Source organism: Moschus berezovskii, chromosome 9, assembly GCF_049115385.1.
Source record: "Moschus berezovskii isolate FMDL1 chromosome 9, NW_MosBer_1.0, whole genome shotgun sequence".
Taxonomy (NCBI): domain Eukaryota; kingdom Metazoa; phylum Chordata; class Mammalia; order Artiodactyla; family Moschidae; genus Moschus; species Moschus berezovskii.
Genome location: NC_142468.1, coordinates 48,971,796 through 49,095,647, shown reverse-complemented (window position 1 = coordinate 49,095,647; position 123,852 = coordinate 48,971,796). Strand labels below are relative to the sequence as shown.

At 40.7% G+C, this 123,852-nt stretch overlaps 3 protein-coding genes across 6 annotated transcripts; all 3 read left to right on the top strand.

Annotated features, from left to right (window-relative positions):
* Window positions 1–9,410: 9,410 nt before the first annotated feature.
* Window positions 9,411–26,572, top strand: LOC148776446 (uncharacterized). Its single transcript, XM_088839623.1, has 4 exons — window positions 9,411–9,780; window positions 24,662–24,769; window positions 25,270–25,330; window positions 26,319–26,572. Exons 1-2 carry the CDS (start codon window positions 9,430–9,432, stop codon window positions 24,680–24,682), a joined length of 372 nt encoding a protein of 123 aa, XP_088695749.1. The 5' UTR covers window positions 9,411–9,429; the 3' UTR covers window positions 24,683–24,769; window positions 25,270–25,330; window positions 26,319–26,572.
* RAB27A (RAB27A, member RAS oncogene family) lies at window positions 9,950–96,047 on the top strand. Of its 4 annotated transcripts, none has more exons than XM_055436198.2 (7): window positions 9,997–10,068; window positions 29,712–29,828; window positions 69,528–69,702; window positions 74,848–74,933; window positions 77,125–77,228; window positions 82,312–82,435; window positions 93,752–96,047. In XM_055436198.2, exons 3-7 carry the CDS (start codon window positions 69,550–69,552, stop codon window positions 93,948–93,950), a joined length of 666 nt encoding a protein of 221 aa, XP_055292173.1. In that variant the 5' UTR covers window positions 9,997–10,068; window positions 29,712–29,828; window positions 69,528–69,549; the 3' UTR covers window positions 93,951–96,047. The 4 variants fall into 4 exon arrangements, with proteins under 4 accessions (XP_055292179.1, XP_055292173.1, XP_088695748.1 ...); XM_088839622.1 differs by lacking the exon at window positions 9,997–10,068 and adding an exon at window positions 24,891–25,047; XM_055436202.2 differs by lacking the exon at window positions 9,997–10,068 and adding an exon at window positions 28,835–28,853.
* A 3,706-nt stretch (window positions 96,048–99,753) lies between these two features.
* On the top strand, window positions 99,754–114,425 carry RSL24D1 (ribosomal L24 domain containing 1). Its single transcript, XM_055436650.2, has 6 exons — window positions 99,754–99,908; window positions 105,508–105,621; window positions 107,806–107,878; window positions 110,194–110,257; window positions 112,319–112,404; window positions 113,600–114,425. The coding sequence occupies exons 1-6, from the start codon at window positions 99,828–99,830 to the stop codon at window positions 113,671–113,673; spliced, it is 492 nt and encodes a 163-aa protein (XP_055292625.1). The 5' UTR covers window positions 99,754–99,827; the 3' UTR covers window positions 113,674–114,425.
* Window positions 114,426–123,852: the final 9,427 nt, after the last annotated feature.

Below are 123,852 nucleotides of genomic sequence, written 5' to 3'. Positions count from 1 at the left end.
CAGGAAAAGAGGCTTCATCATACACTGAATCTGCCTCTGCTAGCCCCTTGATCTTGTACACCTCAGCCTTCAAAACTGAGAAAAAAATACCTGTTGTTTAAACCATTTATTTAGTGGAATTTATTAATAGCAGTCTGAATAGACTAAAGCACGGCTCTTCCTGTAAGATCGATGTGAGGTCCCTGCCAGTCGGGACTGAGTGTGTATATATATGTGTGTGAATACGTGTGTATACATATATATATTTATATATCCTATCCATGGACCTGAATTTGGGGAGGAATGACAAAGGGTTCTTGTAAAACAAATTTGTGTTAAACCTGCATTTATCTTATCCCACCCCCAATGACCCTGCACTTTAAACTGAGGGACTATGTTAGCATTTAGAACTTCCATGTACCAGCCTCAGATCATGCAGTCAACAGGATCTGAATTTTGTCCTGGTTAAAGGCCTTGGGTCTGTTGGTAGGAGCAGAGGAAAGTTTATGGTAGATTCTTATGGCATTGAGGAGTCCTTAGATAAACACAGCTTCTTTAATCGTTGGATCTAAATTTATGGAATGATTTAAATCAGAAAACTGGTAAAAGATCTTGATTCCCAGTGTGAAAACCAACAGCCTTCTGCTCACTAGTTCTTAATTTTCTTTTAAAAATATGTGAGTCAAGAAACACCCCTTTCTTTCCCCAAAACAGTAATACCCATCTATCTTTTCCTTCAGAATATGGTGACCTTTTAAGCTGTTGACATAGATCCCTGTATGCTATAAAGTCAAGACACCCTGGGTGCACTCCAGCCTGGCTTCCCATTTCAGCAATTATGACCTGCTATCAGACCTTCGCCACTTGGAAATTCTTTTATTTCTAACTTGGGAGTCCTGTTGCAGCATCTTCCGTCAGTCTCAGCTCATAAAGGACATCCATGTCAGTGGCCTTCTCACCAGTGCCTTAGTGAAGGGAGCCTCATCAGAGACTTTCAGGTAACAGGAGGTGGCAGTTCTGCAGTCTCATCACAAATCCATTATTCTGACTCCAAGGTCAGCAGGGCGAGATAGGGAGAACAAGAAAGTTAAAGAGGGAAAGCCAAGACAATGATAGATTTTCAAGGGGGCCACTTGACTTGATCCTATGGGATTTTCTGAAGAGAATTTAAAAGTTTTTTTAGCTATTTTGAAATAACTTCAGACTTAAACAGTACAAAAATAATAATAAAAAATTTCATATACTTGTTATCCAGGTTCCACAGATGTTAACATTATCCACATTTGCTTTAATCTCTCTCTGTATATATGTGCTTACATATTATGCACACACAAACAGTATTGTTTTTCTAAGCTGGATCAGGGAAAAAGCAAGAGAGTTCCAGAAAAACATCTATTTCTGCTTTGTTGACTATGCCAAAGCCTTTGTGTGGATCACAATAAACTGTGGAAAATTCTGGAAGAGATGGGAACACCAGACCGCCTGACCTGCCTCTTGAGAAGTCTGTATGCAGGTCTGGAAGCAACAGTTAGAACTGGACATGAAACAACAGACTGGTTCCAAATAGGAAAAGGAGTACGTCAAGGCTGTATATCGTCACCCTGCTCCAAATAGGAAAAGGAGTACGTCAAGGCTGTATATCGTCACCCTGCTTATTTAACTTATATGCAAGGTACATCATGAGAAACGCTGGGCTGGAAGAAGCACAAGCTGGAATCAAGATTGCCGGGAGAAATATCAATAACCTCAGATATGCAGATGACACCACCCTATGGCAAAAAGTGAAGAAGAACTAAAGAGCCTCTTGATGAACGTGAAAGAGGAGAGTGAAAAAGTTGGCTTGAAGCTCAACATTCAGGAAACGAAGATCATGGCATCTGGTCCCATCACTTCATGGGAAATAGATGGAGAAACAGTGGAAACAACGGCTGACTTAATTTTTCTGGGCTCCAAAATCACTGCAGATGGTGACTGCAGCCGTGAAATTAAAAGGCACTTACTCCTTGGAAAGTTATGACCAACCTAGACAGCATATTAAAAAGCAGAGACATTACTTTGCCAACAAAGTTCTTTCTAGTCAAGGCTATGGTTTTTCCAGTGGTCATGTATGGATGTGAGAGTTGGACTATAAAGAAAGCTGAGTGCCAAAGAATTGATGCTTTTGAATTGTGGTGTTGGAGAAGACTCTTGAGAGTCCTTTGGACTGCAAGGAGATCCAACCAGTCCATCCTAAAGATCAGTCCTAAGTGTTCATTGGAAGGACTGATGTTTAAGCTGAAACTCCAATACTTTGGCCACCCAATGCAAAGAGCTGACTCATTTGAAAAGACCCTGATGCTGGGAAGGTTTGAGGGCAGGAGGAAGAGGGGATGACAGAGGATGAGATGGTTGGATGGCATCACCGACTTGATGGACATGGGTCTGGGTAGACTCCAGGAGTTGTGATGGACAGGGAGGCCTGGCGTGCTGTGGTTCATAGGATCGCAGAGTCGGACACGACTGAAAGACTGAACTGAACTGAAACCCTTTGAAAACAGAATAAGTTGCCCATGTGATTCCCTTTACCTCTAAATATTTCAGTGTGCAATTGCTAAAAGCAAGGATGTTCTCATTTGTTATTATAGTGTAATAATCAAGATCAGGAAGTTGAGATTGATAGGATATTATTATCTAATCTCAGATTTCATTCAGAGTCTACTAAGTCCCATTAATGTCCTTTAGAACAAGACAAAATTACTTTTCTGAAACAGGATCTAATTTAGGGTCACATTTGAATTTAGTTCATGGTTCTTTGGTTTAATTTATTATTGTTCCTTCAGTTCAGTTCAGTCGCGCAGTCATGTCCGACTCTTTGCGACCCCATGAATCACAGCACGCAGGCCTACCTGTCCATCACCAACTCCTGGAGTTCACTCAAACTCATGTCCATTGAGTCGGTGATGGCATATAGCCTTCTCATTCTCTGTCGTCCCCTTCTCCTCCTGCCCCCAATCCTTCCCAGCACCAGAGTCTTTTCCAGTGAGTCAACTTGTCGCATGAGGTGGCCAAAGTATTGGAGTTTCAGCTTTAGCATCAGTCCTTCCAGTGAACACCCAGGATTGATCTCCTTTAGAATGGACTGGTTGGATCTCCTTGCAGTCCAAGGGACTCTCAAGATTCTTCTCCAGCACCACAGTTCAAAAGCATCAATTCTTCGGTGATCAGCCTTCTTCACAGTCCAACTCTCACATCCATACATGACCACTGGAAAAACCATAGCCTTGACTAGACTTATGATTATACAGTGGAAGTGAGAAATAGATTTAAGGGACTAGATCTGATAGAGTGCCTGATGAACTCTGGACAGAGGTTCGTGACATTGTACAGGAGACAGGGACCAAGACCATCCTCATGGAAAAGAAATGCAAAAAAGCAAAATGGCTGTCTGAGGAGGCCTTACAAATAGCTGTGAAAAGAAGAGAGGCGGAAAGCAAAGGAGAAAAGGAAAGATATAAGCATCTGAATGCAGAGTTCCAAAGAATAGCAAGGAGAGATAAGAAAGCCTTCCTCAGTGATCAATGCAAAGAAATAGAGGAAAACAACAGAATAGGAAAAACAGGAGATCTCTTCAAGAAAATTAGAGATTCCAAGGGAACATTTCATGCAAAGATGGGCTCGATAAAGGGCAGAAATGGTATGGACCTAACAGAAGCAGAAGATATTAAGAAGAGGTGGCAAGAATACACAGAAGAACTATACAAAAAAGATCTTCACGACCAAGATAATCACGATGGTGGGATCACTCACCTGGAGCCAGACATCTTGGAATGTGAAGTCGAGTGGGCCTTAGAGAGCATCACTACGAACAAATCTAGTGGAGGTGATGGAATTCCAATTGAGCTATTTCAAATCCTGAAAGATGATGCTGTGAAAGTGCTGCACTCAATATGCCAGCAAATTTGGAAAACTCAGCAGTGGCCACAGGACTGGAAGAGGTCAGTCTTCATTCCAATCCCAAAGAAAGGGAATGCCAAAGAATGCTCAAACTACCGCACAATTGCACTCATCTCACACGCTAGTAAAGTCATGCTCAAAATTCTCCAAGCCAGGCTTCAGCAATATGTGAACCGTGAACTCCCAGATGTTCAAGCAGGTTTTAGAAAAGGCAGAGGCACCAGAGATCAAATTGCCAACATCCGCTGGATCATGGAGAAAGCAAGAGAGTTCCAGAAAAACATCTATTTCTGCTTCACTGACTATGCCAAAGCCTTTGAGTGTGTGGATCACAACAAACTGGAAAATTCTGAAAGAGATGGGAATACCAGACCACCTGACCTGCCTCTTGAGAAACCTGTATGCAGGTCAGGAAGCAACAGTTAGAACTGGACATGGAACAACAGTCTGGTTCCAAATAAGAAAAGGAGTACGTCAAGGCTGTATATTGTCACCCTGCTTATTTAACTTATATGCAGAGTACATCATGAGGAACGCTGGGCTGGAAGAAGCACAGCTGGAATCAAGATTGCCGGGAGAACTTCAGATATGCAGATGACACCACCCTTATGGCAGAAAGTGAAGAGGAACTCAAAAGCCTCTTGATGAAAGTGAAAGAGGAGAGTGAAAAGGTTGGCTTGAAGCTCAACATTCCGAAAATGAAGATCATGGCATCTAGTCCCATCACTTCATGGGAAATAGATGGGGAAACAGTGGAAACAGTGTCAGACTTTATTTTTTTGGGCTCCAAAATCACTGTGGATGCTGATTGCAGCCATGAAATTAAAAGACGCTTACTCCTTGGAAGGAAAATTATGACCAACCTAGATAGCATATTAAAAAGCAGAGACATTACTTTGCCAACCAAGGTCCGTCTAGTCAAGGCTATGGTTTTTCCAGTGGTCCTGTATGGATGTGAGAGTTGGACTGCGAAGAAAGCTGAACGCCGAAGAATTAATGCTTTTAAAGTGTGGTGTTGGAGAAGACTCTTGAGAGTCCCTTGGACTTCAAGGAGATCCAACCAGTCCATTCTAAAGGAGATCAATCCTGGGTGTTCATTGGAAGGACTGATGCTGAAGCTGAAGCTCCAATACTTCGGCCACCTCATGTGAAGAGTTGACTCACTGGAAAAGACTCTGATGCTGGGAGGGATTGGGGACGGGAGGAGAAGGGGACGACAGAGAATGAGATGGCTGGATGGCATCACCGATTCTATGGACATGAGTTTGAGTGAACTCCGGGGGTTGGTGATGGACACGGAGGCCTGGCGTGCTGTGATTCATGGGGTCGCAAGAGTGAGACACGACTGAGTGACTGAACTGAACTGAAGTATCTCAAATCTGTCTATTCATTCTCATCCTCAAGGCCACCCTCTTAAACCAGATCACTGTTACCCCTCACTTGGATTTCAGCTAATTGACTTTCCCAGCCAATTCTTAGCCTCACAGCCATTAAGAAATGCATTGTGAATTCTGGTCCTGGCTTTGCCACATATTAGATGTGTAAAACTGGTGAGGTTGCTTAACCTCTTTAATGCTCTTTTTCCTCATCTGTAATACGGAAACAAGAATAGTCCTTATTTCATAGGACAAATGTGAGAAGTAAATGAGGTGATATGTGTAAAGTTCTTAGCATATTGGCTGATTCAGAGTAAACGGTCAATAAATGTTAGCCTTTATTATAAGCATTCCAGGGTCCTTCATTACCCAACCTCTGCTTATTTCTCCAGTTTCTTTGATCGTCCTTCCACTTATTTTTTCAGCTTTTCTGAGCTTTCAGTTGCTCCAGTATCTCACTCTCTCTTTTTTGCCTCCAGGGCATTCTTCTGATCTTTTCCATAGAATTCTCTTCTCTCACCTTCCCCATGGCTTCCCTTGTAGCTCAGCTGGTGAAGAATCTGCCTGCAATGCAGGAGACCCATGTTCGATTCCTGGATCGGGAAGATCTGCTGGAGAAGGAAATGGCAACCCACTCCAGTATTCTTGCCTGGAGAACCCCATGGACAGAGGGGCCTGGCGGGCTAAACCCCATGGCGTTGAAAGAGTGGGACACGACTTAGCAATTAAACCATCCTACCTTCCCCACTTATTCATTCTTCTTAATCTGTGCATCACTTGTCTCTGGGAAGTATTGATCTGGTATCAATTAACTTGTGTTCCAGTTAGTCAGACTTAGCCACTGAACATCAACTTCCCTTATCAAGGATCTTATCTTACTGCACAGAAGTTAATTTGATCTCTTTGAGGACAGGATCACTGAGGGCAAGGACCAGTTTGCCTTGTTCACTATTTCATCTCTAGTACCTAACACAGTGTTTGACTTGCTGAATGAAATGACAGAATGGGTGATGTATGAGCCACAGCATCGCTGTTTTTTGATCTCCTGCCTGGTGAACTCCTGGTGACAGCCCTGCCTGGCTGCAGGAGTGGGGAGGGCTGAATGCTCCTTAATCATGTGAACCATTAGCAGTTGCTGCACTGTTGGCGCCCTCCCCTCGACTCCAAACAGATCTTAGCTGATCAGTGACTCCCAAGACTTCCTCTACTCATGAACATGGGACTACTTTCCCTGTTTTAACCTCCACTGACAAGTTTGATGACTTTCCCTAAGGAATATCCCTTGAAACCATCAGTTCAGTTCAGTTCAGTCGCTCAGTCGTGTCCGACTCTTTGCAACCCCATGAATCACAGCACGCAGGCCTCCCTGTCCATCACCAACTCCCAGAGTTCACTCAAACTCATGTCCATAGAGTCGGTGATGCCATCCAGCCATCTCATTCTCTGTCGTCCCCTTCTCCTCCCGCCCCCAATCCTTCCCAGCATCAGAGTCTTTTCCAGTGAATCAACTCTTTGCATGAGGTGGCCAAAGTATTGGAGTTTCAGCTTTAGCATCAGCCCTTCCAATGAACACCCAGGATCAATCTCCTTTAGAATGGACTGGTTGGATATCCTTGCAGTCCAAGGGACTCTCAAGAGTCTTCTCCAACACCACACTTCAAAAGCATCAATTCTTCGGCGATCAGCTTTCTTCACAGTCCAACTCTCACATCAAGACAGGACCACTGGAAAAACCATAGCCTTGACTAGATGGACCTTTGTTGGCAAAGTAATGTCTCTGCTTTTTAATATACTATCTAGGTTGGTCATAACTTTCCTTCCAAGGAGTAAGCGTCTTTTAATTTCCTGGCTGCAATCAGCATCCACAGTGATTTTGGAGCCCCAAAAAATAAAGTCTGACACTGTTTCCACTGTTTCCCCATCTATTTCCCATGAAGTGATGGGACCAGATGCCATGATCTTAGTTTTCGGAATGTTGAGCTTTATGCCAACCTTTCCACTCTCCTCTTTCACTTTCATCAAAAGGCTTTTGAGTTTCTCTTCACTTTCTGCCATAAGGGTGGTGTCATCTGCATATCTGAGGTTCTTGATATTTCTCCTGGCAATCTTGATTCCAGATTGTGCTTTTTTCAGCTCAGTGTTCCTCATGATGTACTCTGGATATAAGTTAAATAAGCAGGGTGAAAATATACAGCCTTGACATACTCCTTATTTGGAACCAGTCTGTTGTTCCATGTCCAGTTCTAACTGTTGCTTCCTGACCTGCATACAGGTTTCTCAAGAGGCAGGTCAGGTGGTCTGGTATTCCCATCTCTTTCAGAATTTTCCACAGTTTATTGTGATCCACACACTCAAAGGCTTTGGCATAGTCAGTGAAGCAGAAATAGATGTTTTTCTGGAACTCTCTTGCTTTCTCCATGATCCAGCAGATGTTGGCAATTTGATCTCTGGTGCCTCTGCCTTTTCTAAAACCAGCTTGAACATCTGAGAGTTCACGGTTCACATATTGCTGAAGCCTGGCTTGGAGAATTTTGAGCATGACTTTACTAGTGTGTGAGATGAGTGCAACTGTGCAGTAGTTTGAGCATTCTTTGGCATTGCCTTTCTTTGGGATTGGAATGAAGACTGACCTTTTCCAGTCCTGTGGCCGCTGCTGAGTTTTCCAAATTTGCTGGCATATTGAGTGCAGCACTTTCACAGCAACATCTTTCAGGATTTGAAATAGCTCAACTGGAATTCCATCACCTCCACTAGCTTTGTTCGTAGTGATGCTTTCTAAGGCCCACTTGACCTCACATTCCAAGATGTCTGGCTCTAGGTCAGTGATCACACCATCGTGATTATCTTGGTCGTGAAGATCTTTTTTGTACAGTTCTTCTGTGTATTCTTGCCACCTCTTAATATCTTCTGCTTCTGTTAGGTCTATAGCATTTCTGTCCGTTATCAAGCCCATCTTTGCATGAATTGTTCCCTTGGAATCTCTAATTTTCTTGAAGAGATCTCTTGTTTTTCCTATTCTGTTGTTTTCCTCTATTTCTTTGCATTGATTGCTGAAGAAGGCTTTCTTATCTCTCCTTGCTATTCTTTGGAACTCTGCATTCAGTTGCTTATATCTTTCCTTTTGAAGCCATCACCCTATAGTAAATCTGTTATCACTAACTCTGTGATAACTGCATTATATTTGCCTGGAACTATTAAAATCAATATGTATTCAATATTTAGCAATTTCATATGATTCATCCTATATGTGATATTTTAAAGTAATGTGAGAAGCTCATTGTACTGTAATGCAAACTGAGTAGTTATAGATTGAAAGGATAATGGAATTGGGCAGGTGGCCTTGAGACAGCTGGAATTTGTGATGCAAGAAGAATCTGTGAGTTAGAACAGATAGGAGGAGCCAGTGGACTAGGATTTCCAAACATTTGCTTTGCTTAGAAGTAGAATTATTTGGTTGAGAGGTGCTTTTTTAGGGACTTCCCTGGCAGTCCAGTGGTTAAGACTCTGCTCTTCCAATGCAGGGGTCTGATCAGGAACTAAGATCCCAGATGCCTCCTGATATGGTCAAAAATTAAAAAAAAAAAAAAAAGAAAGAAATGCTTTGCGTGAAAGTTCACAGGAGTAGGCCCAAAAGTCATTGTTCAGACCTTGAAGGCACTGGAGGAGGAATTTGGCGCCCCTGGAGAATCTCAGGGACAGGGGAGCCTGCTGGGCTTCCGTCTGTGGGGTCACACAGAGTCGGACACGACTGAAGTGACTTAGCAGCAGCAGCAGCAGCAGCAGTGAGAACCTAGGGGCCTGAAGTTTGCCACCTCTGCCTCACAGCCACCGTCCAAGCGGTCCACAGAAAGCCGTCGGCACTGAGAGAGGGAGGCCGCCAGGGGGCAGCAGAGGCTCGGCGATGTCTCGGTACTAGAGCTAGTCTTTCAAGTATTTTTTTTTTTTTTTAATTTTAACGAATTGCTCTAATACTTGGAAATTTAAATAAGAGAGATTTTGTAATCTGAACTCGACTGTTCAAGAGCAGAGACCCTGTTTACTACCCGACTTACTACCCTTTCTGTCCGCCCACCCCCTACGCCGCCCCAGTCATCCAGCCTTTCTCAGGTATCCGAAGCTTTCCCTCACTGCGGGAACACCAATGCCAGGCTTCCCGCGGGAGGCGCTGGCGGGGCCGGCCGGCCGGGGCAGAGCCAGGACGCCCAGCGCGGATCTGGCCCCCGGGGAAGCCAGAGCAAGTGGGCAGTCACTGCAGGCTGGGAGCCCGCCCCTCAGCTCCCCGCTTCGGGCCTCGGGGCCGACTTTGCAACCGCCCAGCACCTGTGGCGACCAGAGACAGAGCCTGCCCGGACGCCCTGAACGACACCTGGGGAAAACGGCTTCGGGGGAGGAGATTTGGCGGGCTGCCCCAAACTATACCTTGCAACGCGCCGATCCCAGAGCAGTTTTTAAATGTCATCCCTGTGTCTCAAAACGGAAACAACCCCTTAAGGTTTGGCACCTTCCAGGAAAGGACAGTGGAGACCGGGTTTGGGCTAAAAGAGGCGAGCGGGGAACTCTGTGTCGGCCCCCCGGGCAGGTGCGGGGGCTGGCGGCGGCGCGCTCGCCCCCTCGGGCGGGCTGCTCCCCGAGGTGACGCGAGGAAGCGGGAGGTGGCGGGCGGGGACGAGGTCCCGCCCCCACCTCGCGCTCCTTGACGGGAAGTGATGTGGGGCCCGACGGAAAACACCCGCCAGGGACCCAAAGAGGCAGAGCGGCGTGGGCACCGCGGGCGGAGCGGGTGAGGCGGCGGCGCGGGCGCGGAGGCGCGCGCGGGCTCTGGGCGCCGGTCACCCCGCGGGGCCGCGCGGCGGGGCGGGCGAGCCGGGGGTCTGGCCCTGGGGCCGGGGGTTGGGGTTGCAGCTCCTCTCCGCTCTCTGGGGGGCAGAAGCTTCTTTGCTTCTCCCAGGCCCTCAGCACAGACTCTACGGTGACAGTCGCGGGGGTAGGGGTCAGCTTGGGCGAGGTGCCGATGAGGTGGAGTCCCAGGTTGGGATGGGGTTGAGGTCACCTCCCGGCGGCATCCAGGGGCTAGGGCCGCATGGAGGTGGCGGGGTGGGAGGCAGGAAACTTCTCAGGCAGGAGAGGAGGCTCCTGCACGGCCTCTCTAATTCTTTTCTCCCTCCGGCTTTGTCAGTTGAATGATTTGAAGTCTTGACACCTTTGTTGGGCGGGGTCTGGACGGCAAACTGTCTGGGTGGGAGAGGGTCCCCCACCTTTCCCTGCCAGTCAGACGGAAAACCCTACCAGGCAGTCAGGCCCTTCTGTCTTGACTGGCGGTAGAGCTGATGTGATGACAGGTTTCGGTAACTCTTGCCAAAGCTTTTGTCTCTGTCCCAATAGACCACGGATTAAGCAAAGTCAGGCCTGAAGTGAAGGAAATCTTGTGAACCCTTGACTTTGCCTTCCCATCATTTTGGCTCCTGTGGGCCACCTGCATGGCCTCAGCATCATCTGTTAGATCCTCTGTCTCACGGGTCTTCTGTAGGCTAACAGCTATTTTCCCCTACTGGATGGATTCTTAACTTTGGGATTGGCTCATCAGTCAGAGGTTGGGGGTATCCTCTTATGCTAATAAAGTTTCTATAATTATCGGTGATTTAGTTTGTTGGTGCTCCACTGTTCCTGTTTTATTGATTTATTTATGCCTTCTTAGAAACTTGTTTTAGGGGGAAAACAAAGTCTGGAAGACAGAATTTTTGCAGATGGTTACAAGTAAAGAAAGGTTAATGCAGTGCTGAAAAAAACTTGACTGAGGATCTGTATTTTATGTCAGTTTTCATTCCTACTTTCTTTCCTTTATTCTTTCTTCCTTACTCACTCCCTTCCTTAATTTCCATGACCTGCCTTGATTTTTCTAATTTTGATGAAGTATAACTGTTTGTTTTTTTTTTTTTTTGCTGCACTTTTGGTGTCAAATCTAAGAAAGCATTGCTCAGTCCAAAGTCCTGAAGATTTATGCCTATGTTTTCTTCTAAGAGTTGTTAGTTTTAGCTCTTATATTTCCATCTTTGGCTTGCTTTAAGTTAATTTTGTACAGGGTGTGAGGTAGGAGTGTTCACAGTTTTTTGCATGTGGACATCAGGTTCTCCCAGCACCATTTGTTGAAAAGATTATTTTTCCCCCTTTGAATACCATTGGTGCCTGTGTTAAGAATAAATTGACAGTAAATGTGAGGGTTTATTTCTAGACTCTTAGTTCTACTCCACTGAGCTGCATGTCTATCCTTATGCTAGTATCATACTCTCCTTTATTAACTATGTACGTGGTAAGTTTTGAGATGGGGAAGTGTGAGTCCTCCCACTTTGTTTTTCTTTTTTGAGACTGTTCTGGCTATTCTGGGTCCCTTGAATTTCCATATGTAATTTAGGATCAGCGTCTCAATTGCTGTTGCCTGATTTTACAACAGATGCAAGGGTGTTGAAGTGGGCAACAGTCTCTAGGAACCCGACTCTTGATTTTCCTCTTCCAAACCTGCTTTTCCCCCAGTCTCCCCTGTCTCAGTTAATGGCAACTTCATTATTACTGGTGCTCAGACTAAACACCCCAGAGTCACCCCAGTTCTTTTCTTTGTCTCATATCCCACTTGGAGTCTCTCAGCAGAGTTCATTAGTTCTGCTTTGAAACTATATCTAGGATAGGAACCATTTTGTAACATTTTCACTGCTCCCACCAAGTTCCTTTCATTTGTCAACCTGGATTACTCAAAAAGCCTCCTGCAGGGCCAGCCTGCTTCCACCTTCACCACTCTATTGTCTGTTCTTAACAAAGTTGCCGAAGCCACTTATGTCACTCAGTCCTGTGCTCAAAACTGACCGGTGGCTTGTTATACCAGAGGGAACCCTCTGTCACCGGCAGTCCCCTACGTGGTGTGTGGCTTCATCTTCCATCACTCCCCTCTTTTCTCACTCGCCTTCAGCCACACCTCAGGACCTTTGCTGTTTCCTCTGTCTGGAATGTTCTTCCTTCAAAAGTCTGCACTGCTTACTCACTCATTTCATTCAAATCAAGTTATTCCTTTAGAGATGCTTTCTTGTCCCATCCCATCTAAATTAGCGTCCCCCACCCACCCCCAACATTTTCTTCCTCTTTGCCTTATTCTTCTTTAAATATCTGTAGCATTCTTTGTCATTGCACACACATCTGTCTCCCACTGGTCGAGTACAAGCTCCATGAAGGTCAGGAGTTTGTCTTGTTTGATCTGGTGGAGGTAGCACCTGGAATGGTTTCTGGCACATATTAAACCCTAAAAAAAAAAAAAAAAATGTTGAGTCAATGAAAAGGGAATGAGAAGCTGAGAAACGGGGGTCACTCTGCTATTTCTTTCTCACTCTTCCTTCCTGTTTGCAGTGTCCATAGCTACACCAGCAACTCCTCCTTCTCTCCTTTTCTATATACTTTTTTCTCTGGAGAGAATGGCCTTACTCTTCTTGGAAAGGGAAAGGTCAAACAGAGGAAGGGAAAGGTCAAAGCAGAAAGGTGAAGACTTTGGGTCCTTTCCAAGGGCAGGACCTAGGCAGACTGGGAGGAGGCCTTCAGCACCTGTCTCTAGTGACTTGGTTTCTGTGCTGATCTAGGAGAGTGAAATTCCTTGGAAATTTGAGAAAGTGGAGTTTCACTTCCTGATGAGTATTTTGCAGTGCAGTGAATTTAATTTTTCTCTGGCTTCTAACTGAAATTTCCAATTATGAGACTCATTTTGACTTTCAATTGCATAATGACTTTATACTGTCAACTGATTATGCATATGTGGCCTTAAGATGAGACTGTAATATCCTGGAGGCAGAGCATGGCTTCATTTCCTTTGTGATTCCTGTACTGCAAGCTATCATAGACAAAAGAAGTGTTCAATAAACTCTTGCTGAATGTTCCCATAGGTTAGTGAATAAACTTGGATTTGTTTTCATAATTAGAAACCTCTAGTCCGTATATTTAATTTTTCTCAGCCTGTAGATGTTCAGTATCTTGTTTTAGTCCACCTCATCCTGCTGTTGCTGATAAAGCAGTATTGGCTAGAGTTGAGAGAGGTTTCCTGCCGACCTTTCTCACTGAGAATTGAATTAACTGGCCTGGAGAGTATAGTAATCACTGTGGTATTTTAAAAATTGAACTGACTTCCCATTGTTAAACTTATCTTGGAATATGCAGCATCTATATATTCACTGCAAACTATGAAAAAGGATTATTTTTACACCCATGGCATGTATATGTGTGTGGGTGTAATAATGCGAGCCCTAGTTGACTTGATGGGTGGGGGAATCCCTTTCAAAATGTATACATGTGTCAAATCACCGTGATGCACACTTTAAATATCTTACAATGTTATATCTCAATTATACCTCAATAAAGCTGGCTGATGGGCTTCCTTGATGGCTCAGTGGTAAAGAATCTGCCTGCCAATGCAGGAGATGCGGGTTCGATCCCTGGTCCAGGAGGATCCCACATGCTGCCAAGCAGCTAAGTCCATGAGACATAATTGTTGAGCCTGTGCTTTGGAGCCAAAAATAAATAAGAAAATTAAACAAGTGGCCCACAATTTAAAAAACAATTGAATTGTAAACCTCTGTGCAGCAAGATTGTCTTGTTATTGTTAGAACAGGGTTGCCCTCTGAAGAGAGGAATTTTTCCCTTTCACTGCCTTCCCTTTATATGCTGTGTGCAGGTTTCGCTTGATCATGTTTATTTCTCTGCCTCCTAGTCAGGAAGTTCCAGTTTATGGTTTGGTTTCCCTTAAGCTGATTATCTGGGGAGCAGGACTTGGGCACTGAGTTGGAGGAAGAGATAAAAGGTTTGCAATTAACTGTGTGTCCAGAAGGTGAGAGGTGTGGAGCTGTGAGCATCCATCTTGTTCCATCCATCTTGTTTTGGCCTCCTGTCTGGTCAGGCGGTATACCACATTCTTTTCCCTGTATGACTGAGGTCTACTAATATTGATATTCTACTCACTGTTTAATAAAATTTGATGCCTCACCTACTCAAAACAAATGTTGGAAGTCATTATTCCTTGCCTGCTTTTGTTTCATTTTTTGCCTCTGTGTGTGTCACCCGTGAGAAGGCACACTTGAAACCACCCACCTGTATGAAATCAGACTTTTGAGAGCTGAGATTACACTTTGAATGTGGGGTCAGAGGTAGTGTGCCAGATTTAAAAAAAAATTTGGATGAACAACTAATAATATTTTACTATAAATATGTCCCATGCAATACTTGGAACACAATTATACTAAAAATTGGCTGGTTTTTTTTTTTTTATTTTGAGTGGCAGAGTTAACTGGTGTCTTGGATTTAATGTGGTAACTCTGGTCTGGTAAATTTATGTTTCTGGGCAGGAAATACGTTGATCATGATAATGCCCATAGAATAACTGAGCTATGGCTCATTTTGATAATTACACATGTGTCCATCTTAGGAAGGATAGGGTGTGTAAACTCAAGGATTATTAGAATTAGAAGACAGTGGGAGAAGATTCCATTTTCCTCTAGTGTTTTGTGGTGAAGGAAATTTTTCTCCAGAGATGTTGTCATTTTCTAAGATCACACAGTTAGTGGCAGAGCCAGAACTGGAACTCTGGGTCCAGTGGTTAGTCTGCTGTACAAAATTGTCCCTTAAGAGATCACATGTAAGTTGCTATGTTTTCATGCTAATCTTTAATCACTTCTGTTGCCACCCCCCCATGATTGCTCCACTGTCCTGCTGTCCTTCTGACCCTTAGATCTGCTATGTGGCAGGCAAAGCCACCCTCAAGGACACACTTGACTTTTCTCTGAGAACTGCAGGGCTGTTGAAAGCCACCGTTGGTTGTATTCCTGTGGTGATGCCAGAAATCCCATCTTTCCATGTGTTTTTATTCCTTCTAAGGTCTGGTTATTATTCTCATCCCTGTTGAGTGTTTACTGTAAGTTGCTTTGATTCAGGAGGACTTGCTGAGAATAATTCCACAACCACCAAGTATTGTCTCACTGAAGGGCGCCTGCTTTGAGTGGCCCAGTCCTTTGACACTCCATATCTTCTTGTAATTTAGATGTGGAAGATGCATGGTAAGGATTGTCACAGTAGATAGGTTTATGTAACTTCCTCTTTAGAGATGTGTTCTTTTAAAACATAGTTTGCTTACTGTTTTAAAGTTATCTGTACTTATTTAAGAAAATGGCCTTAGAAAAAAGCATCCTTCCTCTGACTGCTTCGAGAATACCATATTTCAGAGTCACTAATCCTGTTTTTTCATAGCCTGTTGATTAATTCATATAAAGCCTTACCAGCTGCCAGGTCAAAGCATAATATTAAAATTGGTTGCCAAGAGACTGAAAAATCTGTTCATTCTTATTAACTGCTGCTCATCTATCTTGCTCTGATCCTACCACGTGGGCAGCTGGTCGAATCTTATCTGCATATGGCTGGTTACTTATCGCCTGTGTATTTGTATCATTTGGCACAAAAAAAAGGGCCTCAATCAGCTAACGGAAGCTTATGGTAAGGTGTTTTTAATTATTATTATTCTTGCTGTATTAGTTCTAATGCGGGAAGGAATGAGACATACAGAAAATAAGTCCTGACTTAAATGTCCATTTGAGATACCTGAGAATTTTAAAATATAATCCAAGGGTGCGGTCAGGATTTCTTTGTTTCCTGCAGTGTGATTCATTTTCATAATGAATCTCACCATTGCAAGGGAGCAACCCCAGGGATTAGTAAAGAGGTCTAGCAGCCCTTGAAAAGATAAGGTGTCGTCCTTCCAATCAGATGCTAGAGACCAAACATGGCCAGATCAGCTGCTGGCCTTTCTAGGATGAACTTCCTTCGTCAGGGGCAAGGTCAGCTCCTCATCACTCCACTCCACTTAGGCACTGAGGGCCGCAGAGTGGGTTTGGTATTTCCTTGGGGGATGACTCAGCCCTGTGTTCCAGAATTCCTGCTTCAGTGTGGAGGAACCAACTCCGCCAGGAACTAGTGGATCAGTTTTTAGTTTCTAACTTTGCCAATAATTAACTAAGTGGTATATTACGCTGGCAGTTCTTAATTTGGTTGTTTTCAGCTCCTTCTTCCTCAAGGGGTCATTGAGCAACATCTGGAGATGTGGCTGGTTGCCATACCTGGGGAGTTGCTGGTATTTAGTGGGCAGAGAACTGAGATGCCCCAAAGTGCACAGGACAGCCCCTCAATACAAAGAATCATCCTGCCCACCATGTCAGTGGGTCGAGGCAGAGAAACCCTGCGTTAGACACATTGTGGAACCTCTCTGGCCTGCAGTTTCCTAAAGTCCACCTTCTCTCCATCATGTAAAGTGAACTAAGCCTAACTCCACTTCTGTGGTCTTTCTAACCTCTCCCTTACCCCCATTTCTGAGTGAGTCATCAGATATGAGGTAGGGCCCAGGCATCTCCATTTGTATGTACTTTATATCTCTGTGTACATATTTTACATACATCTATGTGTATGTATTTTACATCCATGTGTATGTATTTTACATCTCCACTGGGGATTCTGACAGGCAGTTAGGATTGAGGGCCCTGCCCTTAGGAATCCCGGGCTGAGGTCCTCGCCAAGGTGCCCAGTGGGCCATGTGAGGGGAGTGGACAGTGTGGGGACAGTCTGCCAATAGGAAGCAAGAGCCAGGTGGCAGGGCCTGGCTGCCGTTTGATTGAGTGCAGGTGGAATGCTGCCAGCAAGTCCTCAGGGAGGGCTATGACTGAGGGCTTGGCCCCTGAATTCCTCAGAGACAGTGCCCCCAGCCCCTCAGCACAGTGGACTCTCAGATGCCTGGGAGTGTCTACTCCACAGAGTCCCAGCTGATCACTATACCCTTGTATTAGGGGTGCCCCAGATCCCAGAATTTCCCAAGGAAATAGCAAGACTGGACAGTTTCTTCAATGGAAACCCCATTTCCTGCTTAGCTAGAGCCTTTCTGGGAGATTCAAAGTCAATGGCAGAAACCCCAACCCTGAGTCAGCAGCCCCTCTTGCCACCCAGATAAGGAAACCTCACTTGTTACACTTAGAGCATCATGTAACTTAAGGGCTGGTGGGCATCTTAGAAACCAGGGAGCCTAGCCTCTCCTCCATCTGGCAGGTTCAGAACTGTGCCCACGGTCACATGACAATCTGATGGCAGAGAGGGTTCCAGAAGAGAAGTCTGCTGGTTCTTTCTGTGCCCCTGTGCTAATGTTTCTTAATTGTAACCAGCAGTGTCTCTCCCTTGGACTCCTATGAAATATCACAGGAAGTGAAACAAATGTATGAATGACTTTCACCTATGTTAAAGCGGTCCAGAAATGTCTGAACATCTGCTTTGGCTATGTACTAGCTGCCAGTTAAAGGCCACTGTTGCTTCCTGCCTGTACTGCTGTTTTTCTGGTCTCATTCTAGCTACCCCCGCCTCCCCATAACCCATTCCTCATGCAAAGCCAGTGATATTTTTAAAAATGTAAATCAGATCATATCCTTCTTCTGTTTGAAATTCCTCAGTCACTTACCACTGTGGTTGGTGTAAGATCCAAATGTTCTAACCATGATCCATAAGTGTCTCCATGATCTGAGCCCTGTTGGTCTCCTTGTCCTCAGCTCATCCCTGTGCCTCCTTCCTTTCTGTTCCTTAAAAACACCAACCTCTTGCCTTCCTCAGAGCATCTGCACTTGCCTACAATTCTTTTCTCTAGATTCTCACCTGGGTGGTCCCTTGGCAGCAGAGTAATCCCTGATCACTCTGTTGGAAGTAGTCTTCAGTCAGCCTCTATCCTATTATACTTTATGGGCTTCACAGGGCTTCTTACTGTTTGAAATTATTTTATCTTTATGTTGACGTTATCTATCTCTTTCTGCTAATTGTTCTCTCTGTGACAGCAGGGACTTTGTTTTGTGAAATGCTGGATACTTGTCACCTAAAATAATGCCTGGCACATGGGCGATGCTAAGGTGATAATGAATGACGAGCGGGTAACTAGGAAGTTGATGTGAGAGAAGATTGCATGGCCTGTGTCAATTCCTATTTTTTTCTACATTGGACTTTAAGTTTTGTTGTTGTTTTTAAGCTTTTTACTTATTTATTTTTTGACTGGAGGATGATGACTTTGCAGTATAGTGATGGTTTCTGCCATCCGTCAGCATGAATCAGCCACAGGCATACACACGTCCCCTCTCTCTTAAACCTCCCTCCTCCCTCCCTCCCCATCGCACCCCTCTAGGTTGTCACGGAGCACCGGCTTTGCATTCCCTGCATCATACAGCAAATTCCCACTGCCTGTTTATTTTACATATGGTAATATATATGTTTCAGTGCTACTCTCTCAAGTCTTCCTACCTTCTCCCTCCCCTGCTGTGACCAAACTGTTTTTAAACTTTTTATTTTGTATTGGGCTATAGCCGATTAACAATGTTGTGATAGTTTCTGGTGAACATAGAAGGGAGTATGTATCTGTTCTCCCGTAAACTTTCCTACATCCAGGCTACCACATAACACTGAGCAGAGTTCCATGTGCTATACGGTAGGTCCTTGCTGATTAGCCATTTTAAACACACCGATGTGTACATGTCCATCCCAAACTTGCCATCTAACCCTTCTCCCCATCCTTCCCCTGGCAACCATAAGTTCATTCTCTGAGAGTCTCTTTCTGTTTTGTTAAGTTTGTTTGTTTCATTTCTTTTTAGATTCCACATATAAGGGATGTCATATATTTTCCTTCTCTGTCTGACTTCACTGAGTATGGCGATCTCTAGGTCCATCCATGTTGCTGCAAATGGCATTATTTCATTCTTTTTAATGGCTGAGTAATATTCCATTATATATATGTACCACATCATCTTTATCCATTCCAAACCTGATGGGTGTTTAAATTGCTTCCATGTCTTGCCTGTTGTAAATAGTGCTGCAGTGAACATTTGGGTGCATGTAACCTTTTGAATCATGTTTTTCTCTGGATATATTCTCAGGAGTGGATGCTCTATTTTTTAATGAACATCCCTACTGTTCTGCATACTCGCTGTGCCAGTTTACATTCCCACCAACAATATAGGAGGATGCCCTTCTCTCCATACCCTCTCCAGTATTTATTGCTTGTGAATTTTTGGTAACAGCCATTCTAGTGGTGTGTGGTAGTATCTCATTGTAGTTTGATTTTTATTTCTCTAATAATTAGCGATGTTGAATGTCTTTTCATGTGCCTCTTGGCTATTTGTATGTCTTCTTTGGAAGAATGTCTATTTAGGTCTTCTGCTGAGTTTTTGATTGGGTTGTTTATTTTGTGCTGTTAAGCACTGGACTCAGATCATGAACTCCTTATTGCCAAATTCAGACTTAAATTGAAGAAAGTAGGGAAAACCACTAGACCATTCAGATATGACCTCAATCAAATCCCTTATGATTATACAGTGGAAGTGAGAAATAGATTTAAGGGACTAGATCTGATAGATAGAGTGCCTGATGAACTCTGGACGGAGGTTCGTGACATTGTACAGGAGACAGGGACCAAGACCATCCCCACGGGAAAGAAATGCAAAAAAGCGAAATGGCTGTCTGAGGAGGCCTTACAAATAGCTGTGAAAAGAAGAGAAGCGAAAAACAAAGGAGAAAAGGAAAGATATAAGCATCTGAATGCAGAGTTCCAAAGAATAGCAAGGAGAGATAAGAAAGCCTTCCTCAGCGATCAATGCAAAGAAATAGAGGAAAACAACAGAAAAGGAAAGTCTAGAGATCTCTTCAAGAAAATTAGAGATTCAAGGGAACAATTCATGCAAAGATTGGCTCGATAAAGGACAGAAATGGTATGGATCTAACAGAAGCAGAACATGTTAAGAAGCGGTGGCAAGAATACACAGAAGAACTGTACAAAAAAGATCTTCACGACCAAGATAATCACGATAACGTGATCACTGACCTAGAGCTAGACATCTTGGAATGTGAAGTCAAGTGGGCCTTAGAAAGCATCACTACGAACAAAGCTAGTGGAGGTGATGGAATTCCAATTGAGCTATTTCAAATCTTGAAAGATGATGCTGTGAAAGTGCTGCACAAATATGCCAGCAAATTTGGAAAACTCAGCAGTGGCTACAGGACTGGAAAAGGTCAGTCTTCATTCCAATCCCAAAGAAAGGCAATGCCAGAGAATGCTCAAACTACCGCACAATTGCACTCATCTCACACGCTAGTAAAGTCATGCTCAAAATTCTCCAAGCCAGGCTTCAGCGATATGTGAACCATGAATTCTCAGATGTTCAAGCTGGTTTTAGAAAAGGCAGAGGCACCAGAGATCAAATTGCCAACATCTGCTGGATCATGGAGAAAGCAAGAGAGTTCCAGAAAAACATCTATTTCTGCTTCATTGACTATGATACCAAGGCCTTTGAGTGTGTGGATCACAACAAACTGGAAAATTCTGAAAGGGATGAGAATACCAGACCACCTGACCTACCTCTTGAGAAACCTGTATGCAGGTCAGGAAGCAACAGTTAGAACTGGACATGGAACAACAGACTGGTTCCAAATAAGAAAAGGAGTACGTCAAGGCTGTATATTGTCACCCTGCTTATTTAACTTATATGCAGAGTACATCATGAGGAACGCTGGGCTGGAAGAAGCACAAGCTGGAATCAAGATTGCCGGGAGAAATATCAAGAACCTCAGATATGCAGATGACACCACCCTTATGGCAGAAAGTGAAGAGGAACTCAAAAGCCTCTTGATGAAAGTGAAAGAGGAGAGTGAAAAGATTGGCTTGAATCTCAACATTCAGAAAACGAAGATCATGGCATCTGGTCCCATCACTTCATGGGAAATAGATGGGGAAACAGTGGAAACAGTGTCAGACTTTATTTTTTTGGGCTCCAAAATCACTTCGGATGCTGATTGCAGCCATGAAATTCAAAGACGCTTACTCCTTGGAAGGAAAGTTATGACCAACCTAGATAGTATATTAAAAAGCAGAGACATTACTTTGTCAACAAAGGTCCGTCTAGTCAAGGCTATGGTTTTTCCCGTGGTCATGTATGGATGTGAGAGTTGGACTGTGAAGAAAGCTGATCGCCGAAGAATTGATGCTTTTGAAGTGTGGTGCTGGAGAAGACTCTTGAAAGTCCCTTGGACTGCAAGGAGATCCAACCAGTCCATTCTAAAGGAGATCAATCCTGGGTGTTCATTGGAAGGACTGATGCTAAAGCTGAAACTCCAATACTTTGGCCACCTCATGCGACGAGTTGACTCACTGGAAAAGACTCTGATGCTGGGAAGGATTAGGGGCAGGAGGAGACGGGGACGACAGAGAATGAGATGGCTGGATGGCATCACCGACTCGATGGACATGAGTTTGAGGAACTCCGGGAGTCGGTGATGGACAGGGAGGCCTGGCGTGCTGTGATTCATGGGGTCGCAAAGAGTCGGACATGACTGAGCGTCTGAACTGAACTGAACTGAAGCATTAGACTTAATTTTTTAAAATTAAAACCTAAATGTCAGTTTGGTACATGAGAAAAATGGATGTGTTAAGCAGATTAGTTTCTTTTCTTTCAAGACGAATGTGTTCAGACCCTCTAGTATGAACTCTGTGGGAAACAAATAAAATAGGACAAAGCTACTTGGTAAGCACAGACTCTGGCATAGGGGCTTAGAACTCAAAAGATCCAGGTTTTAGTCCTGTAAGGGGCCTGAAAGATCACCGTGGGAATAGTTGCTCCGAAGTGGCTGACCATGAAAATCACATGTGCTGTGCTGTGCTTAGTTGCTCAGATGGGTCTGACTCTTTGCGACCCCGTGGACTGCAGCCCGCCAGGCTCCTCTATCCATGGGGATTCTCTAGGCAAGAATACTGGAGTGGGTTGCTACGCCCTCCTCCAGGGGATCTTCCCAACTCATGGATTGAACCCAGGTCTCCTGCATTGCAGGCAGATTCTTTACCATCTGAGCCACCAGGGAAGCCGAAGAATACTGGAGTGGGTAGCCTGTCCCTTCTCCAGCGTATCTTTCCCACCAGGAATCAAACTGGGATCTCCTGCATTGCAAGTGGATTCTTTACTAGCTGAGCTACCAGGGAAGCACAAAAATCACATAGGGAGCTTTTACTTAAAACATATGCAAAGCCACATGTTTTTCAGTCTCTTCTTGCTGCTGCTGCTGCTGCTAAGTCGTTTCAGTCGTGTCCGACACTGTGCGACCCCATAGACAGCAGCCCGCCAGGCTCCCCTGTCCCTGGGATTCTCCAGGCAAGAACACTGGAATGGATTGCCATTTCCTTCTCCAATACGTGAAAGTGAAAAGTGAAAGTGAAGTCGCTCAGTCGTGTCCGACTTAGTGACCCCATGGACTGCAGCCTACCAGGCTCCTCCGTCCATGGGATTTTCTAGGCAAGAGTACTGGAGTGGCTTGCTATTGCCTTCTCTGCAGTCTCTTAGGAGATTCTAATTTGTTAGGCTTGGCTTTAAGGCTAGGGAATTCATGTTTTATCTAAAATGCTGCTGTCGTGATGGATGGTGCACCACCAGGTTTGGGAACCAGTGCCCGAGCCCACCTCTGTCCCCAGGTGAGTACACTGAGGCTCAAAGAGATCAGGTGTCTCACTCAGGGGTACCCACCTGAACGGCTGGGAGATGGCACTCAAATCTCCCAGCCTTCTTTCTGCACCATTCAAAAATGTAGTGAGAAAGATTCTCAGGGACAGATGTGGGGCTGCCTCGGAAATTGTGGGTTTGTTACTTTTTTCTTTATTGACATGTAACTAACCAGTCTGGTGTCAAACAGGAAATGCATCTAGCTTTGCTCTCCTTTTTTATTACAAGGTGTCAGATCAGTTTGACTTTAATAGAATAATGACCAGAATGTGGTTCTGAGACCACCACCACCACCACCACCCAAGAACTTGTTAGAAATACAGATTCTTAGTTCAGCCCAGAACTACTGATTCTGTACTCCAGAGATGGCCCAGTGAGCTGTGTTTTCAAGCCATCCAGGAGATTCTCATGCCCACTGAAGCTTGTACTTTTCACAACCCAACCAGTGGTTAAAGCTGCTGGCCTCGACCTTTTAGTTGGTGACTCATTAACATGGAGGCCTTAAAGTAAGCTAGCCATCTGCTTTCCTTGGTAACAGTTGCTCAAAAATAGGGACTTTTGTTATAAATCTTCATTAGTCTGCTACACAAGGTGGGGTGGATTAATACTTGTTGAACACCTGCTGCATGTGAAGCTGTGTGTTGGAAGCTATTACTTGTCTCATTTAATTCTCACATCATTCTCAACCATCCTGCTGTGTAGGTATTATTATCCCTATTTTACAGATTTGGAATCTGAGGCTGGTGGAGGTTAAACGAGAGTTATTTGCCCAGCTGTGGTTGTACATTTTGCTATCTGTTGTGTCCCTAGAGCAGTTGCTGTCCAACCATTTTATGCACAATTGGGAGTCCTTTGGAGAATCTTGTCATTAATGCAGATTCCCTCGCTGGGGCCTGATGGAACCCAGGACTTTGGATTTTCATCAGGTACTCTAGGTGATTCTGCTGCCAGTGGGCATCAGACCATACTTGGAGAAAGTTCTCTCCTGGATCCATTAACTCTTGCTTCAATAGTTGGACCAGATGTCTCTCAAGGCTCCTTAGAGTTTCTGTGGTTCGCCGGTGTTTTGTGCTCACAGACCTTGGGCACTGGATGGGGAAGGAATACGAGCATGGAGGAAGGAGCTTGGGAGCTCGTACAGAGAAATATCTCTTTTTTTTTGACATGTACACACTGCTTTATTTATTTATTTTTGGCTGCACTGGGTCTTCATTGCTGCACTGCGCTTTCTCTAGTTGTGGAGATCGGGGACCACTATCTAGTTGCGTGGGCTTTCATTGTAGTGGCGTCTCTTGTTGCGGAGCACAGGTTTCAGTAGTTGAAGCACTCGAGCTCAGTAGTTGCGACTTGCTGGCTTGTGGGCCCTTGGACTCAGTAGTTGCAGCTCCAGGCCTCTAGAGCACGGGCTCAGTAGTTGTGGCACATCAGGTTAGTTAATGCTCCGAGGCATGTGGAATCTTCCCGAGCCAGTGTCCCCTGCATTAGCACGTGGATTCTTATTCACTGGACCCCCAGGAAAGCCCCCCAGAGAAGGTTCTTATATGCCTGGCTGTTCCTGCTCTCTCTGCTGCCTTGGTGTTCGCAGGCCGTGTTTTGGTTTTGAGTAACTTGTGATCCTTTCAGTTATCTACCCCCAAATTGTGCAACTTTTCATGTAACGACTTCACCCATGTGTTGGTGAACTGCCCCAAAGTGAGCCATTTCCTCCTGGCTGAAATGAGCATCTGTCAAGTACTGAGTTGCTTCAGCTTTTGAGGCAAGAAATGGCATTTCATCTGTTTGATGATATGATCCCTTATTTTTCAGGCACAGAATGGACATATTTAGTGAATGAACTGTCAATCCATCAGGAGACAATGACTTGGTGCCATTATGAAGGGGAAAAGTGAGATGCAAATTTAAAATTAACTTCAGGTATGATGCCTGATGTCCTTTTTTTTTTTGTGAGTTGGACTGGTGATTTCTCCTCCAGAAGTTTACCTAAGTACCCCAGGATCCCCGTAGTGAAAACAATGCATATATCCAAAGCTGGTGGAAACCTCTCAGTCCTTTGCCCAGTGCATAAGTCAGCATTGGTGAAATATTACATTTCTTTAATAAGGCCTAGTCCCTGAAACAAATTATTAGGAAAAGGTTGGAAGGAAATTTGGGAAAGAAAACATTTCAGCTTCCTGGAATCCACTGTGTATAAGGTAAATTATTTTTCTGGTAAGAAAATAATCAAGATACAGGTTAAGTTTCTAAGGATAATTTATTTTGCTGCTGATATCAAAGTTGGTAATACCAACAGGTAACTGAGTGCAGTAGCTAGCTACCATTTATTGCAAGCTTACTGTGTGTCAGGAATCATATGAACATTCTCTCATTTACTCTTCAATAGACTTTCAAAGTAAATATTATCCTTCATTTTACAGCCGATGAACCAGTTTCAAAAGGATTGAGTAATTGGACCGGTGTTGAAACTGGGGTTTCCAGGTATGCAGGGCTTTGCTAAACTGCAGGCCTGGGTAAACAAGGATAGATAGTTACCCTGAGTGTCACCCAGCTCACTGACCTACAGTTGATGGCTAGGAAGTAAGCCCAAAGGATTCTGAATTGTCTGATAGATGGTACATATATGGAAGTGTGCCGATTCACCTCACAGAGAGACCTTCAGAACACTTCATGGTACATATTTTTCTCCATTGCACACATAATTCTGATCTTGGTTATTTGGTTTCCAGATGCCTTGTCAGTTAGAAGCTGCACATTGGTGGGGGGAGGAGTGACCCTGGAAAGGCACTCTGATTACCGTGGTGAGGGTCAGCTGGCTGACTGACAGAGAAGTGAAGGCAGGGAGGAAGAAACATAAACTAATAAAAGACAAAATCGATACAGTGTCAGGAGGCTTTAATATAGTGGTAAACATACTTTAAGAGAGAGCAGCTATTATTGAACATGTACTAGGTGCTGAACACTGTTTTAAGCACTTTATAGTACAACATGACTCATTTGTACAAAATAATCCTATTGTTCCACCAATGAGGAAACTGAGGCACAGAGAGGTTAGGTAACTTGGTGAAGGTCACACAGCCAGTGAGTAGTAAAGCTGAGATTCAGATCCAGGCAGCCTGAGTCCAGGGCCCAGATCCTCCGCATCCTGTTTCCATGTAGGCCTTAGATCCTGAGAGTCTATCTAGTGCACATTAGTGGTGTTTATTGTGATGGCCTGAATCATCCAAAGAGGGGGGAAATAAAACTTTAAGGTTGGGCATTACATGTCTCTTTGTATTAATTAATTAAAGAAAATTTTATCAGGGCATAGTTCTGCAAGGACTGTTGGTAGAAGTTATCAGAATCTCCGCCCACGGCTCATTTCCTGCTCCCCAGAGTCAACTGCTGTCAGTTCTTGTGATGAGTTGACACTTGCTGGTTGTTGTGTCCTCTGTCGCTAATGACGTACTTCTGTATGATTGATTTTCAGTTTTAGGCATCTTCTATTGATGCATTACTATGGAAAAAGGAAATTTTTGTTTGCTTTTCCACCCACCCCGACCACACACGCGTAAGATTTCCATCTTCTCCTTCTCCTAACAGTTTCGTTATAGTTGCAGCTAGCTCAGTATGTCATGGGCTTCTGTTTATGTTTAGGCTTCCCTCCTGGGTTGGGCAGTCTCCTGAGAAGATGACTTGAACCACTTGCCTGTGGAGTATGCCTGCCTTTTGGAAGTCCAGCATGTAGGTGTGGGGTGGAGGTGTTTTCAAATTTATTAATACTATGCAACTTCTCAGTGCTTCCCCTGCCTCCACTAAAGTTGGTATGACTCAGAGACCCTCTGCAAGTTTGATTCTTGGAGTTTTACTCTCTCCGGAGAATGGACGTTCGACTTCTTCTGGAGCTGGAGGAATCACAAGGCTGGCATCGCTGGGGTTTGGGGTGTAAACAGACTTCCATTATTTTAGCCTCACTTTATGCTCTCCCCTCCCCCAGAGGTACTGGGGCTCTGACTGCCTAAGCCCTTTCTGGAGATTCTGTGACGAGTTGCTCCTTGTGTTTCTCTACTGGCAGATAAGGAGTCTGGTTTCCTGAGTCTGCTAATCAATTACCTCTTGTTCATCTACTTTCTTTTTATTTTTATTTTATTTTTTTTTCCTAGCACATCACTGCATATATATTTAAACCAATCCATCTTTCAGGAAACAGAAACACCACACAGCGTGCAGTTAGCAACGGTAACTTCTATAAGTCAATATAAAATGTTACAGTTTAAAGCTCTTATATTTATTTTTAAAATTTTTTATTGTAGAGTAGTTGCTTTATAAGGTTTTAGTTTGAGAGGTCATAGAACTAGATGTATTTAGTATGCTATCTTTATCCTGAAGCCTGAAAGACACTGGAGAAAGCTTTCAATGCAAAGGGGTCATAAAAAGGCGGTGTTCATGACAGGGAAGACTGATCCAGTTCTGTGGAAAAGGGGGTTGTTGCAGTTTCACTTGCTACTCATAGTGTAGTTCTGGGACTAGGAGCATCATTGTTACTTGTGTATCACTTGGGTGCTATTTAGAAATGCAGAAATCCTGGGCTTTACCTGGGCCTGTTGAAGCAGAATTTGCATGTTAACAAAAAAATCCCTGGAGACTCCCAGGGATTGAAGATTGAGAAGTGCTAATATCAAACTTTCCTCAACTTGTACTGTAATTTAGAATAGGCTAACTGTAATGGATTTTCATGTGGGATTTAAACATTTTGGTCCTTTCCCTTACTAAATTATTCTCCAAATTCTAGAGCAGTGGTCCCCAACCTTTTTGGCATTACGTACTGGTTTGGTGGAAGACTCTTCTTCCATGGAATGGGGCAGGGGAGGGAAATGGTTTCAGGATGATTCAGGCACATTACATTTATTGTGCACTTTACTTCTAATCTGATGCTGTTGCTGATCTGACAGGAGGTATCGGTCTGTGGCCCAGAGGTTTTCTTTTACCAGATGATGTCAGACTGGTTATGTTCAGGCTTTTTCAGTTGCTCACAGTTCTGCAGGTTTTATAGATTGCATCAGTGTAGTCTTCAGTCACACTTGGAGTGGTCAAGTGAGAGGGTGGCTACTCCATGAGGTGAAGGATACATCATTCGTTTTTATGCCCAACATCTATCCCAGTGACAGGCCTGTGTTTAACTAGAGACTTATGGAATGAGTGAGTCAAATAAGACACAGTTCCTGTCTTCGAGGTATTCACCAACCAGCAAGGAATCAACTGGATAATTATCATACAGGGTTGACCTGCCCTAGGAAAGAGGGAGCACAGAGAAGGGGCATCTGAGGCAGCATTACTGGCAGAGGGAACCGAAGGGCTAAGTCTCTTGGTGAACAGAGCCTGTGGGTTTAGAGCAGGTGCGCTCAGGTGAGTGTATCAGTATCACCTGGCAGCCTTGTTAAACCATAGACTTCTGCCCTCATCCTTAGAACTTCTGACTCTGTAGGCTTCGGGTGGGCCCGTGAATGTGCGTTTCTAATAGCTTCCAAAGTGATGCTGATGACACTGCTCTTCCATTTTGAAAATCACTGGTTGTAGAGAATTCCAGCTAGCTGTGGTGGCTGGAGTCAGGAGGCTGGGAACAGCAGATGACAGGGAGGGCAGAGGCCTAGGGAGTGGGGATGTTACTGCCAAGATTGTGGGGAGCCACTGACTGGTTTACAGAGGAGAGTGATGGACACCCACTTACCTTGTGGAAAGATCTCTTTGGGTGCAGTGTGGAGGATGGGTCAGTGGAGAGGCCAGGTTGGGGGCCAGAAAACCAAATGTGTGGTTGACTGTAGCCATCCAGATGAGAAATGATAAACACTTGGAATAAAGACTAGAGGAGGAAAGATTCCAGTGGTCAGTGGAAGTGGGAGGGGTGGGAGGGAGGAGTCATTGAAGACCATCGGATGTCTGGCTGGCTGTGCTTTGGGATTGCGTTACTCAAGACACAGGAGGAGAAGTGGGTGTGAAGCAGGGTCTACAGAGAAGAGCTCAGGAGGTAAGTGGAGGGCCAGGCATGTTGAATTTAAGATGCCAGCAAGGTATCTGGATGGACTGCCAGGCAGAGAGTTTTCCTTAGGGGTTTGGAGGCCAGAGCGAGATGTGTGGGAAGTTCCTTCAGTTCCTCAACTTACTCTGATCTCCTGTAGTGTTTGCTTGAATCAGGCTTTGTAAATACAAGAAAGCAATATTAATACAATATTGCTAATTGTGAATAAAGAAGCAATATTAATGTAAGGGTTTCCCTAGTGGCTCAGCAGTTTAAAAAGGAAAAAAAATCTGCCTGCAGTGCAGGAGACGTGGCAGAAGCCATGGGTTCAATCCCTGGGTTGGAAAGATTCCCCCTGAAGGAGGAAATGGATACCCACTCCAGTACCTTTGCCTAGAGAATCTCATGGACAGAGGAGCCTGGCAGGCTATAGTCCATGGGGTCTCAAAGAATTGGACATGACTGAGCAACTAAACACACGCGCACAATGTTAATATAACCCTTAAGGACCTTTAGAATGCAATACTTTTAAATATGTTTTATCAAGAAAACAAATATTCTACTTGTTTGGTTGAGGGGAAAAGAAAAAGTTGGAAGTGTAAGTCTTCTAACACTGGAAGAGGTTAATACAGCTGCCTTCTGTCTGAGAGACCAGGAGATTGGGTTTTAGTAAAAGCTTGAAAGGGGCAAAATCACTTGACTGGTTTGCGGGCCATATGACAAACAGCTGAGACTAATTAGCTGGATTGTGGGTTTTTCCAGAGATGACTGATTTTGAAAGTTGATGAAGCGAACTGCTTTTCAAAAGACTCTTGAAATACTTTTATCAGTAGACTGTTCTGATTTTAACTTTTCTCTTTGTAATAGACAAAAGTATCTTTTTAGAAGAGGACATGTGATTACAAGTTGCCTAATTGTTGAGGTGTTGGACACTCCAGTCTCTAAAGTTTTGGGGAAATCAACCAGGATTTATACTTTGTCAAGGTATGGTTATGCCTTTTTTTTTTTTTGGTGGTGGTGGGGAGGTAGAGGCTTCGAGTTCTGAGGTGCCAGTTTTCAGGTACTTAAAATAGTGCAATTTAACATAAAATACCACTGCAAACATTAATTTTTTTAAAACAAAGACTTCAAGATGTCCACTAAATTTCTTATGTTTAGTTTGAGAAGTGCATTTTCTGTTACCAGAGAGTGGGTATGAATACTGACTGCATTCTTCCTTTCTTTTCTGTACTTTAACAAAGTAACAGAGGCTTTTATTCTCAGGTAATAGGTTGAATAAGAGAGCTGATTATGGAATTGAATAGCTCTAAGATTCTTGCTCATCTTCTGAGCATTTTATCCTCAAAAATTCAATTTGGATTTTGTTTTTAATACTGTTAATAGCTCTGTGCTATTTATGGTAAGTTATTTCAGTTGTGTCCGACTCTTTGTGACCCTATGGATCGTAGCCCACTAGGCTCCTCCGTCCATGGGATTCTCCAGGCAAGAATACTGGAGTGGGTTGCCATTTCCTTCTCTAGGGGATCTTCCCGACTCAGGGATCGAACCTGCACCTCCTGAGTTGGCAGGCAGGTTAGCTTCCCAGCTAATAATTGTAGTGGAGGATTATGTAAGATGTGTTTTAGTGTAAGATATGTTTCTTCTGTCGCTTAAATTTGTCTTCTAATTATTAATTTTGTGATGTTTGGAAACAGTATTGTAATTATGTAAGGAAAGGCCCATTTATTTTATTATTATTATTTTAAAAATCCATCTGTTCTAGAGATGCTTAGTGATAGTATGCAGGAATGAAAGATCTGGGCAGTGAATATGATGGGATGTTTTATCATACAATTCTCTCCACTTTTACATGTATATTAGTTTGCTGGGGCTGCCGTAACAAAGTATCAGAGTCTGTGTAGGTTAAATAATAGAAATTTCTTGTCTTGGTCCTGGCGGCTAGAAGTCTGAGAATCAAGGTGCTGGGGCTGTGAAGGAAGGATCTGTTCCAGGCTGCTCTCTTCCTCCCTCTCTCTCCTCTTGTCAGCTTTCCTTTCTGAGAGTCTGTGTTCAGAAATCTTCATAAGGACACTGGTTGTATTGGATTAGGGACCACCCTAATGACCTCATTTTCATTTGATAAGCTTTTTAAGGACCCTATCTTCAAGTCAGGTCAAATTCTGAAGTCCTGTGAGTTAGGACTTCAGCATATGAATTTTGGGGGAACACAATTCAACAGATAAATTTGAAACAACAGATAAATTTGAAAAATTTCATTATATTGCAATTTAATTGCCTCCAAGTCATGCAGTAAATATTTGTTAAGCCAAGTGCCTAGACCATGTTCAGTGTTGAGTATGTGAGGATAAATAAGACTTGATCTCTGTCCACTGACATTGGTTTAATCATACGTGTGGATATAGCTTCATGAGTGTGTTCATTTATCTCTTTCATCGAGTTTTGGCCACTTTCAGAGTTGGGTGTCCCTGAAGACATGATCAGTGTCTTGATACACGGGCACCTAGAAAGGCTCTGTTGCTCCTGAACACCCTCAAGATAGAAGAGTAGAAGACCCTTAACATTCATCTAGTCTGACCTCTTCATCGAAAGTCACTTGGCTGATTAGTGCCAGAGCCACAGCAGCTTCTACTCCAGTACATCATTTTGTTTTCTTGGTCACAAAGTTCATGCTTTCACCTAGGAGTGAACCCAAAGTCTCTTTAGAAATCAGATGAGAAAGAGCCTTGATCAAAAGCTGACAATCTCTGTTGAGATTCTTTGATTTTAAGTACCAAAAAAAAAAAAAGACAGAGGATTTCATCCACAGAATGTCCAGTTTGTACTTAATACATCCCGAAGGAGATTGCTCCCACCTTGGTTAGTCTCTCTGTCTCTTACCACGTTCTCTTTATTCTTTTCAAACACACTGTTCAGTGACCCAGCAGCCATTAGAATACAAACAACATTTTTTCTTCTTTCTTGCCGCTGCTGCTGCTGCCACCCACAAGACAGGAACTGCGGCAGAGAGTCCTGATGAAACATTGCCGGCCAGCAGGGTGGCACCATGGCAACCAGGACCTGCCCTTGTCTGGCAGGGCTGGGAGCCCAGGGCTGCCTCTGCTGCCGTTTCAGCATCTGCCCTGTCCAGCCTCTCAGAACCTGAGTGCTCACAGAGGACACGCTCCACACTTCGCTCTGTTTCTCTTTTCTCTTTTGCTACTATTCCCTTCTTCCTCCCTCTGCATTTGGTTGATTTATAGTTTGAGCCAGGGTGCACCACATGTGATAGCTGCTGGAACAAGCCCATTAAAACCAAAAGCTGATTTTTGCAGAAGCCATCCTTGTTTAGGGCTGTCCTTGCAAGAGGGCACCTTCCTGCTTTTTTTGGCGCTCCCGTTGTTGCTGGCGTGGCTGGGGCCCTGCCCCTTTGGCAGAGCAGAGGCTGGGTTTGGTGGGGGTTGGAGGGTAGGGAGGTGGTTATGAGACGCTGCTTGGGAGGAGAGCTTGCCTTGCTGCTGTTTTTCTGAAGGCAGGAGCCACTTTGCTCAAACATAGATGCAAATTGCCCAAGAGCTGAGAGCAGTCGATTTTTTTTTTGTGTGTGTGCCTGTTTTCTTGCTTTCGCCCATTTCATTTTCTATTAGGCTTCTCCTCTCCCTGATGTAACCTGTAAGGGGATCCTTTAGCTCCAAGTGCTGGATTTATCACACTGTAAATGTTAAGTGGATCCTCTGTTTTCACAAGAAGGAGGAAGTCCAGACAGCTTTACGCTGATACCACTCTGCAGTGGTGACTGATGGAGGCTATATATTTTGGATCTCTCCTGCTGAGTTTTACATTTTGGCTCTCTTCCTTCTAAAAGGCCTTATCTCTCGCATGGCCTCAGGAAATCAACTTTGTTGATGAATCTAAAATCCATCTTGTTAACCCTTATTTTTCTTTCGAGCCCTAATATTCTGTTTTCCAAATGCCAATTAAACACATTTCCCTGGATATCCCTGTGACATGAGGGACATATAATTGGTCATATTCCATACAGGATTACACAGTAGTGGAGAGTGTGTCTGGGTTCAAACCTTGGCTTTGCTTTTTACTAATTGTGTGACCTTGGAGAACTTCCTTAACCTTTGTGTGTCAGTTTTCTTATCTGTAAATTAGAGCATTCATAGGGTTGTTGTGAGGCTCTAGTGAGTTATTAAAGGGCTTAGAAAAGTACTCAGTGTTTGTTATAATCATCTCAAACCAGCTTTTCCTCTCTTGCTTGTGTGCTTGTGTGTGGGTGCTCAATTGTGTCTGACTCTCTGTGACCTCATGAACTGTAGCCCACCAGACTTCTCTGTCCATGGGATTTTCCAGGCAGGATTACCGGAGTGGGTTGCCATTTCCTCAGCCAGGGGATCTTCCCAATCCAGGGATTGAACCTGCATCTCCTGCATTGGCAGGTAGATTCTTTACCACTAAGTCACCTGGGAAGCCCTTTTGTCTCTTAGTTATTGGTAGTATCTTCCATTCAGTTAATAATCTGAAAGTTTTGATTATCTTTATCTCCTGTACCAGTCAGTTAAGGAGCTATACTGATTTTCTACCTCCTAAGTCTATCTTGAGTTAACCCCTTCCTCTGCATCCCACTGTCACCAACACAAGTCACTCACCATCTCTCCACGCAGCTTCCTGGTCCTCTGTGTATCCCCAGAAAGATCACTTTCAGGCACAGACCTCATGTTCGTCTCCTTCATAAGAGCCTGCAGTGACTTTCCATTGCCCAGAGGATAACACACAGACTTTCTAGTGTCATATAAGAGTCCTTTCAGGCCCAGGTCCCAAGCCCTCTCCCATCTTTTCAGCCTGTCTGGACACCTCCTGTCCCATCCTGGTATCGTCCACTAATGGCATGCATCTGCTAAGGTTCCCTAAATGCATCACAACCTTTTCCCTCTTAGACCTTTGCAAAGATAGATGCTCTTCCCTTACTCCCACCCTCCCAGTCTGTTACTTGTTCCCTTCTCATGGCTCCAAGCCTTGTCTGTGTTTTGTACTTCAGATGTCAGATAGCCCTTACTTAGTTCCATCAAAACTCAGTTACACCTTTCAGATTGGCATCGATAATATTTTTGTTGATGGTTTCTGTTATCTTTAAAGGATAAGGCTTATTTGACCTGTGAGGTAAAGTTCTTTACCACATCATCTGTGAACTGTGTAATTTTGTTCCTTCATGTTTGTCACTTATCCCTCTGTGTGCTGATGTAAGTCCGTGGCTGGGGTACCCCTCTGTGAGGTGACTTGGTGGGCTCCCCCACTTCCCTGGTCCTCTCTGCCCCAGGTCTCCCAGCTGCCCAGTCCTGGGTGCATATTTCTCTAACAGTTCTCGTTCCACTGCATCTTCATTGTTTGTGTTCACGTACAGCACTTCTGTTAGATTGTTCCTTTTCTGTAGCCTCGTTCTAGGTGCTTAGCATAGTGATACGTGCAGGGTCTGTTCTCAGTGCTCACTTGGTACATGCGTGATGTTTGAACTGATGTGCTCATCAGCTACCAACTGAATTTCTGTCACTCATCCTAGCTTCTGTCTCCTCGGTGTCTTCAGGCTTTGCTGGTATATCTTTAGATCGTTGGGGTAGGACAGTCCACTTGTCAGATTTCATTTAAAATTATTAACAACTTTTGGATTGACATTTGTGTATCATTTTGCATTTAGTTTCAGTTATATTTAAGGACACTGGGTTTATGTATATTTCTTGGGAAGTACCTCTGTGTCTGTCACAGCCCATTCCCCTTGTCATCCTGTGCTTTATAATGTTTGCAATTTTGTGTTGGTCTCTTGAGCCAGGTTTTTCCTCTAAAGCCACTAAAATGTGCTATTAAAAAAATTAGATGCCTGGGACTTCCATGGTAGTCCAGTGGTTAAGACTCTGTGCTCCCAGTGCAGGCGTGGGTTCCCTCCTTGTTCAGGAAACTAAGATCCCACATGCTACATGGCACAGCCAAAAAATAAATATATACATTTCCATCTAGTCTAGTTTTTTATAGTTCTGAAAAGTGTTTAAAAACTAAAAGTGAGTGTTTATAGAACTCACAGAATGAAAATAGACTGTTTTCTTTTTAAATTTTTAAAATGGTGTTTTAAAAACGTAACTGCTGGCGATGGCCCTGCGGCTCTTTGGAGTCAGGTATAAACTACAATTCTGTATATTCTTGTGATTTTTAATTTACTTTTCTTAGGACAAAGGACTTGAAGTTTGTTTGAGAGCTGCTTGCTGATTTGTTTCTTTTAATTGCTCTTTTTCATTTCTAGATCATGCCTCATCTAACAATATTGGTAAATAGCTGTATTTTGTATAGTTAAATACAGACTTTAGTATAATTGTATAGACCAATTGAAAAAAAAAATCTTGGCAAAGTTTTTTTCAAAAATGCATCATAAATAATTAGCCAGAGTATAGAAATGTAGCTTCAGCTTCTTTAATTTTAAAATGAAGACATCACCTTTTAAAAAGTGGTAAGATCACAGTGCCTTTCTTTGGGATTGGAATGAAGACTGACCTTTTCCAGTCCTGTGGCCAATGCTGAGTTTTCCAAATTTGCTGGTGTATTGAGTGCAGCACTTTCACAGCATCATCTTCCAGGATTTGAAATAGCTCAACTGGAATTCCATCACCTCCACTAGCTTTGTTTGTAGTGATGCTTTTTAAGGCCCATTTGACTTCACATTCCAAGATGTCTGGCTCTAGGTCAGTGATCACGTTATCGTGATTATCTTGGTCGTGAAGATCTTTTTTGTACAGTTCTTCTGTGTATTCTTGCCACCTCTTCTTAATCCATACCATTTCTATCCTTTATCGAGCCCATCTTTGCATGGAAAGTTCCCTTGGAATCTCTAATTTTCTTGAAGAGATCTCTTACTTTTCCTATTCTATTGTTTTCCTCTATTTCTTTGCATTGATCGCTGAGGAAGGCTTTCTTATCGATATCTCCTTGCTATTCTTTGGAATTCTGCATTCAGATGCTTATATCTTTCCTTTTCTCCTTTGCTTTCGCTTCTCTTCTTTTCACAGCTATTTGTAAGGTCTCCTCAGACAGTCATTTTGCTTTCTTGCATTTCTTTTCCATGGGGATGGTCTTGGTCCCTGTCTCCTGTACAATGTCACGAACCTCCGTCCAGAGTTCATCAGGCACTCTATCTATCAGATCTAGTCCCTTAAATCTATTTCTCACTTCCACTGTGTAATCATAAGGGATTTGATTTAGGTCATATCTGAATGGTCTAGTGGTTTTCCCTACTTTCTTCAATTTACGTCTGAATTTGGCAATAAGGAGTTCATGATCTGAGCCACAGTCAGCTCCTGGTCTTGTTTTTGCTAACTGTATAGAGCTTCTCCATCTTTGGCTGCAAAGAATATAATCAATCTGATTTCCATGTTGACCGTCTGGAAAAGAGTCTGATGCTGGGAAGGATTGGGGGCAGGAGGAGAAGGGGACAACAGAGAATGAGATGGCTGGATGGCATCACCGACTTGATGGACATGAGTTTGCGTGAACTCCGGGATTTGGTGATGGACAGGGAGGCCTGGCGTGCTGTGATTCATGGGGTCGCATAGAGTCGGATACGACTGAGCGACTGAACTGAACTGAAGATCACAGTAATAATGTTATTGATTTATAGTTGATTTACAATTTCGTGTTAGTTTCAGGTGTACAGCAAAATGATTCAGTTATACATATATCTGCTCTTTTTCAGATTCTTTTCGCATATTGATTATCACAAAATATTGAGTAGAGTTCCCTGTGCTGTACAGTAGGTCCTTGTTGGTTATCTCTCTTATATATATATATAGTAGTATGTGTTAATCTCAAGTTCCTGATTTATCCTGCCTTCCCCACCTTTCCCCTTTGGTCACCATGTTTGTTTTCGGTATCTGTAAGTCTGTTTCTGTTTTGTACATAAGTTGATTTTTATCATTTTTTAAAATTAGATTCCACATATGAGTGATATCGTGTATCTTTGTCTGACTTACTCCGCTTAGTATGACAACCTCTAGGTCCATCCGTGTTGCTGCAAACGGCATTATTTTGTTCTTTTTTAATGGCTGAGTAGTACTCTGCTGTATGTATGTACCACATCTTAACTCATTCCTCTGGCGATGGACATTTAGGTTGCTTCCATGTCCTGGCTATTGTAAATAGTGCTGCACTGAATATAGGGATGCATTTATCTTTTCGAATTATGATTTTTCTCCAGACAGACGCCCAGGAGTGGGATTGCTGAGTCATGTGGTAGTTCTCGTTTTAGTTTTTAAGGAGACTCCATACTCTTCTCCATAGTGGCTGCACCAATTTACATTCCCACCAACAGTGTAGCAGGGTTCGTTTTTCTCCACACTCTTTCCAGCATTTATTGTTTGTAGATTTTTTTTTTTTATAAATAATGACCATTCTGACTGGTGTGAGATGATAACTCACCGTAGTTTTGATTTGTGTTTTTCTGATAATTAGTGATGTTGAGCACCTTTTTCTGTGCATTTTGGCCATGTGTATGAAGATCAGGTGAAGAAGGAAATGGCAACCCGCTCCAGTATTCTTGCCTAGAAACTCCTGTGGACAGAGGAGCCTGGTGGGCTGCTGTCCATGGGGACGCACAGAGTCGGACACGACTGAAGCGCCTTAGCGTGCATGGATGCATGCATGCATTGGAGAAGGAAATGCAACCCACTCCAGTATTCTTGCCTGGAAAATCCCATGGACAGAGGAGCCTGGCAGGCTACAGTCTATGGGGTCGCAAAGAGTTGGTTACAACTGAGTGACTAAACCACCACATGAAGATCACAGTTTTTGACTAGCAGAGGGAGATGACAGGTTGGGTGGGGTCTAGTGCATACCAAGAGATTTATTATAAGGCAAGAAAGATGAGGAACCTGTTTCATATTCACTGTCACAGTCATTTCTCCAAGTATCTGGGGAATACATTGAATATTTTTTGTAAAGCTATAACCTTTGGGTGAGTCACACAGTTGTGTGTGTGGGAGGCAATGAGGTGGGACAAGGGGAGAGTATGGATGAGGCTCTTTGGATCTTTTAGCTTTTCTATTCTCTCCTGTTCTACACTGTAGAGTGCTTGCCTCCCAGGGAATCCTAGCTTTAATGTACTGTTTAGGACTGCAGATTACTTTGAGAACTTATCCATTTCCAGACACCAAACCCTTAGTATGCTTTCTCTCAGAACTCACCTCCGCCATATCTAGATTAGGTGTTAATCTCATGTGCTCCTTTTATTATGCGGAGGAGCCTGGCGGGCTGCCGTCTATGGGGTTGCACAGAGTCGGACATGACTGAAGCGACTTAGCAGCAGCATAGGTACTAACCATGCTTGGAGTCTTGCTTCAGTGGTCAATATTGTCCGTTAGATGGTAAATTTGGTGAGGGGACACAGATGCTGTATCTGTCTTATTTGCATTTCTATCACCTTGCACTGTGATGGGTGTGGGCACTCAACTGTTAAATGAATGAACAAAACAAATATGTGATCACCATTTACTAAGACAGAACCTGTCCAGTCTTTTGTAGACGTACAACTTCCCTTTGATGCAGCATTCCACAAACTAGATTTGTTCCTCCTGCTTTAAACAAAAGGGAATAGCTACATTTCCCCCTCTGTCTTCAGACTGTACAAGTTAGATGATCATCATGGCTGATCTGGTTTAGGTTTGGAACCAAGGTTTTGAGGCATGGACTGGATTCTTTGGCTGATTGTGCTGAATTACAAAATATATATAAACTTCACCTTTTTTTTTTTAAGCTTCGTTTTTTATCTTTCTTAAGTTGCTTGCTATTTTTTAAATGTTACCCTCAGTGCTTAGTGTTATAATGGGGTGTGTGTGTGCTTGAACCCCAGTACTTAAAAGTCCAACATAGTATTGAAAAGAAAATTCAAAAGCTAGCTAATGATTTTCTGATGTTACTCTAGGTAATAAAAGACTATTTCAGTTGAAAAACTTTCTGTGATGATTACTTCTGTCTCTAAGTGACATCTTGAGTAACCTTTTTTCTTTTGGCCCCAAACTAGAACAACTTATGTAAAATGCGATGTGTTATATTTGAAGGTTGGTTTTGAGTAAATCATCTCAATTACATGAAACTTAATAGACAATTCATTTTTTATTCATCCAAATATTTATTAATGACTCTGAGAATTATAGCGTCCTTTCCTCAAGAATGGACTTGGAAGAAGCAATGACTTTGAAAGAGAAGTCCTGGGTATAGGTTATCAATAAGAAGAAGTTAGGAAAGTTAGAGAGAAAACTAAAAGTAAAGAAAAATAAAGATCAAAGGCAGAATAATTGTAAAAGCTTGTAAATTAACAAATTAAAGGAGAAAAAAATCACATTTTTCTCAACAGATTTAGAAAAAACATTTGATAAAATTGATGTACATCCGTAATATTCATTCTTAGAAAATGAGGAATAAGTGGAGTACTTCCTTATCCTGATAAGAGTATCTACCAAAAACCTACAGCAAATGTTATTCTTAACAGTGAAACATTAGAATCAAGATGTTTATTCAGTACTTTTGGAGGTCCTAACTAGTACAATAAGACAAGGAATATAGATAAAATATATAAAGATTAGAAAAGAAAAAAAAAGATGTATTTATTTTCAGCTATGTATAACAAATCATTAGAATAGTGTGACTAAGGAATAAATGAGCGACTGAACTGAACTGAACTGAATATACATGTAAGTATATATATTTAAAAGATATCACTTATAATAGTAACAAAAATATAAAGCATCAGTGTAACTCTAAAACCGAACAAGGTTTTTATGAAGGGAATTTACTTTGACATTTGTAAAGGCATTAAAGAAGGCATCAATAAATGTAGAGATTATACATATACATGGATAGAAAGATTCAATGTCATGAATTTGTAAGTCTTCTCAGTTTGATCTAACATACTCACATTCTGAGGAACTTAGATGGAAGTGTGAAAGGTCAAGAATGTCTGCAGTGAGGCAGCGGGATCTGGTCCTCTCAGGTATACCTTTATAACTCAGGTATAAAGCTGCGTTATAAAGTCACAGTAGCTAAGGCCTTGGAGAAGGAAATGGCAACCCACTCCAGTGTTCTTGCCTGGAGAATCCCAGGGACGGGGGAGCTTGGTGGGCTTCCGTCTAAGGGGTCACACAGAGTTGGACACGACTGAAGTGACTCAGCAGCAGCAGCAGCTAAGGCCTTATAACATTGGCCCATGGGTAATGAAAATGACCAAAAGAACAGAAAAGCGAATCCTGCAACAGATCTGCCCTGATATGGTGACTCACTAGGAAAAGATAATTTTTCCTGATAAATGGTACTATGATAAATAGGTGTCTTTCAGGGAAAATTAGTGAAATTGGATTCCTACATGCACCTTAAAAATTACCACTGGGTTGAAGACAATGTGAAAGGCAAAATCTTTTGAAAAATAATGTAGAAGAATATCTTTATCACTAGGTAAAGAAGGATTTCTTAGCTGTATTTTTGTTTTGTTTTTGGTCACATCACAAGGTATGCAGAGCTTCCCTGATCAGGGATCCAGTCTGCACCCCCTAAAATGGAAGTGTGGAGCCTTAATCACTGGACCATGAGGGAAGTCCATGGATTTGTTATATATTATAGAAAGAAAACTATGTACAAAAGATTGATAAGTATGACTACTTGAAGATTGAGCTATTGAAAAGGAGAAAGGACAAATAACTAGGTCCTACTGTATAGCACAGGGAACTATATAGTCAATATCCAGAAGTAAACCAAAATGGAAAAGAATATTAAAAAATATCTATCTATCTATCTATCTATATATATATATATAGAGAGAGTGTTCCTGGTGGCTCAGTGATGAAGAACCCACTGCCGATGCAGGAGACGTGGGTTCAATCCCTGCGTCAGGAAGATCTCCGGCAGCCCACTCTAGTACTCTTGCTTGGGAAATCCCATGGACAGAAAGATCCTGGCAGGCTACAGTCCATGGGGTCGCAAAAGAGTTGGATACAAGTTAGCAACTAAGCAACAACTACACACACACACACACACACACACAGTATGCTAGTGGTAGAGAAAGGTGGGTTTGATTCCTGGGTTGGGAAGATCCCCTGGAGAAGGAAATGGCAACCCACTCCAGTATTCTTACGTGGGAAGTCCCATGGACAGAGAAGCCTGGTGGGGTACAGTCCATGGGGTCACAGACAGAGATGACTGAAGTGACATAGCACACGCGCGTGCGCGCACACACACATACACACACACATATATGTATATATATAATAACTGTCAGTTTACTGAACAGCAGAAATTTACACAACATTGCAAATCCAACTATATTTCAATTTAAAAAAGTAAAAAGACAAACCACAAATAGGAGGAAGATATTTGCAACCATTGTAACTGTCAAAGGATGAGTACCTAGAACATTTTTCTCAAAAGAATTCCTGCATGTTCATAAGAAAAGGACAACCCAATAGAAAAAAAGGGACAGGAAATGACTATGCTTTTCCAAAAGAAGAAATTGAATGGCCAACAAACTTGAAAAAAAGAAAATAAATTGAATCGCTCAACCACATTAGCAATCAAAGAAATGCCAATTTAGATTACAATGTGGTATCATTTTGAGAAGTATGTCAATAAACACCTGATGTTGGTGGAGATGTGAAGTTGGGAGTGTAAAACAACTGTGGTGGTTGAGTTGCTCAGTCATGTCTGACTCTTTGCGACCCCATGGACAGTATCCAGCCAGGTTCCTCTGTCCATGGGATTTTCCAGGCAAGATTATTGGAGTGTTGCCATTTCCTTCTCCAGGGAATCTTCCTGACCCAGGGATCATACCCAAGGCTACTGCATTGCACGCAGATTCTTTACCACTGAGCCATTGGAGAAGCCCCCAGTTTGGCATTGCCTTGTATTATTGAATATGTACATACCAATGTCCCAGGAATGTCATTCTTTGGTACCCATCCTTCTCCTTTGGTATGTTCTGAATTGGTTCAGATGTCAGTTCAGTTCAGTTCAGTCGCTCACTTGTGTCCGACTCTTTGAGACCCCATGGACTGCAGTATGCCAGGCCTCCCTGTCCATCACCAACTCCTGGAGTTTAGCTCAAACTCATGTCCATTGAGTCAGTGGTGCCATCCAACTGTCTTGTCCTCTGTCGTCCCCTTCTCCTCCCGCCTTCAATCTTTCCCAGCATCAGAGTCTTTTCAAATGAGTCAGTTCTTCGCGTCAGGTGGCCAAAGTATTGGAGTTTCAGCTTCAGCATCAGTCCTTCCAATGAATATTCAGGACTGATTTCCTTTAGGATGGACTGGTTGGATCTCCTTGCAGTCTAAGGGACTCTCAAGAGTCTTCTCCGATACCACAGTTCCAAAGAATCAATTCTTTGGCGCTCGGGTTTCGTTATAGTCCAACTCTCACATCCATACATGACTACTGGAAAAACCATAGCTGTGTTGAGATACTAAACCCTTCTTCCCTCAGGCTTACTAGGCAGGGCCTGACATTGCTGGAATACCCAGATCTGTGGTCTTTGATTGTGAGCATTTGGCCAGTTTGTTAAACAAATAGCATGAAAATGGTTGGGAAGCAATTTCCTGGAGATGCTCTTACTGGTGTGCATCAGGAGATGGCGCACATGCATATTTATAAAAAAAGTATTGTTTTATTTTAAATGAGAACAAAAATTTGGGAAATACAGTTCAGTTAGCTAATTCTCTTCTGAACAGCCACAGGCATTAAGTAATTAGAAAGGGTTTTGACTTGGCGTTTCTTGATATCAGCGGTAGAAGTGGTAATTATTTCAAGCCAAATGAGAGAGGCAGAGAAGAAGGCTAAGGGAAAAAGATATACTCCTGGATGGTATATATATTACTGACTATATTTTTATTAACATGTGGTCTGATGGGTGGTGTAGGATGACGTTTTGAATCTGAGATCTAAGTTTTGAATCTGAGTTGCAGTACTAATAAAGGCTCCCCACAGGAGAGAGTTGTTCAGTCGCTAAATCATGTCTGACTCTTTTCAACTCCATGGACTGCAGAACGCCAGGCTTCCCTGTCCTTCACCATCTCCCAGAGTTTGCTCAGACCCATGTCCATTAAGTTGGTAATGACATCCAACCATTTCATTCTCTGTCATCTCCTTCTCCTCTTGCCCTCAATCTTTCCCAGCATCAAGGTCTTTTCCAATGAGTCGGCTCTTCTCATCAGGTGACCAAAATATTGGAGCTTTAGCTTCAGTATCATTCCTCCCAGTGAATATTCAGGGTTGATTTCCTTGAGGATTGACTGGTTTGATCTCCTTGCTGTCCAAGGGACTGTCAAGAGTCTTCTCGAGCATCACAATTAAAAAGCATCAATCCTTCGGTGCTTAGCTTTCTTTATGGTCCAGCTCTCACAGCTGTATATGAGTACTGAAGAAAACCATACCTTTGACTGTGCAGACCTTTGTTGGCAAAGTGATGGCTCTGATTTTTAATACACTGTGTAGGTTTGTCATAGCTTTTCTTCCAAGGGGCAAGTGTCTTTTAATTTCATGACTGCAATCAACTGTCCACAGTAATTTTCAGTTCAGTTCAGTTGCTCAGTTGAGTCTGACTGTTTGCGACCCCATGGACTGCACCACGCCAGGCCTCCCTGTTCATTACCAACTCCTGGAGTTTAGTTCAAACTCATGTCCATTGAGTCGGTGATGTCATCCAACCATCTCATCATCCTCTGCCGTCTGCTTCTCCTCCCACCTTCAATCTTTCCCAGCATCAGGGTCTTTTCAAATGAGTCAGTTCTTCATATTAGGTGGCCAAAGTATTGGAGTTTCAGCTTCAGCATCAGTCCTTTCAATGAATATTCAGGACTGATTTCCTTTAGGATGAACTGGTTGGATCTCCTTACAGTCCAAGGAACTCTCAAGAGTCTTCTCCAACACCACAGTTTAAAAGCATCAATTCTTTGCAGTCAGCTTTCTTTGTAGTCCAACTCTCACATCCATACATGACTACTGGAAAAACCATAATCTTGACTAGATGGAACTTTGTTGGCAAAGTAATGTCTCTGTTTTTTAATATGCTGTCTAGGTTGGTCATAGCTTTATTTCCAAGGAGTAAGCGTCTTTTAATTTCATGGGTACAGTTACAATCTGCAGTGATTTTGGAGCCCCCTAAAATAAAAAGTCTACCACGGTTTCCACTGTTTCCTCATCTATTTCCCATGAAGTGATGGGACCAGATTGAATGATTTTAGTTTTATGAATGTTGAGCTTTAAGCCAACTTTTTCACTCTCCTTTTTCACTTTCATCAAGAGGCTCTTTAGTTCTTCACTTTCTGCCATAAGGGTGGTGTCATCTGCATATCTGAGGTTATTAATGTTTCTCCCGGCAATCTTGATTCCAGCTTGTGCTTCTTCCAGCCCAGCATTCCTCATGATGTACTCTGCATATAAATTAAATAAACAGGGTGACAATATACAGCCTTGACGTACTCCTTTCCCTATTTGGAACCAGTCTGTTGTTCCATGTCCAGTTCTAACTGCTGCTTCCAAACCTGCATTCAGATTTCTCAAGAGGCAAGTCAGGTGGTCTGGTATTCCCATCTCTTTCAGAATTTTCCACAGTTTATTGTGATCCACAGAGTCACAGGCTTTGGCATAGTCAGTAAAGCAGAAATAGATATTTTTCTGGAACTCTCTTGCTTCTTCGATGATCCAGTAGGTGGTGGCAGTTTGATCTCTGCCTCTTCTAAAACCAGCTTGAACATCTGGAAGTTCATAGTTCACGAATTGCTAAAGCCTGGCTTAGAGACTTTTGAGCATGACTTTACTAGCGTGTGAGATGGGGGCAATTGTGTGGTAGTTTGAGCATTCTTTGGCATTGCCTTTCTTTGGGACTGGAATGAAGACTGACCTTTTCCAGTCCTGTGGCCACTGCTGAGTCTTCCAAATTTGCTGGCATGTTGAGTGCAGCACTTTCACGGCATCATCTTTTAGGATTTGAAATAGCTCAACTGGAATTCCGTCACCTCCACTAGTTTTGTTCATAGTGATGCTTCCTAAGGCCCACTTGACTTCACATTCCAGGATGTCTGGCTCTAGATGAGTGATCACACCATCGTGATTATCTGGGTCGTGAAGATCTTTTTTATACAGTTCTTCTGTATATTCTTGCCACCTCTTCTTAATATCTTCTGCTTCTGTTAGGTCCATACCATTTCTGTCCTTTATTGTGCCCGTCTTTGCATGACACATTCCCTTGGTATCTCTGATTTTCTTGAAGATATCTCTAGTATTTCCCATTCTGTTGTTTTCCTCTATTTCTTTGCATTGATCACTGAGGAAGGCTTTCTTATCTCTCCTTGCTATTCTTTGGAACTCTGCATTCAGATGCTTATATCTTTCCTTTTCTCCTTTGCTTTTCCCTTCTCTTCTTTTCACAGCTCTTTGTAATGCCTCCTTAGACAGCCATTTTGCTTTTTTGCATTTCTTTTTATTTGGAATGGTCTTGACCTCTGTCTCTTGTACAGTGTCACAAATTTCCGTCCATAGTTCATCAGGCACTCTATCAGATCTAGTCCCTTAAATCTATTTCTCACTTCCACTGTATAATTGTAAGGGATTTGATTTAGGTCACACCTGAATGGTCTACTGGTTTTCCCTACTTTCTTCAATTTAGGTCCAAATTTGGCAGTAAGGAGTTCATGATCTGAGCCACAGTCAGCTCCTGGTCTTGTTTTCACTGCCTGTATAGAACTTCTCCATATTTGGCTGAAAAGAATATAATCAATCTGATATCGGTGTTGATGGTGATTTTGGAGCCCCAGAAAACAGTCTGTCTCTTCTATTTGCTGTAAAGTGATGAGAATGGATGCCATGATATTAGTTTTTAAACGTTGAGTTTTAAGCCAGCTTTTTCACTCTCCTTTTTCACCTTCATCAAAAGGCTCTTTAGTTCCTCTTTGCTTTCTCCATTAGGGTGGTATCATGTGCATATCTGAGGCTTTTGACATTTTTTTCAGCAATCTTGATCCAGCTTGGGAGTCATACAGCCCAGGATCTTGTACTCTGTGGCTTTCCTGGTGGCTCAGATGGTAAAGAATCTTCCTATAATGTAGGAGGCCTGGGTCCAATCCCTGGGTAGGGAAGTTCTCCTCTGGAAGGAAATGGCAACCCACTCTAGTATTCTTGCCTGGAGAATTCTATGGACAGAGGAGCCTGGTGGGCTACAGTCCATGGGGTCGTAAAGAGTCAGACATGGCTAAGTGATTCTCACTTTACTTCACTACTCTGCATTTAAGTTAAATAAGCAAGGGGACAATATATAGCCTTGATGTACTTCTTTCCCAATTTGGAACCAGTCTGTTGTTCCATGTCTGATTCTAACTGTTGATTCTTGACTTACATACAGGTTTCTCAGGAGGCAGATTGGGTGGTCTGCTATTCCCATCTCTTTCAGAATTTTCCATGGTTTGTTGTGATCCTCAAAATCAAAGACTTTAGTGTAGTCAGTGAAGCAGAAGTAGATGTTTTACAAGAATTCTCGTGCTTTTTCTATGATATAATGAATGTTATCAATTTGATCTCCAGTTCCTATGCCTTTTCAAAATCCAGCTTGTACATCTGGAAGTTCTTGGTTCACATACTGTTGAAGCCTAGCTTGAACGATTTTGAACATCAACTTGCTAGCATGTGAAATAAGCACAGTTGTGCTGTATTTTGAACATTCTTTGGCATTGCCTTTCCTTGGAATTGAAATGAAAACTGACCTTTTCAAGTCCTGTGGCCACTGCTGAGTTTTCCAAATTTGTTGGCATATTGAGTGCAGCACTTTCACAGCATCATCTTTTAGGATTTGAAATAGCTCGGCTGGAATTCCATCACCTCCACTAGCTTTGTTCATAGTGATGCTTCCTAAGGCCCACTTGACTTCACACTCCAAGATGTCTGGCTCTAGGTGAGTGACAACACCATTGTAGTTACCTGGGTCTTTAAGACCTTTTTTGTATAATTCTTCTGCGTATTCTTGTCACCTCTTCTTAATCTCTTCTGTTACTGTTAGATCCTTATTGTTTCTGTCCTTTATTGTGCCCATCTTTGCATGAAATAGTCCCTTGTTATCTCTGACTTTCTTCAGGAGATCTCTAGTCTTTCCCATTCTATTGTCCTCCTCTATTTCTTTTCCATCTTATTCTCATGTCTAGGCTCTCATCTTGAAGGAGTGAGAGGTGATACAAGGGGCAGCTGCCACCAGGACCCCATTTAAGCTTCTCATGGCCAAACTCTTTGGACCGAGAATTGTGTGAGGAAGAGACCATTGAGTTCAGCCCTCTTATTTCATCTTTGAGGAAACAAGGCCTGGAACGTGTTGGATCACACACAGGTGGTAGCAGAGCTGAAACTAATACCCGGCACACTGACGGTTAGTTGTCCAGCCCTCTTCAGCTTGCCACATTACCTCATAAGCATTCCTTTGAACTTATAGCCAGCTTTATAGTTATTTGTGTATTTGTCTTATGTTTCTCTGACTGTAAATTCTGAGGGGGAGGACTATATCTTGTTTACATTTGTTGCCTTTGAGGTAGTTAACTGGGCTTCTCAGTACCTGGTAAATTGCAGTCAAACATGCTCTTGTACCAGACATGCCATTTTCCTACTCCTCACCACTTTGAAGGTGTTCAACTCAAGCCTTTGCCCCTGTTTGAAGCCTTGGTCAGATTGTGCCCTGTTTCTGACTGCTCAGGGTCTTCAGTCCTCCCAATGATCTTGCTAGATAAAATCTCTCATATTGAGGAAACAGGCTCGGAGAGGTTATGAGACTTGCCATGGATCACATAGCTAGGAAGCGACAAAGCCCCATTACGTGTTAGATATCCTGTGCTGGGTGACATCTTGCTTCCTGATGACCTTGTTTCATGTGTCTTTTGTGGAAAATGAGTTCATTTGTTTCCTTATCCTGATTGCTAGCTTCTTGAGGAGAGTGGCAAAATCACATATTTCTCCTGTGCCATTTGTAGTTCCCAACACAGTACTGGGCATGTAGAAATTGCTTATCAAATACTGTTAAGTTGAATGCAAATGTAACTTAATTTACCAAAAAAGAGCAGCTGTCAGTGGCGCTCTAAGACACTTTTTGAGTCATTCCTGAATGTAATCAGCAGGGAACAGAGGGAAGTGGAGGAGGGATGAGCTGTCAGAGAAAGTCAGATGGTAGACACAATTAGCAATGGAGTGACAGCTGGCCTGTTGTCAGACCAGTGGTGAGGGACGGAGGGAAAGCCACACACAATAAGACAGTCCAGGCAACACAAAATGTTTCCTGCAGGGATGAGGGATAGGAGAGGAGTACTCAGAAGTAGCCTAATAACTGTCCGGGTTAATGAAGGTAGAGCACTCAGACACATTGAGAAAACGTTGATTAAAGGAATATCCAGACCTTGATGTGGCTTTGGGGGACTGATTTCTAGGGTGAGATTTGAATGGGTAGAGAAGCATTTGGCTTAGTTAGTGATCATTCTGTTAATTACTGAGGCCGTGAGAAAAGGAACATAAGTAGACGAGGTTGTTGCTGGTGAAACAACTTCCCTGCCCTTTTCTCTACTGTGGTGATCAGTAGGGTCTCAGTCCTGAGCTCTGATGGTCAGAAGTGAAGGGAATTCAAATGACTGCACGTGTCCTCTGTGCCCAGAGATGTGTTGTGATGACCAGCGCCATGGCAGTTCTGGTACTGCTTCATTTCACTTTCTTTTTTTTGCATTGCCCTGAAAGTTAGTGAGGTGCTTTAGAAATTCCAGTACTTTGACAGCTAATCTGTATTTCCAATTCTGCCTTTTCCTGAAAGGGTCATAAAAATCCACTGGCAGACCACATGCTCCAGATTTTGGTTTAGAAAGTCACACTGCATCTCCTGAGTTAACAGACATTTTGCATCTGAACCAGATGTGAAGCCTCTTGCATTAGAATGCATGGGGTAAATATCCAGTTTCCTCAGAGAAGCCTACACATGTTCTTTTGTGAAGTTCTGTCTCCTACAGAGATCAAGATCAAGAGCTTTTAGAGGAGAAGTAATAGAACTTGAGTCTATTCTTTTCTGTGTCAGAAATGTTCAATTTAGAACTATTTTATTTATTTATTTTTTTGATCACTTTATTATTTTTTTTTTGGTAATTTATTTTTTATTGGAGGCAAATTATTTTACAATATTATATTGGTTGGTTTTGCCATACATTGACATGAATTCGCCCTGGGTTTACATAAGTTCCCCCTCCTGAACCCCCCTCCCACCTCCCTCCTCCCTTTATCCTCCCTCTGGGTCATCCCCGCATGCCAGCCCCGAGCATCCTATAACATGCATTGACCCTGAACTAGTGATTCGTTTCACATATGACAACATACGTGTTTCAATGCCATTCTCCCAAATCATCCCACCCTCACCCTCTCCCATAGAGTCCCAAAGACTGTTCTATACATCTGTGTCTCTTTTGCTGAATTTAGAACTATTTTATAAAAGCTAAAGCTATATGTACCTCAACTGCTTAGCAGTACCAGTAGTTAAGGGAAATTATTTCAAATAAAAAATTGTAATTTCTATGCAGAATAATTTTGTTTTATCATGTTCTATCTAAAATGTAAATATGGAAAAGCTTTTCTTGAACATTTGCATATGAACTTTTAAGGTGATACTCATTTCTAGGAAAATTTCAGTATCATTGTTAGGAGTTTTGGTTAATTTTCAGTGTTTGATAGCTATATAGCAATTGTATTTTTCTGTGATGTACAAATAAATAGGAAAGTTCTAAATTAAAATGATATCAGTGACAACATCATATTTTAATGGAAAGGTAATTCCTGGGGTCAAAGTGCTCAACTTACTAACTTTTGCAATCAAATTTGTTGGTATGTGAGGGCTAGTTCAGTTCAGTTGCTCTGTCATGTCTGACTCTTTGTGACCCCATGGACTGCAGCATGTCAGGTTTCCCTGTCCATCACCAACTCCCAGTGCCTACTCAAACTCATGTCTATCACTTCAGTGATGCCATCCAATCATCTCATCCTCTGTCCTCCCCTTCTCCTCCCTCCTTCAATCTTTCCAGCATCAGGGTCTTTTCAAATGAGTTGGTTCTTCACGTCAGGTGGCCTAAGTATTGGAGTTTTAGCTTCAGCATCAGTCCTTCCAATGAATATTCAGGACTGATTTCCTTTAGAATGGACTGGTTGGATCTCCTTGCAGTCCAAGGGGCTCTCAAGAGTCTTCTCCAACACCACAGTTCAAAAGCATTAATTCTTTGGCAGTCAGCAGTCTAACTCTCACATCCATACATGACTACTGAAAAAACCATAGCTTTGACTGGATGGACCTTTGTTGATAAAGTAATGTCTCTGCTTTCTTATATGCTGTCTAAGTTGGTCACAGCTTTTCTTTCCAGGAGCAGGAGTCTTTTAATTTCATGGCTGCAGTCAACATCTGCAGTGATTTTGGATCCCGAAAAAATAAAAGTCGTCACTGTTTCCATTGTTTCCCTGTATATTTGCCATGAAGTGATGGAACCAGATGCCATGATCTTAGTTTTCTGAATATTGAGTTTTTTTTTTTTTCTATTTTTAAATTGGATTTTTTTTCTTTATTGAATTGTGTAGGTTACTTATAAATTTTAGATATTAACTCTTTATCAGATAATTTATTTGCAATTATTTTCTCCCATCTTGTACTTTTCCTTTCATTTAGTTGATTCTTTTTCCTGCTATGCAGAAGCTTTTTATTTTTTATTTTATTTTTTATTTATTTTTTTACAGTTCATAACTTTTATAAATAAAATAAATTAAATGTACAGTGAATAAGTTCTCTGAAATATTTCAATATTTCTGCAGGTTCAATAACATCATAAAATACATATCAACTAAAATTCACAAATCTAAAAACCTGTTAGGCATTTTTAGGCGTTTTAAGTTGGAAATGAAGACCAATGTTACATCGTAATATGCCAATTACAAATAGTACTTCAAATAGCAAATACTACAGTTTGTCCCAAACTTTAAAAACTATTCATGAACTCAACACTGAACTATTGATGGCTATGAGAATTGTTTCCTAGCCTTTTTGAAAATTTCAACCCATTTACGTTTAAGGTAATTATTGATAAGTATGATCCCATAGCCATTTTCTTTATTGCTTTGGGTTCAAGTTTATACACTCTTTCTGTGTTTCCTGTCTATAGAAGATCCTTTAGCATTTGTTGGAGAGCTGGTTTGGTGATGCTGAATTCCCTCAGCTTTTGCTTGTCTGTAAAGCTTTTGATTTCTCCTTCATATTTGAATGAGATCCTTGCTGGGTATAGTAATCTGGGCTGTAGGGTATTTTCTTTCATCACTTTAAGTATGTCTTGCCACTCCCTTCTGGCCTGAAGAGTTTCTGTTGAAAGATCAGCTGTTATCCTTATGGGAATCCCCTTATGTGTTATTTGTTGCTTTTTCCTTGCTGCTTTTAAGATTTGTTCTTTGTGTTTGATCTTTGTTAATTTGATTAATATGTGTCTTGGAGTATTTCGCCTTGGGTTTATCCTGTTGGGGACTCTCTGGGTTTCTTGGACTTGGGTGATTATTTCTTTCCCTATTTTAGGGAAGTTTTCAACTATTATCTCCTCAAGTATTCTCTCATGGTCTTTCTTTTTGTCTTCTTCTTCTGGGACTCCTATGATTCGAATGTTGGAGCGTTTAACATTGTCCCAGAGGGCTCTAATATTGTCCTTATTTCTTTTAATTCGTTTTTCTTTTTTCCCCTCTGTTTCATTTATTTCTACAATTCTATCTTCTAGTTTGCTAATCCTGTCTTCTGCCTCTGTTATTCTATTGTTTGTTCCCTCCAGAGTGTTTCTGATCTCATCTATTGCATTATTCATTGTATACTGACTCTTTTTTATTTCTTCTAAGTCCTTATTAAATCTTTCTTCCATCTTCTCAATCCTTTTCTCCAGGTTATTTATCTGTAACTCCATTTTGCTTTCAAGATTTTGAATCATTTTCACCATCAAAATTTGAAATTCTTTATCAGGTAAATTCCCTATATCTTCTTCTTTTGTTTGTGTTGGTGGGCAATTATCTTGTTCCTTTACTTGCTGGGTATTTCTCTGCCTCCTCATCTTGCTTATATTGCTTTGCTTGGGGTGGCCTTTCCCTCTTCTTGCAGTTTGTGGAGTTCTCTTTATTATGTAGTTTCTTCGCTGTGTGTGGGGTTGGACGAGTGACTTGTCTGGGTTCCGTGGTTAGGGAAGCATGTGTCGGTGTTCTGGTGGGTGGAGCTGGATTTCTTCTCTCTCCTTTAGAAGACAATGGGCTGCTTTTCTGGGAGCCTGATGTCCTCTGCCAGTATTCAGAAGTTGTTTTGTGGCCTTTACTCCACGTTCAAATGTTCTTTTGATGAATTTGTGGGGGAGAAAGTGGTCTCGCCGTCTTATCCCTCCGCCATCTTGTTCCTTCCTCCCCAGAACACTGGATTCTTTTTTTTTTTTTTTTTGAACAGAGGAAAATTTATGCGTCGAACCTGGACTGGTCACTTATGATAATATACATGCTACAATTCCATTCTCTCCAATCATTCAATCCAATCCAGAAACACTGGATTCTTATATTCCACTTGGTCATGGAGTATCTCTTCCCAACTGCTCCAGCAAGGTGCAGCCGCTGTACCTTACCTTGGATGAGGGGTATCTCCTCAAGGCTGCCCCTCCTGCTTTGAATGTGGATCAGCTCCTCTCGGCCCTCCGGTGCCCAAGCAGCCACCGCCTCCTGGACGTGGTACAGCTCCTCTCGGCCACCGCCCTAACCCTGGGCGCGGGGCAGCTCCTCTCAGCCACGATTCTGCACGTGGTCGGTTGTGCCGGAGCCGGGCGTCTCTCGCGTCTGCGCCGCCGGAGCCGGGCGTCTCTCGCGTCTGCACCGCTGGAGCTGGGCGTCTCTCGCGTCTGCGCCGCTGGAGCCGGGCGTCTCTCCTGAATATTGAGTTTTAAACCAACTTTTTCACTCTCCTCTTTCACTTTCAGCAGGAGGCTCTTCAGTTCTTCACTTTCTGCCATAAGGGTGGTGTCGTCTGCGTATCTGAGGTTATTGATATTTCTCCCAGCAGTCTTGATTCCAGCTTGTGCTTCATCCAGCCCAGCGTTTCTCATGATGTACTCTGCATATAAGTTAAATAAGCAGGGTGACAATATACAACCTTGAAATACTCCTTTCTCGATTTAGAACCAGTCTGTTGTTCCATGTCCAGTTCTGTTGCTTCTTGACCTCCATACACATTTCTCAAGGGGCAGGTCAGGTGGTCTGGTATTCCCATCTCTTGGATTCTTTACCAGATGAGCCACAAGGGAAGCCCATGTGAGGGCTAGCTTTATACTTTAAACAAGTGGGTTTATTAAAGCGTGATTATAGAATTATGAGAATGATTTTCATGTGTAGTTTATAAAACATTTTTTACTACTTTGAAGTCACTTCTTTCTTATATAGATTCTCATTTTATCCTCATTAAGATGAAGTACAGTATTACATGTTTCTTCAGTTTCCTCCAAAGCCTCAAAGTTTCTAAAGTTGTTGCTTGTCAATCTTTCATGCAGAAATACTTACATCCTCATGATGTTCCTTTCATGTGCTTTATGCTCCTCTTGTAATTTTGCCCCTCTTGGCTTGTTCTCCTGCAGATTCATAGTTTCCTTGCTAACACAGAATCTTTATTTTGCCTTAGCATACCTATATTGAGGTCTCTTTATTCACTCTTTTTTTTATAAGGCCCTGAAGATACTGTCTGAGTGACCATCTTGCTCACTGACTTTGGCCCCTGTATTCTTAGTCCCCTCCCTTTAAATGTCTTTCTAATAGGTACATTCAGAAAATAGAACTTGGAACTTCCCTTGTGGCCCAGTGGTTATGACTCCAAACTTCCAAAGCAGAGGGCCTGGGTTCAAGGTGGGAACTCACGCAATGTGGCCAAAAAAGAAAATAGGAGCTTGGTTCCCATAGGTGTCCTTACTACCTGGTTGATGACAAAGGCAGATACAGGTTTGGGAACCATGTTCTAACCTGAATGCTTGAGTTTTCCATTTGCGCAGGGCAGGAACCTGCTTGGGTAGATTAGGGAGGCTTGGAAATTGCATGGGTTAAGCAGGAGGGAGCAAATAGGTGGAATAATTTCCCTGACTTAGGTAAGAATCTCTCTGGCTTTTGATGAAGTAACTACTACGTGGGTCTTTTCTAAGTGCTGTTCCTGATGAGCTAAGTGGTCTCCCCAGTGTATATGGGTAAGTGTCCTCCTAATTCCTCGAATTCATAAGCCACCTCTCCCCCTTTTTGACCTACTCCTTACTTTGTTGGTGTTCAACTTTGGCCTGACTCTGTCCACCTGTCTGGGACCTCCGTTTGTATTTACCCCTTCTGAACTGAAGTTGGTTCTGTGCCACCTTCATATGAGGCTGCCTTCTTGGGTAGGGAGCACTAGAGGTTGCTCTGTTCCCATCTTACCTGTGCCCTTTCCTCCTTCCCTGGAACTTTCTGATGGTTCTAAGGAGCAGTCCTTGCATGTGTAGCATTCCTCATGATACAGCCATTAGCTGGAACAAGGGGTCCTGTGGAGAAAATACAATACTAGTAATTCCTTTTGAATTTATGGAAAAAGTCAAGTTAGTGGAGAGGATTTTAGGTTTTTCTCCCATCTGCTCTGTTATTCTCTGCTGTACTTTAGTACAAAGTGGCTTATGATGCAAAGCAAAATAATATATTTTCAGTTATTTTGCTGTATCATATTGTACGTTTGCTATATCATTTCATTGTGTTCTTCAAAGCATATCTTGACTTCTGAGGGTTCTGCCCAAGCATAGGTTGTTGAGTCCATTGAGAGTAATGTGGCTGTACTTTGTAATGCCCTTTAGGAAAAAAATCAACAGTGTAGCTGGTTTTAAACATCTTTCCAGTAGTTCCATTTTGCAGGTACACTGGTTTTCTGTCCCAAGGAGGATGCTACTGGTTGGTTCGTCTCTGGCCAGTTTGGTCTAGATTTTCCCTGGATTATTCAGCCTTAGATCCACAGCTCTCCTTTCCCTTTGAGTGACTCAATGATCATTGTTCCCAAGACTCTTTCCTTATTTTCTGAAGCTCCAGGTAGCCCTTCTTGGAATTCTTACCAGGGTCTTTCAATACATTCCAGATTTTCGCTCCCAGATAAGAAGAGTCCTAAGGTTGTGGTTAAGTGGGCAAGATTTGAGAGATGGTGTCTTTGGGAGATGTTGAATGAAAAGGCCTAGCAGACCTTGTAATGAGCTGTCAGTCTGAGGTGTTTAGGGAGAAAGAAAGTGTTGGGTACAAAGCTGAAGGCAAGTGGGATGATTCAGAGCCATTTGAGGTTGAACTTTCCACAATGGTTTTCCACATGTGTGTGGTAGAGCTCTTGTTAGGACCTTGTTGGGTTCACAGGCCTTGGAGGTGGGCTTACCTTCACTTCTTTTACCAGAGTGGCTCTAAATTCACCTGTTTTATCTATTAGAGTGCCAGGTAAGATTTCATTTGAAGAAACTTGCTAAGGAAATTTTGCAACCAGCTGGACAAGAGCAGTTTTCTGAGGGAGTGAAGGATCTGTGGCAGTGATGTTAGGTAGTTTTTCTGAGCCCAAGTGCCAGAGCATCCAGCTGGCTGTGAAGACACTGATCTGCTATGGACAAAAAGCAACCCAAACTTAAAACTGCTCTAAGTCAGACAAGAAGCTCCCCAAACATAAAATCATCTCTGTAGTGATCTGTAATAAAACGTTAGGATGCAACATAGTGTGTTCATTCTTTATTGCTCAATTGACTGTCCTAACAGAGAAAAAGCCACTGTGTGCTGAACAGACATGCCTGAGCCTTGCTGTCCCTTACTGTGTGGCACACACATGCTTCCTTAACTGCTCTCACGAGAGTAGACATGTGAATTCACTCCAGATTTTTAAAAATGAAAGAAAATAAAGACTAGTATGCATTACAACCCTCTCAATTAATGACACATTTATGAGAATAGTATATAGTATTTGGAATTCTCTCGTAAATGTATCATTAATTGAGAGGGTTGTAGTGTGCACTAGTCTAGCAAATAACTTTACCAGGCAGTGTCAGTGATCAGTTTGGAGATATCTCAGTGTGGATTATAACTCATTTGACTGTATATTTTTATTCCAGTTAAAAAAAATAATAATAAAGAGAAAAAAAGGCATTAGAATAAAAGTTTATAGACTCTTAAAGCACCTCCATGGATCCTAGAAGACTTGAGATCCCACAGACTTGAGGACTCTCATAAGGACTACAGTGCCTTGTTCTTTTATGATGTGTTCTTTTCATCTCCTTTAAGACATTGTCTTGTGCTTAATTTTCTAAAATAAGGCACATTATTTCCTTGGAACCTAACAGGTGAAGTAGGAAAACATAAACAAGGATATATCAGATTGAAAAATGCAACTAACTAGCTTGAACTTGCACATATCTAATTCTGCATGCAACAAACAGGGAATACAGATTATTTTCATACTTAACAAGCCGCCCCCCCCAATTTGATATTAAGCAGGCCACACTTACTGATCCAAAGGTAATAAAATTAGAAAATAACAACAATAATCACAAAAAAGCCAACAGTGATCTGACAGACTGATTTAGAAATAGGCTGGATGACTGCAAGTACTTCTGTCCTCTTTTGCATAAGTAAACTCAAGGCACACCCTAGTCTATACACAGCTGTTGATAGAAATGCAAACAGTCCCTTGCTAAGACTGCCTACTGAATCGGTGGAACTGGGCAAGACTTCTTGAGAATCAACAAGAAGTATATCCCACTGGACCTGGGCCATAGGTGAGTTTCTTTTTTTTTTTTCCTTTTGATTTAGCTGTTAAAGAATATGATATGTAGGGAGCAGCTAAACGTGTTGTAAATGTATCAACAGAGAGAGTGGATCTGACAAGGGCTAGAAAGACCTATAGCCGGCTGTTTAGAGCTTAGCAGCAGCAAATGAGAGAGGCTAAGAATCCTAGCACTGTTGTCTGGTGCTGCTAAAACGCCAGGAAATAGTTTGATTTTTTCCCCTGAGCTTATTTTGCTGTTTTTAAAAGAACTAAGTTAACATATGGTGGAATATTTACAGACAATAGTGTTTTAAACTCATGATCAACTTGTGTCTGTATGCTGCCATTTCATCAATATACGGTAAAACCCAAGCTGGCACCATGGAGAAGCACTTGGGCTTCAGAAATGGCCCTGTTCCCAGACTTAGCTGGAGGAAAACTCCTTTCCTTATTGGAAAAGCAGAAGTCCCTAAAGACAGAGTAGCGCATGAGCTTGTGAAGGAGGGTCCAATACCTTAAAATTGACGTAGCCGCTCACCGCTATAAGGAGAGCACCAGTATTCATTGACTATCGTTGTTGGTATAAGGTCAGTTTTTGCTCGCACAAGCTGAAGTTTAGGACGAGTACATGGAGATGAGGGACAGGAAAGCCAGAAAAGGAGAGAGAGCAGAGGGGTCATGACTCAGGGTAATGAATAGAAATGGGACTGTGAGAACCCAACAGGAGGGAATCATAGAGTGGATAGGAGACTATGGAAAAGAAAACCAGCTGTGAAGAGACGATGTGCTCTCGTAAGTCAGCCTGCATCTGAGAAGCAGATCCCTGGGGCAGAGAACAGCTGTGCTCTGATGTGGTCAGCGCAGGCAAGGCTATGGGGTGGGCAGAATGAGGGAGAAGTAAAGACATATCCAGTGCATCTTAGTGGCCTTTGTGAGTATCTGTATGCCAGACCAGTGCTTCGCCTCAGTAGGGGGTGTGCAATAGGAGCCCTCGCCATTCACAGTTCCTGAAAGTATGCACTTACATGCAGTACGTGCGTGCTCAGTTGTGTCTGACTCTTTGTGACCGCATGGACTGTAGCCCACCAGACTCTTCTGTTCTTGGAATTTTCCAGGCAAGAATACTGGAGTGGATTGCCAATTCCTCCTCCAGGGGATCTTCCTGACCCAGGGATTGAATCCGCATCTCTTGCCTTGGCAGGTGGATTCTTTACCACTGAGCCACTGGGGCACAGTGCATCTCATCACAGAAAAGATGAGGTAGCCTGTGCCCTTTGATTAAGAAGTCAGGGAAATGTTACAGTACACTATAAAAAAATCACACTTACAAAACAACAGTGACAATGATGTCCTGGTATGCATATGAAGGAGTCTAGAAAGGCAGGGCGGTGGTATACTCTGGACACAGTTTCTCTACATGAATAAATAGAAAGCTTTTGTCCTAGTTTTTTAAAAAGGCAATGATGAAGGAACCCTCTCTTCCCCAGCTACTGCCAACTCAGGGATATTTACCCAATTGTTTTATTGTTTGGACAGTCATCTTCAACAGGTCTGGATTCTTTTAATTCACAATTTTTTTTCATCCTAAAATTTTCTTGTTGTGAAAGAAGCATTGCCGCTCCATCATGAAGTGAGGTGATTCTCTTCTTTGTTGGGTGCATTTCCTCTGAGAAATCAGCATCTTCCCTGTGTTACCTCATGTGAAAAGCTTTGAGGCAGGTGAGATGCACGTGGACAGCCAGGTTGTATTGGCCAAAGGCCTTCCAACCCTCCCACATCTCTTGTGGAGACTTGGCAGAATCCTCAACACTGTTTCTCAGTCATAAATGGAAGGGTATTCTGTGTTTTGCAACCTTGAAAATACATTATTCAGTTTCAGGTCCTTTGAGTGCTTCTTCATTTGTAATCCTTCCAGTCCTGGCTGTGGTAGCAACATGCTCACTCCTCATATTTCCTTCTTTGAGTCTTGGCCCTGGGAGCTTGGCATCACTCTGGCATAGCCAACGACTCTTCACTTCTACTTCTTCAAAACTTAATAGCAGGATTTCCTCTATGAATCAGTCAGTCTTACAGATATATTGCCTTCCAGGTAGCTTAGGTCTTTTCATACTGTTCATGGGGTTCTCAAGGCAAGAATACTGAAGTAATTTGCCATTCCCTTCTCCAGTCCTGAATACTCATTGGAAGGACTGATGCTTAAGCTGAAACTCCAATACTTTGGCCACCTGATGCAAAGAACTGACTCACTGGAAAGGACCCTGATGCTGGGAAAGATTGAAGGCGGGAGGAGAAGGGGACTACAGAGGATAAGATGGTTGGATGGCATCACCAACTCAACAGACATGAGTTTGGGTAAACTCTGGGAGTTGGTGATGGACAGGGAAGCCTGGTGTGCTGCAGTTCATGGGGTCGCAATAAGTCAGACATGACTGAGCAACTGAACCAAACCAAGCTTAGGTCACTCCTCCTTTTCCATTTTCAGAAAATATTTTTACTCCATTCTTTAGGAGCTTTATTAGGTTCAGTGCCCCTCTTAAGATATCATGGAAAAAACACCAGTCATAATGTCATATCAGTTTTCAAACCTTAATCTGTTATAGTCATTAGAAGAGCTACGATATATTGATTTCCATCATGCATTTTGCTACTCACTTTACACAGGTGGGTGGTGGTGTCCCTTTGTTTGAATTTAGGAGACCTTGACTCTGACACCTATGTTTCATTGTCTTCGAGGGAGTAGACTTCACAGGTATTGCACTTCTTTGTAATTCTTGGAGTCTTCCTTGCTTTATGGTGTCTTTAAGAAGCACATTTAGCCACGGGTGAGACATTGACAGGACATGTGGTTGTGACCATTATGGGGATACTTTCACATTATTTGAGATATTACGCAGCAAACCAAATAGCCACTCCTATTACCACGGTATTGCCTATATTTTACAAGGGACAGATTCTGCAGTACACCTTTATTCCTGTTACCTTGTGTCTATAAAACAAGATGTACTTGTCACAAACTGTGAGTAATGTAATACCCAGTGTTTACTTTTCATAAATTTCGGTAAACATTCATATTCTGATCCTAGAAGAGGTGTGGACAACAAATAATGTCTTTGGAATAAATGAATCAATGATCTCTACAGCTTAAAAAAACAAAAATGCCAGCATCTCATTTGAGTTGTTGGCGGTGGCCTTCCAGAAGAACATTTTCTACTTCCACGAGACATTCTGGTGCTTCTTCTTTTTGTAGTTGCTTGAATTATTGGTCTACTGGTTTATGTTGGTTACCTACAGAAGTGATGGTAACCTCTCAGAAATAGTAGGTCAACTCTTGGGTTGGGACTGGTTTATTTTTTCTTTATTCTGGGCCTTCTCTTTAATACTCATAAAAAATTGCAAATGTCTGAAGGATGCTTTTACAAATGATATATTTGGATGTCCTGGCAATATTTGGGAATGTATATTTAATTCAACAGTTTTTGTAGATAATTCTTTTTTTTCTTTGAATAATTTGGCACTTTAGATATCATCTAAATGGCATTTAGATATCATCATCTGCTAGAAGTTAGTCTTTTTACTTTGTTTAAATAGGGAAAATGGAATATTCCTATGTACCAGGCACATATATGAATATTAAGATATGTAAATTTAGATTCTGTCAGTTTTTAGTCACATGCCTCTCTTTTCACTATCAATGGTGGACGTATGATATTACTACAAACGCTATATTGAGAAGAATCCATTTACAAATCATAGGTTATAGGTGAATATGTAATGCACTAATAATCTAATATTCTGAATTTGGATAAAGCCAAACTCATCTTTCAATAAGCAGACAAGGAAGAAAGAGATTCCTGTTTCTATTTGTCAAAGCCATCACATTTCTGCTTCTCTCTACCTAATATCTTCTTGAAAAGAATAATTATTTGTTTGCACCAAGTCTTAGTTGTAGCACCATGGGATCTTTGATCTTTGCTATGGCACATGAAATCTTTTTTTTTTCTTTTAATGTTTTTAAGATTTACTATTATTTATTTGGCTGCATTGTGTCTTAGTTGCCACATGTGGGATCTAGTTTCCTGACCAGGAATTGAACCTTGGCTCCCTGCATTGGGAGCTTAGAATCTTAGCCACCAGACCATCAGGGAAGTCCCTACCTAAGATCTTTGCATAAACAAGATAAGCTCTTTGTTTATAATTTCATCTATTTCACTGTCAACCTTAGGAGGGCAGAAATGTATCCATTCGAACTAGACCAGAAATTGAGAAGAGGAAGGTCATGTGCACAGAGAGCAGAGGCTGTCTCCTACTGTAGAAATGGGGAGCCCCACTCTTGGGCAGTACACATCTTGCTTTTGCAGTGAAAGTAAATGTGTTTCACTTCAGGGTGTAGCAATTGCAGTGACCTAAGACAGTGGTCCCTTGGACTGCAAGGAGATGCAACCAGTCCATTCTAAAGGAGATCAATCCTGGGTGTTCATTGGAAGGACTGATGCTAAAGCTGAAACTCCAATACTTTGGCCACCTCATGCGACGAGTTGACTCACTGGAAAAGACTCTGATGCTGGGAGGGATTGGGGAGGGGGAGGAGAAGGGGACGACAGAGAATGAGATGGCTGGATGGCATCACCGACTCGATGGACATGGGTTTGAGTGAACTCCGGGAGCTGGTGATGGACAGGGCGGCCTGGCGTGCTGTGATTCATGGGGTCGCAAAGAGTCGGACACGACTGAGTGAATGAACTGAACTGAACTGAAGACAGTGGTAGCCAGAACTCATTTGGTAAACACAAGTTGCCCCTACTCAGATCTTGGTATATTATAAAATGCTTTGGTGATGAACACTCTAGCTCTGACAGTACTAAAAATCACCCTGTTAATACTCACTGTTAGATCGGAATGCAAAGGTAACTTTTGTGATAAAGGCCTTGTACATGACTGTACCTAAATTGAATTTTTCAATTTTTTCAGAAGCCTCAGGCACTGGTTGTAAAATTGCGTGCTTTGCCTAAGGAGAATGTGATGAGGCTATGCTTCAGTAATAGTATTGATAAAGAGAAATTTCAGTTATTGAACACAATGCAAACCAAGCAGTGTGCTAAAGTTTCCTGTGGTTTATGTCACTTCATCCTTAAAGTAACCCAGTGAGGTTTGTAATGTTATTTCTACTGTGTAGTTTAAGAATGGAGGCTTAGTGTGAAGAACTTGGACCAAGTCATACCAACAAGGGTTCAGAATTTGAGCCCAAACCTACTTACCACCATATTAAGAAAACATCCCTTTCTTATACAGACTTGAAGTTCTCCTTAAGGATGATGACAAAAAGTCATGACTGTCTACTACCATTTGTTGCATATGGTAGAGGTTCAGGTAATATTATCTCTCCCTGCTTTATTACTCTCTGTACTAAATATGGTTGATAGAGGGAAAAATCAGGCTTTCCATAACTGGCTGGATTATCTGGGATAACTTTAGAATGACTTTGCTTGTGATAGGGGATCCTAAGGCCGGAATCTATGACTGAATTTAATAGGGAGCTTCATGGAGATATTGGACTATGTTGTGTGTGTGTGTGTGTGAGGGAGAGAGAGACACAGAGATTCACACAGAGAGAGATCTTTCCCCATTTTTAGCTAAACCATTTTATTCTATCTTATTTCCTGAAGAGCAATTAAAATATATTTTATTTTTTAAATAAGGAAGAAGATCATTGACTTTCTCTTACCAGGCGTTTGTCACCACATGGTACTTGTTGAAGAAGTGGGTGTTCCTTGCCTTCTATTGATACTCTGATGAGAGTGAGGGTGGAGAGCACTTTGAAAAAATATTTGTGTAAGGAGGAGAGGAAGAAGTGAGCTGGATAAGAAAGTCTTTTGCCTATCCAAAATTGAGGGCATTCTTGACTTTTATTAATAGAAGACATTTCCTTGAGGTTTAGATGCTACTTCCTTCAGGAGGCTTTGTATTTAAAGAAGTGACCTTATGTTCAAATGCTCTCCATAGAGTCTTATTTTGTGTCTTATTTTTACTTTAGGGATTCAGTTCTTTTTTTGGATTTCTAGGGAGGAAGATTGCGTGGGTATTGACCCTTCAGAACTAGACTGCTAGGTAATGATGCTAATAGCAGTTATTGTATGCCAAGCACTATTCCAAACTAACTCAGTCCTCACAACAGACGTTTGAGATAGATTTACCCTTGTACTCCATCAAATCTAAATGTGTTGATGCTGTATCTTGATTTTGCTAGAAGTTGCTATTTAAAGATTTTCACACAATTGTATTTCTAGTGCCATTTTATTTACTAACAATTGCAAGTTGTAAAACTGTGAAGTATAAGATACACCCTACTTATAAAAAATTAAAATAACAAAGCATATACATAATAGTATTAATAAAATAGGATATCATTCCCAGTTTTAAAATGGGGGCCCTGAGGCAAAAGACATTAAGTTTTCTAAAGTGACATGACTGAACTCACATGACTGAACTCACATGTGTTGTGATTCAGTTCTAGAGTCCATGGTCTTAACCTCCACTTCTTTCTCTCTCAACAATACGTTGGAATTGAGCCCATGTTGACATGTGATAGACTGCCCAAGACCCACTTACTCATCCTTTCATTGTGGCATTCATGACAGAATGGCACTGAGATTTTTCCAAGGAAGGAAGTATGTATGATGTGTATCTTTAGGGCAGTGATGAGGGTTTTGCCCTAATGCATGCAAAGTGCTTGACATGTGGGCATCTGACATATTTTTAGTAAGAGCAATGCAATTGGGAGGCCTTGATGAACTGGCTTCCCAAGGATCAGTAGGTTGGAGTACTTGCTGGAAATTGTGTGCACAACATGTTGTTTGGGTGCCCCAAATTCTGTGTTGTTTATTTTATTCTGTTCCCCTTTGTGCTCTAAAATGCCAACATAAAAAGAGATGGGAATACCAGACCACGTGACCTGCCTCTTGAGAAACCTGTATGCAGGTCAGGAAGCAACAGTTAGAACTGGACATGGAACAACAGACTGGTTCCAAATAGGAAAAGGAGTATGTCAAGGCTGTCACCCTGCTTATTTAACTTATATGCAGAGTACATCATGAGAAACGCTGGGCTGGAAGAAGCACAAGCTGGAATCAAGATTGCCGGGAGAAATATCAATAACTTCAGATATGCAGATGACACCACCCTTATGGCAGAAAGTGAAGAGCCTCTTGATGAAAGTGAAAGAGGAGAGTGAAAAAGTTGGCTTAAAGCTCAACATTCGGAAAACTAAGATCATGGCATCCGGTGCTATCGCCTCATGGCAAATAGATGGGAAACAGTGGCTGACTTTATTTTTTTCGGCTCCAAAATCACTGCAGATGGTGATTGCAGCCATGAAATTAAAAGACGCTTACTCTTTGGAAGGAAAGTTATGACCAAACTAGACAGAATATTAAAAAGCAGAGCCATTACTTTGTCAACAAAGGTCCGTCTAGTCAAGGCTATAGTTTTTCCAGTGGTCATGTATGGATGTGAGAGTTGGACTATAAAGAAAGCTGAGCGCCGAAGAATTGATGCTTTTGAAGTGTGGTGTTGGAGAAGACTCTTGAGATTCCCTTGGACTGCAAGGAGATCCAACCAGTCCATCCTAAAGGAGATTAGACCTGGGTGTTCATTGGAAGGACTGATGTTGAAGCTGAAACTCCAATACTTTGGCCACCTGATGCAAAGAGCTGACTCATTAGACAAGACCCTGATGCTGGGAAAGATTGAGGGCAGGAGGAGAAGGGGACGACAGAGGATGAGATGGTTGGATGGCATCACCGACTCAATGGATATGGGTTTGGGTGGAGCCCGGGAGCTGGTGATGGACAGGGAGGCCTGGCGTGCTGCGGTTCATGGGGTCACAAGGAGTCAGACACGACTGAGCAACTGAACTGATACTGAAAAATAATTGATTATTTCCATAATTGAGGAGTGGAATATTTTTTTCTCCTGAAGAATAGGCTCCAGAGACACCACTCAGGACTTGAGTAACAAAAATAGAAACAAAAGTAATTTTTCATATGAAAATGGTTCTATGTGAAGACCTACCAGAATCTCAGATAAGAAACCTATCACCATCAATATCCTGCCAAAACCCTGAAAAATCTCTATTTAACAATTTGAAGACCTGCCTGTTCCCTAAAACCTTTTATTTTCTTGCAGCTCTCTTACTGTTAGAATCCTGGTCTCTGTTAACCGAAACCAGCCTGGTCATTGTGTCCAATTTAGGACAAACTCTAAATAGCCTCCCAATTTGCTGAATGTTCCACCCAACTGAAATTTATATTTCGTTGTTGGATCACAGATCAATGTTTTGCTGCCAGATCCTTGAGATAAGTCAGGAGGTGAGTTCTCAACCCAAGAGGCCGATGTCACTCATCATGCCTTTTCCTATTGTTTATCATTTTCTCCTCAGACAGTGTCCTTTCTCCCAACCAGGATGCTGTACTCCAACATGGACAAACTGTTCAGTTGTAGAAAGATACTATACTGTGGTGGAGATACATTTTTGAGTACAGGTTGTCTACAATTGAGGTGATTATAAATAAAATTTTAAGTTTATTGATTTGGCATAAGTTTAAAACACCAAACCATTGCTTTTGGTGCTTCTGATTATCATTTTACTTTTTTAGTCTTAAACTGAACATCTGATCAGTCAACTTGGACTTTTTTTTTTTCTTGATGTTTAGTTTTTGGCTGTGCCGGGTCTTAGTTGCAACACGTGGGATCTTCAGTCTTCCTTGTGGCATGCAAACTCTTAGTTGTGGCATGTGGGATCTAGTTCCCTGAAAGTGAAAGTTGCGCTGTTGTATCTGACTCTTTACGACTCCATGGACTATACAGTCCATGGAATTCTCCAGGCCAGAATACTGGAGTGGGTAGAAGATCCCCTTCTCCAGGGGATCTTTCCAACCCGGGGATCAAATCCAGGTTTTTCACATTGCAGGTGGATTCTTTACTGGCTGAGCCACAAGGGAAGCCCCCTCTTCCCTGACTAGGGATCAAATCCAGGACCCCTGCATAGGGAACACTGTGTCTTTGCCTTTGGACCACCCAGGAAGTCTTAACTTGGACTGTTTTGAACCAGTTTTTACTTTGAACTAGTTACAAGTGGTTTGATAAAATTAGAGCAACTGTGGCCCAGTTGGAGATAGATTTAATTGGTCAGTGCTAACTTGATTCAGTAAAATTTATTCTGAACCAATCAAACCTCATGTGAGTTGGTCAGAACCTGCTTGTCCAAGAGAGAGCTTATTTGAGCTAGCTAAAACCAGCCTGAAGCCTATTTGAGCTCTTGAAACCAGACCTAAATGGTTAGACACATGTGGTTTTAGCCAAAGTGGCTTTAGATCAATCAGAAATGGTTTTGTAGGCAGAATGTCTTTGAACTTAACTCTTTCATTCTCAACCAGAATGAACCATTGAGGTTCTTTTGAACAAGTATGAATTGGTTAGAATGGAGTGGAGTGTTTTATGTAATTTAAACCTGATTTTAGGCTGGTCATAACTTTTGAAAATGACATATCTACTTTAAAATTAATTGAAAATGGTTAGATTTAGCCAAAAAAGAGGGTCATCTTTTCTGACTTAGTGAACTATTCTGAGCTAGTCAGCAATTTTTTGTGTCAGAAATGCACGTTTCAAGCTGCCCAGAGGCTATTTCAGAAATTGTTCTAGGTCTTCAGAGCCCTGTCTGATCTGTCCAGAGTGGGGAGAAGAGCTTGAGCCAGCATTGACTGAGTACCCAGCATCTGCCAAGCATTGTGCTGGGCACTCCACGAAGAGTGTCTCATTCAGTCCTTAGAACAATGGGGTGAAGTAGTGTACATTATCTTCTTTTTCATAGAATGGAAACCTGAAAATCCAAGGCTGAAAAACATCTGGGTTGCCAGTAGATGGGAGACGTGGAATCAGTCTAGCTCTGCTTGACTTCAGAAGTCACGTGTTTCCTGTTAGGCTACCTTGTATGATACCAAAACTGGCCACTTAAAAAAAAAATTATTTATTTATTTGGCTTTGTCAGGTCTTGATCATGGTAAAGTAGGATCTTTCATTGTGGCACACAGATTCTCTAGTTGTGGCACATGTGCTCAGTAGCTCCATGGCATGTGGGATCTTAGTTTCCTGTCTAGGAATTGGATCCACATCCCCAGCATTGCAAGGCAGATTCTTAACCATTGAACCACCAGGGAAGTCCCCCATACCTGATCACTTCTAAGTTCAACATGCATTTGTAAAAATTTGAGTAACGGCCACAAAGCTTGGGGTAGAATAGACATTGGACTTGAAGTTAGGAGACATTTGTTCTAGACTGTGCAAATGAATTAAACTCTCTGGGTTCTGTTTTATTCTTTAGCAAAGAACCCAGGAAATGGAAGGTCTGAACATTTATTTTAAACAAGGCAGATAGTTATCTAAAGGTAGAGTTTAAAGAATTATAAACTATGATTAATATCAACAGTGGTGTCTGTACCGTCAGTTGTGGTATTTTGTTTGTTAACACTTCTTTTATGATGGTTTGATTTTGAACAGACTGTTATGTATTGCTGTTACCATGAATAGAAAACAAAACCCATGAAGACCATTTATAGACATAGGTGTGTAATTCTCCCATTATAACTAAACACTTTAAATTTTGGGCCCTAAAGATACGTTCATCTTTCTTTGAATTCCATTTAAACAGGTTTAGAGAGTTCTAGAAGAGTGTGTCATTGATGACAACATTTTCTCCTGTACCTCGAATGATACAAAAACATATTTATAGAAATGACCAACTTTTTTTCAAAATAAAAATAAAGAGGAAACAAGGTAGCCACAGAAACTTCTTACATCACTCTCCTTGCAGAATTTGGAGTTGCTTTCTGCTTTCTCATTTATTTGGGGGGGAACCCCCCAAAATGGTTCAATGTTATCTGGACCTACTTTTCAGTTCTTATCTCTTATTTATGAATAACTTGGAGCCAGTCAGATGCTGTGATGAAACATGCTAGTTTTTATTTGTACCCAAGTGGTCGTCTTCTGGAGAAGCGTTCTGTTGTACACCATCAATACCAGCAACCTGCACCTGTGAGTACAGAAGCTGTAAATGGAAAGCCATCGTCTGCACTGGGTCACTCTTTACAGTTTGCAGAGTGCTGAATGTTTGCAGAGGCTTTGCCCTTAGTGACTGACCCGCCATATCTGAATGTGAGGTTGTAGCTCTGCACTAAGGCACTCTACAGAGGTCACTGCAGCAGCTCTTAGGAATCAGAATTCAGGATTTTTGAGCATAAGGTGAGTCACCAAATTGAGGATGGGCTAGGGGAGGCAACCTTGAAAAGTCAGTGAATGTCCTTGCCTGAGCGTTTACTAATTTTATATATCTATAGGAATAATCCAATAGGAAGCATTGAGAATTGTCGTACAATTTATGGATAGGCGCTGACTGGATGTAAAGGGTACAATGAGAGGGAAATCAGCAGAATTTTTTTTTTCTTTGTTTTGGCTACAGTGAGTCTTCATTGCAGTGCATGGGCTCTTCATTGCCACATGTGGGCTCTCTCTAGTTGTGACGTGCAGGGGCTTCTCTGCTTGCAGCACATGGGCTTAGTTGCCTGGCAGCATGTGGGATTTTAGTTCTCCAACCAGGGATCAAACCTGTGTCCCCTGCATTGGAAGGTGATTCTTAACCACGGGGGAAGTCCCCCAGACCAGCGGAGTCTAATGCAGGACTTATGATGTGTATGTGGATAGGTAAATGTGTATGTTGAATGGGCAGATAGCATTGTCAGTGATATCAGGACGATTGCTTTTCTGATTTTCAAGAGGATTTATTGGTATTTCAATGGGAGGATAAAATGAAATAAGCTTTCCCTGAAGATAGACTATGTGTCCAGTCAGATTAATATTTTGAATAGTTTGAATGTATTTAAAGGATTAAAAATAAATCTTGAAAAGTGCTGATTGCAAAAGATAAAAGGTAACCATGGTTAAGTGTTGCTGTAAAAACAAGAATATTTCTTCTCAAAGGTAGACTTGTTTTGGCCAGTGCTGAAGAGCTGAATTGGTAGCATTTCCTATAGACTATCAAGGCAAGGGTAGGTAAATGAGCCCTTCATGGTGGAACTCAGTTCTCAAGTGAGCAGTGATATTCCAGAAAGATCTGATTTAATATGTAGTAGGTGACAATAATAACATGTGAGGAAGCTGCAAACCAAGTTTTATTAGCATTATCTTTGAAGGAACTGTAACGACATGTGAAAATGCATAGGATAAATGAAATTGCCTAGATGTCCAAGAGAAAAGCTAAGGATATAGCACTAGGAGACTTTGAAAAAGGAGGTACAGTTGGAACCACTTGCACTCTAAGAATTATTATTATTCCTATAACATTCCCTTTGGAGAAGGAAATGGATTTACTCCAGTATTCTTGCCTGGGAAATCCTATGGACAGAGGAGCCTGGCAAGCTATACAGTCCATGGGGTCCAAAAAGAGTCAGATACAACTTAAGGACTAAACAACAACAAACATTCTCTTTCTTCCTTTGTTTTGTTAACTTTTATTCTACACGATCTGCGTGTAAGATAGTGACCATTATCTTCTTGATTTTCATTCTCAGTTGGAATTTTTGTCTTAAGGGTACTATAACAGCACAGCACAGTTCAGTAGCATCTTATCTAGCAAATGATTAAGTCTTTGGGACAGGGAGTAATATCTAACCCTTTCTTCACAGAACCCTTAGGAATATAGGTGTTATGTAGGAGTACTTGTTGAACTGAATATTAAAGGAAGTCACTTTATTAACAGAGGATTCTAACATTTTCTAATGAATTTTTGGTAAATATGCGTTTGTATTTTTCAGGTGACCCACTGAGTTCTTCATTATGTCTGATGGAGACTATGATTACCTCATCAAGTTTTTAGCTCTGGGAGACTCGGGAGTAGGAAAGACCAGTGTGCTTTATCAGTACACAGATGGTAAATTTAACTCCAAATTCATCACAACAGTCGGCATTGATTTCAGGGAAAAGAGAGTGGTAAGTTCTGCATCCTTCCATATAAAAATGTAATCTCTGAGTCAACCTTTGTCTGTTTTGTTTACTTCATAGGAATTAGGAGGACAAAGGTTGGAATCTAAAATTAAAGAGTACATATGAAAGTGTATTATGTTCAGTCTGAGCAATGTGATTAAAAGCTATAACAGGATACTTCATATAAAACCAAGCAGGTAAAATAAAGTAAAAGTGAAGATTTTTTAAAAATTTCCTTGATATACTTCTGGCTGGTATCTTCCTTCTGAATTCTAAAAAGTGATTTGTCTACCTTTATTATGAAGCTTGCAAACCACCCTGCTCATTTTAATGGCTTTTCTCTTAATTAAGGCCTCAGCAGTCCCATTCACTAGGTGGCAGAACTCATTGACCCCACCAGGAGTGTGAGGTTGAAGTACGGGTGGGAATGACTGTTCATATGAATCCAGGAGGTAACCAAAAGAACAGTAGGGTTCTGCAGAATAAGAGAAGAGGTTCTTTTTAACAATTGTATTTATTTTTTTTAAAGGACTGCAAGACAAGTTATTCTGGGGGTAGAGAGGAAGTCAGGAGGTTGGTGTGTCCAGGAACTACATTTCTACATTTCTTTATGGCAACTACATTGCCGTAAAGCAGGTCACCAAGTAGTCAGGGAGACTAAGGACAAAGACCCTTTGGTGGAGCATATTCTACTTGGGAAACATGCAGAGTTTCTGGCTTTGAGGGCAGAAGAATTCATTCTTTCTGATCCACCCTAAGTCTTTTATTCCACCACCAGAAGCGTTTTCTTCTACTACCACTGTTTTTCTTTTTAATCATTTTAAAATTAAGGTATAGTTGATATACAGTATTATGTAAGTTTCAGGTGTACCATATAGTGATTTACAATTTTTAAAGGTTATATTCCATTTATAGTTATTATAAAATATTGGCTATATTCTCTGTGTTGTACAATATATCCTTGTAGCTTATTTTATACCTTTGTCTTTTTCATGATTATTTTGGGATGCTTGCAATTTCAAATGAATTATAGGGTCATCTTATTAATTTCTACAAAGAAACCAGCTGAAATTCTGACAGAGATTGCACTGAATCTGTAGAACAATTTGGGAAGTGCATGTGTGCTCAGTTGTGTCAGACTCTTTGTGGCCCCATGGCCTGTATAGTCCACCAGGTTCCTCTGTCCATGGAATTTTCTAGGCAAGAATACTGGAGTAGTTTGCCATTTCCTACTCCAAGGGATCTTTCTGAACCAGGGATTGAACCCACATCTCCTGCATTGGCAGGCAGATTCTTTACCACTGTGCCACCTAGGAAACATTCATATCTTAACAATATCATATCTTAATATCTTAAATATTAAGTCTTCTGATTTGCAAACATGGAATTTTTTGCCATTTAGATTTTCTTTAATTTCTTTCAACAATATTTTGTAGTTTTCAGAATATATTTTATACTTTTTAAATTAAATTTATTCCTAAGTATCTTAATCTTTTTATGCTATTATAAATTGTTTTCTTAATTTTATTTTTGAATTATTCTTTGCCATTGTATAGAAATACAATTTATTTTGTAAGTTGAGCTTGCATACTGGAACACTACTGAACTTGTTTATTGTTTCTAATATAACCTGCATGTGTGCCAGTGTAGGGGGTGTCTGTATCTGTGTGTGTTTATTCCTTAGGATTTCCAATATACAAGATCCTCCTATCTTCTGTTATTCTTCTTTCTTTCCAAGTTGGATATGCTTTCCTTTTTTTGTCTAATTGCCCTGATGGGTGCCTCCGGTAAAATGTTGAGTAGAAATGTTGAAGGAGAACATCTTTGTCTTGTCTTTGATTTTAAGGAGAAAACATTAGGGCACCATAAAGTATAATAAAAGCTGTGCAATTTTCATAGATGGTGTTCTTCAGGTCCAGGATGTTATCTTCTATTCCTAATTGTTGAGCATTTTTATTATAAAAGGTGTTGGATTTTTTCAAGTGCTTTTTCTGTATCTGTTGAGATGATTGTGTGGTTTTAGTCCTTTCTTCTAGAACTGTTCTGTTCCATTATAAATTGATATGGATTGGTTTTTGTGTGTTAACCCAACCTTGTTCTTATGATAAATTCCACTCAGTCATGGTATATAATCTTTTTTATATGTTGTTGGATTCTGTTTGCTAGTACTTTGGTGTCTGTATTCAAAATGGATATTGGTCTATAGTTTTTTTCCCCCTCATAGCTTTGTTTTTGGTATCAGGATAATAAAGCCCTCATAGAATGAAGTGGGAAATATTTCCTTCTTTTCTGTATTTTGGAAGAATTTGGGAAGGATTGATGTTAATTCTTCTCTAAACATTTGATAAGATTCACTAGTGAAGACATTTGGGCCTGATCTTTTCTTTGTGGGAAGTTACTTTTATTATGAATTCAGTCTTCTACTGGCTATATGTCTCTTTAGATTTTCTATTTTTTCTTGAGTTAGTTTCAATTGTTTGCGTCTAGGAATTTCTCCATTTCTTCTAAGCTATCCAATTTTTTGGCATACGGTTGTTCATACTATTCCTTTATAATCTTTTTATATATTTAAAGTTGGCAGTATTGTCCTTTCTTTCATTTCTGATTTTAAGAATTTGAATCTCCTATTTTTATTCTTAGTCTAACTAAAGGCTTATCAATTTTCTTGAGCTTTTCAAAGAAAAAATAATTTATTTCCACTTTATCTTTATTATGCTTTCCTTCTGTTTGCTTTGGTTTAGTTTACTTTTATTTTTCTAGTTTTTTAAGGTTGAAGTTTAAGTTATTGATTTGAGATCTTTCTTGTTTTTTAATATAGGTGTTTACTGCTATACATTTACCTCTGAGCACTACTTTAGCAGTGAAGCTACTTTTTGTATGTTGTGCTTTTCATTCATCTAAAAATCCTTTCTAGTTTCCATTATGTTTCTTCTTTGACCCATTGGCTGTTTAAAACTGTATTGTTTAATTTCCAAATACTTATGAATTCCCCAAATTCCTTTCTGTAAATGATTTTTAATCTTTTTTTTTTAAAACCACATTATGGTTAGAAAATATATTTTGTATAACTTTAGTCTCTTAAACTTGTCAAGACTTATTTGATGACCTAACATAAGGTCTGTCCTTGAGAATGTTTTATATGTGCTTGAGAAGAATGTGTATTTTTCTGGTGTTGGGTGAGGTCTTCTATAGATGTCTATATTATGTCTAGTTGACTTAGAGTGTTCTGCAGCTCTTCTGTTTCCTTGTTCACCTGCTTGCTTGTTTTATCCATTATCAAAAGAGTATTGGAGTTTCTAAATGTTGTCAAATTGTTTATTTCTTTCTTTTTATCTGTATGTATTCTTAATGTATTCTTAAAGGTAACTACATGGCCCTTTTTTCCATTATAAAATATCCTTTGTTGTCTCTTTTTGTCTTCAAGTCTATCTATTTTGTCTCATGTTAGTATAACTCTAGCTCTCTTTTGGTTATTGTTTGAATGACATTGTATTTTTTTCATTCTTTTCCTAACAACCTTTTTGTGTCTTTGAATCTAAAGTATGTCTTTGGTAGATAGCATATAGTTGGATCACATCTTTAAATCTATTCTGCTAACCCTTGCCTTTCAATCCATTTACATTCAATTGGAATCTTCAATCCATTTACATTCAATATAGTTACTAACAAAGGAGGATTTATGATGCCATTTTGCTACTTATTTTCTATATGTCTTATCTTTTTTTGTTCTGTTACTTCTTTGCACCCTCTTTATTTTGTGTTATATAGACATTTTCTAGTATACCATTTAAATTCCCTTCTCATTTTTAATTTTTTGAATTGTTTTCTTAATAGTTCCCCTGAGGATTAACCTTGTCATCTTAATTTTTAACATTCTAGTTTGGATTAATACCCACTTAATTTCAATGCCATATTCTGCTCTTATATGGCTCCATTTCCTGCCCATTACTTTTCACTGTTATTGTTGTACAAATTGCATGCATATTGCATCTTTATGTACTGTGTACCTATGAATTTATAATTATTGCTTTATAAAATTGTGTCTTAGTCAGATGCAGGAAAGAGTTATGAAAAACCATTTATATTGACCCATGTAGTTACCTTCACTGGTTCTCTTTATTTTTGTGTGTGAATTTGAATTACTGCCTAGTGTCTTTTCATCTCAGCCTGAAGCTCTGTCTTTGTTATTTCTTGCAGGGCAGTTCTGCTAGTAATGAATTTTACATTTTTGTTTATCAGAGGATGTTTTAACTTCCCTTTTAATTTGAAGGATAGCTTTGCTGGATATAGGATTCTCGGTTTGTAGTCTTTTTCCTTTCAGTACTTTTTATTGTCCTACTGCCTTTTGACCTCCATTTTCATTTATTTGCTTCTTAATGGCAAATCAGCTCTTAGTCTTATTGAGATCCCTTATATGTATTGAATCACTTTTCTCTTGCTGCTTTACAAATTCTGTCTTTTGATTTTTGACAGTTTGGTGATATGTCTAGTCAGTATCCGAAAGTTTATCCTTTTTGAAGTTCATTGGGTTTCTTGAATATGCACATGAATATTTTTCATCAGATTTTGAAAGTTTTTGGCTATTATTTCCAGAAGTAATTTTTCTGCCTCTTTCGGTTTCTCCCTTCCCCTCCCCCCACCAAATAATATATTACTTGTATATTTTAAAATATATTTATAAAGATATATAATGTGCTTACACATTATAATGAAGAGCCAACTCAATGAAAAAGACGCTGATTCTGTGAAAGACTGAGAGCAGGGGAGAAAGGGGCAACAGAGGATGAGATGATTGGATGGCATCATCGATTCATCAGACATGAGTTTGAGCAAACTCCAAGAGATAGTGAAGGACAGGGAACCCTGGCATGTTGTAGTCCATGGGGTCACAAAGAGTCAGACACAGCTGAGTGACTGAACAACAAAAATCTGCTTACATCATTTAATACAAATTATTGTGTTATCCGAACTGAACTGAACTGATTGTGTTATCCAGAGATAATTATTTGAAATAAAATACAAATAAGATTGTATCCCAGATGGAATTTTCTTTAGAAGTTTAGCTACTTAGGGGAGTTATACTGGATAGCTAAGTGAGAAGAGTTCACCAGTCTCAGAGGTTCTCTTTTCTTTTTCATTTTGCCATTTTAGGTGTACAGAGCCAATGGGCCAGATGGAGCTGTTGGCAGAGGTCAGAGAATCCACCTGCAGTTATGGGACACAGCTGGACAAGAGAGGTATGATATCTTCAGTCATGTGCTCTTTTCTGGAACAAAGGGGAAAAACAATTGCACTCTTCACACAGTGACCTGAGCAGGAAAAGGCCAACTGATTCGTTGATGTGCACCTGGATAAGTCATGCTGCCAAATTTGCAGGAAATTTATCAGTCTGATAATAGTGGCTTTATTTCATACAAGGTCAAAGGGAAAATGAATCCTTTTAAAAATGGATGCTTTTACTTATGGACTTCTTTCTTTTTCTCCCCCTTTTTAAAAACCTGTACACTTGTCTCCATTTACTTTTGTTTACTCAACCACAAAGAAAGCTAGAGTTGCATGCATTTTCCTTACCTGATTATTGGAACCTAGCATAAAAATCTTGTTGGAATTAACTTATATGATCAGAGATTGCTTGACAAAAATGTCACATGAAATCTTCATATAAAGTTACTTTTTTAAGATTGAAATATAGTTGATTTACAGTGTTCTGTTAATTTCTGCTGTACAGTACAGTGATACAGTTATACAAATATATACATTCTTTTTTGTATTATTTTCCATTATAGTTTATCACAGGGTATTGAGTATAGTTCCCTGCACTATACAATAGAATCTTGTTGATTATCCATTCTCTTTATAATAGTTTGGATATGCTAGTCCCAAACTCCCAATCCATCCCTCCCCCACCTACCCCTCCCATGGCTACCACAGGTCTGTTTAAAGTTGCTTTCAGTTAGCTACAGCTGAGTTATCTCTCACAATTTCCTTAAAGGATTTTGTTTGTTTAACTTTTTGTTGTGGAAAACTGCAAGTATATACAGAAGTAGAGAGGCGAGTACAGTGAAATCAGGTACTGACCTCCCAGTTTCAACAAACATCAGGTTGTGGCCCATCTTACTTCGTGTATATCCTTCACCTCTTCTCACTACCCCCACCCCACAATTATTTTGAAGCAAATTCCAAATATCGAACTGTTTCTTTTGTAACTATTTTGGTACATATCTCTGAAAGATGAGTACTCTTCTTATAAAAACATGGATTAGAAATATTTGAGAACACTTAAAATAGCTAATTAAAGAACAAATTCTTAACCAGTATTTTCTTCTCTGAAGCCTATGCCTGTCAGTTGCAGGCTTTGCATAAAGGCAAAATGAGAGAAAACCTACTATGAGAGGGAGAGAGGCACAGAGATGGCAGGATAAATCCTTGGTGCATGCATGCATGTGTGTGCTCAGTTGTGTCCACCTCTTTGTGACCCCGTGGGCTGTGGCCCACGAGGCTATTCTGTCCAAGGAATTTTCCAGGCAAGAATATTGGAGCAGGTTACAGTTTCCCATGTCAGGGGATCTTTCCCACCCAGGGATCGAAGCTGTATCTTTTGCATCTTCTGCATTGGCAGGCAGATTCTTTGCCACTGGGCCACTTGGGAAGCCCAAATCCTTGGTGAAGTGGGTAAAAAGAAAGGGGAAATTGAGTCTACCATCACCCTAAAGCCAAAGAAATGGTTTTCAGGGGTAAGGGATTTTTGTAGAGACTGAAATTAAAAGGTCATGCATGGAACACATTGTGATGTTAAATCAAGTCAGGCTTTCACAGGACAGGGAAGACACATACACAGCAAACACTGTTACTTTTGGCCTATTTAACTTTTAATTGTACAATACTTGGCTGAGACAAAGAGATCATGAGCTAGTTCTTGCCATCCCTGTCCAGAAGGCTGGTTTTTCAAATCACATGGCTTATTAACACATAAACTTTTACCAGTTAGATAAATAACTTATTATACATATTTGGAATATCATCATCTAATTTGTTAAATTTAAAAAAAAATTGTTTTTATTTTAAAAGAAAATTGCAATAACTGTTGTTATTTTAGAAAATCTGTATATGTTTTCAAATATTTTTTCTTGTTCTAAATACCTATTTACTATATTTTTAAGATACTCAATGTCATTGATTGTGTACCTAATTTTACACTGTTGAAACTATCTGTTATATAATAGCATAATTCAGTAAACATTGAGCAAGTAAGATCTATGCATAGTGTGCATGTATAATGTGAAGTTAGTAGAAACAGTGGCAAAGTTGTTAAACATCTGATTTGTTATTGATGAACTGTTGTAAAAGGCTTGAGGGGACTGCTGGTGGCTCTATGTTTCAAAGAGTAGGAGTGTGGTTTAGGTGACCAATCTTCTTTTATGTTCCCAGGTTTCGTAGCTTGACAACTGCCTTCTTCAGAGATGCTATGGGGTTTCTTCTGCTTTTTGATCTGACAAATGAGCAGAGTTTTCTCAATGTCAGAAACTGGATAAGTAAGTAGTATTGTCTCCCTGCCTGTTGCTTCCCACTCCCTGAAACAGAAGCTCTCTTACATTCTACTTCTTTTGTAAGTTGTTTTGTAAGAGCTCCTAATGCTGTTTAAAATGCTATTTAAAGGAGCACGGCTCTTAGTTCAGGAGCAAAGAAAACTGAAGTCCTCTGCTTTCCCTGGTCATGCTAACCTCCATTTGTTGAGTGCATCTTGCACTCTAGATCCATGGAATGTTTTCTGTGTAATCTTTTCACCAGTCTTTCCCACAAAGAGGACTCTTATCCCCATTTTATAGATGAGGAGATAGAAGCCTAGAGAAGTGCTGTCCAGTCTGATGCCATCCCAGGGTTCAAAACATGTAGTACATTGACTCTTTTGAAAAATTAATGGATCTTAACCCTGGCCTGGTGTGCTGTGATTCATGGGGTCGCAAAGAGTTGGACATGACTGAGCGACTGAACTGAACTGAACTGAACCCTGTCTCAAGGTCTCTTCTGTATTTAAAGGGCCAGAGCACTTGCCAGGAGGATCTTGTCATAGAAACCTCTAGACCTGCCTTGGCCAGAGTGGTCCCCAGCACAGTATACCTGAACCTGCATTTTGGTTCTTTGGAGGCAGCCTGATAGCTTACATGATTGGTTAGTAGTCATTTAGAATCCTACTACTTGACCAAACGTACATTTCCCTCTGTTGGTTGTATTGGTGGAATCATCGAGAACCAACTGGGGAGGCCTGTGGTGCTCAATTCCTAACAGCCAAATCTTTAGAATGAAAACTTATTTATAAACCCCTACTACATAACAATTTCTTATAGTTTCGGTGTTATGAAAGGGTAATGGGCTGTAATTTTTATAGTAGAAAATCTTGTTTTTAAAAATGAATTTTAAAATAAGTAATTGATGAATGCCTTGTGCTTTTCAAAGCATTTTCACAATTTGTGTCCAGTCCCCATGTTCCTGCCATGAGGAGATCCAGGGAGGTGGTGTATCCTCATTTTAGGATAAAGATGCTTAGCCTTATGGAGTAATAGGCTTGCCCAAGGACATGGAGCTTTTGGCTTTTGATTCAGTGGCCTTTTTGGGGATGGGGGGATTCAGTGGATTTTTATGCTCTTTCTCAACTAAGTTAATCACTAAGAGTTGAAGAGCTATTTAATACTTTAAATATAAGTTCCCCAGGTTAGTCATGCTTACTGGGCTTCACTTTGTTAAATGCCTGTCTGAGTCACACACCCTTTTGACTGAATGGGAGTGACTATTTCTAATCTCTTTTCCTCTTTCCCTGTTCATCATTCTCTACTTTGTGTCATTGGAACCAATTCTGGGGCTTTCTTAAGCACTTTCTAAGGATTGTTGTTAGAGATGGGCTCATAGAATCTTAGCACAGGAAGAGCATCAACCCACCTGTTTTTCACTGGGAGAAACCGAAACTCTGGACAAGATAAATCTCGTCCATTTGGGCTTCATGGCTAGTTACGTGAAGAATAAAATCATGTGAAGTTCTGTGTATTATTTTGTGTTTTCCTTACAGTATAAAAGAATTCTTATTGCCCAGTTAGGCAAAGAAAACATACATATTGGAGATTTCACATCTTCAGTGTAAAGTATTCACTGTCAGAAAGATTCAGTGTCAGAGGTAGTAATAACAAATCTTAATTAGGAATAAAAATTTGTTAATTATATATATTTTTAATTTTTCCTCTGCTTGTTAGTAGCTTGAATATTAAGGGGATCATTCATTTTTTCTTTTGGGGGTCAAATTAAATATATATATATATTTAATGTATATTTTAATATTTAATATATTTAATATATATAAATTTTATATATATATATATACACACACACACTTTTTATTCCTTCACTAGGGTAAAGTTTGCGGAGAAGGCACTGGCAAGCCACTCCAGTACTCTTGCCTAGAAAATCCCATGGATGGAGGAGCCTGGTAGGCTGCAGTCCGTGGGGTTGCTAAGGGTCAGACACGACTGAGCGACTTCACTTTCACTTTTCACTTTCACACATTGGAGAAGGAAATGGCAACCCACTCCAGTGTTCTTGCCTGGAGAATCCCAGGGACGGGGGAGCCTGGTGGGCTTCCGTCTATGGGGTCACACAGAGTCAGACACGACTGAAGTGACTTAGCAGCATATACACACAAGCATGTATATACGTGTACACATATACACATATACCAATGGTGAATAGTGGAACAGAGGCAATATTGCATTGAACAGGTAGCTGAGTCCTGGGTGCTAAAGGCAGAGACCAGGTCTGCACTCTCCCTTTGCTTCTCCAGAGATGCATTGCAGTCCTTTCTCCCTTGAACCCAGATCTCTCCTGTCCTCATGGGAAACGGCTAAGTCCCAAGTTGATCCTTGCTGAGCTTAGGAGACTGAACAGAGATCTGTGTCCTCTGGGCCTGAATTTGAAATCAAAGAGGAATCAGATAGTGTTGTATCACTCACCTGTCTTTCTGGAGCTTGAGGATGAACCAGTTGTGCCCACGGGCAGCATGCTTTGTAGGGAAACTCCAAAGTAGCCGATATTTCTAAACCGTTCTTCTGTAGCTTCACATAAGTGGGACAAGAGCCCAATAAGTATATTTTTAACATATTTTTGCCTTTATATTTTTATTCCAATTATTCCCTCTGTCTGAAAAGCCCTCTCCATACTCACTCCCATTGTCTTAAAAATTTAGAGTTCAGTTTACTCTTTAAAATCTGACAAAATATGGCCCGCATGAAATTTTCTGTGATAACTTTGTTGAATTAAATTTTTTCTCTCCTTTTTTAAAAAATTTATTGAAATATAGTTGATTTACAATGTTGTATTAGTTTCGAGAGTACAGCAAAATGAATCAGTTATACATGTATCCATTCTTTATTTTTTAAAGATCTTTCTCCATATAGGCCATTACAGAATATTGAGTTGAATTCCCTGTGCTATACAGCAGACTCTTATTATCTATTTTATATATCCTGTGCTGTGCTTAGTCACTCAGTCATGTTCGACTCTTTGCAACCCCATGGACTGCAGCCCACCAGGTTCCTCTGTCCATGGGGATTCTCCAGGCAAGAATACTGGAGTGGATTGCCATACCCTCTTCCAGGGGATCTTCCCAACCCAGGGATTGAACCCAGGTCTCCGAATTTGCAGGCAGATTCTTTACCATCTGAACCAGTGGGGTGTGTATGTCAATTTTATTCCTGTCAATTGGAGTTAAGCCTCCTATTATGTTTTGTACTACTTACACATGATCCTTATCACATACCATATCCAGTTGTAGTTATTTATGTATGTGGGGTTTTTTTTGATATTTTAAAAGAATTCATAAATTTATTTTTTATATAAATAATTCACAACCTTTGTAGAAAAGTTAGGAAAAAAGAAAAATGATCAATTTTCATACTTCCCAGACTCCTCAAAATAAATACTATTAAACATTATTATTGATAATACACAACATCTCTAAATGCTTTATTGCATTAAAAGAATGATTTTCAGGTGTGAGCATGCATCTAGATCCCTCCAGAGAACTTGTTAAAACAAATTCCAGACCTCAAACCCAGCCTTCCTGCTTCAGTAGATATGGGGTGGTACCTGAGAATTTGCATTTCCAGCAAGTTCCCAGGTGATGGTTAGGCTGCCGGTCCGTGGACCTCACCTGAAGACTCACTGAATTAACTCATTTAACCTTTACCTTACCCCTATGAAGTAAATACTGTCATTGTCTTCATTTAAAGATGGGGAAACTGAGGCACAGAGTGGCCATGTAACTTCCTCAAAGCCACACAGCTAGTAAATGGCATAGCCCAGGATTTAGCCTTAAACACCTTCAGTCCCGAGTTCATTTTCATAACCTTGACACTGAACAGACAAGGTGTTAACAGAGCACTGAGCCTCTCTGGAGACCAGAAAGGTTCCACAGTAGAAGTAACTGAGAGGCAAGCTGTAGAGGAAGTAGGGGATGTCCCTGAAGGAAGGTTGTGTTTGGTTATTCAGGGTACAGGGACAGAACACATAACAGCCCGGAGGACAGAAAGGATCTGGCTATTAGAAATGGTACAGTTTGGTCTTGCTTGTATAGGTCCCGTTTCCTGCTTCTGTCCCGTGAGGGCAAAGGTCAGTGCTCTGAAATTCTGCACCAAGTATCAGGCCTCTATTATTGCTCAGTAAATACTAACTGACTTGACTTTCTCATGATAAGATATAATGAACATGACTTGATAATGAGGAACTAATGGTTAACCATGATAAAAAATAAATTAGTCCACACATTTTTGAGGATGTCTTATTGTGCAAGTTTGGGTTACTTTAATTTCACTGTGAGGCATGATGAGTATGAAATAAGACTTACTTTCCTTATTTGGGGGATTAAACTCTTTAGCTTAGTTGATGTTCCCTTGCTTTTATTGCTGTTAATATGCCCACTAACAGATTTTCATGTGAAAAGAAATAGAAGCTATAGAGAGAGCTGTAGTCTCCTGCTTCTTGGGTCTGGTGACAGAATCATTGACTATATATTCTGGGTTTTCTGTCTTCATTTGATCCTATATTTTGTTTGTTTTAGATAAATTGATTCTGCCTTAGGATGATAGAAAAATGTGAAAAATATTTCAGATAGAAATAGGTTTATAGAAAGACAATTCATTTAAAAAATGCCACTGCTGTGGAGAGAAAATATATAAAAAACAGAGCTTTATGGTTAGTCATGAGCACTAGGAAATCCTCCAAGTGTGGTTTTTTCTTTTCAAATGATCTTCATAAAGAAGACAGCTATGTGGTATATGTGTATGTGTGTGTGTGTATGTAAGTTTTGGAGGGATAACAAATTCTCCCATTCCTCTCCAATATAAATAAGCTGGAGTATGTGCATAGGACAGGATTAGTTTTACATCTCTGCCCCATCCATTTAGTTTTATAGCTTGGGGTATTGATGTTTTGAAAGCATTATAGAGAATTATGCAGTTCCTTATATCTGTATATCCATTTACAGTTTTAAAGCAGTTTTGCATATATTCTCCACTGATCATAGACTTATATTACTTACCTATAACAAATTTTCTTATCTTCTTCTACTAATAGGTCAGCTACAAATGCATGCATATTGTGAAAACCCAGATATAGTGTTATGTGGAAATAAGAGTGATCTGGAAGACCAAAGAGTAGTAAAAGAGGAAGAAGCCAGAGGACTTGCAGAGAAATACGGGTGAGTATTTTGGGGGAGGACTCTGCAGCACAAATTTCTGATGCAAGCATTTGCACGTGAATGGGTAACAAAACGGGCAAAAGCAAAAACTGAGAGGGATGTAGGCCTTGGAAGAAGGTGTCAAACACCTCCTTTGCATATTAGTATTACATAATTTGGGAACCATAGAAAAAGCCATTGGTGAGGGCCTTCATTCAGTGCTTCAGTACCATTTTCTCAGTCTCTTGGTGTTTGAAGAAAGACAACTTCAAGGCCAAACACCCTAACTGTGTAAGGCCTCCTTTCCGAGATACAGGTACGAGATGCCCAGGATAAGGAAATTCTGTATATTTAGTCAGTGAGGAAAATTCAGAGCTAGTCCATATTCTGTTTTGGCGAGTTCCAGGATACAAGGCCTTCTTGGCCTTGAAATACCTATGCTGGTGGAGGAGTGTGAAGATCTCCTTTGGTTTAAGCTGTGTTTTTGTTGTGTGTGCTTAGTCACTTCTGTCGTGTCTGACTTGAAGGCCCCATGGATTGTAGCCCTCCAGGCTCCTCTGTCTGTGGGATTCTCTGTAGCGAGGATACTGGATTGAGTGGCCATGCCCTCCTCCAGGAAATCTTCCTGACCCAGGAATTGAACCCGTGTCTCCTGTACTGCAGGGATTCTTTACCACTGAGCCACTGGGGAAGCCCCATTTTTGTGGTGGAGAGTCAGCTAAACACTGTCTTCCTCCTTGAGCTCAGGGGGTAGTATCATAGTAGCAGCAGCATTAATGGACATGAAAGAAGGGGTCAGCCACTGCTCAATAAAGTACTACAAAGCAATTTGTGCTGTGCTTTCCTCCTCCAATATAATGAGAATGCAAATGAGCATGTAATAATTACTCTTATTATTAGTGGGAGACAGCAAGTAGGGTAGAGAAGGAAGGGGAGGGAGGGAGAAAGAGAAAGGAAGAGAGAAGGATGGTGTGGGTGGTGTACTGTGTGTAGAGGGTGTTACTGCCTAGTAGCCTCTGTTGTTAGACAAATCCAAGGAAGCTATAGGAGGGACTTTACCTTTTTATCGTGTGAACCCTGCCTTTTTCTTTTTGGGGCTGATAGAGTTCAGAAAGCACTCAAGGATGAGGTTCACACTGGAGAGGGAGTGGAAGGTTAGGTTGACTGGGCAGGAAGGAACCAAGAATCTGGAGAAATTTGAATACTAGGGAAGAAGAGTAGACTTGATCTGTAGGTGCTCAGGAAGTTGCTGAAGGCCTTTGAACATGGATTGCTATTATGAGTACTTCCCCAGGTCAGTCTGGGGTGATGGAGAGGATGGAGTGGAGAGCTCCTGGGCAGTCACTGTGAAGGGTTGCTGTATGTCTGATGCTGAGGCCCTCAGGACGTGCAGTCAGAAGGGAATGTGGATTTGAAGTGGGGGAGAGCCAGAACCAGCTGGGACCATGACCGTGGACTGAAGCTGTGTCAGTCCCTGTTGCTTCTGACCTGGATGGTATGGGTGGCCAACAGAAGCCAATGCTGTTTGCACAGAGCTAAACACAAACACATCTGGCCCAGGAGCTGGAGAAGCTAAAGGAGGATCTAGGGGAAGGTGGAAAAGGAGACAGGTCTGGTTGCTGTTTTGTGCCAATGAGATGAGCCAGCAGATAAGTAACAAAATATGAAAGCCGCAGAATGGCTGCTGCTTCACTTCTGCCCTGCGTATCTCCCCTGCATCTCTCTGTGGTCCACCTTAACTGCACAGGGAGTTCTGGGAAGTGTTGTTCAATCTAGACAAGCTGACAGATCATAAAGCTACCACAGATAGAGAGTGGGGCTGGGCATTGGTGTCTTTTGAAAGCTCTCCATGTGATTTTATTTTTTTAAAGCAACGATCACACTGACTTTTATTTATTTACTTATTTTTAATTAATTTAAATTTTGGCTACACTGTGTCTTCATTGCAGCATGTGGGCTTTCTCTAGTTGCAGCAAGTAGGAGCTGCTCTCTAGTTGCGGTGCACAGGCTTCTCATTACGGTGTCCTCTCTTGTCGGGGAGCACGGGCTCTAGGTTCACAGGCTTCAGTAGTTGTGGCCCTTGGGCTTAGTTGCCCCGTGGCATGTGCTATCTTCTTAGACCAGGGATTGAACCCACATCCCTTACATTGGCAGGTGAATTCTTAACCATTGGACCACCAGGGAAGTCCCTCCATATGATTTTTGGAGCGGAGCTTGAGAACCTCTGACTGAGGTGATTCTGAAGTGGGGGCTAACCAAGCCCCGCAGGCGATTCTGATCACCTGATATGCCCACTTCTATCTTGGTAGTCACTTTTGTAAAGTAGTGGAAGGAAAGAGGGATCAGATACCATGGTGGTTTCTGAAGTGTTGAAGCTGGGGGCTGTGTTGCAATGGGGTGAGGAGGAAGTAAATGATGAAGCAATGGAAGCTGTAGACCTAGCTAGACCAGGCTGTTGAGAAGTGTGTTTGCAAAGACAAGAAAAAATAAAATAGGGCAGTTAGGAAAGTTAGCTAGACACAACAATTATATTGTCAAGTGTTGTGGGAGGTGTGGATTGACTCATTCCCTCTCTGGGCTTTACCTGCCCTTTGCTTGTTTCCTCTGTGCCCATTCTCAGGATTCCACATCCTGCCCAGTATTGGAGAGCCTGCTGTTACCTTCTGACTATATGGAGACTCCGGGTACAAAAGGGGCTGCCTTTCTCTGGTGCTCAGCTCAGAAGATCTGGGCAGTGTTTCATAAGAGAGCCTCAGTGTAAAGTTTCTGAACTGGGTTAAAATGAGCAGAGGAGAGATTAGCAGATAAGACAGTGGAGGTTATTAAAGATGGGAAGGGATGGAGGCAGACTTCCCTTAGGATTTAAGAAGCATAAAGTAGAGTTCTGTAGGCAGTTGGGAGTTTCAGAGGAAGGTGTAAAGGAGAAATTGGGTTCACATGGATTGGAGAGATTTGACATTTAAGTTTAATGATTATTTTCACAGAAATCTTTTTTTTTTCATTTTTAATAATTGTAGTATTTTCATTGGTTGCACATGCACTAAAAAACTATGTTGGTTAATCCATCTATGTGCTAACAACCAGAAAACAGTAGTTTATGGGATATCTTCATATCATTTGCATGTTATCTGATAAATTTGTGGTTTTTGTTACTGTTGCATTACCGTCTATCCTCAGTTCATAAGAATGGGTCACTGGTTCACAAGTGGCTCTCTGAAATATATGTGTATTTAAGAATGAAAGACTATGTCTCAGAAGAACTTTGCAAACCTAATAAAAACATGCTGCAGTGCAAATAAGGAATATAAATGTATGTCTGCTGGGACAAGTAAATTTGAGAATGAGGACTTCATGCAGCAGCCCAAAATAGAAAGGGTGAATTGGATGCATGATGATGAATATTCGAAAATTTATTTTTAGTAGACTAAGAATCCCTTCACCCCTAACTCCCCCCCCTTTTTTTGGCTAGAACATTTGTTTAAATTGTAACATGAAGCTCTTAGGTCACTTCCTAATACAACAAAGCAATGTGGCCCATAAACCAGCTTTTTTAGAACAACTACAAAATGATGCTTTCCAATATTGAATAATATTGACAATGAAGTCAGAGAAGAGAGCAAAACAGAGGGTTATTCAGATTTGTACTTCTGCCAGTCAAAACCATGATATTCACATTGTTGCTGAAACACTTTAAAAAATATCTGCTAAGTCAGTGACAAATATGTTAGATGAAAAAGCAGAAAATATATTGGCAACATTCCTCTTTTAGATGGTACTATTAGATCTCAGACTTAAGTGTGCCCCAGCATCACCTGAACTCTGGGTCCCACTGAGTTGCTCACTTAGTGGGACTGGGATGAAGCCCCACATTTTACATTTCCAGCTGATTCCTAGATGTTGCTGCTACTAGTGACTGAGGATAGCACTTTGAGAAGCACCCGTGTAGGTGTCAGGTTACCATGAGCTGTGCATGCTAGCAGATTTTTCCTTGCTCACAGAACTGGGCAAAATGATGGTGCAACAGAATATGAAGCAGGTGTCTACTTGTGCCACATTTGGGGAGGGACATGTGCTCACCGACTGATCACTGGAAAATCCATACTAAGTCCAGGAGGATTTTTTCTCTTACACAGTTAATGATATCAGCTGTGATATAGATGGGGCAAGGACACGGATTGTTACCAAGCGAGCACGAGCCATAAGCTTATAGGCAAAGACTTCATTGTAAGTGAAAATGGTTGCATCTAAGTGTCCTTCTCTCCTCTTCTTTATGCACAGAAGATAGTTGTTGGTCAGTATAAGCCTTTTGTTCTTGATTCAGGGTTAAGGGAAATAGAGGACATAATGAATATGATGAAGGTATGATAATTGAATGTATGCATATCACATGTGCTGTGCAAAGAAATAAGCAGTAAATTTTCACAGAATGAGATAAAACTGTCATATAACATTGTATTAGTTTTAGGTATACGACTTAATGATTCGATTTATGTATATGTTGTGAAATGATCACCACAATAAGTTTAGTTAACACCCATCACCGGCGTAATTACAATTTCTTTTTTTTCTTTTTTCTTTTCTGAACCTCAAGGCATTTGGGATCTTAGTTTCCAGAAGAGGGGTAGAAACTGGACACCCTGCTGTGGAAGCATGGAGTCTTAACAACAGTACTGCCAGGGAAGTCCCCTGTAGTTACAATTTTTTTTTTTTTTTCTTGTGATGATGAGGACTTTTAGGATCTATTCTTAGGGACAGCAAATAGAAGACAACTCTGGTCCCCCCCCACCCCCGCAACCCCCTCAACTGGAGACTACTGGGTAATGATGAGAAAGGTGCTCAAGAGTTTCTGGAATGAAGGATGTGTTAAAACTTTTATTTACAACATTAATAATATGAGTACAGACCACTTCTGGGATCCCAGTGGTTTAGCTCAGCATGCAGCACTCGGTATTTCATCTAGTCTGAACTAGATGAAATGCATGAATAGCTTGTTCTCTGGTACTTTGATTCTTTGAAAACTTGGTGATATCTTCACTTTATTGAAGAAATAAATAATGACTTATCATTGGGCACATTTTAAAACCACACACTAAGCTGCAACTAAACAGACCAGACTGATTTCCAGAGCCCCACGGAACTCAGAAGATGACCTGGATCTCATTTGGCACTCTCTCCCAGGGTGAAACAGCTTATGCCTCACCCTTTCCTCTAAATGCTTGTTCATTTAGCAGCCCACAGGCTGTAAAAAGTAGTGAGACTCGCTTTTTACTTACTGAAAAATTCCTCCATTTGTGTATACACATGTGAGCCAAATATCTAAAACCGTTGCACAGAATCACCAAATACGCTTGCTTTTTATTCCTGGGAACCTGTAACTGGGATCTGGGATATTCTAGTTTTTCAGAAATAAGTAAGAGAAGAGAAAACACCTAAAAATTGGATCCTAAACTATGACATGAGCTGGATATAGGTATCTCGGTGAAAAACTGCAAATGATCATGTCCCCCTCATTTTCTTAAATTAAAAAATTTGTGAGTTACCTATTTATTAAAAGTACATCAAAACTGGTGTTCTGCAGGTGTTCCAAAATCCATTTAGTGCACATTTGTGGACTGATATGGCAACCCACTCCGGTGTTCTTGCCTGGAGAATCCCAGGGACGGGGAAGCCTGGTGGGCTTCCGTCTATGGGGTCACACAGAGTTGGACACGACTGAAGTGACTTAGCAGCAGCAGCAGCAGTTAGCTGCACAGGATTTTTTCTGAAGGTTTGACGAACTGCTTCCTAGTTGCTCTGCACTGGCACCATCATGTGGCAAGAAGGGACAGTACACCTGTCTCTGTGCTTGAAAGTGGGGCAGTTGATCTACTTGAATTTAAGCTAAGATTACGAAATTTTTGCCTGGAAAGTTTTAGGAAAAGCAGAACATTATATTTAGAGAAGAAGACAGTCCCTTTGGGTGAACATTGATTGAGCACTTGCCAGACGCTAAGCTTGTGTTAAGCCCTTTACCTGTATTATTGCTTCTTTATTAAGACCCCATGAAGCACTGTTATACCTCTTTACAAATACAGAGAACTGTTCGGATAAAGTAGCCCAAGTACCTTCTAAAAGTGAACATCAAGAAGATATGGGCATAAAAATATGTCTATACTAGAATTTCTATGCTGTTAGGACAAGCTGAGTAGTCCAATTTTCAAATGTGAGCACAGGGCATCATTTTTTGTTTGTTTGGTCACACCACATAGCTTGCAGGATTTTAGTTCCCTGGTCAGGGATTGAACTCACGCCCTCAGCAGTGAAAGCTCAGAGTCCTAATCACTGGACTGCCAGGGAATTCCCAGAGACATCATTTTATGATGGAAAGAAAGTCTTAATTCAGGATCTTTGCTGCCCATCTCATTTAGTTTACTTTTTGTCTGGCAGTTCAAAGAGCTGAGGGTGGCAAGGAGTGATCTCTAGCATTCATTTATTCCTATAGGAATAAAAACCGTATTACCTCAGTTGCTTAGAAGACTGAATAATTAATCTGATGATTTTAAGGTGGTTAACCTGACTCCTGGTCACATCACCTGTAGGTTCACAAATGGTCAGAAAATGCACTTTTAATTTTTAGTTTGTTAGTAGAATTTGGGATTAAAACTCTATATCTTCTTAATATTGTACCTCTTTTAATATGAGTGACTTCAAAATGTATACTTTCACTCATATACCCTGAAATTCTACCAAGTAAGTATTTACTTAAGTTAGAAAACATTAGAGAATAGCTCATAGTTCTGCTAGAAGCGTCAGTCATTTGTTGTTCACTTGCTCAGTTGTGTCCGACTCTGCGACCCCATGGACTGCAGCACGCCGGGCTTCCCTGTCCTTCTCCATCTCCCAGAGCTTACTCAAACTCATGTACATTGAGTTGGTGATGCCATGCAACCACCTCGTCCTCTGTCGTTCCCTTCTCCTCCTGCCTTCAATCTTTCCCAGCGTCAGGGTCTTTTCCAATGAGTCGGCTCTTTGCATCAGGTGGCCAAAGTATTGGAGCTTCAATTTCAGCATCAGTCTTTCCAGTGACTATTCAGGACTGATTTCCTTTGGGATTGATTGACTGGTTTGATCTCCCTGCAGTCCAAGGGACTCTCAAGAATCTTCTCCCACACCACAGTTCAAAAGCATCAGTTCTTCAGCACTCAGCATTCTTTATGGTATTAATCAGTTAAGTAAGATTTGTTTTCTCTCAGCATTTAATGATCACTTGTGGTAGTAAGGAATGCTGGTAAGTATGGTTTGACAAGAACTGGAGGGAAACAAATGCTTTGGAGCATGAAACGCTTTGGCTAGGACAGATCTGAGTGAGCCATCTCTAATGTAGGGAAGCATAATTCAGACTACCAGAATTTAGGGCAAAACTATAGATCATCTTCATAGTGGATTGAATCAATTTTTGTGGGCTAGTCTGGAAAGTTAATGTTTATTATCTTGCTAAGGTCTCTTGGAGCTATGACTTTCCCCAATTCAGTGATTCTATATATTCTGAGTTTTAAACAACAAAGTTAAAAACAAACTTTTGGAACCCATTACTGTGTTTGAAATAGAAAATGTTTATTAATGACACATTTGGCAGAAATGACACATTTCTTATGTGTCAGACTCCAATCTAAGTCCTTTAGATGTTAACTCAATTAATCCTTAATAGGAAGATAGTGATATTTTCTGGTTTTATGGATAAAGCAACTGAGGCACAGATATTTATAGTTTGCCAGTGCTATACAGTTAGTATGGAGTTATAACAGGATTTGAATCCAGGCAACCTGGCTCCAGAAGTTATGGCTGTTAACCATTGTCCAGTCTGTCTTTAAGTGTCTGACTCTTTGCGACCCCATGTACTGTAGCCCACTGGGCACCTCTGTGCATGGAATTCTCCAGGCAAGAATACTGGAGTGGGTGTTGTTGTTCAGTTGCTAAGTCACATCTGACTTTTTGTGACCCCATGAACTGTAGTATGCCAGTCTTCTGTGTCCTTCACTATCTCCCAGAGTTTGCCCAAATTCTTGTCCATTGAGTCAGTGATGTCATCCAGGCATCTCATCCTCTGTTGCCCCCTTCTCCTCTTGGTCTCAATCTTTCCCAGCAGCAGGGTCTTTTCCAGTGAGTCAGTTCTTTGCATCAGGTGGCCAAAGTATTGGAGTTTCAGCTTTAGCACCAATCCTTCCAATGAATATTCAGGGTTGATTTCCTTTAGGATTGACTGGTTTAATCTCCTTTCTGTCCAAGGGACTCTCAAGAGTCTTCTCCAACACCACAGTTCAAAAGCATCAATTCTTTGGTGCTCAGCCCTTTTTATGGTCCAACTTTCACATCCATACATGACTACTGGAAAAACCGTAGTTTTAACTGGGTAGCTATTCCCTTCTCCAGGGGATCTTCCTGACCCAGGGATCAAACCTTGGTCTTCTGAATTGCAGGCAGATTCTTTACCATCTGAGCCACCAGGGTAGCCCTCATGTATAGGTTTTATCATTTTTAGACTATTTATAATTTTTTCATTTATGCCTTTAAATGATTATGGGATATTAGGAGCTGAGATGGAAGAAACTATGAAAAGTAGAAATAGCTTAATGGAGAGAGATCCTGTTGAAGAATTCAGTGAGGCTGAGGACTCTAGAGTTGAAAAGATATTTATGATGGACTTTGAGGAAATGTTAAAAATGAGATGTGAACCATTGTAACCAGTGTTTACAAGAAAGTTTTCTGCTCAACTACTTTTTTATTTTCGTATTTCCAACTTCAGCCCATTATTCTCATGGGGAGAGATGAATTTTTCAGTTGCTTTTTCATGAAACAATAGCTATCTGAATGGTGATAGAATGAGCAAGCCTTCTCCTTAAGTATAAGCAATATTCTTAGACATTAATTGATTCTTTTTGGGTGTAACAGAGAAAAAGCTAAGTATTTAAATTTTGAGAATTCTTAATCTAAAATTCAGTTCATATAAAAATGGCAGCATCAAAAAGTGTCCCTGGGACTTAATAACATGGATAGTTGATAAATAAGTGTTTATTGAGTTTCCACAAAGAATGTCTTTTTCAAACTTGGTAGAGAAATACTACATGTGACCAGAGGGATGGCAAAAATGCATTTCCTTCATTTTGTGGATAAGGCACCAGATGGATATGTAGGAAAAAAATAACAAGACTCTCAGTAACCGAAGAGATAGCCAGGCAAGAGGTTTAAAAATCACTAAGATGATGTAATTTGCCCAGTGAGACCTTCTCTGATTAAGATGTTTTACTTTATTTTTAAAAAGATTTATTTATTTCTGGCTGTGCTGGTTCTTTGGTGCTATGCATAGGCTTTCTGCAGATGCGGTGAGTGGCGGCTTCTCTCTGGTTGTGGTACACGGGGCTTCTCATTGTGGTGGCTTCTCTTGTTGAGCACACAGGCTCTAGGGCATCAGGGTTTAAGCAGTTGTGGCACATGGGCTTAGTTGCTCCTTGGCATGTGGGATCCTTTTGGATCAGAAATTGAACCCATGTCCCCTGCCTTGACAGGCAGATTCTTAGCCACTGGACCACCAGGGAAGCACCTGATTAAGGTATCTTAGAGTCAGCATATGAAGGGCTATGACCATGGGCGTCGTAGAATCAGTGGAACAACTATGTCCATCAGACCTCACAGAGAGAAGGATAAATGCTCAAATGAAGTGATGGTTCCTCAAGCAGTTTTTAGGAGCTACACTCCAACAGGAGAGAATATAGAGTCCAGTTGCAAGGCCTGTAAGTTCCTGTAGGAAGCAAGCAGATAATAAGGCAGCATCTTGAGGAATCGAAATGGACAGATAACCTTCCATGCCTCCACATGTACCCTTATTGTGCTTCTTAGGAAGCAGAACAGTTCTGAAAATATCTGTCAAAGTGCTCAGAAGGTGAAAACAATTCTGTTAAAGCTCTCCTGTGGAAGCTGCTCCTAGTCAGGAAGTAATGAAAAAACTACCAGAATTGTAATCAGAGTCATTGATGTAGTGTTAACATGCTATGAGAACACAGGAAAACAAAGCCATTCTTCAGGAAGAGTAATAGAGATGGATGTTAAAGTATCTATAAATGTAAGGAATATTTTACTGAATTCAATTGCAGGACTCCTGAAGGGGCTAAACAACTTTCTTTTGTAGTTTTTACATCTAAGAGTATTTTTGGTCAGACTCCTTCTAAGTGGTGGGAATGAAGTTAAGAGTTTGAAGAAAATATAATTATATCATTATTTTCATGACTTTATTAAGAAGGGGGAATAATTGAGAGTCCCTTATACTGCAAGGAGATCCAGTCAGTCCATTCTAAAGGAGATCAATCCTGGGTGTTCATTGGAAGGACTGATGCTAAAGCTGATACTCCGATACTTTGGCCACCTCATGCGACGAGTTGACTCAATGGAAAAGACTCTGATGCTGGGAGAGGTTGGGGGCAGGAGGAGAAGGGGATGACGGAGAATGAGATGGCTGGATGGCATCACCGACTCTGTGGACATGAGTTTGAGTGTACTCCGGGAGTTGGTGATGGACAGGGAAGCCTGGCGTGCTGTGATTCATGGGGTCGCAGAGAGTCGGACACGACTGAGCAACTGAACTGAACTGAACTGAATTGATTAATCCCTTTGCAAAGACCAAGTATGAAGGGTGACCACTGCAAGAAGACTGATGATGTCTTAAGAATATGTGAAAAATAACCTTATAGTTTTGAAATGATGCTTTATGAGTTACTAAAGAATTATACCTAATCTCAGGTCCTGGGATAACAAAATAAACATGCTTAAGATTGATATGCTTGAGGAACCCTGAAGTGCTATAAAATTCAGAATGTCTTGTCTTCAAGGGTGTGGTCCAGGAATACCACCTGGAGTTGACAAGTGGCCAAGCCCTTGACTAATACGGGCCAGGTACCTCTGATGTCTCCTGTCGGCTTGTATTTTTTTTTCCCCCATTTGGAGAACTTCATACAGCATTATGTAAATTTGGAACCAGTAGAGCCTATGGTTGAGTTGGTTACACTTGAACAGCTGTGGATTCAAATCCTAGTTCCACTCCTTTCTAGCATTATGAAATTGGGCACGTTACTTCATCTTTCTGAGCTATCATTTCATCATTTGTGAAATGGGGATAAAAACTCCCAGAAGTTTTACATCCGTGTTAGGAATGCAGTGTCAGTTATTATTTTACTTTTTAATGTGCTAAAATGCCTTTCTTGTCTTATATATTTATATTCTTCTGATTTTCTAAGTTAAATTATCAAGGGCAAAGGTCACTGACCTTTCACACCACACGCTGTAACCCAAGCTCTTGCTGTCTTTCAGAGTCCCCTACTTTGAAACTAGTGCTGCCAATGGGACAAACATAAACCAAGCGATTGAGACACTCCTGGACCTGATAATGAAGCGAATGGAACGGTGTGTGGACAAGTCCTGGATTCCCGAAGGCGTGGTGCGTTCCAACGGTCACACCTCTGCAGATCAGCTGAATGAAGAAAAGGAGAAGGGGTCATGTGGCTGTTGAAGGGGCTAGTGAGCTGAACAGCCATTCAAGGGGCCCATGTCTGTGACCTTCCCTATGGTGATACATGACTCAGAGAGAGGCAAACAGGCCTTGTGTACAAACTGCTTCTCACCATCCCAATTAAATCTATCAGTAAAGCATCCCATTTTAAAATTACTTTGCTGCAGCTTTGTAAATAATCTTTAAGATTCAGCCTGAGAGTTAGGCAAAATATCTCACATAGCCAAAAGTGCCTTATAAAACATTAACCCCATGGCAGTAGATCGTTCAAGGATTCAGGATTTTGTAGCCACAGAACAGCACATTTATTATGTAGAATGACTGAAGATACCATCCCTGCTTTACCATAGACAGGCCCAGAGTCTCACCTTTAAGATCTTAGAAGTAATATCAGTCTTTAATGCAAATTTAAGACCCTTCTTGCACCACAGAGGACTTTCTAAAATGTCATCTAAACAATTTAAATATTAAATAAGAATATACACAAATGATGGTTCAATGTCTTGAGTATAATTTATGTAAGAATTCTCTTTAAAATGAATATAGGACAAGAGAATGGCTATATCTACAGGCTGTATCAATTTCATGCTCACTGTGACTATTTTTGGTGGGAAGGGTCTTGAGAGTAAGGACTGAGGTGGTTTAGTATTGTGTAAGCGACTGAACTGGGGACTTCTGGCTCCCTGCTCAATTCCCTTTGCTCTGAAAGGTTGATTGAAGGGTTGAGGAATTAGATTTTTATGCCTTTTGTTCACAGTGATCTGTGCATTTATACTTGGCCTATGTGCTGGCCATATTGAACATAGCTGGTGCTTATGCTGAAGTTATTTGTGATAAGCAAATATTTAGTTTCTTTTGTTTATATTTATAATGTTGGTCTGGCATCCTCAGGCTGCAGTTTCAATTAGCTTATGAACGACTCATCATTTTTTTTCACCATCAGGCTCTATCTTGTTGATCTTTGAAACTTGTTTTATTTTTATATGGGTGGAATTGAAGGAATTAGTTTATAATTACATAACATGTCTGTTTATACTGTTTGGTGGAAGATGGATGTTTGTATTTAAGCAGTTACATTCGTATTCTGTCTCAAAATAGAAAAACAAAATATTCTATAGCCTGTAGTTTTCACTGAGATCATGGGTATTTACTATATTTGCTGGATCTTGCCAAGGTCATGTACTCTTCATACTGCCAAAATATCTTTTTTACCAAATTAAAGGTGTGTTTCAAAATATGCTTCATGGCAGTTGTTTATAAAAATCAAAGGGGAAAATTCTTATTTATTAAAGTAGTTTAAGTAGATTAAAATTTCCAAAGAACTTAATGGCTATTTAGGAAGAAATACCACTCATTATAATTTAAATAAAGAATAAAAATAAATGTATTTTGTGATGGCATAACTGTAATTAGAAAAATAAAACTATGATGAAAAGTAACTACTTGTACATAATAATTTTCAAACGGCTTTTTATGGACCATCTGTCCTGTTTTTTTTTTGCCACTGCCCTCCCACCATCTGCTTAAGAAACTTAGTTGTGCTTTGTAAGATCTTATATATTTCTATCCTTAAAATTTAGACTTTTTAAAATACTAAGAAGTCACTGAGTCCTATGCATTTGAATTGTGTATTCTAGTGATAAAAGATCCAGATATTTCAAAGTCAGGGTCCTATCATAAGCAGTGCCTTGTAAAATTGCTGTAAGACTTAAGTGGAGGAAATACTTTTAGAGTTATGTACCAGGGAACATTTTATATGATTTACTTGTATAGTGAAAAAGAAAACAATATCTGTATTGTGTTAGCCTGTCAGGAACCAAACGAGCAATTCGTACAGATTCTATTGGCCTTAAACATAATACACAATGAAACATATACATGATACAGTGCACACACAAGAGCCATTTTTAGTTATTGACATCAATAACCTGTATTCTCTTTGGAAATCATGTGTTTAAATTTACTTTGAAGCACCAACATAAACTTTTTTTGTGTGTCAATGTATTTTTCTATTTACAGGCTTGTGTAAAAGTGAAGTGTATCTTCAGTGAATTTTGTGCCAGATAAGCTTATAATAAAAAAAGTGGTTTAATCTGTCGTTTATGTGTGAACATAACTTCATTTCCCTTTACAAGAAAGTTTCAACCCAGAGGACGTAATGCTAAAGGAAAACACATTCAGAGACACAAATTCCATTAGGTACTTGATGAGGGACCAGCCAAGATAACATGTTCTGGAGAAGGTAACTCACACATGTCATCATCAAACACTGATGGAGCACCGACAGTGCATGAAGTGTGCCAGCTGTTGTCAGGTGAACAAAGCAAGGATGGTAAGGGCTCGGACTAAGACTAGGGCTGAGAGATGGGATGCAAGAAGCATTGGGGAGGGTGTAGCACTTAATTTGATGAGGAGGGAATAGGGGGAGATGGACTCTCTGAACTTTTTTCCTACTACCCTGTGCCTCATTCACTCCTCTGTGAGCATACTGGCCTCCCTGGAGCAGTCAGGTGTGTTCCTGGAATATCTGCTGTTCCCTCTGCCTGGAATGCTTGTCTTCCATATATCTACATGGCTCCCTCTACCACCCTGTAGGACAATTCAAATGTCATGTTGTCCAAAAGGACTTTGCTGATCACCTTCTATAAAATAGCAGTCACTCCCTCTCATGGCCCCTATCAGATTGTCCCCTGCTGCCTTGTTATTCTGCTCTGTTTTTGTATATGTCGCTTTTTACCAGTCAATATCTTTGTACATTTGTCTGTATCCACTAAGATATAAGCTCCATGAGGACAGGGACATGGGAAGTTTTCTTCAAAACTGTGTTGCTGCTACCCAGAAAAGGCCTGCTGCATGGTAGGTACTCAAATGGCTATTGGACTGAATAAAGGACTTAAGATGCAGCAGGGTCAGATGAAAGAGTTTTCAAAGTAAGACTCGAAGACTTCAAAATGTTTAGAAAGGTTCTCATATAAGTCCATATTGGTTTATTATGGGAAATTAGGAACTCTGAGAGGTATACTCTTGATCTTTTGAAGTTGATGTCAAGATAGCTAACGATCCATTGAAGAAATGCTCAATGTGGACTTTTTGGTTTTTTTTTTTTTTTCTTGGCTGTTCCAAGTGGCATGCAGGATCTTAGTTCCCTGAGGTATCAAACCCTTGTCCTGTGGAGCCCTAACCACTGGACAGAACAGGAAATTCCCAATTAGGAGTTTTTAAAAATTGAACTGTAGTTGATTTACAATCTGTTTTGGCAAAGTAATTCTTTGCTAACATTATATATACATTATATATGTATATATTAATATATAACATACATGTGTATATTCTTTTTCAGATTATCTTCCACTATAGGTTATTGCAAGTTATTGAATATAATTCTCTGTGCTATATAGTAGGGCCTTGTTTACTTTATATACAGTAGTGTGTGTATTTGTTAATCCCATACTTCTAATATATTCCTCCTTCCTCCTTTCCCCTTTGGTAACCATAAGTTTGTTTCCTATGTCTGTGAGTCTTTCTGATTTATAAATAAATTCATTTGTACTGTTTCTTAGATTCCATATTAAGACATATCATATAGTATTTATCTTTCTCTTCCTGACTTAATTTCTTTAGTATGATAATATCTAGGTCCATCCATGTTGCTGCAAATGGCATTATTTCATTCTTTTTATGGCCAAGTAATATTCCATTATATGTGTGTATATATATATATATATGTATATATCACATCTTCTTTATTCATATATCTGTCAATGGAGACAGCCTGCTTCCATGTCTTGACTGTTGTAAATAGTGCTGCTATGAGCAGTGGAGTGCAAGTATCTTTTCAAATTAGTTTTTGACTTTTCCATATATGCCCAGGAATGGGATTGCTAGATCATATGATAACTCTATTTTTAGTTTTTAAAGGAAATCTCCATACTGTTTTCCATAGTGGCTGCATGGATTTATTTTCCCAAAAACTGTGTTGAAAGATTCTTTTTTCTCCACCCGCTCCCTAGCATTTATTATTTGTAGGCTTTTAGATGATAGCCATTCTGACTGGTGTGAGGTGATATGTCATTGTAGTTCTGATTTGCATTTCTCTAATGATCAGTGATGTTGAGCATCTTTTCATATGTCTGTCTTCTTTAGAGAAATGTCTTTTCTGATCTTCTGTCCATTTTTTGATTGCTTTTTTTTTTATATTGAGTGGTAGGAGATGTCTGTATATTTTGAAAATTAATCCCTTGTTAGTCACATTGTTTACTAGTATTTTCTCCCATTTTATAGGTTGTCTTTTTGTTTAATGATTTCCTTTGCTATGCAAAAGCTTTTATGTTTGATTAGTCCCCAATTGTTTATTTTTGCACAGTAAAGAATGCTTTGCTTGGCTTCTTATAACCCGGAAAACTCTATGTAGTATTTCCAGGTCTTCTATTTTTGGCAAGACAGTTGAGTTTAGAACTAGAAAACTCTTCTAATATAAAACACTTGATAATGCTGGATAAAATATAATGAATGTATTTTTTAAATGAACTATTGATCTTTTAAGAAAGTAAGGATAATACCTAGAGACCATCCCTCTTTCTCCACAAAACAGACAACAATGACATCAGCAACAACAGTGCGATCTTGTAACAAACTGATACTGGATGTGGTTTGCTTTTGGTTTGGATTTTGCAGGATCAGTCATCAAGGTGCTCAGCTTTAATGGCTACATGCCATCAGGAGAGAATTCTGTAAATTCTGGGTGGAAATGTTCCCTCTGAAGAGATTTTGTTTGCTTCTCCCAAGTAATCCAGAGGTATTGCCAGTCACAAATTATTTTATGTTAGCTTATGTTCATTTTTTGGCTTAAACATTTCCAGTTCAGTTCAGTTCAGTTGCTCAGTCGTGCCGGACTCTTTGCGACCCCATGGACTGCTGCACGCCAGGCTTCCCTGTCCATCACCAACTCCCGGAGTTCACTCAAACTCACGTCCATCGAGTCGGTGATGCCATCCATCCATCTCGTCCCCTTCTCCTCCTGCCATCAATCTTTCCCAGCATCAGGGTCTTTTCCAATGAGTCAAGTCTTTGCATGAGGTGGCCAAGGTATTGGAGTTTCAGCTTCAACATCAGTCCTTCAGTGAACACTCAGGACTGATCTCCTTTAGAATGAACTGGTTGGATCTCTTTGCAGTCCAAGGGACTCTCAAGAGTCTTCTGCAACACCACAGTTCAAAAGCATAAATTTCCTGTATAAATGGTGATTTATTTTTTATGTCTAATAATTAAATATATGTATATTAATTAAAAGGCGGAGAGGGAGTAAAGGTGGAGAAGACCACCACGACAAGTTTTTAAAACACCGCTGGTTAAGTCCTGCGAGCCTGAGACTCAGCAACTTCGGTTGCCGTGCGGGGCAGCAAGTTCCCGCCGTGGACACCAGGCAAGTCCTCTAGGGACTGGAATCCGGCGGTTCTCGAGCCGTGCAGAAATGAGATCCTAGAGACTAGCCAAGTGTGGAGAGCCCCTGGGAACAGCACAAACTAGAGACAGGATATATAAGACATGAGTAAATGCTGACTTAATATGATACGGTAGGTGGAAAAACTAGACGCTCTAACAGCCAGTTCAGAAGGCGCAGAACCTTGCACTTGCCCAGACTGACAGTTGCAGGCTCGACTCCGCATTTCTGCGCCTGCCCGAAACGTCAGCGCTTTTCCCGGCGCGGCCGCGGGGAGGCGCGGTCACGTTCGGCTCGCTTTCCAGAAGCCCTGAAGAGCACCGCCTTTCCGGATGCTCTTTCTGGAGAACTGGGAAGAGAATCACTTCCTGTGGCGGCGCTACGTCACTTCCTCTTCAGCTGGGTGCTCGGCGGGCGAGTCCCCACGCGCGTTGAACATGCGGATTGAAAAGTGTTATTTCTGTTCGGGCCCTATCTACCCAGGCCACGGCATGATGTTCGTTCGTAACGATTGCAAGGTGAGGAGGCGGGGAGTGGGGCGCTTTTAGCTGCGCTCCCGCCGGGCTGAAGCCTCGCCCGCTCGGCGCGGGGTTACTCTGCGTCTACCAATTTGGCGTGGGGTTTGGCCTGGGATTTCGGCGCGTGATGCTGGCTTTACCACGGGCTCGGACCCCCACCTCCCGCTGGGGGAGTTTCTCCTTTAGGTGGTCCGAGCAGAGCTGGTCCCTAGGCCGCTCTTGGGAGAGGCCGGCAGTAATGAGGTTGAGCGATTCCAGCCAGTGCCCACGGGGAAGCTGGGAGTCTGTTGGCCCACTGTTGTATGTGGGCCACATTCTTCAATTCAGTAAACCTTGTTGAACGCCTGCCGGGTCAAGCATCTCTTCTGAGTTCCACCTCTCTACAGATGTGTAAGACTTGCGGTCAGCCGTAGTGTGTAGAGGTTGATAGAAATGTTGGATATGACTTAATAGCAGAGTTACGTTTTATGAAGTGATTGGAGTTGATTTGGAGAAGGACGTATGTGAAAAGACACAGGAAGGAGGTGCTTTTATCCTGGATCTTGCATTTTGTTTAAGAGCAAGAGGAGAAAGCATTTTAGGCGGAAGGGAAATGAACAATTTGAGCAAAGGCACAGAGTGGAGCAGTTACTTCTCTGTTTAAGGAAGTGACGGGTTGCAGATGGTGATAGAGGCTTGGGGTAGGGCTATAAATGCAAATGTAAATCTATATTAAAAAGGTACGTCTGAAAACACGATAGAAAGATACAGATCTTACAGGACTTTGGATGGGGTTGCTTCTGGGCAAACTCATTGTAAGTCGAAGATGCAAAAGCCTAACCTACTGAATATTGTGTATAGCCTAGCCTTCTTTAAACATGCTCAGAACACATTAGCTTACAGTTGGGCAGAATCATCTAACATAAAGCCTGTTTTATAATGAAGTGTTGAATATCTCATGTAATTTATGATATACTCTACTGGAATTGAAAAACAGATTGTAACACTGGGAGCTTTGGTTTGCTGCCAGATGTCCAGCATCAGAGAGAATTTTACTGCATGGCTAGCCTGGGAAAGATCAAAATTTGAAGTATGATTTCCACTGAATGTGTATCACTTTTGTACCATTGTAAAGTTGAACCATCTTAAGTTGGGCACGGTCATTGTAAGGTCTCATTGTGAAAGGCTTAGCAATTATACATGAATTTGCCTTTCATACCGGAATGAATCTCATTCCTCTGTTCAAAATGTTGTTTCTCAGAATTTGAGCTCTCTCATATTCCGGAGAAGGCAATGGCAAGCCAGTCCAGTACTATTGCCTAGAAAATCCCATGGATGGAGGAGCCTGGTTGGCTGTAGTCCGTGGGGTCGCTAAGGGTCGGACACGACTGAGAGACTTCACTTTCACTTTTCACTTTCACACATTGGAGAAGGAAATGGCAACCCACTCCAGTGTTCTTGCCTGGAGAATCCCAGGGAAGGGGGAGCCTGGTGGGCTTCCATCTATGGGGTCGCACAGAGTCGGACACGACTGAAGTGACTAAGCAGCAGCAGCAGCAGCATATTTGCTTCAGAATCACTGGACACTTAAGGGAAAAACTGATTCCTGATTCCCACCAGATCTGTTGAATTGGAATGTCTAGGGGGAGAGGAAGAGGCTCTAGGAATCTATATTCAATGAGGTGATTTTGACATGCTCAGGAATTACAGTTTGTACTTCCTCACTTTATATGTGTATTCTGTATGAAAAACACTGACCTCACTAAATTAGGAGTAAGAAGTCTTGCTGAAAATGAGGCACCAAAGCTGTTTGGGAACCTGAAAGAGTATGTAAATGATTCTTAATTCCTCCTGTCAAGAACATGACAGAGAATTTATAGCAGTGAATGAAATGATTGCCGGGATGGGGTGTAATTCACAGTAGTCATTATGGCATTGTAGGTGATCTGGTGATCATAATTTATGATTTTTGTCCATCAGTGTTGGTCAGCTGGATATGGAAATTAGAAAGGACAGTGGGATCTGTCTAAAGTTGGGTGTTGACCTGGCAGATACAGTGGGAGTTCAGGTTGATGAGGAAGTCTTTGTTGCTAGCAAGAATGGTGTTGAGTTAGCTGGAAGCTTGCTTGCTCTAGGGAAGACCGGTGTATCCAGAACAGAGTCGATTGGGGAAATAAGATGTAGAGGTCCAGAAGCACTAATGAAGACCAAGCTCCTCATTTTTTCCTTTGTTGATATTTCCCACATCTTTATATCCTTAGTTCCAGGTTTGAATTTTCCACTTGACAGAAAAATCCTGTTTGTACCTAACAGTGAGCCTCCTGAAAGAGAGTTATTACCTCAGCTCTTTTTGCTCTCAGAATTAATAGTCATGTGCTTAGATAGTTGTGCTAGAAACTGAGAGTTACTTTTGAATCTTTCACTCTTTGTATCAAGCTGCAGGTCCTATCCATGCTGCCTTTGCAAAGGATAGTGGTGTCTTAGCTTTTATTCTGCCTTCCTAGTCCCAGATTAGGCACTTGTCACTTTTGGAGCCTCCTAACTATTTTTTCTCCATTTATGCTTGTAGCTTTTGAGACGATCTTTCAGAGATTTCTCCCCTTTTATGCTTCTCAAGTAGCTTAAGAGTAGAATTAGCCTGTTGTTATTTAGTCACTAAGTTGTGTCCGACTCTTTCGTGACTCTATGGATTGTAGCCCATCAGTCTCTTCTGTCCATGGGATTTCCCTGATTAGATAATGCTGGTGTAGGTTGCCATTCCCTTCTCCAGGGGTCCTTCCTGACTGAGGATTGAACCTGTATCTCCTACATTGCAGGAGGATTCTTTACTGCTGAACCACCAGGGAAACCAGAATTAGTGTGTTACTAATTAAAATACTGGAAAAAGTGAAAATATTAGTAGCTTAGTCGTGTCTGGCTGTTTGTGATTCCATGGACAGTGTAGCCCACCAGGCTTCTCTGTGCATGTGATTTTCCAGGAATGAATACTGGAGTGGATAGCCATTCCTTTCTCCAAGGGATATTCCCAACCCAGGGATTGAACCCAGGGCATTGCAAGCAGATTCTTTTTGGTCTGAGCCACCAGGATAAAATATTACTCCTCCATATTTTCATAGTTTGCAAACAGAAACATGTACACTCTTAAGGTGTGCTTAATAAATCTTTGTTGAATTAGTGGCATAAAAAAGTATTGAACTGTGAAGCTCAGATGGATCGTTTGCACGTTGAAGACTGAGGATGGTGTTCAAGGACTAGATTAGAAGGGAAATTTAAGCCTGTGAAGCTTTGTCTCACACAGAATCATTCACAACCTACCCCAGTAGAGATTTAATCACTCCTGGACTGTGAAGAAAACTGATCGCGGAAGAATTGATGCTTTTGAACTGTGGTGTTGGAGAAGACTCTTGAGAGTCCCTTGGACTGCAAGGAGATCCAACCAGTCCATTCCAAAGGAGATCAATCCTGGGTGTTCATTGGAAGGACTGATGCTAAAGCTGAAACTCCAATACTTTGGCCACCTCATGCGACGAGTTGACTCACTGGAAAAGACTCTGATGTTGGGAGGGATTGGGGGCAGGAGGAGTAGGGGATGACAGAGAATGAGATGGCTGGATGGCATCACCGACTTGATGGACATGAGTTTGAGTGAACTCCGGGAGTTGGTGATGGACAGGGAGGCCTGGCGTGCTGTGATTCATGGGATCGCGGAGAGTCAGACACTACTGAGCGACTGAACTGAACTGAATGTATATTTACATGTTACTTTATACTTGATTATTGTGTATAGCCATATATCCCGTTATTTATATCCTAGTCTCATCTTTATTTCTCTTGGTTGCAAAGTGAGACTTCATCACATTACTGGACTAAGCTTCTCAGGGTAGAGCATTGTGTTTTAATTATTCTTGTACTTCTTGCACCTACTGCAACATCCAGCACATAGTAGCTGCTCTTTATTTGGGAATCCCCATCCCATCTCAGTGATTCCAGTCTCTTCAGATACTTCATCATGCTTTTTCAAGTGAGTCTGTTAGGTGCAGTTTAAGTATCTTCCCATTGGCTTTCTTTGGAACTGAGAAGACCTAGAAAAGGTCAAACTTCTCAATGAGGACTTGTGTAGGAGTTGTCTAGTAGATATTAAACAAGGATGGCTTTTACTTAAAAAGGTAGTAGTACGTTGAGCTGGAAATAAAGAAGTTTTACCAATAATGATTTTATAGTGAATTATTCCAGAAAACTACTGTAGTTCACGTATTTTCTAGCTGTGTGAAATTAATTCAAGAACGTAGAGAGGGCTCTCCAGGAAGTCTGGCCCTCGATTAAACTGATCTAATATTGACCATTTGTTTCTTCCTTTTCTTTTTGACCTTGCCATACTACTTGTGGGATCTTAGTTCTTGGACCATGGATCCATCACAGGGCCATCCCAGTGAAACGCTAAGTTCTAACCACTGAGCCACCAGGGAATTCTCTAGTATTGACCATTTCTAAGAAATCTATGTCCTAATGCGATTAGGGACCTGTTTGAAGGTCCTCATAGAACAATGTACATAAAAGTATTTTGATTTGTGATTTATGTGCACACATGCACACAGAGGCTTTATTGTTGTTTTAGTTGCTAAGTTGTGTCTGACTCTGCAACTGCATAGACCTTCCAGGCTCCCTTGTCCATTCCCCGGGCAAGAATACTGGAATAGGTTGCTAGTTTCTTCTGTAGGGGATTTTCTCGACCCAGGGATCAAACCTGTCACCTGCTTTGGCAGGCGAATTCCTTACCACTGAGTCTCTTAGCTTGAAATGTCTGTACCTTAGTTTGGCCTTTTTTTGAATGGGTCACATCTAAGCACAATAATTCAATTTAATTTTCTTTGCCAAGGTCCACAGATTCAATTATAATACTTCTTCTCTCAGATTTCCTCTAGTAATACAAATTGTAACTTTTTTTAGACAGAGTAACAAAATGATGCATTTTAGATGTATAAATCACAGTCACTTTAGGAGCACTTTGAATCATCATTAAATTGTAAACACTTTTAAAGGATCACATCTTTGGAAATGAAAGTGTAGAATTAAAGTAGTTAAGAATCTTCCTAGTAGATCTCTGAATAAATTCTTTAGAAAAACAAATCTATAGCCAGTTTTAGTTGCTTTTTTGGGAAATTATTTTGTGCAACAGTGAAAAGAACCAAAGGACATTTCAGAGCGGTGGTTTGAAACTTTACCCCCCTCCCCCCTCATTGAAATGTATACAAAGTGAGTTTTGAGAAGTATTCTGAAGTGCAAACGGATTTAAATAAATGAGTTTACTTAAAATCGTTCCCTTCATTCAAGATCATAGTAAAGGTTTTACTGTTATTCTGTAAAAATGCTAGTTTTTAACCATATTTGGGGGACCCTCAATCTTTAGTTGTAATGATGTTTGATAGTCAAAAATACTTCAATTTGCATTTTATGTGATATGTCTCATGTTTCTAAATGGTGCTATAAGTAGAAGCAATTGTGAGTAAGAACCATTGTTATTTCTCAGACTTTATAGTATATTTTGTCTGGTGGGGTAATGTCCTATGGCATAAAAGTTTTTAATATTGTCTTTTCACTATTTTAACACTTTTTAAAATAGGTGTTCAGATTCTGTAAATCCAAGTGCCATAAAAACTTCAAAAAGAAGCGCAATCCTCGCAAGGTCAGATGGACTAAAGCTTTCCGGAAAGCAGCTGGTAAAGAGCTCACGGTGGTGAGTACAGTTAGTTAAGACTATAGTTTTTATAGTTTTCAAAATTTTAGTTTTTGGATGGGGAACATGATTCAATTAACTCTAATAAGGCTTCCCATAGAGTGATTAATGACTGACTGACTTGTCTTGGCAATCTCATTCTCACATGATCCCCAAAACTATAAATCTGTAGAATTCTGAAAAGGAAAAAAAAATTCCTAATCTAGTTTGTAGAAATGATTTTTCTTATTCTCCAAAAGTATTTTTAGCTCTTGTAACAAAGGGGAGAATTATTTAATGGATTGAAGTTGGAAATTGTTACTTAAGGATTTTGAAAGGAAGTTAAGAGATAAAAGGATGTTGGAATGGCAGTGAGGGCTCGGATGAGGTTTGTAATAAGCTTGTTTATCAGTTTTTGGATTTCTTTAGCTGGACTTTGTGTCTGAGAGCAGAGAACTTAGTTAATGATATTGGTGTAAGGAGGAATAATGAGGAATCAGGGTGAGGGAGTTTCATGAGACAAACCCCCACAAGTATTGCTCTTAGTGAGTTGGTTTGAGGTCCCACCAAAGCTTGTCCGCGCTCTATCCTTGAAAAGGAAGGAAGAGAAACTGTTGCACCAGTTGTTTTTGAGGGCAGGAGACCTTTCAGCTGTCTTCTCCCTGCTGTACTTTCTCTTCTACCAAACCCATGACTTTTTACCCACCTTTCCACTCTGTAAAGGCAGTGTCTTAAGTAGTTGCTATGAAGTCCTTTTCTGGCTTTCTTAACACCTGAGGTTTTTCAGTGAATGTAAAGAATATTTTTTGACAACTTGTAAGGCCAGATCATGATGTCACAAAAATAGTTTTCAGTATGGATGAATAGAACTGTAGCGTCTCAAATTCAGATGGCAACTGTATGAGTGAAGGAAGAATGCTAGGTCGTATTCATTTGCTGGTGACCATTTACCTGGTCATGGCTGAGGTTACTGTGATCGGAACAGAGTCTTGTGTGTATAGATGAAATAGCTAAGTGCAGAGTTAATGTTCACATTAACTGAGTCTGGTAGATTTGAAAACCAGAAAATATCTGGGTTTTTTTCCCAAAATTATTTTGCATGTTTTGAGATGAGTAAAGTTGTTAATTGTCAAAATACTGACTACATTTGGAGGGGACCTAAAGAATTTCAGGGTGAAGCTTACATCAGGCAGAGAAGCACCACATTATTTGAGGATGTGTAGTTTCAACTCTTTGCTGTAACACAAAGGTTTATAGGTATTGAAATATATGAACATGCCAGGTATTTTTGTTGAACCATGTGAAATTCTTAATATTTGACTCTTTTTGATCTATGGGAAAAGGCAGTTTCAAATGGTTCAGTCTAATAGATGTTGTCTGGCTGTTAGTCTCAGCTAGGAACAGGAAATTTGGGAAGCCTTTTGAGTTTATTTATAATCCTCAGGATGGTTATAGGCCCATCTCCCCTCCCATCCCTTTGAGAATCAGTAATATGTAGAGAAATTTTTTCATTAGGACTGTCTTGTATGTTGTGTTTAATGGAGAAAAAGTTTGAAAACTTATATTCTCTGAGATCATCTTGGGGAAAATCTTATGCCTTAACAAACCTAGACAGCATATTCAAAAGCAGAGACATTGCTTTGCTGACAAAGGTCTGTATAGTCAAAAGGCTGTGGTTTTTCTAGTAGTCATGTATGGATGTGAGAGTTGGATCATAAAGAAGGCTGAGCGCTGAAGAATTGATGCTTTTTAACTGTGGTGTTGGAGAAGACTCTTGAGAGTCCCATGGACTTCAAAGAGATCAAACCAGCCAATCCTAAAGGAAATTAACCTTGAATATTCATTGGAAGGATTGATGGTGAAGCTGAAGCTCCAATACTTTGGCCACCTAATGTGAAGTACTGACTCATTGGAAAAGACCCTGATCCTGGGAAAGGTTGAAGGCAGGAGGAGGAGGGGATGACAGAGGATGAAATGGTTGGATGGCATCACCGACTCAATGGACATGAGTTTGAGCAAACTCCTGGAGATGGTGAAGGACAGGGAAGCATGCTGTAGTCCATGGGGTTGCAAAGAGTCGGACATGACTGAGCAACTGAACAACAGTAGCTTGAAATACTTAGAACTTCTGTGAAAAGGAGAAAAAGTTTTAAGCAATGCTTCTTTTCTATCTCTCTTAAAATCATATTTTTCCTCTTTTTACAGGATAATTCATTTGAATTTGAAAAACGTAGAAATGAGCCTGTCAAATACCAGCGAGAACTGTGGAATAAAACCAGTAAGTCACAAGGGAATATGAGTTTTCAGGAGACACTGGTTTGGGATATACCGTAGCTTTAATATCAGTTGATTGTTTAAATATTAAATTCATTCTTTTAATTGGTTACTTTTTATAGTTTTATCCTTATTTCAATGGCTCCGCTGTATTTGTGTTTTTTATTGTAAGCTATTCCAAATCTTTTCAGAATTGATTGATGTATCTATTATTAAAGTAGCATAATTATTAAATTTGCTGTTATTTGAAGTGCCTGCACAGAGATCTAAAAGCAGTCAAATATCTGAACAAAAAAATAGAGATGTAGAATACTTTGTGGACGTGTGACATAGTTAAAATATACAAAAAACTTAACACACTTTGCCAGTTTAGATAATTTGGTTTAGGGATATAAGTATTGTTAGGAATATAGGTATTGTATACCTCATGAAACTAAGCGATTCTGTAAAGTTCAAAAGTACAGCATCTAAGCATAATAATTACAAATTTTCTAAGAGAATTTCTGTTTGACCGAAGTGAAAATGAAGTTAGAGGCTACTAAACTGCAAGCAGTAATGTTTAGTTCTTACCTGTCTGCATACCTACTTACCTAGCTCTTTCTGTCCATTTACTTAAGTTAGGCAGAGGCTTTAATTTTAAAAAGTTCTCATATGTAGTAAAACTTAATTTCTTAATCTAGCTTGTAGATTTTACCATGTATATGTATAGTGTGAGGCCCTTGGCCCTGCTTTTTCTTCTTCCCCCATGTCTGCTTATGCAGCCTTAGCCTTTTCTAGTCTTTGGTGTGTAGGTGAGGTAGTTTGTTAACTAGAAGTCTCTTTAAGACTTAGAATTCTACTAGACTTACTGTGCTGATCATTTCACAATATGCACAAACACATCAATCCCATATGGAGCTATACATTTTTCACAGTATTATTAAATTGATTCCTGAAGGCACGTTTGGCAAGGACTTTGTTGAAAGATTCTAAAGCATTTCTGGACCCCATTGAGTTTTATTTCATTTTGGCCTTTGTTTTCTTTTTTGTTCCTACTTGAAGATAGCAGCTCCAGACCATTTTTATCTATAACTACTTTTATTTGGTGGGAATTCAGCTTGATGTGGAAACTGAGGTGCATATCTTAGTTTAATCATCTGTGAATATTCAGTTACTGAGACCCTCTGTGCTGGTATCATGATGTTTTTATTGTTCCTGAGAAATACTGTGTGTTCTCCAAGATATTGTATCCTTTACAGTCAGTAACCACTGATGCTAGTATATGAAGATGAACAGGGCATATACTCTCAAAGCGTTTTACTGAGAACTCCTGTTTTATTATTTGTTAGACAGTAGTTGGTTCAGGTATTATTACAGAGCCGCATTCATTTGCCCCACTCAGACACACAGACTACACTTTAAGAATCTGGTTGGGAATTGTGCTGCTCGGTATGGTAGCCACCAGTCACAGGAGCTACTGAGCAATTAAAATGTGACTAGTCTGAATTGAGATGTGCTGTCAATGTAAAATACATGCTGGATTTTGAACACTTAGTGTGAAAACAAGCATAAAATCTCAGTAAATAATTTTTTATATTAATTGCATGTTGAAATGACAGTAATTTGAATATGTTGGGTTAAACAAAATGTACCTTGAATTTAATTTTGAACTGTTCCCGTTTACTTTTTCAAAAAAATGTGGCTACTGGAAAATGTAAATTACATATGTGATTTATCTTACATTGTATAGTACAGATTCTAGAGTATAGTTGGACTCAACTTCCTTATAACCAAGGGTCTTGTATAAATTTTCCAAAACAGTTGTTGGATTTTAGTGGTTAGGAATGTGGCAAATTGACAGGTTCATTCTACTAATATTAATAATGTGATCATATCTCAGGTATATAATGTGATCTATAATGAGATCATAGCTCAGGTACTTGAAGAAAAAGTAGCTTTTATTACCAGGAAAGGACTCTTTATTTATAGAGATGACAAACTAAGAATGGGATTAATGTCATTAATCCAAGTTCTCTGTAGAATAAAATTTGAAAAGTGTTGGACTGGTTTCAAGTACAAGGAAAATTTATTAGTAGTAAAGGCTTTTGCAAAATAAAGATTAAAGAAATGATACTTGGGAAAGAGTCAAAAGTGACGTTAACCAATAGTACGTACCTTTGTCAGCTAGTTTAGTAGGAATTGTTTTTGCAGTGAGTGTTTTGTTTGGTTTTGTCCATTTCTAAATCAGAATAAAAGGTGATTGTTAAAGCTCTTGTTAATTATAATCATCCAGCTTGAATGTACATAAATTTGTTAACTTTAATGAATTTTTTTTAATAGTTGATGCAATGAAGAGAGTTGAAGAGATCAAACAGAAGCGACAAGCTAAATTTATAATGAACAGGTATGAATGTTTTAAAAATACCTTTATTTTCACATAACTTCAGACTTTTAGAAACTATCAAGATAGTATAAAGAACTCTGTATATTCTGTTAGCATTTTGCCAGATTTATTTTGTGTTTAACTCTGTGTGTAGTAAGTTGAAGACATGATGCCTTTTCCTCTTAAGTATACTTCAGTGTATATATCCTAAGATTAGTATGTTCTTTTTCTGTGTGGTTTTTAAAATTGAGGTATAATTGATATACAACATTATTTTAGTATCAGATATACAACATAAGATGGAGAAGGCAATGGCAAGCCACTCCAGTACTCTTGCCTGCAAAATCCCATGGATGGAGGAGCCTGGTGGGCTGCAGTCCATGGGGTCGCTACGAGTCAGACATGACTGAGCGACTTCACTTTCACACATTGGAGAAGGAAATGGCAACCCACCCCAGTGTTCTTGCCTGGAGAATCCCAGGGACGGGGGAGCCTGGTGGGCTTCCGTCTATGGGGTCACACAGTCAGACACGACTGAAGTGACTTAGCAGCAGCAGCAGCATACAACATAAGAACATGCTCTTATATAACCACAGTATCGTTATCAAATCAGAAAATTATCACTGATAAAATACTGTTATTTAATCTATAGATGTTACTTGATTTTACCAGTTGTTCTAATAATGCCCTTCATCATAGCAGAACGTCATGTGTCATGCATTGCGCTTAGCAGTCATGTCTTCTCAAGCTTCTTTAACCCAAACAGTTTCTCATCTTTATCTTAAATGACATTGGCATTTTTGAAGAGTACAGGTTAGTTATTTTACAGGATGTTTTTCATTTTGTGTTTGCTGTTTTCTTCATGATTAGATTCGGGGTAGGCACCTTTGGCCAAACTATTACAGAAATGTGTCTTCCAGGTACATGTTGCCTCTTACTGGTGATGTTAACTTTTATCACTTGGTTAAAGTAGTGTCTGCTAGTTTTCTCGCCTGGAAATGGAGGAAACCACTTTACTGTTTTATTCCCCTCTTTGTAATCAGTGCATCTTGGGGGAGACACACTCAGCAAAGAACCTGTTACTCTTAAAGTGGTATCTACTGGTTTTAGCATCCATTAGTGTTCTGCCTGAATCTGTTACTATTGTTATTATTGCCAAGTGGTGATTTTTCTAATTTCATCCTTTCCTATTTATTAGTTGGCTTTCTTATCCAAGAAAGAGCATTTTTCTTTTTCCCCAGTTTTGCATTTATTATTTTATTCATTTATTCACATCATATGTGTGTGTGCGCACTAATTCTTACTGTTTTCAGTGTGTTACAATTCTTTATCATTATTTATCTTGATGTTCTGAGTACCCCCAAGTTGACCAGTGAGAGTTCTTCAGGCAGGCTTTGTGTCATTTTGACAATTCCTCATCATTCTTTGGGTGCTTTCTTGCTTTATGGCTAATAACATTTTCTAGTACTATCTTGCACTTTCCCTGCCCCAGCTTGAAACTGGCTATTTCTTTAGAAGAGACATCACTTTTGATTTAGTCATCATAAACATCTGTTATAGAAAAGCATGTGTCAACAGTTTTTTGGCTTTAGACCTTTTTAATTATAAAAAAAAAAAAGGGGGCCCAAATGCTTGAGAACTAGCCTGTTGACTTTTTGTTGTTGTTGTTGAATGTCTTATGTGTTTCATGCTCTGGTAATTACTGAATGATTTTAAAAAGTAGATAACACAGAGATTATATCTTTCTCCTCAAATAGAGAACAGTTACTTTAATGATTAGAGATTTGTATTCTGTATCTGTGGTCCCTAAGGCTTGTTAATTCTTTGTTGCAGTTACATTCCTTCATTCACTGAGCAAGTACATATTCAACCCCCAATTTATTCCTGACTAGGCACTAGAAATAAGTGAATGAACAGACTGGGAGTGTAGGAATCATTAAGCTAATAAAGAACAAGAAACAGATTGTATTCCCATTTCTCATCTGTGTGGTTAACTAAATACAATTTTTACAAATTGCGAATTAATGTATTTTAAAGAGGTTTTAGTAACTGAGCTTTTGGCCTTGATGTATTTTATCCTAGGTTGAAGAAAAATAAAGAACTACAGAAAGTCCAGGACGTTAAAGAGGTCAAGCAAAACATCCATCTTATCCGGGCCCCTCTTGCAGGTAAGTAGTGCATTACCCAGGAGTTCTCTGCCTTCAGTAGAGAAAGGGAAAGCTCTTGTGGTCCATGTAATTGGGTACCAGCCAACTTTTTGAGGATAAATTTTTTTTTCATGTAAATATTCTCTCTCATTTAGGATATGACTTGGTAATTTATAAAAAATATTGATTCAGTGCATTTCTGAGTTCCATTCAGTTTATTGCGTATGTTGTTTCTTTTCTCCCGCCATAAAATCCTAGCTTCTATAAAAATACTTTCCAAGTTAATCAAAATTATTGGAGTCATAATTTAATAGGTGATTTTGCCTCATACCTGTTTTGATTAAAAGGACAGTGTTTCATATTAATAGTTCCCAAACTTCATTTGGTGAGGGAATTACTTGGGGGACTTACGGAGCACAGAGGTTCAGGCCCCTTGGATCTGGACCTCTGTGCTTCAGTAGCTCTCCAGGTGATTCTGATACCTCAGTTTGAGGACTGCAGTTTTGTACTAAAGCCTTGCTTGTGCTTCTGTAACTTACAGGTAGGCATTCTCTTGGGCAGTCGTTTGTGTGCATAATTTCTTTTTGAGGTGCCAGGAAGCCAGTATTTTTCCTCAGCTGGCACCAAGTACAATCTATCAGAAGGATAGAGATTTTGATGGGATTTAGCTATGCCTAAACCTTAATAAAGTCAAATTCTGTAACAACGTATTGGGTAGATTTATGCAAAAGTCCCAGCTAGGACTTTTTATACCAAATTAAAAAAAAAAAATAGAATCCTGGAGCATATTGTTTCACATATAGATTATATGGACTGACACCCCCAAAATAATAGAAAGGAACCATTATTATCTAAGATTTTAGGTAGCCCTTTTTGAGGTAGAGAGTGCAGTGTTGCGAGCAGACGTCTTGGTTCCAGATGGCCAGGGTTTACATCCAACCCCTTTGTCTTACTGGACTTACTAGGCAAGTGACCGGGTCACTGACTGATTTGTCGCTGTACCTCAGTTTTCTCATTTTTAAGATGTAGGTTGTCATGAAGGTGAGATGAGCAAGTGTGTGGCAAGTCATAAGACCTGTGTGAGTTTAGTTACTATTCTTAAATTATTTAGGAATATTTAATGTTATTTTAAAATAGCCAAGATTCTTCATATAATGTGGATATGACTTCCACAAGGTCACACCAAATCAATAAGAGTTTAATTTCTTTTTTCAAGGCAAAGGAAAGCAGCTGGAAGACAAAATGGTACAGAAATTACAAGAGGATGTGGACATGGAAGATGTTTCTTAAAACTCTTACTGTCTGTAAGCATTTCAAGTGCATCTGGAAATCTCCTTTGGATACTTAGAACTTGTAAATTATTGATCTTCCCCCCCCCCCCCCACATAAGGTCACTCAAATGAAAGGGGAGTGAATACTTCTGTCCTACATTGATATCTGCAGAACAGCAAATATTATGTATGCTAGGTTGCATCTCAACGTTAAACTTTCACTGAGAGATACACTTTTATAAATCTTGAAAACTATGTTTGTAAATACAGAAGTGAATTGTGGACATAAAATGGTCATGCCATTTGGTTAATGGCACTGGGCAGCATTTATGTAGTAATCACAAATTCATGACTAGTAATATATATGTATATAATAAAATTTTCTTCGCAGTAAAATATTTCCTTTATTAGTGTTCTGGATAGGATACAGCAAGGAACTAACAATCTGTATGATAATTAGCCTCAAGTAATATCTTTTCTTTTGATTTTGATATTTCTGGTTTTGGTTTATTAGCATCTTAGAAGAACATAATGGTCCAATATATTGAAGCCTAATTATGTTGGACTGTTTTGATGTGGTTTAACTATTGTGATAGTCATTTGTGGATGTTGAGGGTGAGTTGAACAGTCTGTTCCTGAAATGTCACTGTGTAATTTCCACTTTGGAGAATACTCAATAAGTTGACATTCCTAGTAGAATAAACTTTATTTTTCCATGACTCCAGTGCCTATTAAAATTTTTGGTGTGGCTTTCTTTTTAAAAATTCCTAATTGTTTTTGGAAAATGGGATTTATGAGTAGCACATTATAAATTGTTTGCACATAAAATTGTTTCTAAAGTAACCGCCTACATATTTATTTGAAAGTACTAAACAAAAGATAGATATTCCCAGGTGGCTGAGTGGTAAATAATCCACCAGCCAATACAGGAGATGTGGGTTCAGTTCCTGGGTTGGAAAGATCCCCTGGAGAAGGAAATGGCAACCCACTCCAGTATTCTTGCGGGGAAAATCCTATGGACAGAGGAGCCTGGGGAGCTACAGTCTGTGGGGTTGCAGAGAGTTGGACATAATGGAGCACAGCACAGCATCAGACAAAAGGTATGAAGTATCAGTTGCTTGGAAGAAAATTATTTTGTTCACACATACTACTGAAGTAGATCTGTTTAAAGAAAAATGTATACTTACATTATTTATGAGTATGTTAAGAGTATTAAGTAATTCAGTTTTTTAGGACAAAATTTAGAATAAATTACAAATCCTTAAGGTTACATGTAGTAATGGCTAAACTTTTATTTCAATATTAGTAGAAAAGTGGACTGATCACTGAATCAGGTGTTAGAAGACCTGAATCCAGCTTTGTTCTTGGTGATAAAGTGAAACTTATTTGTAAACAAAATTATTGATGTAAGATGCAGAAAGAAATTCTCACATGGGGGAAAAAAATCTTATTTCTTAAAAATAGAAACCCTAGGAAGATGTTTACTCTATAGAAGAAAGTTTGAGATGGACTAGCCCATATCTTCGGAGAAGGCAGTGGCAAGCCACTCCAGTACTCTTGCCTAGAAAATCCCATGGATGGAGTAGCCTGGTAGGCTGCAGTCCATGGGATTGCTATGAGTCAGACGTGACTGAGCGACTTCACTTTCACTTTTCGCTTTCACACATTGGAGAAGGAAATGGCAACCCACTCCAGTGTTCTTGCCTGGAGAATCTCAGGGACAGGGGAGCCTGGTAGGCTGCCGTCTATGGGGTCGCACAGAGTCGGACATGACTGAAGTGACTTAGCAGCAGCAGCAGCCCATATCTTGTGAAGCAGTCATCATTATTCTAGTTTATAAATGGCAAAATCTTAGGTGTAGGTAACTTGCCCCTTCATAGCGTGGAACAGAGGATGAAAGAGGTGGGATCTGTGTCCTTACCAGTCTGTTTCCAGCACTGCCCTGCATTTATATAGAAGGGATTTATTCAGAACCTCTCAGATCCCGTCTTCACAAGTCCAGGTGATGGCTGTAACACTGACTTAACTGTGCTTTGGTTTCTTCATCTAGAAAAAAAAAATGGAGATGATAATCCCTCAGGATTTTTATGAGAACCTAATTAGCCCCTAGCAGCTCAGTTGGTTGGCAAGCCACTCCAGTACTCTTGCCTAGAAAATCCCATGGATGGAGCAGCCTGGTGGGCTGCAGTCCGTGGGGTCGCTAGGGGTCAGACGCGACTGAGCGACTTCACTTTCACTTTTCACTTTCACACATTGGAGAAGGAAATGGCAATCCGCTCCAGCGTTCTTGCCTGGAGAATCCCAGGGACGGGGGAGCCTGGTGGGCTTCCGTCTATGGGGTCACACAGAGTCGGACACTACTGAAGTGACTTAGCAGCAGCAGCAGCTCAGTTGGTAAAGAATCTGCCTGCAATGCAGGAGACCTATGTTCAATCCCTGGGTCGGGAACAGCCCCTGGAGAAGGGAATGGCAACCCACTCCAGTACTCTTGCCTGGAGAATTCCATGGACAGAGGACCTGGCAGGCTTCAGTCCATGGGATTGCAAAGAGTCAGACATGACTGTGTGACTAACTTTCCTTTCCTTTAGTTAATAAATCTAAAATAGTCATTTCAAGGCCGCCACCATGGTAAGCTACTGTTAAAATGTTAGGATTGGGTGAGTGACTATACAAAATTCAATAACAGCAAAGGGATTTGACTTGGGAAAAAGATGGAGGGTCTTAGGATTTGGGGATAGCTGTTCTCAGTTGAGTGCAGTGTACTTGGTCTACAGAGGGACATGATTTAGAAGGTTAATTTTAGCCTTTATGTCAATTGGCATGTTCATTTATTAAGAGCAGCTCATTGCCCAAACATCCTCTGCTGTGAAGATTGGGAGGGAGAAATACATTTCTGGTTCATCAGCATTAGTTTAAAAAAATAATCACCCATAATCTTAAGAGCTAATTTTAAGAGCTAAATTAAATCTTATATTTAATGATAGAAGTTATTTTTTCCCTCTGTCCTTTAGCTTACATTTTAAATGGAGATCTGGGGGAAAAAAATCAGACTTCAGTCACTCGGTGTAAATTTTAATATTGAATGAAGACTGCACTTTGTAAAAATTAACTTAGCAGCCTGCTGAAATAAGAGTGTTGAAAAAATAGGGGAAAATATATAAAAAAATCAATTTTAAAGGCTACAGGAAGAATTTTCTAAAGCATCTATTGATACAAATAGCAGAGTGGAAAAGCTAATCCACAACTTTTACCCTGTATGTGTTTATACTGAGTATATTAGCCTCATGGCTTTTGTGTGTGTGTGTGTGTGTGTGTGTATAATTTTATTTATTTACTTATTTTTGGCTTTGTTGGTTCTTCGTTGCTGTGCAGGCTTTTCTGTAGTTGTGCTGAGCGGGGACTACCATCTGGTTGTGGTGCGTGGGCTTCTGGTTGCGGCGGCTTCTCTTGTTGCAGAGCATGAGCTCCAGGGTGCTCAGGCTTCAGTAGTTGTGGCTTACTGGCTGTAAAGCACAGGCTCGATAGTAGGGGCACATAGGCTCAGTTAGTCCGTGACATGTAGGATCTTTCCTGGATTGGGGATCAAACACGTGTCTCTTGCATTGGCAGGCGAATTCTTTACCACTAAGCCACCAAGGAAACCCTCAGCCTCATGTTGATTTGAACTTTTGTTGTTGGAATTTCTTTTTAAAGGAGAGACTTTTTTCTTATCTTACATTCTGAGTGTGTTAATAGCAATCTCTAGTTTCTGGTGCTATGGGTGAGCCTCTAACTTAAGCTCTCCTGCTTAAACACTCTCCCTAGGTTTTATATCTTAATTCAAACTGTTATGCACAGGTTGGAGGTGATGTTTCTACTACATGACCTTCCATCGGGTACTGGTTATCTGAACTGATTCTCTAGGCCCTCACTGATTCTGTGACTTCTGTTTGATCCTGCCAATAAATTCCTTTTGCCAGCATTTGTAACCAAAAGTCTTGATCAATAGACATCTTCATTTTTCTCCAGCAAGTCTGGGCAACCCATTTCTATCATAATCCCTTAAGAGTGCAGGGACTGTTTTTTATACAAGGCACATATTAGGTACCTGTTGTATTGAAGATGCTCAATAAATATGACTAAATGTTGCCATTTGCTAGGTTTCCTTCAGTTTGTTTTTAAGATAGCTAGTAACTTGGAAGATATAAAGAATAAATTAATAGCAGAAAGACACATTGTGATATTGACATTAATTTTATCTGCACTGTTGGGAAGATTTGCTGAACAACAGTGCTTGCCTTGTGTTGCAAAACTGACTTTGCTGCTTAGGGCTAATCTTCTAGTGGTATTACACTGTCCTCCATTTCTGGGTCTGGCTAGAGCATTCACATGTCAAGAAATCCCAGGAAGATCTGATCATAAGCCATGGTTTTGGCAGGTTTCTTAAGAATATTTTGTGTGGAAACTTGCTTCGCTGATAGAAGTAGTGCCTTACTTCAGGAACCACAGAGCCTCAGGAAGTAAGGACAATTAATTGGGGTAAATTTGTTACTGTTTCTTTAACGGTAATTAACCAACTGATCCCTTGCTTAGTCTCCCTAGGAGACTGATCCCTTAGCATTTTGAGGAACTCTTTGTTTTCAGAATTTGCTGTTTCAGTTGCTCTGTCATGTCCGACTCTTTGCTTTCAGAATGCCAGCTTTAAATAATTGATTTGTTTGATATATTCCTGTGTGTGTGTGTGTGTGTGTGTGTGTGTGTTTGGTTTGACACCAAGCTGTGGAGTCTTAAGAAGAACAGCAATGAAAAGTATGCCATTCTAGTCAGTGAGTTGTACATTTAATGATAGTTTCATATTAGCTCTTCTGATATCAGAGAATGTTGTATAGACAGTGAGCAAGTAGTAAAAGGCAGTCTACCTGATTAAAAGGACTCTTCATTTAAAAGTAAACGATAAGCAGACTCATACAGTGTTAAACTACATTGCTGTCCACTTCATTTCTCATCATCTTTTCAGATTCTTTGTGCTGCCAAAACATCACTGCTAGTAGCTTTTTGATTTTTTTAGAGACACGGTTTCCCCATTTCCGGAAGATACATTTATTTCCACTGTATATTCCACTGTATGTAGGGGAAAATATCTCAAAGGAGAAAGTATCCAGGTCCTAACCTCTCAGTTCCTTTGATCACATGTTTGCCAAGAGGTAGTACCACCTTGTTCCAGAGTTGTGATAACTCAGTGATACAGGAATTATTATAGCCAGCTATATTGCATATATTCTCTCATAATATTCATAACCCTTTAAGTTAGTCTTCATTTTGCAAATGAGGAACATGAGAATATGAAACTCAATAGCTTCATCCATATGTTTGTCACTAGACTCTTGAGAGTCCCCTGGACTGCAAGGAGATCCAGCCAGTCCATTCTAAAGGAGATCAATCCTGGGTGTTCATTGGAAGGACTGATGATAAAGCTGAAATTCCAATACTTTGGCCACCTCATGCGATGAGTTGACTCACTGAAAAAGACTCTGATGCTGGGAAGGATTGGGGGTGGGAGGAGACGGGGACGACAGAGAATGAGATGGCTGGATGGCATCACCGACTCGATGGACATGAGTTTGAGTGAACTCCAGGAGTTCATGATGGACAGGGAGGCCTGGCGTGCTGTGATTCATGGGGTCGCAAAGAGTCGGACACGACTGAGCGACTGAACTGAACTGAACAAGTAGCAGAACTCAAATTTAAGCTCTGACAACCACTAGCTGAAATTTTAAACCACATCTAGCATATTGGTGCCCAGTATTTCTCTCTCTTTAGTCACTAAGTCGTGTCTGACACTTGCGAACCTATGGACTGTAGCCCGCCAGGCTCCTCTGTCCGTGGGATTCTCCAGGCAAGAATACTGGAGTGGGTTGCCATTTCCTTCTCCAGGGAATCTTCCCAACCCAGGAATCGATCCAGGTCTCCTTGATTGCAGGCAGATTCTTTTACCAACTAAACTATGAGGGAAGCTATGAGGTGCCCAGTATACATACGTTTATTCATTACGGAAAAAAATCTAGCAGTGAAAGAAAATGTCCTGGAGAAGAGAGTAGATTTCATGAAGTAGTTTAACTTGTGACTCTAGAATGGACACTTTTTCTTACCAGTTCTTCTCGGACTAACAGGTGATCATCTTTCCCACAGTGAATGTAATTCAGACAACAAGTTGAATGAAATGAAGGTTTTTTTTTAATTCAAAAATTAGTGTAGCAGTCCAAGCAGTTACAGTGTAACTACTGAAGGAAAAAATATTAAAAATATATCAAACTTCCTTTCCATCCTCAATGATATGAAACTAGGAATCAGTTCCAAGAAGAAAACTAGGGGAAACAACCCCACAAATAAAAGAAAATTAAACAGCATGCTCCAGAACAATCAATGGGTCAAATAAGAAATTATGGGGAAATAAAAATATTTTGAGACAAAATGGAAAACAACAAAACTTAAATGAGATGCAGCAAAAGCATTTGAAAGAGGAAAGTTTATATATGCAGTTTACCCTTGAATAACTCAGGTTTGAATACCTAGACATTTTTTGTAGTACCTAGACATTTTTTCCAAAAGAGTTGGCTCTCTGTATCTATGGGGTCCACATCTGTGGACTCAAACAACTGTGGATTGAGTACTGTGTTTACAGCCTGTGATTGGTTGACTCCATGGATGCAGAATCTGCAAATACAGAGGGCTGACCATGGGACTTTCAGCGTATGCTCATTTTGGTATCCGTACTCTTGGAACCGATCTCCCATTGATGCTGAGGGATGACTATTGTACTACATGTGTACATTAAGAAAAAGCATGGTCTCAAACAATCCAGTCTTTCATGTGAAGGAATTGGATAAACTGAGCCAAAAATCAGAAGGAAACATTTTTAGCATGATATGTATATAGTGTCAACAGCAATTATGTAATTTTCCAAGTACCTCATGACTCCACTATGATAGTGAACTGGATTTTTCTTGAGTTTTAAAACAAATTGGGGCCCTGAGATAATCATTTTTTAAAATCAGAGTTTGATTAATATTCTGTCTGGAAAGATGTGACCTTGGAATTAAGCAGTGAGGATGGCATGTCCATTTGCCAGGATCTACATATTTTATCTTCTTTAATTCTCACCGTTATGAATGGCCTGGCTAGGACTTCTTGACTCCTAAATGTGGCCCTCACCGTGTTCTTTACTTTTCATTTGTGTTTCTTCCAAGGCATAGCTTCCCAGTCACTTTTGGGTTTAAGGTCCGCTAGTTAGATATAAATAGGTACAAAGTGTTAATGCAGACGAACTATTCAAACTCATTTTGGAATGTTTTCATCACGAGACACGAACATTTAGTCACAGTGGCATCTTCCATATATATATATATTTTAATTTTTAGTATTTATTTGACTTTGTCGGGTCTTAGTTGCAGCATGTGGAATCTTCAGTCTTTCGTTGTGGCATGCAGGATCTTTTTACATCATGTGAGCACTTAGTTGCAGCATGCAGGATCTAGTTCTCTGACCAGGGATCGAGCCCAGGCCCCCTGCATTGGGGAGTGCAGAGTCTTATACCAGTGATGTCCCAGATTTCTTAGTCTTGATTTAAAAAAATAATCAAAGACAACTTTCAGTATTATTATTTTCTTCCCAGTAAGGAAGCTGTAAAATCATGAGGCAGTGAGTAGGTATTATCTTCTAAAGAAGCAACAGAGCTGGGGAGACTTAATAAATAATTCATAATATCCATCACCAAAATCTCTTTATTCCTACTGCAAACTTGAAACTGAAATGTTCAGGTCTTGAACTTTTAATATGCCTCTTAATACCCTTCCTTCTCTGAAGTCAAAATACATTTACAGCCTATTTTTTACTTCGGAATCAACCTTAAATGTGCTCCTTTTGGATGTTTCAAAGGAGCATTTTGCAAGCAGTTTGAAATTTTAGCTGCCATTCTTTCATGTATCCAGTCAGTGGACACTGAGCAGCTATTATGTGCCAGGCGCTAATGTGGACAATATGTGGATATCATAGGATATAGAAAATAGAGAAATAAACCTCTCAATTCAAGGCACAGTGTGGGAGAGAATGTCCGAGGTATAAAGGCTGACACTAGTCTCAAATGGAAACTGGTGCAAGGACATTAAAAAATCATCTCCCCCCAATTTTGACCCAGAAATCTTAAGAAATACAGTCGAAGAAATAATCTTGTGCTGAAATATGTATGTACAAAGATCATCATATTTTAGCACAACACTGAAAACAAAGACTGTTTAAATAAGTTAAGGACTGGCTAGAAGATGTCCTTTTCATTATAGGGGACTGGAACGCAAAAGTAGGAAGTTAAGAAACACCTGGAGTAACTGGCAAATTTGGCCTTGGAGCATGGAATGAAGCAGGGCAAAGGCTAATAGAGTTTTGCCAAGAGAATGCACTGGTCATAGCAAACACCCTCTTCCAACAACACAAGAGAAGACTCTACACATGGACATCACCAGATGGTCAACACCGAAATCAGATTGATTATATTCTTTGCAACCAAAGATGGAGAAGCTGTATACAGTTAGCGAAAACAAGACCAGGAGCTGACTGTGGCTCAGATCATGAACTCCTTATTGCGAAATTCAGACTTAAATTGAAGAAAGTAGGGAAAACCACTAGACCATTCAGATATGACCTCAAATCCTTTATGATTATACAGTGGAAGTGAGAAATAGATTTAAGGGACTAGATCTGATTGATAGAGTGCCTGATGAACTCTGGACGGAGGTTCGTGACATTGTACAGGAGACAGGGACCAAGACCATCCCCATGGAAAAGAAATGCAGAAGAGCGAAATGGCTGTCTGAGGAGGCCTTACAAATAGCTGTGAAAAGAAGAGAGGCGAAAAGCAAAGGAGGAAAGGAAAGATATAAGCATCTGAATGCAGAGTTCCAAAGAATAGCAAGAAGAGATAAGAAAGACTTCCTCAGTGATCAATGCAAAGAAATAGAGGAAAACAACAGAATAGGAAAAACAAGAGACCTCTTCAAGAAAATTAGAGATTCCAAGGGAACATTTCATGCAAAGATGGGCTCGATAAAGGACAGAAATGGTATGGACCTAACAGAAGCAGAAGATATTAAGAAGAGGTGGCAGGAATACACAGAAGAACTGTACAAAAAAGATCTTCACAACCAAGATAGTCACGATAACGTGATCACTGACCTAGAGCCAGACATCTTGGAATGTGAAGTCAAGTGGGCCTTAGAAAGCATCACTACGAACAAAGCTAGTGGTGGTGATGGAATTCCAGTTGAGTTATTTCAAGTCTTGAAAGATGATGCTGTGAAAGTGCTGCACTCAATATGCCAGCAGATTTGGAAAACTCAGCAGTGGCCACAGGACTGGAAGAGGTCAGTCTTCATTCCAATCCCAAAGAAAGGCAATGCCAAAGAATGCTCAAACTACCGCACAATTGCAATCATCTCACACGCTAGTAAAGTCATGCTCAAAATTCTCCAAGCCAGGCTTCAGCAGTATGTAAACCGTGAACTCGCAGATGTTCAAGCAGGTTTTAGAAAAGGCAGAGGCACCAGAGATCAAATTGCCAACATCCGCTGGATCATGGAGAAAGCAAGAGAGTTTCAGAAAAACGTCTATTTCTGCTTCATTGACTATGCCAAAGCCTTTGACTGTGTGGATCACAACAAACTGTGGAACATTCTGAAAGAGATGGGAATCCCAGACCACCTGACCTGCCTCTTGAGAAACCTGTATGCAGGTCAGGAAGCAACAGTTAGAACTGGACATGGAACAACAGACTGGTTCCAAATAGGAAAAGGTGTACGTCAAGGTTGTATATTGTCACCTTGCTTATTTAACTTATATGCAGAGTACATCATGAGGAACGCTGGGCTGGAAGAAGCACAAGCTGGAATCAAGATTGCCGGGAGAAATATCAAGAACCTCAGATATGCAGATGACACTACCCTTATGGCAGAAAGTGAAGAGGAACTCAAAAGCCTCTTGATGAAAGTGAAAGAGGAGAGTGAAAAGGTTGGCTTGAAGCTCAACATTCAGAAAAAGATCATGGCATCTGGTCCCATCACTTCATGGGAAATAGATGGAAAAACAGTGGAAACAGTGTCAGACTTTATTTTTTGGGGCTCCAAAATCACTGCAGATGCTGATTGCAGCCATGAAATTAAAAGACGCTTAC

Bases quoted from the DNA above. Each gene is read 5' to 3' on its own strand.
- RAB27A (XM_055436204.2), top strand. From the start codon at position 69,550: ATGTCTGATGGAGACTATGATTACCTCATCAAGTTTTTAGCTCTGGGA. The intron at 69,703-74,847 runs GTAAGTTCTGCA...TTGCCATTTTAG, and splicing joins ATTTCAGGGAAAAGAGAGTG to GTGTACAGAGCCAATGGGCC. The intron at 82,436-93,751 runs GTGAGTATTTTG...GCTGTCTTTCAG, and splicing joins GGACTTGCAGAGAAATACGG to AGTCCCCTACTTTGAAACTA.
- RSL24D1 (XM_055436650.2), top strand. From the start codon at position 99,828: ATGCGGATTGAAAAGTGTTATTTCTGTTCGGGCCCTATCTACCCAGGC. The intron at 99,909-105,507 runs GTGAGGAGGCGG...TTTTTAAAATAG, and splicing joins TCGTTCGTAACGATTGCAAG to GTGTTCAGATTCTGTAAATC. The intron at 107,879-110,193 runs GTAAGTCACAAG...TTTTTTTAATAG, and splicing joins AGAACTGTGGAATAAAACCA to TTGATGCAATGAAGAGAGTT.
- LOC148776446 (XM_088839623.1), top strand. From the start codon at position 9,430: ATGCCAGGCTTCCCGCGGGAGGCGCTGGCGGGGCCGGCCGGCCGGGGC. The intron at 9,781-24,661 runs GTTTGGCACCTT...CTTATTTTTCAG, and splicing joins AACGGAAACAACCCCTTAAG to GCACAGAATGGACATATTTA.